The following is a 140,474-nucleotide window of genomic DNA, read 5'->3' as shown; positions in this document are numbered from 1 at the left end:
CCCACCTTTCCCCCTTTCAGAATTTCCCTCCCTGGGCTATCTTGAGAGATACTGATCCAACCTCTAAATCACCCTACAGAGAAGCATCTCCCTTCCCTTCCACAAAGAGGCAAACAGATTCAAGGAAAACAGAGAGAGACTCTATCTCTCCCCCTCCCGTCTCCCCCACCTGTCCTGGTGAGTTATCCCAGTCCCCTGGAATAAAACAAGGGAGACAAGAAAAAAAATCAATCAGGTTCTCTAAAAAGAAACTTTTTAATAAAAGAAAGGAAAACGTAAAGAATTATCTTTGTAACTTCAAGATGTAAATATTACAGGGTCTTATAGCTTACAGACACCAGAAAGAGACTTTCCCCCCAGTACCAATACAAATCAAAATATTCCCAGCAACTACACATATAAAAGTTAACCAGCCAGATCCACAATTGCAAATAGAGTAAAACAATCAAAAAAACCTAAACCGCCTGTTTTTACTTAGTATTAGAAAAGAAACTTAGAGAGCCTGTAGTAATGTCTGGTCTCTCTCAGACCCTCCGAAAGAAGAACACACAACGGACAAAGAACACACACAAAAGCTTCCCTCCGCCCAAATTTAAAAGTATGTTGTCTTCTGATTGGTCTTCTGGTCAGGTGTCCCGTTCCCTGCTTGTAACCCTTTACAGGTACAAGAGACATTAACCCTTAACAATCTGTTTATGACAGCGTCAATGGGGGTCGGGCGTGGGGCTGGCCCCGAGAGGAGCCTGCTGGAGGCTGATGGAGTTGGGGGAACAGTACTGGATGTTGGGGGCAGGCGAGGCCCCTGTGCATGGCCACTCCCCCTTGAGCGCCCTGCTAGGGGCCTGGGAATGAGCCATGGGCCCTTCCACTCCAGGGGGTGCCAGCTCTGATCAGGCCCCAGGAAGTGGGGAGCCTGCTGGCTGGGAGGGGGATGGAAAGCAGTTTGTGCGCGCTCCTGCAGCTCCCCTGACCCTTGGATCCCCAGGAGGTCTAGGGCTCCTGATTCCCCAAGTCCCCCAGCTCCCCGGAACCTGGCTGGGGCCTCACTCAGGGCTGGCCCTAGACATCTGCAGGCCCCAACCCCCAGCACTGGGGTGCTGGAGGAACTGGGGTGGGGACAGCTCAGCTCAGCTCAGCTATAGCTGCCGCTCTCACAGAGTGTGTGTGTGTGTGTGTGTGTGTGTGTGTGTGTGTGTGTGTGTGTGTGTGTGTGTGGTGTGTGTGTGTGTGTGTGTGTGCAGGGGGTTCACACACAGGCCCTGCCTGAGTCCAGCTCCCAGGAATGTGCACTCAGGGATGGCCTTAATGATCACCGGGGGCGGGGGGGAGCAGGATTAACTTTCAAGGTGCCAGAGCAGGGACTGAATATGGCAGATCCACCTGTATCCTGATTGCACAAAAATGCCTCCCCCCCACCAAGGGCCTTACTCTAAGCCTAAGCTATTGATCCATCCCCATCCCACCTATCTATCTATCTATCTATCTATCTATCTAACTATCTATCTATCCTCATCCACCCCTTCTATCTATCTATCTATCTATCTCCATCCACCCCTTCTATCTATCTATCTATCTATCTCCATCCACCCCTTCTATCTATCTATCTATCTAGCCCCATACAGCCCATCTAAGCAGCTCTCATTAAAGAGGCAGCTGTCTCAGGGAAAGCAGTGACTCTGAAAAGAATCTGGGGGCTGGGGCTATAGTGGCCAAGCATCAGCACATGAGCGCCCCGTGCGAGGTTGTGGCCAAACGGGCTAGCGGGCTCCATGTGTAAACAGGGGAGCTGGGATCAGGAGCAGGGAGGAGATTGTCCCTCTGCAGACAGCGCCAGCGAGGCTGAGCCGGGAGGGCTGCAGCCAGTTCTAGAGTCCATGCCCCGATGAGCCTGCTGACAGATTGGGCAGGGTGCAGAGACGAGACTCGAGAGCTGGAACAAGGGCCTGGCTGGGAGAGACTTAACGACTTCAGTCTGGTTAGCGGGGCTGGAGAGGAGCCCTGCTCCCAGCAGGGAAGGACCTTCTCAGGGAGAACCAGCGGGTGCTGCTGGGCACTGCGGTCTAGTGGAGAGAGGCCAAAGGGAGCGTGGCTGGCAGATGAAACCAGACACGTTCGGATTGGAAAGCTGGCCCAGATGGTTACCAAGAGGGCGACAGCACGGAACAAGCTCCCAAGGGAAGGGGTGGATTCGCCAGTTCTTGATGGCTTCAAATCCGGCCTGGCTGCCTCCCTGGCAGAGGCTCTGTCTAGGCTCTAGCCCAGCCCAAGTTACTGGGCTCAGTGCAGGGGAACTGGGTGAATTCTCCGGCCTGGGTTATACCAGAGGCCAGATATAGTGATCCAGTGGCCGCTCCTGGCCTTTAAACCTATGAATCTCTGCACGTGTGAATCTCAGTACCAGCCGAGGGATCCCTGTATAAACAGCTGCCCTGCCCCACCCCAGAGGCGGCTGCATCTCTGCGCTGTCTGAGGGATACTGCGTGCAGTCCTCTCTGCCGTTTCACATAGACATGAGACTTCCTGCCCTAAGCTGCTGAGCAGAAGGACTGGGTGGCTGCTAAGCAGCTAGCACACCCCACCCCAGCAGCAGCTGCATTTCAGTGCCAGGCAAGGGAATGCCTGCACCCCACCCCAGAGGTGGCTGCATTTCAGTGCAGGGTGAAGGGCCCCCGGGATCAGAGACTCCCAACCTCTCAAAGGCCGTGAGAGGCGATCGGCAAATGCTCAGGGACAAAATGCAAAACACGCCCCAGGCTGGGAGAAAAATGGAAAGGGGAATATCCACTCCCAGTGGGTGCATCACATATCTTCCCATAATCCCTGGGGGCAGGCAGGGCACTGGGGAGGCGAAGGGGCAATGCAATCTAAGGCCCCGCCCATGGCTGCGGAGACCAGAGTGACTTAGGGAGCCCCATAGTGGTGATACCCAGAACCGCAGGCTGCGCAGACCATGGGGACCGCAGGATTTGTCTGAGCCCATCAGCCTGGATGGAGAATCCCTGTTCGATCCGTGACGGGTGGACCCCGGCCTTGCTCACCCACAGGGGGCATTGCAAGAGGCTCGGCCTTGGCAGGCAGGCACAGACTGCTGCTTCCCCTGCAAAGAGCCATGTAGACCCAAGCACCCCAACCTCCCTCCCCCCGCGCGGGGGGGGGACGATAGTGCTGCTGGGGGGGGGGCTGGAGTGGGAGGAGGGGAAGGATTGCCCAGAGGACGGATGGATGGCATGTCTGTACCAGAGGGCGGGACCCGGCTCCCGGTTTGGGGGAGCAGCCCAGATCTGCGGGAGCCTCAATGAACCCCCGAACTTCTGGGGGTTCCCCGGCTGCCATCCCAGGCTGGGCTTCAGGAGCTTGGGGTTGAGTTCTCAGCCCTCTGGGATGACTTTCTGGTGGGCGTGTTGCAAGCTGTTGAGTGAAATGAGTTTGCCAGCTCTCAGCTGGTGCCTAACCCCTCCCCCAGCACACAACCCCTGCCCACTGACTTCGGCAGCCAGAGAACAATGACTGTCCCTCCAGCCCCCCGGGAGGGGGCCCTATGGGGTTGGAGTGAGTGGCCTGAACACAAGGGTCAGACCCAGGGACAACACCCTGCAGATTAGAGGGTGTTAATTATGCTAATTGTTGGTGATCATTTATGATTAACAGGCTTCCTTATTACCAAATGCCCAGCAGACCGAGCCAGAGGCTCTTGAGTTGTGGGGCGATGAATTTATTAATGATGGGCTGTTAATTATTGTGATGATTGGTTATTAATTAATAATTAGTGCTCTTATTGCCCAGCCAACAGGCTCAAATGCTGCCAGCTTCTGGGGGGAGTCTTGTGAACGAGCAAAGATCAATTGTTGGGTGTTAATTACAGAATCATTGGCTGTATGGCCCAGTCCTGACCAGCCCCACCCCGGGGCGGGCTATTAACTATCAGTTATTAATTATGATCATTCAGCCCTGCTCCCAAGAGCGTTCGACTTGCTCCGGGTTGGAGTTGGGCCTGGAGAGGATGAAGTAATAATAATTGAGTCATTGGGAGTGCTGAGACCTGCCTAGACCCAGTGGGATTTGGGCCCAGGACTGCCTCTCCCCCCGCCACATACACTGGGCTTGCTGCACCATGACTTGCAGGGGCAGGGGGTCCACCTTGTAACCCTTGGGCCAGGGCAGATGCACACACACCATCAAGCATGGTGCTGTGTCTGCCGCCTGATGGGAAGGTAGTTTGGGGGAGCGGGGCGAGGGGGATCTGCACGTCAGGGGTCACTAAGGCAAGGGCATTTGGGCGTCACTAAGGGGAAACTCCAGACATTTAACAGGATCCTTGGCCTCTGGGGGGCTGAGCCTTTTGGGGCATAGACCAGCTGCATTTTCCACCTCTTCCTGCAGCCCCAGGGCCAGCCATGTGATTTCTGTGCGATAGGTCTGTACAGAGCCTGGCGCAAGTCGCTCAGCTGGGGAGGGGTCATGGGAGAGATATGAGAATGGGGAAAGGGCTGGAAAAGGGGCCGGATGCAGAGACTCCAGGGGCTCGGGCTGTTAGTTTAACAGAGAAGGTTGGGGGTGACTCAGTTCCAGTCTATAGGTACCCATGGGGGGTGCTGTGGGGCTGCAAACCAGCAAGTGCTGCGTGGCGCCATGGCAACCCGAGACACTCCCCCCGCAAAGCCTGTCACCCTGGCCTCGGGCCTCAACCTGGGCACCAGTGTGGGCTCACCCAGCCGCGCCCATCAGTCTCTGCCCCCCCCCCTCCTGCTTGGCAAAGGACACTCTGGAGGAGGCTGGAGGTTGGTGGGGGGACGGTGCTCACAGTAGGACAGCGATAGAATGCTCGATGTGCCATCCACATGCCCGCACAGCCCAGCTGTGTCCCCCCCCCACACCCCAGCGGCCAGGCCACGTACGCATCTCTAGAGCCCAGCAGAGCTGTGCTGACAGCTCAGGGCTTTGCGGGGCCCCGTGACAAAGGGGAGGCCACAGGTTTGATCCCTGCAGCTGGAGCTACATCATGAGGGTGGAGACAGGACCCAGCCCCTGGGCACCCTAACACTGCTGGAGCTGGAGGGGCCGCAGCTGCCATGTGCTCCAGCCCCTGGGCTGGGGGGTGGATAATGAAGCTGAGCCCTACGGAGGGTCAATAAGGCATTCCTGCTGGTTTGGCAAGCTAATGGGGTGGGGGGACAAAAGGACTGTGGGGGGCTGGGCAAGGAGCTGGCTGAGGTGGGGAGACGCCCCCCAGAGCCTGTGTTGGAACCTCAGGCAGATCAAGCCATAAATTGCAATTTTCCAGCCCACTAGCTCTGTCTGTTCCTGCTCCGTGGGGCCCAGCAGCTTGTGACAATCAGCCCCTTCCCCGCAGCCTGGCCCAGCCACCTCCACCAGGGGTTGGGGGGATTACTTCCCTCAGGCTCTCAGAAAGATGTTCACGGCAGAGCACCAGGGAGTTGGGACTCCCAGCCCTCAGCTCCGCCCCCACCCTGCTCTAACCACTGGACACCACTCCCCTCCCACAGCTGGAGCTAGAACCCAGGTGTCCTGACTCCCCCGGCCCCTCGCACACACTCTGCCCTGCCCTGAGCTGGAGCCAGACTGGGAACGAACTCACCCGAAAACTCAACTCAAGGGCTGGGGCCTGGATCTGGGGGGATCCAGGTCGGTTCTTCCTCAGTCGGAATGACCAGGCCCAGCTGGACCTCTGCAGCCTCTTTCCCGGGGACAGCAAGTGAGGAGGGGCTTGTCCATCCTCTCCCTCATGGGGCCAGGCTGCATCCTGGCTGCTTGCCCTCCCCACATCCCATTCTCAGCTGGCCCCAGGCACCCCGCAGCTGCTCAGCTGCCCTGACCCTGCAGCACGCGGGCAGCCTGGGCAACTGGCAGCAGCCTTTCCTCCAGGGGACTTGGCGCAGCACGCGCCCAGACGACACTTCCAACAAATGACTCTGACACACCAGCCCTGATCTGCCTGCATGGCCACAGGCAGGTCCGCATGGCCTGGCACGTGGAGCAATTGCAGCTCAGCACGGCCTGGCACGTGGGGCATGGGCAGCTGGGCACGGCCTGGTACATAGGGCATGGGCAGCTCCACACGGCCTAGAACATGGGGCACTGGCAGATCTGCACAGCCTGGCAGATGGGGCACAGACAACTCCATGCAATCTGGCACATGGGCCATGTGCAGCTCCGTGCAGCCTGGCACATAGGATATGGACAGCTCCACACGGCCTGGCATGTGGGGCATGGGCAGCTCCCTGCAGCCTAGCACATGGGGCATGGGCAGCTCTGCACAGCCTGGAGCATGGACAGCTCCCTGCAGCCCGGCACCCAGGGCATGAGCAGCTCCATGAGGCCTGGCACAGAATGACAGGCAGGTCTGCATGGCTTGGCACATGGGGCACGGGCAGCTCCACATGGCCCAGCACTTGGGACATGGGCAGCTCTGCCTGGCCTGGCATACAGGGCACACTGGCAGTTCTGCATGGTCCTTGTCACAATACAATGTGTGAGTGTGCACGAGTGTGTGTGCGCACGCACCCATATGTGTGTCCTTTCTGCCCCCTGCTGGAGGGGATGAGCCCTGCTCTGTGGGGGGGGGTCTAGTGGTTAGAGCGGGGAGGGCAGGGGGGGCAGTGCTCAGAGTCAGGACTCCTGGGTTCTATCTCAGTTCTGGGAGAGAAGAGGAGGTTCGTGGTTAAAGCTGGGAGGAGGGGGAGCAGGGGCTGGGAGCCAGGATGCCTGGGTTCTATCCCCAGGCTTCCCACTAATGCACCATGTGCCCTGGGGAGTGTCCTGGCCCTGCTTCAAGTCTCAGTTTCCCTTTGTCACATGGTGTGAGCCCCACCCCACCTGGTTTTAGGTCTGTCTGCCCAGGGAGGGGCACCAACACCCACCAGCCATGGCAGAATCCGTGGCATAGCCCCCAGTGCCATCCCCCATCCCTCTTCTGCCCCTTCCCCCTGACGCTCAGAGCCTTGGAGACTTTGAGGCTCTTTGGGGATTAGCCCAGCTGGAGGGTCAGTGCCAATCGCTTGGGGGAGCAGGGTTCAAGGGCATTAACCGATGGGGGGCTGTGATGCTTGCAGCACCTTTCATCCACTCCCACCGCTGCCCCCATCCTCTGACATTTACCAGCCTTTGGCTTCTCTGATCCCTGACCAGCTCCGGCCCAGGGGTGTGGAGCTGAGGGCAGGGAGGGCACATAACCCCCAGCACTGGGTCGGCCAGGCACGGCCTGCGAGGGGCTTGTACAGGGCTTTGGGGGTGAGGTAGAGAGGGTGAGGGGACAGAGAGAGGGGGATGGAGGAGAGAGAGAGAAGTGAAGTTCTGGAACAGCCTTCCAAGGGGAGCAGTGGGGGCAAGAGACAAATCTGGCTTCAAGACTAGGCTTGATACATTTATGGAGGGGATGGTATGATGGGACGGCCTCATTTTGGCAATTAATGGATCGTTGACTATTAGCGGTAAATGTGCCCAGTGGTCTGTGATGGGATGTTGGATGGGATGGGATCTGAGCTACTACAGAGAATTCTTTCCTGAGTGCTGGCTGGTGAGTCTTGCCCACATGCTCAGGGTTTAGCTGATCACCATATTTGGGGTCAGGAAGGAATTTTTCTCCAAGGCAGATTGGCAGAGGCCCTGGAGGTTTTTCGCCGTCTTCTTTAGTGCGGGGCACGGGACACTTGCTGGGGGATTCTCTGCACCTTGAAGTCTTTAAACCACAATTTGAGGACTTCAATGGCTCAGACATAGGTTAGGGGGTTGTTACAGGAGTGGGTGGGTGAGATTCTGTAGCCTGCATTGTGCAGGAGGTCAGATTAGACAATCATAATGGTCCCTTCTGACCTTAAAGTCTAAAGTCTATGAGAGATGGGGCTTGTATGGGGATAGACTGGTGAGGGGTGTATGGAGATAGATGGATGGAGTGTATGGGGATAGACAGATAGGGGCTCTATGGGGATAGTTAGATATGGTGTATGGGGATAGATAGATGGGGTGGACAGTTGGGCGTGTATGAGGATAGACAGATGGGACTCTACATGGATGGACAGATGAGGGTGTATGGGGATAGACTGGTGAGGGTGTATGAGGATAGATAGATGGGGTGGACAGATGGGGGTGTATGAGGATAGACACATGAGGCTCTATGTGGGTGGACAGGTGGAGGTGTATGGGGATAGACTGGTGGGGGTGTATGGTGATAGACAGATGGGGGCTTTATGGGGATGGACAGATGGGGTGTATGGGGATGGACAGATGGGGGTGTATGGGGATAGACAGATGCGGTGTATGGGGATGGACAGATGGGGGTATATGAGGGTAGACAGATGGGGGCTCTATGAGGATGGACAGATGGGGTGTATGGAGATGGACAGATGGAGGTGTATGAGGATAGACAGATGGGGGCTCTATGGGGATGGATAGATGGGGTATATGGGGATAGACTGGTAGGGGGTGTATGGTGGATAGACTGGTGGGGGTGTATGGGGATAGATAGATGATACAGGTGTGTGTGGATGGAAAGAGAGATGAGAGAAGGATTAAAAGAGAGATAGATGGACTCTGCCCCACTCTGTGCCTCAGTTTCCCCAGTGAGTGCCTCCGTGGAAGGTCTGTCATGCTGAGGGTCAGTCTGTCCCAGCACCAAGAGTGATGGTCACTAACCTCCGGGTGGGCGGTGTCTGATCCCAGGGCTTCTCAACACACTGGGACCCTCCCCGGGGAATCCAGAGGCCCCACTAGGGGATGGGGGAAGTGGGCCTGGGCAAATCTCTGAGGCCCAAGTGGGGATGGGATGGGGGACAGGAAGGGGAGACTCAGCAGCAGGCCCCTTGGGGAGGGAGAGGCCAACAGAGGAACCCTCCTTCCTGCCATCTGTCTGGGGGTTGGACTCTCCCCCCATCGCTCGCTCTCTCCTGTTCCCCCTCAGCTGTGCCCCTACTTCTGACTCATCCCTCCCTCCCCAGTTACAAGGTGCCCTGAAATGGCTTCTCCCCACCCCCAGACAGCCAAGTAACCGGGTCCAGCCAGGCCTCTCCCCACCCCTAGATCCCCAACTACCCCACTCTCATGTCCCCACTCCATGTCCCCCAGCCCCCCCACCCCCATGCCTGGAGCACGCCACTGGTCCCTCCACCTACTAGACCCCAGCACTCTGACCAATCCACCCCTAACCCCACCACCTCTAGGCCCCTGATCACCCCCCATTACCCAGGCCCCATATCCCTGATCCTAGCACCCCCTAGGCCCCCAATCACCAGGTCCCCCATCCCTGGCCTCATCACCTTGTAGGCTCCTGATCACCCCACCCCATGATCTAAGCCCCCCTACCCCTGCCCCCACCGCAGGTTCCTGATCACCCCACCCTGTGACCCAGGCCCCCCCCCACCCTTTGGGCCGCCGAATACCCTTCCCCATGACCCAAACACCCCCACCTCTGACCTCCCCACCCCCTAGGTTCCCGATCACCCTCCCCCATGACCCAGGTGCCCCATACCTGGCCCTGCCCCTTTACCATGGCTCTTCCCCCCCCTGGAGTGGACGTGGGAGGTGAGCCCCTGTGGCTTCATCCCCAGAGTGCTGCTCCTGCCCCAAATCCCCACCCCCTCACCTAGACCCTCCCCTCCCAGAGAGGCAGGAGCATGTGTCTCTTTTCTGGGATAATGGAGGGCAACACCTCCCCTAGCAGACAGTGTCAGATGGGGGCCCTGCCGTGCTCTCTCCCATTCACTACACAGAGCCCCCTGCTGGAGGGAGCTGACTGGGCCCCACAGTGCGGTGGGGCTCGAACTTCACCCCACACTGAGATCACGAGGCAGTTCCCCCCACAGCACGATGGACCCTTGGCAGACCCAGGCAGCACTGCTGCCCCAGTGATACTCGCAGTCTCACCCACACTAATATTCAAAAATCCTGACTCAGCCTCCCTAAATCCTGGGGATTTTAATAACTCACAACTCCTGGGGTTTGATTGATTCACCTTCTGGGGTCCCAGCCCTTTTAGGGTCACATTGTCCAGCCTTTCTGTGCACTCGCCATGGCTAGAAACCTTCACTTTTCTTTTGTAGCAGAAGCCAGGATTCTCCACTGAATACCTTGACTCCGGGAGCTGGGGCTTGAAGCAACGTGTCCAAGATCACAAGACTTGGCAGCACTGCTCGTGTCATCAGGGGCTTCTCCCCACCCACCAGGGTCAGAAACATAGGGCTGGGTTTCTCTTTCCTCTTTAATGACAGTTGTGATCCTGCTGCAGTCCCATGACTCCAGGAGCTGGGGCTTTTGGCAAGGGACTGGGCGTTCACTATGGGTGCAGCCACAGCAAGGGCAGAGCAGCAGATAGAGAGTCTCTTCCCGCTGCCAAGCCTTTCCCTCATATCCCCCTCCACCGACTCTCCATCCCAAATCGGGCCCACCCCCACCTATGGCTCTGAAGGACCCCAGATGAGCGGCTGCTGCTGAGTCACCACAAGCACCCCCATCCCCGAGCACGTGTGTGTGTGTGTGAGTGTGTGTGTGCGCATGCAGGGGAGGGGGTACATCATTGGCAGCATGTGATTCCTGAGGCCATCTGCTCCCCTGAGTCGCCACCCTCCCCCACTGCCCCGATCCTGGGGACCGTGCGAGGGCATTCTGCAGGGGGAGGGATTTTCTGGGCCACGGGCCAAGATCTAAATCTCCTCCAGCCCCCCATGGCCAGGCCCAGCAGCCATGCAGCTTCAACCCAGCTGCAAGTGCCTGGGGTGGGAGGAAGGGCACAGTGGGGGTGCTGATGTGAAGGGAGTTGGGGCCTAAGGGGTGGCTGGTGGAGGGGAGTTATTAAAACTGTGGGTCTTCTCATGTGCTCACCAGCCAGGATCCTCCAAGGCAGGCAGGCTCGCTACCCTTCCCACTCCCGACCTTCCTGCTTTAACCACTAGACCCCACTTCCCTCCCCGAGCTGGGCTAGAACCGTGGGCAATGTTTGGAGGTGGGGGCTGGATGCTGAGGTGCATCGTGGGGAGGCACATGAGGGGGGAGGCAGTTTGCAGTGGGTGTCAGCTGGTGAAGCTGCCCAGGCTGTGGGGCAGGGAATCTGCAGAGATGGGGTGTTTTCTAAGTGCCTCTCTCATCCTGCTGCCTCCTGGGAAACTCTCCCTCCCGCAAACCCTTTAAAGGTCCCTTGAGGCTTTGGGGTGTTTTCAACTGCTGGGGATGGGCCTGGTGTGCGTGAAGCGAGGGTGACACCGGGGGCCAAGAGGGGTGAACGGCAGGGGGACACCTGGTCCTGCTTTCCCTGGAGCTGCGCAGGCTTCACCTTCACCCCCTTCACACACACAGCTTGTCTCCTCTAGTGCTGGGCTAGCAGGGGACTGCAAGTCGGGATTGAGGGACATCTGCGCAGCTGCGGAGTGGGTGGAGCGCAGGGCAGGGGTAGCCGGGGGAATCAGCCAGGGGTTCCTGCCCTTGTTCACCCCAGACCTGCAGGCTTCCCACCATGAGGACCTGGGAGGAGAGAAGGACCCCATGGGGGCAGGGCTGGTTAGGGGAGCACAGGGCAGAGCCACCTGAGGGTCTCTCTTGACAGCATCCCCCCATTTCTGCTGAGCTAGGCAAGAGACAGGAAGGGAGGGGAGCAGAGAGGGGGACAGGCCGGGCCCTGCTGGCAGGAGGGAGGACCCCTTCTACCTGCCCCCCGGGAGCAGGATAAAAGGGAGGGAAGAGGGGATGAGAACGGCATGGGGGAAGCGAAGGAGAGAAAAGAAGAGGAGGAGGAAGGTGTGCAAGGCAGGGGGAATTAGTGTCACAGCTGAAATTACCTCCAGTAAACACACCTGCCCTGACGGCGGGGATGGGCACTGCCAGTGGGGCATCACCACAGCCCCAGTCCTACGGGCGCAGCAAGGACAGGGGACAGCGGGGGGGGGGGGCGGAGAAGTGGATGGACTTAATGGGAAACATATAGACAGATGGATTGAGGGGATGAATAGAGATGGATGGATGGTAGGGGGTGGATGGGAAGGCAGGGATGGGTGGATGGGGATGGTTGGATGGGTGGGTGGAGGTGGTAGATGGGGACAGATGGATGGACAGAGGGGGTGGATGGGGATGGATGGATGGAACAGGGTGGATAGGGATGCATGGATGGATGGAACAGGGTGGATAGGGATGGATGGATGGGTGGAATGGGGTGGATAGGGATGCATGGATGGATGGATGAAATGGGGTGGATAGGGATGCATGGATGGATGGATGGAACGGGGTGGATAGAGATGGATGGATGGAATGGGGTGGATAGAGATGCATGGATGGATGGATGGATGGAGAGGGGTGTACAGGGATCACAAGGGTTCCCTGGTGGCAGAGCTGAGCTGGGGCTGAGCTGGGCTCACTCTAGGGGGGATTCTCCAGTGATGCTGCTGGACCCTGCGGCTCCCTCAGGCTCTCCAGCCACACAGGCTGTGCTGCCCACTGGGTACTGCCAGGCGGGGTCCTGTACACTGGGGCAGTGACACTGGTGCCAAACTCCCCCAAGGGCTCCCTCTGGCCCAGTGCTGAGCACTCCGACCCCCAGCACAAAGCCAGGGGCTGAGCTCTCACCCCAGGAGCCCTCCTGAAAGTCAAACACCTGCTGGATCTGTGTTACGGTAGCACAATTGTTAGGTAATAAAGCAAGTCCTCACTCACCTCTCCAACACCCAAGTTCGTGCGGAGTTGGTATTTGGGCACACAATTCTGTCAGAGACCAGACACCAATGCGTTGATCAACGGGCTCACACTAACCCAAAAGCTTTAGAATAAGTGTGGCCCCTTTATTAGGGGTGAGCATCAATATTTATACACAGAAGTAAACAAAGTGATTAATAAAAGATAATGGTCATGCATAATCAATCAAGATTTTACAGGAAAAGCAAGTTTAACAAGTAAATGCATAGAGATAAAGGCTAATGGCTACTTAATAAAGGGGGTGTCATGAGTAGTTTGCAGGTCAGTGCTTTGTTCGATAAAGGGTTCAGAAAGGATTATGCAGAGACGGCCAGTCTGGGTGTGTTTTGGCTCCAAAGTTCACCAAAAGTTTAGACCCAACATTCCTCCATTTGTAGCTTTGAGATAACTATTAATCAAAAAGCTACACCCTATTTCAAGATCTCAAGGGCCGCTTGGCAATTTCAGCCTGGGCCAATTCGAAGAGAGTAAGGCTTTTAGCTGAAGCGGGAAAAGAATAAACTGACTTACATGAGTTTATGAGGGAGGGGACACACTGAATACAGCAACACAGTATTATAAGGACTACTATGGCCCCAACAACACCCACCAAGAGGTTTTTAACCCACCCAAATCCGGGCAGCCAATTCCATAAGGCTCCCCACCAATCATAAGGTGGCTGGCCAGAGGAGTAGTTTTTAGCCATTTCCCTTAGGTGTTTGGTACGTTGAAAAGTGTCAGAGTAGGTGTCATTTACAAAAACACAGCATTCTTCATTTATGAGGGCGCAAGTTCCTCCCTGGGCTGCTAACATCATATCTAAAGCCATTCTGTTTTGCAAAGCTAACTGGCGCAGCTGGGACATTTCCCCGGCCTGATTCTCAAATAGGGTTGCAGTTTCATTGGTCAAAGATTCTAATAGTCCCTGTAGACGGATGATAGCACCCTTCAAGCTAGTGTGACCAGCCCACCGCTGCCAGGACAAACCATCATGGAGATTAATATCTCTGTCAGTTTCACGAATGTTACGAACGTGGGGAAAATGAGGGGGAGTGAGGGAGATCCGAGAAGGCGGTGCTAGCCATGCCAAATAACATGACCCTGCCCAATCAGGGGAGAGAAAATAATAAGCCTTGGGCCCGCACACCCAGTATGTTCCATATAATGCGTTTTGGGTATTCCATTTCTCAAAGTAGGAGGTAACCCACCACCCGTTGTACCACTGTTCCCCTGGTAACGCAGAGGGGTCGTTGTGTGAACTGCAGAGGCACAATTTGGTAGTGTTGTCCTCAAAGGGCAGTGTAGTACTGCTTGAGCAGTTGTAGAAGGCAATTGTGTATCCTTTAACAATTAGTTGGACACCCTCGAGATCTGAGCAGGGCTTTTTAAAAACTGACTCTGAAAACCTGCCCCTCCATGAAAAAGTTGAAAAGGTTGGATCGGGGTGAGGGATCCACATATGGGATAAGTGGGATGCGCAAGGCTTGAAGCCAAGATTTTTACTAAAGGCAGTGCCATTAAAATATATGTTGCATTTACTTGTTCCCACAAAAGTTGACCCTTTTTCTTTAACAAAACACAGTGATCCTGTTTGATTGGTTACCCTGAGATATTTGTTAATTGGCACTTCTGTTTTGTCCCATGTAAGATTGGGTTGGACTGGATCTTTTATTCTAGTCGGTGGCATCCAAGTCATATTAGCAGTGGTTAGGGGAATGGGTGTGAAGGGGAGTCCCTGTGCTGCATTTACTGGAAATTGAGTACATACCCAGCAATCACTTCTATTTCCTAAATACGAGTTTTAACCTCGTGGGAATATCTAATAAAAGCATTATCTTCATAAGCAGAAAATAAACTAAAAAGCATAAAAACATACAGTTGTCAGAATAAAGGGTCCTCTCATTTTTTCCGAGTTAATTTAAGTCTAATGTCTGAGAGAGGTAAGCTGGTCCACTGGTCGAAGGCAGTGTCCTCAGTGGTGACAAGAGCTGCTGGTCCGTCACTATGGTCCACTACGGCTGGCTTGACGTGGGAGTGGTGGATCCAAGATTTGCGTCCTTCCAGGAACACTGCAGTCTGGGTTGTCAAAAGAACCTGGTGGGGTCCAGTAAACCTTGGCTGGAGGGTGTCGTCACGAACGAACTTTTTGGCCCAGACGAAGTCCCCTGGTTGGAACGGGTGGATTTGTTCCTCCAGCGGCACGGTCTGGGAAAACTGCGAGGCTTTCCAAAGGGTACGGAGGCGAGCCTGTAGGGAGAGAAACTGACACGCGGTCATATGATCCCCTCCCAATAGTGAAACATCAGCACGTGGTAGCGCCCCGCCTTTGAAAGGGGGGTGTCCATAGAGCAGTTCAAAGGGGGATAATCCCAATGCGCGGGTTGGGCGAGTACGAAGGTGAAACAGGACCAAGGGAAGTACCTGAGGCCACTTTAATCCTGTTTCCTGACAGTATTTAGCCAATGTAAACTTAAGTTCCCTATTCATACGCTCAACTTTCCCGCTAGACTGGGGGTGGTAGGGTGTATGAAAGGAGTGTGAAATGCCCAGTCCTTGTTCTAAACGGCCAAGGACATGACCAGTAAAGTGAGGTCCGCGATCTGAGTCGAGCACAAGAGGGATGCCAAAACGGGGTACAATATCTCTAAGGAGAATCTTCGCCACTGTGGCAGCAGTACAATTAGCAGTAGGAAAAGCTTCGACCCAGGAAGTCAGAGGGCAAACCAAAACAAGGAGGTGCTTTTTCCCAAAAGCCTTTGGCATATCTGCAAAGTCAATTTGAAGATGTTGAAATGGAGCAGCAGGCGGAGGTCTTCCACCCTTAATTTTGTTAAGAGGCGGAGCAGGTCCATTACGCTGACATGTGCTGCATGCTTTCACTATTGATAGGCAATAGGGTTGAATGCCTGGAGCATACCAAAAGCGAGCGATAGTGTCCACGAGGGCGTGCGTGCCGTAGTGACCCCCTTTATCATGGTGCCAGCGAACTGCCACAGGGTATGTGGAGCGAGGGAGGCAGGCTCGGCCATCTGGCATAAGCCAGGTCCCTTTGACCAGAGTGGCCCCGAGGCTTTCCCATGATTTTAGTTCAGCAGCGGGTACTGGTACGGGGTGCGGTGGAGTAAAGGAGGAGGTTGCAATAGCCAATGTGGGCATGGCTAAAGGTAAGGTGGCAGCCTTCTTGGCGGAGGCGTCAGCCAGGGCATTCCCACGGGTAACGGGGCTGCTATCTTTAGTATGGGCCCGGCAGTGAACTACAGCCAGGACAGAGGGTTTTTGGAGGGCGTCCAAAAGCTTGTGGATGAGGGGGAGGTGCTGAATGGGTTTACCGGCAGCTGTCTGGAAACCTCGAAACTTCCAGAGGTGGATATGACAATGCACAACTCCAAAAGCATATTTGCTATCAGTAAAAATGGTAACGGTCTTACCAGCGGCCAACTGGCAAGCTCGGGCCAGGGCATAGAGTTCAGCGGCTTGGGCTCCCCAGTTGCCTGGCAGTGAGGCGGCCTCTTGAATGTCCCATTCAGAGGTGACAGCATAACCAGTGAAACGCTTGCCATCAACATAGATGGAACTTCCGTCCGAGAAGAGGATGCAATCGGGATTGTCCAGTGGCACGTCAAACAGGTTGTCCCTTATCTGTAAGATGCTGGAAACTACTTCCACACAGTCGTGCTGATCCTGGAGGACTGGCAGGTCAGGAAGCAAGGTAGCTGGATTAAGGGGTCCACACCTTTCAAAAATTAGGTTAGTGTCTTCTAAGAGTTCGGCCTCTAGCTGTTGCTGACGATGGGCCGAAAAGACTTGGGTTGTGCCCCTACGCAGAAGGGCTGACAAGGCATGAGAGGTCCAAACCGTGGTAAAATGACCCAGGGTTAGGCTCTTTGCCTTTGTGATCAGCAGGGCAGCTGCTGCCAGAGTCCGGGTGCAGGATGGGGTTCCCTGAGCGACAGGGTCGATTTGCTGAGAGTAAAAAGCAAGCGGGAAATGGTGGGGCCCGCTCAGCTGGGTAAGGACACCACTAGCAATTCCGCCCCTCTCGTGGACAAAAAGGTGAAAGGGTTTGCTGTAATTGGGGGGGCGGAGACACATGGAGGAGGCCACACTGTCCCTGAGTAACTGAAAGGCTTGAATAGTGTCCGCGGACCACTGCAAAGGGTCAGGAGCAAGGTTAGCAGTGAGTCGGTGGAGCGGTTTGCTTAACTCCCCGCAGGACGGCAACCAGGGGCGACAGAAGCCAATTAATCCTAAGAAACCTCGAAGTTGTTTCTTGGTGTTCGGTAGAGGGCAGTTTTGAATAGTCTTTATGCGGGCTGGGTCCATCTGTCTTCCCTCTGGGGTTAACAGGAAGCCCAGATATCGGACCTTCTGTGAGACCCACTGAATCTTTTTAGGGTCTACCTTGTGGCCTCTGGTGTGTAGGTATAATAAAAGTGCCTTACCATCGATGCGGAGGGCAGCTTCTTCGCGATTACCTAATAGGATGTCATCTACGTATAGGACCAATGTGGATCCCTGCGGACTGGTGAAACCTTCCAAGTCGTGGCGGAGGCACTGGCTGAAAATCGTGGGGCTGTCTCTGTAGGCTTGAGGAAGTCGTTGCCAGACATAACTTTGTCCCTCCCAGGTGAAACCAAAGAGATACTGAGAGTCTGGGTGCACAGGAATGCTGAAAAAAGCTGGTTTTAAGTCAATAACAGTGAACCACTCAGCATCCCAGGGGATTTGGCTGATGATAGTAGCTGGGTCAGGGACTACTGCATGAAGAGGGACCACATACTGATTAACAACTCGTAGATCCTGTACAAAGCGCCAACGAACAGGGTCTCCGTCCTTTTTAGGAGGCTTTTTGACAGGCAGTATAGGGGTGTTACAGGGAGTGCGCTGAGGGCGGACTAGCTTTTGTGCAATGAATCCCTCGATAATGGGGCGGATGCCCTCCCGGGCTTCCAGCGACAGGGGGTATTGAGGGACTGACGGGGGGGTTAAGGAAGGCTTTACCTGAATCCTTACGGGCTCTGCCGAAAGGAGCAGGCCAACATCAGTGTCAGAAATTCCCCAGAGGGTTGGAGGCAAGTCAGTGAGGTCAGGAGAGAGAGAGGGGGGTGTTTCCCAATTACCCTGAGTAGGGGCCGAATCTCCTAACACTGTCATCAATAATCCTACCCCTTCAGGAGTGCAGGTGAAAGTAGCCTCAAGCTTACAGAGTAAATCCCGGCCCATCAAAGGGATCGGACAAGCTGGGGAAAAAAGAAAACGGTGAGGAAAACATTTATCAGCATAAACAACATTCAAAGGCAAAGTGAGTTCCAGAGACTGTGGGTTGCCCTCCACCCCAGTCGCAGTTTTAGCCTCAGAGGATAGCCAGGGAGAGGGGGCATGATTTAAAAGAGAGAAAGTAGCCCCAGTATCAATGAGGAAAGAGACAGGCAGTCCCTGGACTGAAAGGGTTAAACGAGGCTCTTTGCTGGGAGGGGAGAAAGTGAGAAAGGAGCCGGCTAAAGACATTAAGGAAATAAGACCATCACATTGTTTGCCTTCGCCCCCGGGGTACCGTCATTGAGGAGGCTGAGTTTGCTGCAGCTGCTGCTGTTTCCCGTAGTTGATCCAGGCCTGGGGAATTGGCTGAGCTGGTGGTGCAGGGGTGTATTCCTCACTTGTGTAAGCATCTGCGGATGCACCCAGACCCTCTGGGCGTCCCCAGGGGCATTCACGTTTAAAGTGATCAGGCTGTCCGCACTGAAAACAATTTCCTGATGGCTGGGGTCGCCAGGACCCTCTTCCTCGGGCACCCTGGAATCCCCTGCCACGGCCACGGCCTTTGCCTCGAACACCACCGTGAAAAGCTAAAGCCATCAGCTTATATTCTTCCTTTTTCTCTTTCTTTTTACTACTTTCCCTTTCTTTCTCCCAGGCAAAATCAGCTACGTCCAACACTGAAGTGACTGACTCACCTCCCCAACCAGGGCGAAACTTTAAGAAGTAATCCCTTACAGGGGGCACCGACTGATTCACAAAAAATGAAATAAGAGTAGGGTGGTCTGCTTCTCTCTCAGGATCCATCTGAGTGAACATTCGGGCCCCCTCCAATAGCCTCGACCAGAACTTTCTGGGCGGCTCATCAGATTCCTGCCGAATCTGCATGAACTTAGCCTGATTAGGCGAGCGGCGAGCCATTTCCTTGAGTCTCTCTAACAATCGCTCTCGATCTGTTCGCAGCTGAGTCAGCCTTAGCTGAGTCCAGTATAGGGGATTCCAGCCAGCGGCCAGATCCCGCCTATCCATCCAAGTAAGATTAACTGCATTGCTATCTCCCCATGTCCTTTCTGCCATCCACAATCTACTACGTTCCTCTCCGGTCAAAACTCTACTTAACAACTGATCCGCATCCGTATAAGTAGGATTATAACTTAAAAACAATCTTTCTAGAAGTTCTATGATCTTTCGGGGATTTTCCCCAAAAGACCCTGACAACTGTCCCCACTCTTTCAAATCCCATTCTAGCCATCCTTTATATTCCACAATACTAGCATGTTGCAATCGTCCATCATTGCCCATATAAGGTTGATCGTGCACCTGTAAAGGCATCTCTCTAACTATACTTTCCTCAGGGGGGGGGCATGCACCCTGCCGTACCTGCTTGGACATAAGCCTAGTAACTACTCCTCCCGAGGTTTGCCCCTCCATTTCCTTCTCATCCTTCTGCACAAATTCCAATCTGGTATCCTGCAGATTCCCCTCTGCTACAAGGAGAGAGTCCCCCTGCGGAGGAATAGGGGCAGGTGCAGAGGGGACCAGCTGACAAGTCAAAACACGCCGTGGTCTACACCCTTCATCGAAATAACCTGGAGGGGGTTCACTCTCGGGAGAGTACCTGACTGCCATAATTTTTAAAGATTTCCACAGCTCTGCTGCTGTGTCCCAACAAAACCAGTAACATAACTGTCCCGGATGGTCTTTTTCGATCTGGCTCTTTACTCCTCTTAAGGCAGCCTGTTCGAAAGAGCCATACGAAGGCCACCTCATCTCCGGGTCGGCCAATACCGCGGTATACCCAGTCCAATTCCTTACACATAGTGTGTACAATTTCTTCCTAGACATTCCTGTCTGTACTGGGAGTTTCCCTTCGTTCCATAACTTATTTACAATCCCCAACGGACTCTCAAGAGGCACGCTAGTCCCTTGACCCATGGTGTCTGACAGGAGCCCTCCAACTGGCGTTTACCCTGCTGTCCAATACACGACCCCTCAATATTGAATTGGCTGGGAGAAATCTCCTGTGGCGCCTTGCCAATTCATATATGAGTGGTCTGACCACTGGACAGAGGTACCGCACCAGAAGGAATCCCGGACGAGCCCCCAAATTGTTAGGTAATAAAGCAAGTCCTCACTCACCTCTCCAACACCCAAGTTCGTGCGGAGTTGGTATTTGGGCACACAATTCTGTCAGAGACCAGACACCAATGCGTTGATCAACGGGCTCACACTAACCCAAAAGCTTTAGAATAAGTGTGGCCCCTTTATTAGGGGTGAGCATCAATATTTATACACAGAAGTAAACAAAGTGATTAATAAAAGATAATGGTCATGCATAATCAATCAAGATTTTACAGGAAAAGCAAGTTAACAAGTAAATGCATAGAGATAAAGGCTAATGGCTACTTAATAAAGGGGGTGTCATGAGTAGTTTGCAGGTCAGTGCTTTGTTCGATAAAGGGTTCAGAAAGGATTATGCAGAGACGGCCAGTCTGGGTGTGTTTTGGCTCCAAAGTTCACCAAAAGTTTAGACCCAACACTAGAAGCCCAGCCATTGCCCACAACCCCATTGTGCTAGGTGTTGTACATTATATATTAGGTGTATTACGGTAGCACTAGGAGCCCATTGTGCTAGGTGCTGTACATTATTTATTAGATGTATTAGGGTAGCACTAGGAGCCCAGCCATGGCCCATGACCCTGTTGTACAGACACAGAACAGAGATGGTCCCTGCCACAAAGAAGTCCCAGGCCAGGAGGGGATGGGCAAGGGGATCCTGGCTCTCTCAGGGCAGTACTGAGCCCTAGCCCTATTGTGACGTTATGAATGTAATATAATATCTCATTGAAAGGTGACAGGGCCAGAAAGAGTTAATAACTCACAGACTGACCTGACCTTAAGGACTGGTTAGGAAGATCTGTAAATGAATAGAGCTTTGAAATGCAGCCTGTATTGTTAGACATAGAAGGGTAGATGTTTGCTCAGGTCTTGTGATGTAAGCAAACAAGTCTTGTCTATTGCTATAGCTTTGAGTCAAAGATCAAAAAAGGAGTATTAACATTTAGGAAGATACTTGAGTGAAATAGTATTATTGTCTCCATGTCTCTTTGAAGGTTGTGGTAACCTGTAGCTGAACTGTTTAATGGATAAATTACTCTGTGCTAATTGCCAGGATGTTTGGGAGAAGGAGAGTTAAGCCTATTGTTTTTGCAGGCCGAAAGGCTGCTGGAAATGTAGAAGAACCCTGGGTCACGATCCTGCTTCATCTCAGATCTGCTTCAGGTTTCAAGAGGGGGAAACCTTAAGTCACAAGGGATTGAAGGTCCCCAGTCATTGACTGGAGCCACCCTGAATATGGACATTGGACTATAACCTATGGACTATTTCTAAAAGGACTTTTGGCAGCTACAAGCTCATCTCTGCAATGTATCTGAACCTCAAGAATTGAATTCAAGTCTATCTGTATATTGATCTTTTAACCAACACTCTCTCTCTTTTCTTTTTTAATACATTTTAGCTTAGTTAATAAGAATTGGCTATAGCATGTATTTTGGGTAAGATCTAAGTTATAATTGGACCTGAGTGTGTGGCTGATCCTTTGGGATTGGAAGAACCTTTTCTTTTATATGATGAGATAAGATTTTCAGGAATCATCATCATATCTGACAGGTGTGTCTGAACGGAGGCCTAAGGCTGGGCACTTTAAGGGAACTGCGTGGTTTGGACGTCTAAGGAACCAGTGAGGTACTATAGAAGCTGTTTTGTGCTGGTTGGTAAATCTAAGTATTGGAATAACCACCAGCGTTTGGGGTTTGTCTGCCCGTTTTGTTTGCAGTTCACCCTGATTGAGTGATCTCAGCTGGCTCCCACTGGCAACACCATCACACCTATGACGTTTCTCTCTGCACCACATAAGCCCTAACATATTTTGCCTCCCAACCAGGGCACCAATATTATCCCCATTGCACAGATGGGGAAACTGAAGCCCAGCAAGACAAAGGCCCAGATTAAGTGCCTAAAGAGGCAGATAGGTGCCTAGTGGGTGTTTCCAATGTGCCTAACTCCCACTGATTTCAGCAGTAACGAGGAAATCCCACTAGGCTCCTCGCCCCATCATTAGACCCTGAACACTTTTAAATACCAGGGCCGAAATCACTGCTAAAATGGGACTTCCCTGGTTGAGTCACACAGTCCAGCTCCTCCAAGAGACACTTCACTGATGGGAGCTGGGCACCTAAATCCCTTTGACAATCGGGGCCTGAGTGACTTGGCCAGGGACACAGAGGGTAGAGCGAGGGTGAACCCTGGCTACTCAGGGCCACTGCACCACCCTTCCGGGTGAGCCCCAGTTTTAACCAGCACTGGACTGGATCTGACCGGGTGCTGCTTTGGTTGGGAAATGACCACGCCCCCTCGGGACCTCGTTATGGCCCAGAGGTCAATCAAACACTTGGGAGGAATCCCAAATCCGCTGGAAAACCCCAGAATCTAGAAGAAGAACTCAGGGTTTTGACTGAGGGGTTTCAACTCACCAAGCAACCCCCAAAGGCAGCGCTAGAGCAGGCAGCTGTGGGGTTGTTATTAATTGTCCATAATCACAATTAACAGCAATATTGGAGTGAAACGATTGGGCCTAATAATGGATAGCAGCGGCAATAATTGCTAATTAGGGTGCCAATAATGATGATGTTAACAAATAATAATGATGCTAACAACCAGTAACAATAAATATGCTAATAATGGTCATTATAATAAATTATAAGGACCCACATAATTAGGGTACACAATGACAATGCTCATAATTATAATTGTAATAAAGAATAATTATATTAAACAGGATAAAAGTAATGGTGCTGATCATTAGAATTATTATTAAGGATGCAAATAATTATAGTTAGAATAATTATTATGATTCTAATAACTATCAGCATAATGACTAATACTGATACAAAAATATAATGAATAATAAGGCTAATAATAATAATAATAATTATTATTAATAAGAATAATAGAGAATAATAATGCTGCCAATTACTATAATTGATACTAAAGAATAACAATTAATAATATTAAATGAAAGGTTCAAACAATAATAAATAAAAGGTGCAAATAATTATAATTAGAAAGAATTATTATAATGAGGCTAATCATTATAATGTCTAATGATGTCAGTCATTAGAATTTTAAGAAATAAGAAGGCTGGTAAATATAATGAACAATAAGGATTCTAAGAATAAGGAGGCAAATAATTATAATTAGCAAGAATTATAATAATAAAGAGGCTAATAATTAGAATGAAAGCAAATAATAATATTGCTAATCATTGAAATTGCAAGGAATGATAATATATATGCTAATCCCTATGATGACTAATTACAAGGATGGTAATAATTATAATTATGTCAAATAATAATGAGGATAGTAATAATTAGAATGAACAGTCAGAAGGTCCTGATACTAATGAGTAATTAATTGAGGTTACAAATGATTAACAATCATGACAGTAATTACTAATACTGACAATAAATATCCATATCAATGGCAATGCTTGCTACTAATGCCCCTAATTAATTATCATAATCCATAACAAGAACCAATAATAATGATTAATAATAATTATAATTACTAGCACTGCTCATAAATATTCACACCCATTGCGATAATTACTAACTGTTCTCATTAATTATGAGCCGTGCCATTGAGAATTGATGATGACATTTGTTAAGAACAATAATTATTGATACTAATGCTAATCGATAAGATTAAGAGTAATTAATAATCAATAGCATCAAAAATTAGCACTAATTAATTCTATTATTAAGACTGAAATTAAATCCTGCTCTAGTGCTTTTCCCCTATAGATCTCAAAGCACTTTACAAAGGAGGGCAAGGGTCATTAAACCCACTTTACAGAGGGGGAAACCGAGGCACAGAACCACCAAGGCCCCACAGTGCTCAGAAAATCACTGCAAGCCACAAAGCTGAGTTAGGTACCCAAGCTCCCAATACCCTGAATGGGAGAGACGTTGCCTGAGAACAGGATCCACAAAAGACAGCATGCTAAGCAGGGAGCTGCCTTCACTAGCCAGCAAGGGGCGCCAATGAGAGGGGGTGTCCCAGCGTAGTTCAGTGCCAAAAGCCGAGCTGTGGGAATGGGCTGGCTATCCAAAGCTGGCATTCGGGATCACCTGAGGGCTGGAGCTAGTGCTAGGCTGCCACAAGGGTTAAATGCGGGGCCAGGGTCAGACCTAATCGATCCCGGGATTTAGCTAACACCTTCTAAGGAGCGTTGGAAAAGTTCCGTTTAGATGCCCCTCACTGAACCCTCGGCCTGAGCTGGCCCAGCTGGGGGGAAAGGCAGGGAGGGCCCCAGGTCTGTGCCAGACTTGTCACATGTGGCAGTTAACACGTGGCAACATTGCACCTTCAGACAGCGCTTTAGGGCAAGGGTTACAGGTAGGGGAGCCAGTGTTTGGTAACAGTCCAAATGCAGGAGACGTTTTCTGCTGCCTTACATTTTCCCTGTATGTGTGTGTGGCTGTGGATGTGTGTGTTTGTGTGCATTGATGTGCTTGCTCACATGGATCTGCATATGTGCGTTTGTGTGCATTGATGTGTGTTGTGAGTCTCTCTGCTGTGTGCACCTCAGTGTTGGTGCACATTGTGTGTGTGTTTGTCTCCTGCTCTCAGATCTAATGTGTTTGGGAGGGCAGGCTATGCTCTCCATATGAAGCATTAATAAAACATCCGCTCCATGCCAGACAGAATTAAGCAAACAGCACCGGGCTGGGACGAGGCTGGCTCATGAATATCTCATTACAGCCTAGCCAGGGAAGGTAAAGGACAGTGCATTGTGGGAGGTCGATGGCGGGTTAAGCAGCTCATGCTGGAGTGAGCCTCATAAATATGTCAATAGCAGAAGAGGGGTGGCTCTGGGGTGGTGGGAGAATTCCTGTTTCTGCATTATACTTGGCTTTGGCCTGGGTCTGACATCTTCCCTCTGCCCCTTGGCTCTATGGCGCCACCTAGAGGCCGGGGTGGGAAGGGAGCCAGGGCAGCTCCTGGTTGCACTGGGCTGGTGATGGCCTGCAGGGAGATGGCGGCCAGGCATCCCGGGGACTTGTTCTGTCCCGTGCCATTTGGGATCCTGTCCATCAGCCTCTGAGGACACAGCATGTTGAGCACATGGGACAGCCCAAGTAGGAAAGCGGGGCCCCCATGGGCAGAAATCAGTGTCACTCCATTGCCTTCAGAGCTGATTTACATGGTGTGTTTGTACGGCGCTGGGTAACGGTGAGTATCATGTGGGGTAACTTGGGGGCATTGGCTGAGTAACATTGAGCATTGTGTGGAGTAACAGCAAGTATCACATTGAATAACTGGGAGTATTGGGTTGAGTATCACCTGCAATAACTGGGCAGGGGGGGGACTGGCAGAGTATTGCATAGAGCAGGGGTCGGCAACCTTTCAGAAGTGCTGTGCTGAATCTTCATTTATTCACTCTTATTTAAGGTTTCGTGTGCCAGTAATACATTTTAACATTTTTAGAAGGTCTCTTTCTATGTCTATAATATATAACTAAACTATTGTTGTATGTAAAGTAAATAAGGTTTTAAAAATGTTTAAGAAGCTTCATTTAAAATTAAATTAAAATGTAGAGCCCCCCCGGACTGGTGGCCAGGACCTGGGCAATGCGAGTGCCACTGAAAATCAGCTCACGTGCCACCTTCAGCACCCGTGCCATAGGTTGCCTACCCCTGGAACAGAGTAACTGGGGGGACTGGCGGAGTATCACCTGGAGTAACTGGGGGGACTGGCAGAGTACTTCATGGAATAACTGGGGGTATTGGCTGAATAATGGTGAGTATTGTGTGAAGGAACAGTGAGTATTATGTGGACTAACTGGAAGTATTGAGCTGAGTAATAGCACATATCGCCTGGAGTAACTGAAGGGATTGGCTGAATAACTATGAGTATCGCATAGAGTAACTGGGGGTACTGGCTGAGTATCGCCTGGAATGACTGGGGAAACTGGCGGAGTATCACCTGTAGTAACTAGGAGGATTGGCTGGATAACTATGAGTATTGCATGGAGTAACTAGGGGTATTGGTTGAATAATGGTGAGTATTGTGTGAAGTAACAGTGAGTATTATGTAGAATAATTGGGAGTATTGGGCTGAGTAATGATACATATCACCTGGAGTAATTGGGGGGATTGGCGGAACATTGCATGGAGTACCTGGGGGCATTGTAAATATCAGAGTCTCACAAGAGACTAAACACACACACATCCATTCATACTCATACCCATTCACGCACACACCAGCCCTCCCTCAGATCCACATGCATTCTCCCTGCTTAGGGATACACGCCAACACACCTGCTCCAACACACATGTTCACATATGCACTCTCTGCACCCAGACACACACACAGTCAGGACAGGCTCCTCCAGGGCTTACACACACACAGACACACACACACATCAGGACAGGCTCCCGGGGGTTTCGGGTGGCACTGCCTCGATTCCCAGGGAACTAAAGGTGTGGATGGGCCTGGGCCAGCTTCCAAGGTTCCGAACCCACTTCCTGATTGGCCACATGGCCTTGACCCTGATTGGCTGGAGACTATATATAAACATCCTGCTCCCTTGTAGCTTTGTCTGAGCAATGAGCTGTTGTCCGCTAGTGGCTGCTCAAACCCACCTGATCCCTCCAGCTGCCTCACTTGCTGTACCGCCCACTTGGGCTGCATCGCCTGGCAATCGGTCCCCTTGCGTGAACTCTGACCACTGACCAGAACTGGGCTTTGGCTCGCCTGCCTCCTGGGCATTATGATTTGCTCAGACCACCCTTCAGTCTCCTCCTGGCCTCGCCCCTGCTCCAAGGAAGTGGGCATGGAACCTGCAGGGGCAGCGTCACTGGTGCCCTCAAGAGCAGCGACTCCCCGGGAGCAGGTCACCTCGGACAAGTGGAAAACCAAATCCTACCGGCCAACATGGCCCGGCTCCAGATGGAAACCCGCAACCTTCAGGGATGGATTACGGGGCTGCAAACGGAGCCACATTCCCCAGTCCCATGACCCACAGCTCCCTCGGTATCCAAGCCCATGGTGCCTTTACGGGAGCGTTATGATGGTACTTGCAGCAATTTTTGTGGTTTCATAGATCAGTGCAGACTCCTATTTATATTTTGGCCTCATGTCTATGTGACAGACCATAGCCTCTCACTGGCGAAGCCCTAGACTAGGTGTCTGCTCTGTTAGAACAGGTTCATCCTGCAATGGCTAGCTGGGACTCCTCTCTGGGGGCTTTTGCAACGATTTTGGATGACTCATGTTGGGCCTGCACCTCGGAGGCAGCTTGATGGAGGCTCCATCAGGCCCCAGGATCATCAGCGTCCTGACACCTGGCAGCAGATACACACAGCCCCCATAAGGGAGTTGAACCCCACTGGGCAAGTCCTTCCAGGAATCCACCCACCTTCTCAAAATCACCCCCTCTCATACATCTCCAGCTTCAGGACTCTGGACAAGCTGTTCCCCTCCAATGGGCTTTGACTGTCTCCAGGGATGGAATAATTTCATGGATGCCAAGTGTTTGGTCTCCCCATACAGCCAAGGCCGCCCCTGACCCAGCCGAAACAGTTGACAGCTCAGTGCTTGCTTCTGCTCCCCTCAGTCAGGAAACCATGGTTTTGGAAGCAGTAATTGGGGAACACCATGAGCTCCTTTGGTTCAGCCTAATCCGGTCCCCATGCTTTCCTGCGATACTTAGCTGGCCAAGCATGACCCAGGTATCTTCCAGCAGTGGCCCATCGTGACGTGTAGCGCAGAGTATGGCTGAACCAACTGCCTTGCCTAAATTACAGAGTTCCCAGCCAGACCCCCCACTGAAGCTTGGTACCGTGCGGGGTGCACAGGGTCCAGCGGCAGGATGGGCTCCCTTACTTCTAGGGTCAGCTGCATCTCTCCCCATGAGGTACTAAGAGTTCGCAGACATGTTCATAAAAGGGAACGTGTACACTTTGCCCTGTATCCTGACTGTGACAGCCCAATCAACTTGCAGCTTGTGTGAATATACTGCAGGTCTGAGTTTGAACTGATGGCTGTTAAGGAATGTATTAATGAAAATCTAAAAAAAGGTTTCATCTAACAGTCCACCTCTCCAACTTGGGCCCCCATCCACTTTCTCAACAAGAAGGAAGGATCTTTGAGGCTGTGCATGGACTACTGTGTCCTAAACAAAAACATCATGTGAAATGGATACACACTACCCTGGACCTCCTAGACTGAGAAAGAACAGCTCAGATATTCACTATGCAGGATCTCAGGGCAGGAGGCCTACAGTCTGGTCAGGATCCAGCCAGGGGACAAGTGGAAGACCACGTTTCGTACACGATATAGCCATGTTGAATACCATGTGATGCCGTTGGGCTTTACCAAGGGACCCGCCCCCTTTCAGCACCTGTTCAGTGATATTTTGCGGGATATGTTGGAGCACTATGCAATCGCCTAACTACATAACATGATCTATTCGGAGGATCAACCCCCACACAAGCAGCATGTGCACAACATATTGGGAAGGCTTCGCCAACAGGAAAATGTATCTTTGAACAACCCACCATAGATTTCCTCAGGTATATACTGTCCCCGAAGGGATCCCTGTAGATCCCCATAAGGTAGAAGCGAATTATTTGGGAAATCCAACTCTGTACTGGATTTGCAAACTTTTACAGGCACTTTATACAGTGTTAGTCTAAAATTCTGGCTCTGATTGCCTCCTGGCTTCACAAACTCACCAAATTCATCTGGCCATCAAAAGCCCAGTGTGCTTCCGAAGGCCTGAAAGAGACGCTCACCACCGTGCCTATCCTCATGCACCTCAACCCAAGTCTGCCCTTCAGCTAGGAACCCAATGCCTCCGACGTTGGTATCCGAGCAGTTTTGTCCCAAAGAGAGCGTCTCCACCAGGCGCTCCGCCCCTGCCCATATTTCTTGTGAAAACTCTTCCCTGCTGAGCATGAGTATGAAATTTTGGACAAGGAGCTGCTTGCCATCAAGGTGGCTTGCGAAACCTGGAGGCTTTCATAATGCCCCGTGCAGGTATATCCTAAAAATCTGGAGCATGGGTACTCTGCTGAAACCTTGAATCAACAACAATGGCCATGGGCTCTCTTCTTCTTGAGGTTTGAGTTTTACCGTCACCTACCACCCTGGCTCTAAGAATGGAAAGGCAGATGCTGTCTCCACAAAAAAAGACTACGCCAGAGACCCTAGGGAACCTGATAGAGCCACCCTGTGGCATCATTTCCTTGCAGGGTCATTTCTATCAGATTTAATGGCAACGTTCTGCTCTTTGAGACGCCCCTTTGGCCCAGGAACTCCTAACCTCTGATAACAAACCCCAGGCAGATGTCACGCACAGTGCTGGATTCCTTCACGTCCCCAGGCATATTTATGGGATCCCTCATCTGGAAGCTTTACACCTGTGCCGTAATGTCCACTGGCGAGCCACTTCGGCCAGGCAGCACACACCAGGCATGCTGATCGTTCTGGTGGCCAAAACTACGGTCAGGCTTATATCAGATCATGTGACACCTGCACCTGTACAAATACCCGAGGAGGCACCTGCAGGCCCTGAGCCTGGATCACCATGGACTTCATTGTCAAGCTCCCCAAATCTGAAAGTTGCCATACCATCCTGATAGTGGTGGAGCAGCTTACGCAGATGGTGCCTTTCATTCCCGGTGCATAAATCCTCACCCCTGAGGACACCGCCGTCCTCCACATCATCCATGTTTTCCACCTCCACGGTATCCCAGACCACATCACGGCAGACCAGGGACTCCCATTTCAGTCCTGGTTTTGGAGGGCACTGTTCCATCCCTCCCCACCCCCCGCCGAGCGTCCGCAAACAAACAGCTAATCAGAACAAGCGAACCAGGAGCTTCACAAACTTCCACCTTGGTGCTTGGCCCCCAGTGGTTCCATCCGCAGCATTAGTGCGCAGTGGCACGGCCCACGCTTCCACCCAGATCAGCCTGTTTTTTTCTCAGCACGGTTTTCACCCTCAGTTTCATCCTACACTTCCCATAGGCGCCAGATCTGACCCATCACATCCAATAAACCCAAGAGGAGCTGAAGCACATTTTCATGTGGCCAAGGCAGCGTACAGACATTCTGCTGACCCCCTCTGATAGCAAGGTCCCGCTTATGCAGCAGGACGGAAGGCGTGGCTGTTGGCCAAACTCCTCAAGACAGGCCAACCCAGCTGCAAACTAGACCATCAATATATAGGTCTTTATAGATCTGCAAAGAAGTCAACCCAGTAACCTTTGAGCTTTGGCTTCACCAATCCCTCAAGGCACATCCTGTTCCTTTTGTGCTTCTCCTTAAACCCTTCTCTGACAATCCCTTCCCTAACCAAACCAACTCCCCTTCACCCCCCGCCAACTCAGCTTCAGAGGCAAGAGGATAGAAGACTCCTAAACTCATAGACTTTAAGGCCAGAAGGGACCATCATGATCCTCTAGCTAGTCTGACCTTCTGCATATCACAGGCCACAGAACCTCACCCATCCCTTCCTGGAATAGACCCCGAACCTCTGGCTGAGCTACTGATGACCTCAAATTGTGGTGTAAAGACTTCAAGTCCTAGAGATTCCACAATTTACATTAGTTTAAACTGGCCCGTGCTCCATGCTGCAGATGAAGGCGAAACCCCCCAGGATCTCTGTCAATCTGACCAAGGGGAAACTTCCCAACCCCAAATCTGGTGAGCAGTTAGACCCTGAGCATGCGGGCAAGACCTAGCAGCCACACACACATACACACACCCACACATCCCTAGTGTCCCATCTCTGGCCATTGGGGAAATTTGCTGCTATCAGTCACGAATCGGCTCCATGCCATTGTAGGCCATCTCCTCATCCCCTCCAGAAATGTATCAAGCTCAGGCTTGTCCATGGAATCCTAGACCCCCCCGGGGACGGATCCAAGGGGCGGACCTGGGAGCCAGCTTACCATGTACATGCCTGTGAAGAAGGCAGCCCCTTCCATGGGGCACGCCCAGACCTCCAGGCGCTGAGGTCACGCTGCAGGGTGTGTGACATGAGGACCCTAGGCCAGAATGCAGGCCCTCGGGGTTCTTGGGAAGCAGCCTTGGCCAGGGTGCCCCCAACACATATGATCACTGGGAAATTTACAGACGCGGGTGGGCCTGGGTTCTGCGACCCGCTGCCTGATTGGCTGCATAGCCCTGGCCCTGATTGGCTGGTAACTATATATAAATTTCCTGCTGCTTCTCTTCTAGCCTTGTCTGAGCAACAACAACAGAAGTTGCTGCCTGGTCCTTGTTACTCAGACCTACCCAGCTCGGCCCAACCGTGCCGCCTCGCCAGCCCCAGCCTTGCCATCCTGCTGACCCAGCCTGGCCGCCCCATCAGATCCCATCCTGTTATCTCGCCCTGACCCATCCAGCTGTCGCACTGTGCCTCCTGCTTCGCTTGGATCTCCTGGCGAAACCCTGGGGCTGCCCTTTGACCCGCCCAACTCCTGGATATGATGCTCCTCTTCACGCATCATGCTCAGCTGCACCGCGATCAGCCACGCAGGAGATCTACACGCCGTCCAAACACGCTCCCACACGTGTTCTGTATCCCCTACGCCGGGGTAGTCAGTAGGTGAACCGCAGGCCAAATTCGGACTGCTGGATGCTTCTGAATGGACCCCACAGCCTTTCTATTTACTTGTTAGTATCATTACAGTTCTTACTTTTTTATTCTTTTCTCTGGAGTCTGGACCTTGACTATACCTTGACCAAGAAATTTGGATCATGACAAAAAATAATTGACTACCCCTGTCCTACCCCTTGAACACCCACCCCAAGTCTCCCCTAGGGCCCTGGTGTTCCATATACCAGCAGCCCCCTCACTCACCTCAGCCACCTGACGGTGCCCCCCACCCAGGCCCTTTCCCCACGGCTGGGAGCCCTCTCCCCAGCTTCCCAACAGCAGCATCCACAGACCCCAGCCCCACACGGCCACCTGGCTCCCGACACTGTGCAGACATACCCAGCCACATGCCCCCAGTGCCCTGCCCCAGGAGGGCCCTAGAGCAGCCTGGTGCCAATGCAAAGAACAATACGTGGCCAATGGCTCCTCACAAAGACGCTGGCCCCACTGCCCTCAGGAGCCTGGGGTGGGGGGAGGGCCTTAAAGTACCTTTGCCCTGAGCATGGCACCGGGGGACCCCCTGCACCTGCTGCAGCTTGGAGCCGGCCAGCTGGCAGGACAGGGAATGAGATTCGGATTTCTCAGCTGCCTGCACCCCCAGGGTTCCCTTGCCCTGCAGCATCGCCAGCAAGGAGCCGCATTGCCCTCAGGTTAGAGTGAACCCCACAGGGCCTCTGCAGAGGATGCTCTCGGTGACCCCCTGGGTGTGCCCCAGATTGATACCATTTGTGACCTTCTTGTGCAATGGAGGCCCTGGTCTCCGTCGGGGTCTGTGCAGTGCCTGGCACAATGGGGCTCTGATCTCGGTCGGGGTCTGAGCAGTGCCCAGCACAATGGGGCTCTGATCTCAGTCAGGGTCTGGACAGTGCCTGGCACCACTGGGCCTGATCTTGGTCGGAGTCTGTGCAGTGTCTGGCACAATGGGGCTGTCATAAACAGATAGTTAAGGGTTAATAGAACAGGAGTACTTCATGTCTCTTTTGCCTGTAAAGGGTTAACAAGTTCAGTGAGCCTGGCTGTCACCTGACCAGAGGACCAATCAGGGGACAGGATACTTTCAAATCTTGAGGGAGGGAAGTTTTTGTGTGTGCTGTTAGTGTTTGGTTGTTGTTCTCTCTGGGTTCTGAGAGTGACCAGACGTGCAACCAAGTTTCTCTCCAATCTCCCTGATACAGTCTCTTATAGATTCAAAATAGTAAGTACTACATAGATAAGGCGAGTTAGGCTTATGTTTGTTTTCTTTATTGGCAAATGTGTATTTGGCTGGAAGGAGTTCAAATTTGTATTTTGCTGAAAGGATTTTTATTTGTACTTGTATACTTAGGCTGGGAGGGTGTTCCCAGTGTCTATAGCTGAAAGACCCTGTAACATATTCCATCTTAAATTTACAAAGATAATTTTTACTGTTTTTTCTTTCTTTAATTAAAAGCTTTTCTTGTTTAAGAACCTGATTGTTTTTTTATTCTGGTGAGACCCCGGGGGACTAGGTCTGGATCCACCAGGGATTTGGTGGGGAGAGAGGTTAAATTTCTCTCTGTGTTAGGATTACTTTCTCTCTCAGGGAGTGTCCGGGAGTGGGAGGGAGAAAGGTGAATTTTCCTCTCTGTTTTAAGATTCAAGGAGTTTGAATCACAGTGATCTTCCAGGGTAACCCAGGGAGGGGAAGCCTGGGAGAGGCAACGGTGAGGGAAAGGGTTTACTTTCCTTGTGTTAAGATCCAGAGGGACTGGGTCTTGGTGGTCCCCAGGCAAGGTCTTGGGGGGGACCAGAGTGTACCAGGCACTGGAATTCCTGGTTGGTGGCAGCGCTACGGGTACTAAGCTGGTAATTGAGCTTAGAGGAATTCATGCTGGTACCCCATCTTTTGGACGCTAAGGTTCAGAGTGGGGAATTATACCATGACATGGTGTGCAGCATGTGGGATAAATAGATAGATAAAATAGAATCCAAAAGCCAGTGAGGTTTTTATTTCTCTCCCTGCTAGCTATCTGCAGGCAGACTGAGGTTTGGGTTTAGGAGCAAAAGCCAGTAGGATCTTTTCTTTCTCTTTTACTGCTAGCTGTGTGTAAAGCAGGCTAGAGGAGATTGTTTTTAAAAGCAAAGGTCTGCAAGTTTTTTTGGTCTCTCCCTTCTGAGTACTCTGAAGGCAAAGGCATTAGGGTTTAACAAGGATCTTTGTTAAACAAAGGGACTCCAGTTGTGAGTCACCATACACCAGCAAAACACATTTCCAAACGAATGTTTTTTTTTCTTTCTAACTCTGTCAGGAATAGCTAGGTAGAAGGAGTTAAAAAAAAAGACTCTGTTGCTAAGCAACCCAAAGAAGGCAACAGAGAAGCAGCATTTCACACAGTAAACACCAGAGGGCACCCCAACACAAGAAAGCAGAAACCATGACTACCAAGGACACCCTGAAACAGGAACGAGTAAGACTGGGGGCAGAGAAACAAGTCAAAGACACAGACCACAGGCGAGACATGGAAAAGAAACAACAAGAACTAGAAATAAAACAAAAAGAGATGGAGATGAAAGAAAGAGAAGGAGAGGCTGCCCACTGGAGAGAGCGGGAGATAAAAGGAAGAGAGAGGAAAGAGAGAGAAAAAAAGAGAAAGCATAAACTGGAATTAGCGCCGGCTAGGCAGCATGCTCCAGCCAACCCTAACAACCCTTCTCCAGTTATTGTTCCACATCCCAAGAAATTTCCCACCTACAAGGCAGGTGATGACACTGAGGCCTTCCTAGAAAATTTTGAAAGGACCTGCCATGGGTACAGCATCTCCGAAGACCAGTACATGATAGAGCTGAGGCCACTGTTCAGTGGACCCCTAGCAGAGGTGGCAGCTGAAATGCCTAAGGAGAACATGAACGATTATAAACTTTTTCAAATCAAGGCCACAATCAGAATGGGGCTAACTCCTGAGCATGCCTGTCGGAGGTTCAGAGCCCTAAGGTGGAAACCAGATGTGTCATTCACCCGACACGCCTACCACATTGGAAAGAATTATAATGCCTGGATATCAGGAGCCAATGTTAAATCTCTGAACGACATGCACCTCCTAATACAATTGGAGCAGTTCTTAGAGGGTGTTCCTGAGGAAATAGAAAGGTACATCCTAGATGGGAAGCCCAAAACTGTAACTGAGGCGGGGGAGCTTGGAGCCAGATGGGTGGAAGTGGCAGAAAAGAAAAAAGCTACTGTCAAGGGGAGCGAATATCACAGGGGTCACACCGACAATAAACCCTATATCCGAGGGCAACCCAAGACCCCACCTACAACCCAAGGAAAGCCGCCAACTCCCTATTCTCTCACCTCACCAATCTCCAGTAACCCACCTCGGCCCAGTGACCAGTCAGCTGGGCGATGCTTCATGTGTAATGAACTGGGACATATAAAGGCCAACTGCCCCAAGAACCCCAACCGAGTGCAGTTCATTATGTCTCCATCACTCTAAAGATCCCCAGACCCAGATGCCTCTCAAATACCCTCGGAGTGAAGGGAAATTTTGAGAGTGGGCGGAAAGAAGGTTATCGCATGGAGAGACACGAGGGCACAAGTGTCAGCTATACACCAATCCTTAGTGGACCCCAAGTGCATCAACCCAAAGGCCCAAGTGACAATTTACCCCTTCATGTCACAAGCTGTAGACTTGCCTACAGCTAAACTGCCTGTCCAATACAAAGGCTGGTCAGGAATGTGGACTTTTGCAGTCTATGACAATTATCCCACCCCCGTGCTACTGGGGGCAGACTTGGCCAACTAGGTAAAGTGGGCCAAGAGGGTGGGAATGGTTACACGCAGCCAAGCCAGGCAAGCTTCCAGACCCATCCCTGTTCCTGAGCTGTCCACAGGGGCGCTGTCTGTGTTACCAGAGACCCAGACAGAGGTAGTGGACCCGGATCCCCTGCCAATGACTGCAACAGCCACAGTACCTCCAGTCCCAGAACCGGACCTGGAAACGCAACCAGCACCAGAACCGTTGCCATCACTGACACCAGCACTTGCAAACGCATCTTCAACCCCAACGCCAGAGGGTGCCAGCGAGCCTGAACTGGCAGAAGCAGCAGACAACCATACCCAAGAGGCTCCTCCAGAGCCTGAAATACCACCTGGTGCACCAGCAGAGACCGGTTCACCAGCCACGAAAACAACCCCATCACCTACATCACTTCCCGAAGGACCAAGCCCAAGTCCACAATCTAAGGAGGAACTGGTGTCTCCAGCCTCCAGGAAACAGTTCCAGACTGAGCAGAAAGCAGATGACAGCCTTCAGAAAGCTTGGGTGGCGGCACGGAACACCCCACCGCCTCTCAGCTCTTTTAACCGATCCTGGTTTGTTATAGAACAAGGGCTTTTATATAAGGAGACTCTTTCTGGTGGACACTGGGAAGACTGGCATCCACAAAAACAGTTGGTGCTTCCAACTAAGTACCGGGGGAAGCTCTTAAGCTTAGCCCATGATCATCCCAATGGTCATGCTGGGATAAAGAGAACCAAAGACAGGTTGGGGAAGTCCTTCCACTGGGAGGGGATGGGCAAGGATGTTGCCAGGTATGTCCGGTCTTGTGAGGTGTGCCAAAAAGTGGAAAAGCCCCAAGACCAGGTCAAGGCCCCTCTCCAGCCACTCCCCACAATAAAGGTCCCATTTCAGCGAGTAGCTGTGGATATTCTGGGTCCTTTCCCAAAAAAGACACCCAGAGGAAAGCAGTACGTACTGACTTTCGTGGACTTTGCTATCCAATGGCTGGAAGCAGTAGCTCTAGGCAACACTAGGGCTAAAACTGTGTGCCAGGCCCTAATAGACATTTTTGCCAGGGTAGGTTGGCCCTCCGATATCCTTATCAATTCAGGGACAAATTTCCTGGCAGGGACCATGAAAGAACTGTGGAAAACTCAGGGGGTGAATCACTTGGTTGCCACCCCGTACCATCATCAAACCAATGGCCTGGTGGAAAGGTTCAATGGAACTTTGGGGGCCATAATATGTAAATTCGTGAATAAACACTCCAATGACTGGGACCTAGTGTTGCAGCAGTTGCTCTTTGCTTACAGGGTTGTACCACATCCCAGTTTAGGGTTTTCACCGTTTGAACTTGTGTATGGTCACGAGGTTAAGGGGCCATTACAGTTGGTGAAGCAGCAATGGGAGGGGTTTACACCCTCTCCAGGAACTAACATCCTGGACTTTGTAAGCAATCTACAAAACACCCTCCGACACTCGTTAGCCCTCGTTAAAGAAAACCTAAAGGATGCTCAAAAAGAGCAAAAGGTCTGGTATGATAGACATACCAGGGAGTGTTCCTTCAAGGTAGGAGACCAGGTTATGGTCTTGAAGGTGAAACAGGCCCATAAGATGGAAGCATCATGGGAAGGGCCATTCACGGTCCAAGAGCGCCTGGGAGCTGTTAAGTACCTCATAGCATTTCCCAGTTCCTCCCTGAAGCCCAGAGTGTACCACGTTAATTCTCTCAAGCCCTTTTATTCCAGAGACTGACAGGTTTGTCAGTTTACAGCCCAAGGAGGAGATGACGCTGAGTGGCCTGACGGTGTCTACTATGAAGGGAAAAGTGACGGTGGCGTGGAAGAGGTGAACCTCTCAACCACCCTGGAACGTCTGCAGCGGCAACAAATCAAAGAGTTGATGCACTCTCCCATGAAAGTTTCCCAAAATCAACTGGTTAAAAATTGTCCTTACAATGTGAAGAATCTTGTAGTTGTACATAATTAGTAGCATATGTAAGGGTGCATGTGTTTATTGATCTGTTTATTCCAAAGTTCTAGGGAGAAATCACTGCCAGTGAGGTTCCACGTTGTCAGCGATTTGGGGGGCGTATCATAAACAGATAGTTAAGGGTTAATAGAACAGGAATACTTCATGTCTCTTTTGCCTGTAAAGGGTTAACAAGTTCAGCGAGCCTGGCTGTCACCTGACCAGAGGACCAATCAGAGGACAGGATACTTTCAAATCTTGAGGGAGGGAAGTTTTTGTGTGTGCTGTTAGTGTTTGGTTGTTAAGTATCAGAGGGGTAGCCGTGTTAGTCTGGATCTGTAAAAGCAGCAAAGAATCCTGTGGCACCTTAGCTCATGCTCCAAAACGTCTGTTAGTCTATAAGGTGCCACAGGATTCTTTGCTGTTTGGTTGTTGTTCTCTCTGGGTTCTGAGAGTGACCAGACATGCAACCAGGTTTCTCTCCAATCTCCCTGATACAGGTTCTTATAGATTCAAAATAGTGAGTACTAGGTAGATAAAGTGAGTTAGGCTTATGTTTGTTTTCTTTATTGGCAAATGTGTATTTTGCTGACAGGATTTTTAATTTGTACTTGTATACTTAGGATGGGAGGGTGTTCCCAGTATCCATAGCTGAAAGACCTGTAACATATTCCATCTTAAATTTACAAAGATAATTTTTACTGTTTTTTCTTTCTTTAATTAAAAGCTTTTCTTGTTTAAGAACCTGATTGTTTTTTAATTCTGGTGAGACCCCAGGGGACTGGGTCTGGATCCACCAGGGAATTGGTGGGGAGAGAGGTTAAATTTCTCTCTGTGTCAGGATTAGTTTCTCTCTCAGGGAGAGTCTGGGAGGGGGAGGGAGAAGGAGGGGCAAGGTGAATTTTCCTCTCTGTTTTAAGATTCAAGGAGTTTGAATCACAGTGATCTTCCAGGGTAACCCAGGGAGGGGAAGCCTGGGAGAGGCAATGGTGAGAGAAAGGGTTTACTTTCCTTGTGTTACGATCCAGAGGGACTGGGTCTTGGGGGTTCCCAGGCAAGGTTTTGGGGGGACCAGAGTGTACCAGGCACTGGAATTCCTGGTTGGTGGCAGCGCTACGGGTACTAAGCTGGTAATTGAGCTTAGAGGAATTCATGCTGGTACCCCATCTTTTGGATGCTAAGGTTCAGAGTGAGGAATTATACCATGACAGGGGCCCTGATCTCGGTTGGGGTCTGGACAGCGCTTGGCACCTCTGGGCTCTGGTCTCGGTCGGGGTCTGTGCAGCGCCTGGCACAATGGGACCCTGATCTCGGTTGGGATCTGTGCAGCGGCTGGTACCACTGGGCTCTGATCTCAGTCGGGGTCTGGACAGCACCTGGCACAATGAGGCTCTGATATCGGTCGGGGTCTGGGCAGTGCCAAGCAGGGCCCTGATCTCAGGCTATCTAGGTGCTACAATAATACAAAGAAGAAGAATTCGTCTCTCTCAGGTGATGACGCGCTTTGCCACGCAGGGCTCAGGCTCCTTGGGGCCAAGGCTGGAGACACCCAGGTCCCAGAGGCAGTGGAGGTGAGGGGGCAGCTAGGGCCCATTGACAGAGCCAAGCGCGTGGAGTGAATGTGCGTGAACACTGGCTCCTTGGAGATCTCTCGCTCCAGCGCAGGGCTGCAGTCTTAACCAGCTTTTAATGAAGTTTCCCAGGGCAGCTTTACTGCATATTAACCACCCAATTTTCCCTGTTCGGAGGCTACTGAGATGGCTTGTCATTAACCCCTGTCTTTCCAGTCCTCGCACTGCGCTGCTCCACAGCTGGCCGCCGAGGCCAGAAAGAAAGGAGTGGGAGAAAGGAGGAGAAGAACCAGGCGCTGTATGGAAAAGGCAGTCATGCTCCCCCCCACCCCGCCCCCACACGTCCGTATCTGGGGCACGTTCTGATGATTCAATCAGCCCCACTTCTCGGGCAGCAAATATGGGGTAAAAATGTCCCCCGCCCGCAGGCCCTCATTGGGCCTCCCCAGCTGGTGTGGCTCTGTGCTCCCTGCCCACAGCATAGATTGGAGATGTGGCCTCAGTGCCCTATGTTATGGCTAGTCTCTGCCCCCCCAGGGCCCACAGAGGGTGGATGGGGGGCATGGCTGGGATGGCCTATGCTGTGGCTATTCCCTTCCCCCACAGGGCCCATCAGGGGTTACCAGGAGCACAGCACTAACTAGAGCAACCCTGAGGCTCCAAAAGGCCTACTGAATGGCTCATCTGTGAGTCATAGGCCCTGCACTGCCACAGGAGGCTGCCTTTAGCTCCAGTGGTGGGCAATTGGGAAGCAGGAGAGTCTGAATTCCAGCCATGCTGCTGGGCTGTGATCAGCTTGTGGCCTCCCCAGCAGCGTGGCTGAGTGGAGAGAGCGCGTGATTGGGACTCAAGAGACCTGGGTTCTCTTTCTGGCCCTGTTGGGTGACCTTGGCCAAGTCACTTCCCTGCTCTGTGCCTCTATTTCCTCGTAGCACAGGAGTTTCTCAGGGTGATTGGCCTGTGAATAGGCAGGCAGGGTTCCACCCCTGGGTCGGCTGCATCTTAGCACTGCCACATCCCACCCCAGCAGTAGCTGCATCTCAGCATCAGACAACATATCCATGTAAGCGCTACCGGGTTCCTAGAAGTGGTGGTATTTCAGTGAGAGGCAAGGAATCCTTCCATTAACATCCTGCACCTCACAGTCAATGGCATCTCAGCACCAGGCGAGGGGCTCCCTATATACAAAGCCCCTACTTCCCACCGCCGAGGCAGCTGCATCTCAACACCGGCTGAGGGATCCCTGTATAAAAGGCCCCCTCAACCGACTCCAGAGGTGGCTGCATCTCGGCATCAGCTGGCTAATACCTGTATAAACAGCTGCTATGCCCCCTCCCCCAGAGGCGGCTGCATCGCGGCGCCGGACAACAGATCCCTGGATATACAATGATCATATGCCTGTGGTGCAGTGACTGAGTGGTTAAAGCACTTGGCTACAGTCCCAAAGGGTGGGTGGGGGTTGAACCCCACCTCCCCACCCCAGTTCACCCAGATGCACAGTGAGGACTTGATCAATCGGGTTAAGGTTGCTAAAGGAGGTCGAACATGAACCCGGCCACCTCACTCCCTCGGCCACAGTTGGCTTGGCCACTGATGTGCCTTAACCCAATGACCTAATGAGCCGTTGGCTCTGGGGAACTTGGGCTCTGATGTCTCACCCCAGAGGCAGCTGCATCTCAGTGCCAGGGGAAGGATGAACTGACAAGGCCCCACACCAGGGAGGGGGAGGGTTTAATTCACACCGCCCCCCCCTCGATGTGGTGAGATGGACAAAGCCAGCCAGGCTGCACAGCTGGGTCGCTCTCCAGCAGAAGACCTGGGCGGCGCATCCCCCCGGCTGCGCGCGACCGCACGGTGAACCAAGGTACGAAAGTTGAACGAGAGGACAGACGTCTCCAGCCTCTCCCCAGCCGCCAGTCTGGCCCTTCAAATATTCAACACCCCACCCCCAGCCATGAACCAAATAAACACAAGGAGGCTTTAAATAGCTCTGATCCTGCTCCCCCCCCCCGCGTCCCGCTCCATCATGCTGTCATCCTTTATTTGTGCATCTCTGTCTAGTCCCAGGCTCCCCCCCATTAGCTCCCTTGCAACCCTCCAGAGGCCCCAGCTGCTCCCTGGTCTATTAAATCAGTGATGTGCAGTTAATAATTCAGGAGGGTTGTGAAATATTCAGAGCGGCCCCCATGGAGCCAGAGAGTGGACGAGCCGGGACGGAGGTGTCATGGGATGTGCTCGGCTGCCCTCTCCCCACCTGCCACCAAGGGCTCTCATGTCACTTCCCAGCAGGGCCTGAGAAGTACCCTGGCAAGGCAGAGCACAGGGGGGTTCATTTTATCTCTTGGTGGTTGGCTCCTTAATGGGCAGGCAGTGACCCACCCCAGAGGCGGCTGCATCTCAGCACTGGGGCAACAATCCGTGTATAAACAGCCCATGTCCCACCCCAGAGGCAACTGCACCTCAGCACTAGACAAGGGATTGCTGTATGAACAGCCCTCATGACCCACCCCATAGTCGGCTGTAGCTCAATTCTAGGCAAGGGAGCCCTGTATAAACACCTGATGTGCCCCACCCTGAGTTGGCTGCATCTCAGCACTAGGAGAAGGACCCCTGTACAACCAGCTCCCACCTCAGAGGCAGTTGCATCTCAACATGGAATGCTTTTGCTCTGTCCAGTTTGTTCTATCTCGAAGACTCCTGAAAGGTTGCCGCTACGTCTGGGTTATTGATAAAGTGCTGGTGTGGCACAGAGGCAGCATTGCCTAGTGGGTACAGTGCAATGCTGTGATACAGCACACCTGGGTTTTAGCACCAGTCGTGCTGCATGTGACCATGGGCAAGTCACAGTGCCCCTCTGTGCCTCAGTTTCCCCACCTGTAAACGAGGGGATTCAGCCTCTGTTTTCCATTCCCCACACCGTGAGCCATCCCGTCCCTTGCCTCGGGCCAGATTGAAGCCGGTGCCCTCTAGAGGGGGGAGACCCCATGTCCTGTTCCTCGCCTCCCTGAGCCAGCCAGTCTCTGTTTTCCTTGACCCATATCTCCGGTTTGATCCCGCTGAGTCAGTGCCTGCCAGATTGTGGGGGAAGGGAGGGGGTCGCTGTTGTACTGGGTTCCCCCACCTCTCCTGGGGTACATTTGGGACAGGTCAGAAGCCAGGGTGTGAGCAGAGCTGGCAGGAGGCCTGGTGCTGAACTCACCCGAGCCAAGGAGAAGGAGAAGGAGCAGGTTACTTGCAGGGCTGGGATGGAGTTGTAAGGCAGATAGCTGCCCCTGGCTGGGCTGGAGGGCTCTGTGTCTGGGGTCCAGTGGTTAGAGCAGGGGGATGGGCATCTGGACTCCTGGGTTCTCTCTCCAGCTTGTGGAGGGGAGGGGGCTCTAGCGGCTAGAGCAGATGGCTGGGAATCAGGCCTCCTGGATTCTATCTCTAGCTCTGGGAGGGGAGTGGGGTCTACTGGATAGAGCAAAGGGATGGGCATCAGGACTCCTCGGTTCTAGTCCCAATTTACAAACTATGTTGACATGAAGTGAAGGTTGTGAGCATCCCGGGGGTAACAGACCCTCAGGGAAATCATCATGAGCCCTGAAACCAAGTGTTATAAACCCCGGGAATTCAGCATCAAGATGAAACCGAAACCCAGCCAGATTCTGCTATGGAAATGCAGCTCAGGCAAGGTTTGAACTCCAGCCTGTCCTGTCCACTGAGGTTTTTCACACCGTGCTCCTCCCCGTGGCATCTGAGCACCACCCAGCCAGGCAGCAAGCAACATGCCAGCGCAACTGGGCGCGTGGCATTCCTTCCCGCACCCTCCCCCCAGAGGGAGAAGCGTCGGGCAGTGGAGCAGCGTGTTTTCGTGGGGTTTGTATCTGTTCATTTATTAAATACATCTACCAAATACATTACTCTAGGGGAGGCAAGAAGCAGGGAGGTTTGGTATGATCCTTAGTTGTTGAGGGATGGGGTTCATTCGCCAGCCTGGGCCCAGCCCCTGAGAAGGTCGGTCTCCTGCCCAGACCAGCTTTATTCTTGTCGTTGCGACTCCTACTGGGCCATTATAGAGGATCATGGCCTTTGTCCCGGAGCTTTAGCCCACGGAGGCTTTGGCGATCGTGCCCGAGCCCTTCCCCCGGGTGTGAAATTCACTGGTCAGCCAGCGCAGGGCGCAGGGGAAGGGAAGTCAGCACTGCGGAGGAGCCACGCCATGGCAGTCGCATTGGCTGGTGCTCTCCCAGGGCAGAAAGGTTGGTGCCCAGGTCTGTCGCTGTGCTCAAACTCTGGAGCCCAGCAGCTGATCCTGAGCTCCGCTCACTGCTACTACAGTGTGACGAAGTGGGAATGTTCTTGATGTGTTCTTTGAATACTGAGTGGGGAGTATTGACCTGGGAGGGCTGCAGGGGAGTTGTGCTGGGACGGCCTGCATTGGGGAAGGGAGGATACCTGAGCGTGTAACATGAGAACCCAGGAGGGGGTTGGAGGCCAGGTAACATCTCTGCCCGAGACACTGGACAAAGGACACAAAGGCTGGGGAGGAGCCGGGGGGAGGCTGAGTGAGAGGCTGGAGGGAGTTTCAGTTTGGAGCTGGCTGGGAAATGGAGAGGGGCGCCCCAACCAACAGGGCTGTGGCCTCCCTGGAGCCCCCAGATGGACCTAACTAAAGGGAGTCCTGTTGTCTGTACCGGCAAGACCTGTTTTGGACTGTGTTCCTGTCATCTAAATAAACCTTCTGTTTTACTGGCTGGCTGAGAGACACGATGAATCGCAGGAAGCCGGGGGTGCAGGACCTTGTCTCCCCCACACCCCGTGACATACAGCTCCTCCCCCAGCGCGCATCAGGGCGTAGGAGCTGGGCTGAACTGATCGATTGAGGGGAGGCTGGTGAGAGGGAAACCTCTTCACCACTGAGGGTGCGAGGCACAGGTGGGACGCAGGGAGAGCAAGGGGGCAGTGCTAAGGCTGCGCCATCCAGAAAGGCAACAAACTTTGTCATTAAAGCACCGGGTATTTTACCTGCAGGTCTCTGGCTCATTTGTCTGTGTGGAAAGAGACAGGAGCGGAGCCACAATCCCACTGCAGGAATCAAACGGAAGGCACAGGTAACTGGAGCCAGGCCATCCCCCGCCAGGGTGGGATGTGCCAGCCAGCCAGCGACGGCAAAAAACAGCACCAGTGACTGTTGCGATGTGAGAGATCTGCACCAGTGAGGAATCTGAGAGAGCTCCTGGACTATAGGCTCAATTGCCCAGTTGTGGACAGGAACCCAGGCTGCCCCATGGCTGGAAACTCCCCCGAATACTTTCCTTTGTCCATCACCATCACCTCTGTTTTGCTCAGCTTCAGCCCGCTGTACTGCATGCAGGCCCTGAGCAGCTCCAACCGCTGGGCTGCCTTGGTGGTGCTGGCATGGTCGCAAGTGGAGAAGGATAGATCAAGGCGTGCCACTTGCCCACTAGTGGTGCCATACAGTACCCAGACATTGCCCTTCACCAACCTTAACCTTGTTGTGGGCCCAAGGTAGCTGGGTATGACTTTTAAAGCCATAGTCAAATGTTTCCTGTTAAGGCTGGTGAAGGCCAAATTTAAGATTGGTTGGGGCACAGTTAAGGTTGTCAGAGTAAATTTAAGGTAGTTAAGGTTATCAGGGCACAGTTAAGGTTGTCAGAGTAAATTTAAGCTTGTTAAAGTTGTCAGCATAGAAAACTCGTGCTTCCTGATATTGGGAGCAAGGCACAATGGAAAGGAGAGGACACATGACCATGTCGCCTCTGGGAGGAAGTTCCAGCCCCACCTCCCTGGACCAGGGCAGGCAATCCCACCAGCTCCTGGGGACTGGGGCCACAGGAGCGGGAAGTGTGTGCTTCTGGGCCTGGCTGGGGCCAGCCCTGGCCCAGGGAGACTCACCAGCACCAGTGTCTTCCCAGAGCTAATGAACACCTCAGCAAGGGAGGTGCAGAATGCGGGCAATGCCCCAACCTCTGACTGAGTAGAGGCCAGGAAACCTTCCCCAGTGACCCCCTGCCCAGCACCCAGCCTGTGGCCACCGCGCTCTCCCCGCCCCACCAGATTTACCTGCGAGGGGAGTGTCCTTCTCGCACTGCACCACCCCCCAGCACATGTCTAGCTCACTCGGTGCTCTCCCTGGCAGCCGGGCCTGGGTGGGGAGCGGGATGGAGACGCTTCTCCCTCTGGCTGAGGGTGGCAGCTCCAGGTCGCTGCCTCTGTGCAGCATGGCAGCTACCTTAAAGAGAGCCCAGCTGGGGAGATGGCGCCGGCCCACCCCCTCTGCTCCCCACCCAGCCCCGCTGCTGGGGACAGGGGCTGAGGAAGCTGGAAACGTGCCGGGGGGGGGGTGCTCCAGTTTGCTTGGCACCTTGGCCCCAGCAGCAGGGCCTAGGTAGAGAGCAGAGGGGGTGGGTAGGGGAGCAGCCAGGTTCTCAGGGCAGCTGCCATCCTGCAGAAAGCAGCGACCCAGAGCAGCCACCCTCAGCCAGAGGGAGAAGCAGCTCCGTTCTGCCCCTTCCACCCCCTGCGCATCCCTAGCTGCCAGGGACATGGGCTGAACATGCTGGGGGGCAGGCTCAGTGGGAAAAAGACAGAGCCTCTCTCCCTCCCCCAAGCAGGCCAAGCAGAAATGAGTGTGGGGATCTTGACCCTGCATGCCTCCTCTATGAATACTTATGGTTGTCAGGCACAGTTATGGTTGTCAGAGTAAATTTAAGGTAGTTAAGGTTGTTAGGGCACAATTAAGGTTGTTTGGGTGCCTTAACTTGCACTGATATTTCATTCTAAAATGCTTTCTCTGGCTGCCTGAGCTGTCTGTGAGTTTTATCTCCATGGAAAGTTACACTGGTTGAGCCATTCCGTTATTAAGATCATTTGGAGCAAAACCAATGGTGTTAGATTTCCTACAGGACTCATCTTGAATTAATTTTTGCTCCTAAACTAATTAGCCGATTTGCTCGTAAACGCTCAGAAAATTCACTCCATGCTTGGAGCGAATGCTCAGTGGTTTGGGGAAGGAAACATGGGTTTTTGTCAGCTGTAGGTTGGTGGTTTTGCCCCTGCTTTCTGAGCGTGGATTCCCTGTGGAGTTACCTAGAGTGTTGCCCTGAACTTGGGTCTCATCCACACACAAGGCTCCAGCGTGGGCCAACCTGCGGGGGTGAGCTATGGGTCACTCAACCCACCAGCTGTTCTGTAATGTGGGCCCAGACTAGAGCCTCACACGTGCTGCGGGTCCTCCAGTGCCTTCCCACAATCCCCCAAGTGCAGCGGAGTTCTCCCACAATCCCCTGGGAAAGGATTCTTTGGGTGGTTCGTGGTGCCGAGGACCCTGAGATGTGCCCCCCCAGTAGGCTCCTCGCTGCCCAGGAGTGAGAGCAGAGCTGGAGGGGCTGCAGCAGCTGCAGAATGTGGGGCCACGCGGCCGCCTTTGCTCGGCATGGGAATGCCAGCCAGCGCCAGGACTCCTGGGTCCCATCCCATCCTCCTCTTGCCCCCCCACCCCAGTTATAGAACAGCCTGATCCCAAACCTGGCCCTCAAGGATCCCTGAGCTTGGTCTTGTTTGGCCCTGGATCCTAACCTAGGGGCTTGCGGGGGAGGGTGATCTGGAGAGTCAGTGCCTGGATCTGCCTGGTGAGATGGGATGTCCCAGCCTTGGGCAGGCGAAGTCCAGGCTTGGAGGTGGGGGACAGGGATGCTCACTCCCTGCCCCCCCAGCCAGAGCCCAGCTTCCCGCTCCAAAGCGAGGAGCAGCCCACAGCAGCAGCCCCTAATTAGCTGCGTTGCAGGTTATTATTTTCATATTAAAATTCCAGCTTTGACAAATTCCACCTCAGCTGCAAAACAATGAGAGCGGAGAGCGGCATCAAGTATTCACGGGCCCTGTGCCAGCACAACCGCCCCCCACCCCCCGGGCACTGGTGGGGGGCTGGGCACTGCTGGGAGAGAGACGCAGGGGTCGGGACCCGCCCAGGGAATACAGCCAGGGCAAGGTGCACAGGGGTCCGCTGTGTGTGTTAGCACAGTGTGTGTGTTAGCACAGTGTGTGTGTGTGTGTGTGTGTGTGTGTGTGTGTGTGTGTGTAGGGTTGTGTGTTAGCACAGTATGCAGTATGTGTGTGTGTAGTGTGGTGTGTTTTAGCACAGCGTACTGTGTTTGTGTGTGTGGGTTGTGTATTAGCATCACGTGCAGTGTCTGTGCATACACAGAGCTGGTGTGTTAACTGTGTGTGTGTAGAGTGGTGTGTTTTAGCACAGTGTACTCTGTGTGTAGGGTTGTATGTTAGCACAGCATGCAGTGTGTGTGTGCACAGAGCTGTGTGTGTTAACACTGTGTGTGTGCAGAGCTATGTGTGTTAGCACACAAGAAACTCTGTGTGGGTCTTTGCAGAGCTGTATGTGAACATACAGCATGCACTGTGTATGTACACCTGTGGGACACAGCATACAGCGTATGAATGCAGGGTTGTGTGTTAGCACAGCGTGTGTGTGTAGAGCTGTGTGTGTGAGCCCAGCATACAGTGTGTGTGTGTAGAGCTGTGTGTGTTAGCACAGAGTACAGTGTGTACAGAGCTGTGTGTGTTAGCAGAGTACAGTGTGTGTGTAGAGCTGTGTGTATGAGCCCAGCGTACAGTGTGTGTGTAGAGCTGTGTGTGTTAGCACAGAGTACAGTGTGTACAGAGCTGTGTGTGTTAGCACAGAGCTGTGTGTGCGAGCCCAGCATACAGTGTGTGTGTGTAGAGCTGTGTGTGTTAGCACAGAGTACAATGTGTGTAGAGCTGTGTGTGTGAGCCCAGTGTACAGTGTATGTGTGTAGAGCTGTGTGTGTGAGCCCAGTGTACAGTGTGTGTGTAGAGCTGTGTGTTTTAGCACAGAGTACAGTGTGTGTGTAGAGCTGTGCGTTAGCCCAGCGTACAGTGTGTGTGTAGAGCTGTGTGTTAGCACAGAGTACAGTGTGTGTAGAGCTGTGTGTGTGAGCCCAGCGTACAGTGTGTACAGAGCTGTGTGTGTGAGCCCAGCGTACAGTGTGTACAGAGCTGTATGTGTTAGCACAGAGTACCGTGTGTGTGTGTAGAGCTGTGTGTGTTAGCACAGAGTACAGTGTGTGTACAGAGCTGTGTGTGAGCCCAGCGTACAGTGTGTGTGTCTCTGGGTGGGTCCATCCCTGGCTCCCCACACTCCTCCCTTTGTGCTGTCATTCACACCAGTGCACAGGAGGTGTCAGTTCTCATCAGGCTGATTTCAGAGCAGGTTGCACTCGCTTCGTGCTGCCAGCCGTGACTCCAACAGGTGCAGAGCTAAGAGATGATTGGCTCCCCGGGGAGGGGGGAGTGTTTGTGAATAAGAGGAAGCATCACTTTATTCGCTGTATCACAGTAACACCAAGAGGCCCCGACCGAGATCTGGGTCCCCTTGTGCTGGGTGCTGCACAGACCCCGACTGAGATCAGGGCCCTGTTGTGCCAGGCGCTGCACAGACCCCGACCGAGATCAGGGCCCCCCTTGTGCCGGGCGCTGCACAGACCCCAACCGAGATCAGGGCAGCGTTGGGCCGGGTTCTGCACAGACCTCGACTGAGATCAGGGGCCCCTTGTGCCGGGCCCTGCACAGACCCTGGTTGGAAAACAAGAATTCCATTTTACAAAACAAAGCCTGGAGGTTTGGACTCTTTAGCAATATTTCACCCAAAAGCACAGGAAATGGGCATCCCCTCCCAACCCAGCGCTTGGCACACTCACCTAGGGTCTGCTCCTTGCTCTGCTTGATTCAGAGCCGGGACTTGGCCCTCTAGGCTCTCCTGGGATCTCTGGCATAAACTAGACCAGCACAAGAGCTCTCTGCATCTCCAGCAGCGGAGTGTGTCAGGGTGACTAAGCCCACACTGGGACTGAAGGGGTTAAAGAGCAGCTCCGGCCCCAGATGACCCTGCCCCACCACAGGTGGAAGTGGCTGTTAAAGGGAAACTGACAGCTCAGGAGGGGGCTGACCACACTGGGGGAAGGACGTGGCCCAGGGAGGGCTGCCCGGTGGAGTGGGGGGGTCCCAGGCTCCTCCGCCACCCTGCCTCTGCATTCAGGAAAACGCAACCCACTAACCATTAGGCTCCGGTTCCAGCCAGCACAGAGGTGAAGCAGCCAGCAGCAGGAGACCCAGGCAGAGAGAGAGAGCTGCCATGCCACACCTGGCCACAGGGAGGCACCAGCAGCTAGCTGACCCTGTCATGGGGAGTTTGCCATTAGAGCTGTAGCCACAAGATGTGTCTAGCGCAGACCTGGCTGTAGCAGGAGACAGGCTGGGCCCCAAAGAGCTAAGCAGACACAAGGAGGCTCCTTAACCCCATGATGCAGCTGGGGAAACTGAGGCACAAAGGGAGGCAGTGACATGCCTGAGGAGACACAGGGAGGTGGCAGTAGAGCTGGGAGCTAAAGGCAAATCTCCAAGCAGGCCCATAGCCACTAGGCAAACCTGCAGGGCTGGCTGTTTGCTGCGGGGGCTGGAGGGGGAGCTAGAAAAGCAGGCTGCGTGTGAAAACAAGGAGAAGTTCATTAGCAAGGAAGCATCATATCATTAAGCTCTTCCACTGGATGTTCTGCAGCCGCCCCGCTCCCTGCATCCGTCTCAGATGCTGCTCACTGCTATTTATTTTTTCGCGTGCTGAGAGCAACATTTTTTCTCTCGAAGGGGAAAAAAGAATAAATAGAGGGAAAACGAGACAGAGCGAGGGTGGGGGAGGGGAACCGAACAAGCCACGGCACCAGCACTGCGTGATTGGCCATTTCACGGGGGGATGCCTGGTCACAGGGGATGCACAGAGAGGGAAAGGAAGGGGGAAGGAGGTGCTGTGCTGCGAGGTGAGGGGTCAGCAGGGGGAGCTCTCCCCCCTCAGTCAGCGCTGACCCCAATACCCTAACATGGAATAGCAGTGCTGCCTTCTATACGCATCGTAAAACTGACACCCTGCTCACAGAAATGGGGCGGTCGGGGGGGAGGGGGTAACAGTGTCCTTGCTAGAACGGGGCCAAAAGTTTGCAACAAATAATGTCCTCGAGGAATTTCCCTTCTCTTTCGGTTTGCAACTTTCATTGATGCCTAGAATAGATTTTCAGGCCTTCCAGGCTGACCCACTATATACATCAGAGAATCCATCCAGTTAGTCCTGTCTCCCCGGCCCATATCGGATGATTGAGCTAGAGCACGGAAAGCCAGTCAGGATTCCAAACCGTCATCCGAATAATTCTCCCTCTGCCGTGTGTTCCCAAACTGTGAGTTATTAAAAACACACCAGAACCTAGAGGCCCTAGCTGAAATCAGGGCTTGCTTGTCCCCAGTGTTGTACAGAAAGCCCCAGAGGAGGGCCCCATTGTGTCAGGTGCTTCACAGCCCCCAGCTGAGATCAGAGCCCCATTGTCTGCAGAAAAACATACTCAGATACGGCCTCTGCCCCCAAAGACCTTACAATCTCCTGTGTGGGATGGGAAACTGAGGCACATTGAAAGGCGGTAGCTTGCCCAGGGTAGGCCCAGCCAGAACCCCAATGTCGTGACTCCTACCTCAGGTGCTACCCACTGGACCACATCGGTCCTGGCTGGGGCTTGATCCAGAACGACTCCATTCAACCATTTGGACAAGATGCAGGCTCCTCCTTCACTGTGTGGGTGTGCAGCCCAGGCTTGTGTCAGTAGCTAGGCACCAAAAATTAAGCCCAGAATTTCACCAGCATCTGTAGGAAATGGATCCCCCCCCCTATTTTAAAGGGCCGGGGCCCCTCCCTGCTCACACTGCCAGTCACTAACACATCATCTGTCAGAAGCTGTGATTATTTTTCCTCCTCTAAATGGAGCTATTCCTCTCCCTCCCCTTTTGCCTGTTTCTGAGAGCCCTGGCTGCCGGGCTCCCTCAAGAGGCGCCCTCCGAGCAATGTACGGCACTTTAAAGGAAATCAGAGAACTAAAATTGGTATCAAAGAGCCCAGTATGCCAGGCCAGGGTCTGTGAATGGAGAGTCAGGGCTTCCGGTGCACCAATCAGGCAGGGCGGGGAGAGAAAAGCGTGGAACAGGCCAGCATGGTGAGAACAGGACAGAATAGAGTCCGAGCTTCCAAGGGACCTGTAGGATCATCTGGTCTGACCTCCTGGAGAACACAAGCCCTAGGATTTCCCCCAAATGATTCCTGGAGCAGATCTCTTAGAACAGCATCCAATCTGGATTGAACATCAAGGTGGGAACCGTTTGTAGGGCAGAGACAGGAAAGGGTGATGGGAGTCACCAGCGGCGCTGCCAGGTTTTTTGGCGCCCTGGGCGGCAGAAGGTCCCACCCACAAAATGGCGTCCCTGATAAGGGCAGCAGACAGTCCTGCGCCCAAAAAACCACTGACAACCAGGGCAACCGCCTCCCCCCAAATGTTAGTGCCCTCGGTGACCACCTAGGTCGCCTAATGGGTTGCACTGGCCCTGGGGGTCACAGAAATAGGCCTGGATGGCATTCTAGAGCCACGAGCCCATTTATGGTGGTGGTCTAGAGCAGGGGTGGGCAAACTATGGCCTGGGGGCCACATCCGGCCCTCCAGACATTTTAATCTGGCCCTTCAGCTCCGACCAGAGAGCAGAGTCCAGGGCTTGCCCCACTCCACACGGCTCCCAGAAGCAGTGGTATGTCCCCCCTCTGGCTCCTACACATAGGGGCAGCCAGGAGGCTCCGCACGCTGCCCCTGCCCCAAGCACCGCCCCCGCAACTCCCATTGGCCAGGAACCAAGGTGTAAAGATAAAGAAGAGAAGGAAAACCAGTGACCACATCTGAGATGTGAAGTATTAAGCTGGGTTTTTGTTTCCACACTAGTCCTGGTCCCTTTCCCTGGCAGTGGAGAGATGGTTTAGATGGAAACCCCCTTCTCTGACAGTCTCTGAAACAGTAATAACTGGGCTATGGAGTGGCATCTATTCAGCTCAGGGCTCTGGTAGACTCAGGACTAGAACTGTTGGCTTCTGAGTCACAGGACTGGCCCCCGGGCTGCATTGTCCCCACTGCTTTCTAGAGCCAACCTCCAAAATGCTACAACCATCATCTCCTGTGTCATTTTATTGCATAAATGTACTGTGCCGGGTGAGCCCTGACCACACCCCAGTGTAAACACAAACAACAAAGTGCTGCTGTGTTCTAGATTCGGGCTCCAGAATAGTGCAGTGTGTTCTGGATCAACACTAAAATCATGTGGGATAGAACACTGCCAAAATACTGTTGAGATCTAGGTTCTCGAGGGCTATTGGCCCAATAGCCTAGAGCAATGAGCTACGCAGTCTCAGGTACTAGAACATGAGTCCGAAAGGTCACTGGGTTCTTGAGCAAGTGCCCCAAATGCTGCCGGGTCTGGATCACTGGTCCAAAAAGTGGAGGTGTCGTAGAGCAAGGGGCCAGCACTGGAGCCCCCTAGCGACGGAGAGAATTGCTTTAACCATGGGCAGGGTTAAAAGACAGACCCAGGCACCAGCTTTCCTGGGAGATTCGGATTCTTTCTTCCCTTCATTTTTCATTCTTTTCCTTTGCCTCTTTCTTTCCCGTTTGCAGGATGAGGCACCTCCAGGGCTCTGGTCTCTGTTACACTTGGGTCAGCCCTCAGCCCTAACCCCACCCCTCCCCACTTTGCTCGAAACACCCAGGGAAATGACCAAGGATTTAAAAGCTTCCCACGCGGATGAACTCCAAGCTGATCAATGCCAGACATGCTGGCTCCTTCCCTGCCTGGCAGTCCTGCAGCTGCTTCCCGCATGCTGGGCTGGGACAGCTGGGGGGCGGCCTTGGGGGGCTGCAAGGGAACCGGGGGGGGGGAAATCAGAGGGATCTCAGCCCCTTAGGCCCAGAGCTGATGAGAGGGGGGCTTATTCCCAGCACTGAGGGGTTTCGCTTAGCGTGACTGTCCCGGGGGATCATGGGAGTTGAGAGCAAGGCTGTGCAGGGGTGTGGCACGGCATCTCCTGCTGCTCATGCTGGGAATTAGCTCTCCACATCCAGAGCACCCTCTGCAGGATGGTGTCTTGACTGCCGTGGGGCCCCGGCTCCCTCCCAGACCCCAGTGCCCCTTTACATCAGGGGTTCCACCCCTGCAGTACCTCACAGTCTCTCTGAGTCTCCTCACCCCAGGGAACTCCCAACCCCCTGTCCCAACCTTGCCTCAGTCTGTGGCTACTGCCAGCCACCATCTAGCCCCCAATCACTGGGGTGAACTGCAGCATAATTGCCACTCATCACTGGCAAGGGGGGTTTGGACCAGCTGCCTCTGGCCTATATCTAGGCTGCCCCTCTGCAGCCCTAGTACCCTCTAGTAGGCCCTTCCATTGGCCTGCAGCCAGGGACTCTGCTTGGCTGCAGTCCCCCATGTCCCTCTGCCCTTCCCCAAGTCCCCACCTCAGCTTCCCAGACAACCAGGTCCCTCCCACTCCAAAGGCTAGAGAGTCAGCAGCTGAAGTGCCTGACTCACAGCCCTTTTATAGGGCCTGCTGAGGCCTGATTAGGGCATGACCTCAGCTGTGGCTGCTTCCCCAATCAGTCTTTCCCCAGCCACTGCCCTCTCCAGGGCTGTTGTAAGCCCTTCAGGGCAGGAGTGGGGTAACCACCCCACTACAGGGGGGGCATATCAGTTGGAGGCTCCTCCATGGGGCCGTGAGCACGGGCATGTACTTGGCGCGGTTTACCCGTCCCGGACACCTGCCCCTTCTGCGGCGTGAGGGAGACCCTGGCGCATGTTTACTTAGAGTGCGCCAGGTTGCAGCCCCTACACCGGCTCCTCACAGCCATCCTCTTACGTTTCTGGTTACACTTTTCCCCTCACCTCCTTTTGTATGCACTCCCTATCCGTGGCCCCACGAAGTCCCGGGACCTCCTGGTCAACCTCCTCCTCGCCCTGGCGAAAAAGGCCATCCACGCGACCAGGGAGGGGAGGTTGGCCGATGGAGACTCCGGTGACTGTGGGGCTTGCTTCCGCTCCATAGTCCGATCACGCATCCGGGCGGAGTTCCTCTGGGCGGCGTCCACTGGCTCCCTTGACGCCTTCGAGGAGCAGTGGGCGCTGTCCGGGGTTCTCTGCTCGGTGTCCCCGTTCGGTTCCCTCCTTCTGACCCTTTGACCTCACTCCTGTCCCTGTTCTTTTATTAGTTGTCCCCCGCACTCAGTGGGTTCTGTGGCCCTGTGGTTCCTCCCCTTAGGCTGGGGGAGGATCCTTTAGCAGTGGGCGGGCTTCGCCCGCCCACTTCCCAGATACCCAATAGGTACAGGGGGGGCAGCACCGTTCCCCCTTATGGCTCCATTTGATGCCCCACACGAACTCACAGATCACCAGGGGCCCCTCAGCGTAGGGTGACCTCAGCGTAGGGTGACGGGACGGGGGGGTTGGGGGTAATAGGAGCCTATATAAGAAAAAGCCCTAAATCTCGGGACTGTCCCTATAAAATTGGGACATCTAGTCACCCTACCTCAGTGCTGGTATGAGGCTCAGGACTGAGCCAGAGCCAGCCACCCCCACAGGCTGCTGAACGTAGGCTGGGCTGGGGTCCAACCCCTTGTCCCAGAACAGCACCTGCATATCAGGGTGGCGGGCCAGGAAATCTTTCACTTCCGAGGGCAGGTTCACCGGCTCTGGGCAGTCATAGATCCCAATTTCCTCCCCCCCCCCCGCCCCATCACGGGAGCCGATCAGAGACCGCATCATTTTACAAGCCAGTTCCAGGACGTTCCCCCTCGGTCACAGCCTCCGATGTCAGGCCACAGCCACGGACTAGGCCTGACCAGACCCTGAGCCATTTTCCTTTGGACCTTTATGTGTTGGATCGTCCCAACTTGGGCTCAGTGGCCCTGGCATGGGGCTGTGTTACAGGGAGCTCCTGGGGGTGCCAAGGGGACACGCCCCTCCCCAAAGTTCTTCAAGGGGCCCCAAATTCTGATCCGAAAAGCCAGACCAGGGACCAGGTTCTGTGATGTCAAGCAGCAGAAGTGCTGCAGCTCGGAGGTTTTGTCATTCACACCAACAAGACATCACATCACAGGAACCAGACTGGACCCTGGAGGGCTTTGGATGGAGGGATGGGAGGGTGGAGGGATGGATAGAGGGCTGTGGATGGAGGGATGGGAGGGTGGAGGGATGGATACAGGGCTGTGAATGGAGGGATTGACAGAGGGCTGTGGATGGAGGGATGGGAGGGTGGAGGGATGGATAGAGGGCTGTGGAGGGCGGAGGTATGGATAGAGGGCTGTGGATGGAGGTATGGGGAGGGTGGAGGGATGGACAGATCACTGTGGATGGAGGGATGGATAGAGGGCTGTGGGTGGATACAGGGCTGTGGATGGAGGGATGGATAGATGGGGAGGGTGGAGGGATGGATAGAGGGCTGTGGATGGAGGGATTGGCAGAGGGCTGTGGATGGAGGGATGGGAGGGTGGAGGGATGGATAGATGGGGAGGGTGGAGGGATGGATAGAGGGCTGTGGATGGAGGGATGAGGAGGGTGGAGGGATGGATAGATGGGGAGGGTGGAGGGATGGATAGAGGGCTGTGGATGGAGGGATGGACAGAGGGCTGTGGGTGGATACAGGGCTGTGGATGGAGGGATGGATAGATGGGGAGGGTGCAGGGAAGGATACAGGACTGTGGATGAAGAGATGGTGGATACAGGGCTGTGGATGGAGGGATGGACAGAGGGCAGACAGCTGCACACACTTTGCTACCAGGCATCGTCTAACCCAGACCAGGCCAACGCCCAGAGCTTGGATCAGGCCTGGGGAGCCCCAGCATCAGTGACCCCCCCACTCCAGCCAGACAGCCCCCACCCAGCCCCCCAAGGAGGCTGCTGCCCAAACCAGACGGACAGACAGAAACAAACCCTGAACAAAGGGTGGGGGAGGGGGCAGGAGAGCTTGTCACACCACTGACAGGCAGGCACCCGGCAGCCTTGCGGGATGGGTGGGGGGAACACACACATCCCCCCCCAGCTGCATGGAGCTGTCAGAGTGAGCAGCCCCGGGGCAGCCGCAATCGATTGGATCCATCACCAGGCTCCCTTCCCAGCTCCCCTTTGGCCCCCAGCCGGCCAGGGGGGAGCAGGGGCTGAGGCTGGGGATCCCCGCGCACCTGACAGCTTGTCAGCCCTGCCAGTTAGTCTCACTCCGCTGAAGGCAGGAGCTCCCAGCCCCTTAGCCTGGCGTGCACCCCCACCCCCACCCCCACTCCCCAGATGCCTGGCATGGCGGGTTGGATGGGGGTGGAGGGAGAGCCCAGATACCACTATGATGGCACATTCTGGAGAGAAAGAGGGGGGGCACTGACAGAGCTGGGGGCAGCTCAGGACTGGGCTAGCAGAAGGCTGCGGGTTGGGATTTAGGGGCACCGGCAGAGCTGGGCTCCGTTTTCTGCACTAGAGGGAGGGGGATTATCCTTATCTCCACACACCCCATTCCTGCCTCCCTCCCCCCCACGCCTCCATCCAGCTCCACACCCCGCCTCTGCCTCCCCAAAACCCCACCACATGCATCCCACAATCCCATTGCCCACATCTGTCCATCCCTCCCTGCCACCCCCCATCTCCATCCACCTCCACATACCCCACCTCTGCCACGCCGAATCCCCCCCACATGCATCCCACAATCCCACTGCCTATACCCGTCCATCCCTCCCTGCCACCCCCCGTCTCCATCCACCTCTACACACCCCGCCTCTGCCTCCCCGAATCCCTCCACCCATCTCACAAACCCACTGCCCACACCCGCCCATCCCTCCCTGCCACCTCATCTCCATCCAGCTCCACACAACCCGCCTCTGCATCCCCGAATCCCCCCCACATGCATCCCACAATCCCACTGCCCACACCCGCCCATCCTTCCCTGCCACCCCTATCTCCATCCACCTCCACACACCCGGCCTCTGCCTCCCCGAATCCCCCCCATCCCACAATCCCACTGCCCACACCCACCCATCCTTCCCTTCCACTCCCATCTCCATCCACCTCCACACACCCAGCCTCTGCCTCCCCGAATCCCCCCATCTCACAATCCCACTGCCCACTCCCACACCTGCCCATTCCTCTCTTCCTGCCCCCCAATGCCTCCATCCACCTCCACACACGACACACTCTATCCCTCCCCACACCCCATCATCCGCCAAGTACCCATCCCACCACTAAGAACCCCCACCCATCCCTCCGCCCCTCTCCCCCATGTACCAATTCGCCTCCCCCACCCTCGGCCTGGCGTGTTTCTCTAGTTACTGCCACATGGGCAGGTGGCTCTGAGGACTCCTTCCTGGCCCGGGGTCAGACGAACAGGCAGCGATTGCTGACATGTCAGGAGCCGCGCCCGTCCGGGCTGCCCAGGACCCTGGGGCAGGGGGTCACTGTGGGGCTCCCAGCTGAATGGCCAGTCTGTGTGGGGCAGGGACTCCACCATGACTGCTGCAGGCTAGGACATAGGGAGCCCCCTGGTGGGGACATGGGGCAGCGCAGGCTGGGGAGCCCGCGGGAACCACACGAGTCTCTGTGACTGGCAGCCTCCAGGGAAAAGCCCCTTTGGCGTCATAACAGCCCAGGCCCACCTCAGCTCTGCCACCAGGGCCTCTCCTGGAGACCCGACAGCGCCCCCTGCTGGGAGAGGCCAGGCTGGACTAGCTGGGAGCTTCCCCGAGCCAGCGCTCCCGCCAGGGTCGGCTCCAGGCACCAGCTTATCAAGCAGGTGCTTGGGGCGGCCACTCTGGAGCGGGGCGGCACTTTCAGGTATTTGGCAGCAATTCGGCGGAGAGTCCCTCACTCCCGCTTGGAGCCAAGGACCTGCCGCTGAATTGCCGCAGATCAAAATCACAGCTTTTTTTTATTTCCGGCTGCTTAGGGCGGCAAAACCCCTGGAGCCGGCCCTGGCTCCTGCCCTGCAACCTCGGGCACTGGGTGGAGTCAGGGAACTGGATCCAAGGCTTTTCACCCCTCAATCCCAACGCGCAGCCCCCCACCCCTCCCTCCACAGCTCTGCCAGTGCCCCTCAATCCCGACATGCAGCCCCCCCACCCCTCCCTCCACAGCTCTGCCGGTGCCCCTCAATCCTGACGCGCAGCCCCTTGCTGTTTCCCGTTAGTAGTGTCCCACGCTGTGGCAGGGAGTGGGCAGGTTTTTTTTGGGGGGGGGGGCGCTAGGTGCTGTTCAGCTGGGTGGCTGTGCTATAATTACAGTGTAACCCGGTGTCCAATGAAGATGAGATCGTTAATTGCAGGTGGTGGAGTCTGGGAGGCTGCGGCTCCTTGTTCCCTCCTCTCCCTGGAGACAGCACGTGCCACCCCTTGGGAGCCAAAGGCCCATGGAGCCAGAGCCAAGCCAGCCCCCCACTCCATCACCAAGAGCCCAATGGGGCCCAGACCTCTCGAGCTGGGCTCTGGCTTCACAGCCCCACTCCCAGCACCCTTCCCTGGCATACCATTCAGGGCACCTTTATGGGGTAATTTCCAGAGTCCTCCACCCCCAGCTCTGCCAGTGCCTCTCAATCCAAACCTACAGCCCCCTGCTAGCCCAACCCTGCCTGCCTCCGCCCAGCTCTGCCAGCACCTCTCAATCCCAACCTGCAGCCCCCTGCTAGCCCTGCCCTGTCCCCACCCAGCGCTGTAAGTGTCCCTCTGTCAGCAATGAGGAGAGTTACCCAGCCTGGACCCTGCACCCCAATCCAGAACCACCCCCAATCCTGTCCCCTCACCCCAGGCTCAGTCTAATTACTCTCTTGCTTCTCCCATGATTCCTCACCCCCACGTGCCCCCAGTGGTTCCCTCCTTCCACGATCCTCCCCCCCCAAAGGTCTCCTCCCCTCAGCCTAGTACAACCCCTCCCTGGGCCCCTCCCAAAGGACCCCCCTCCTCTGCCTCTGCTTGGATCTCTGCCTCACCCAGGCAGTACCAGGTTTGCTATGGCAGCAGTGGCTCCATGGCGCTGGGCACAAACTCAGGCAGGGCCCTGATGTCTGGATTATGGTCCTGCCTCCCATTCCTGAGCCCCCTCCTCCGCTCTACCCCCTTCCCCGACCCCTGGGTGGGGCTGGGCCGGGCAGGCTTTCTGGGGTCACCAGGGGTCTGCCCTGCTTCCCAGCGTAGCTCCGGCTCAGGGCAGGCCCCACTGCCAACCTCCCCGGCCGAGCTCTTGGGACTGGTGCGGGGGACGAGTTGGTCTCGGCTAGTGCTGGGTGGGGGAAGGCCTCTCCCAATCCTCACCCCCACATCCCCCTCTCCTGATCAGCCCTTGCTTGGCTTCCCCCTTCTCACTCCCGCTGTGGGTCAGCTGGTGCACACCTGGGGCACCTTAGCGGCGGGGCGGGGGGGGGGGCTGCAGGGTGTGAGGCGGCAGCAGGAGCTTGATGTGCTGGCCCGGCACAGACGCCCCTGCCCCTCCGATCCGTTCCCCTGCCTGAGACTCAGGGCTGGGACGTCCCATCTGCTCCGTCGCTGTGAGACGTCCTATCCACGGCCCCCACTGCACCCCTTGCTCCGTCCGGCCTCAGCCCCATCCCCTCTGTCCGTCCGTCCGTCCTTCCCCAGACACCCCATGTCCATCCGTCCCCCGCCACCGCGTCCGTCCGTCCTTCCCCAGACACCTCGTGTCTGTCCGTCCGTCCTTCCCCCCCATGTCCGTCCGTCCTTCCCCAGACACCCCCCGTGTCCGTCCTTCCCCCCCGTGTCCGTCCGTCCTTCCCCAGACACCCACCGTGTCCGTCCTTCCCCCCCGTGTCCGTCCGTCCTTCCCCAGACACCCACCGTGTCCGTCCTTCCCCCCCGTGTCCGTCCGTCCTTCCCCAGACACCCCGTGTCCGTCCGTCCTTCCCCCCCGTGTCCGTCCGTCCTTCCCCAGACACCCACCGTGTCCGTCCTTCCCCCCCGTGTCCGTCCGTCCTTCCCCAGACACCCACCGTGTCCGTCCTTCCCCCCCGTGTCCGTCCGTCCTTCCCCAGACACCCACCGTGTCCGTCCTTCCCCCCGTGTCCGTCCGTCCTTCCCCAGACACCCACCGTGTCCGTCTTTCCCCCCCGTGTCCGTCCGTCCTTCCCCAGACACCCCGTGTCCGTCCTTCCCCCCCGTGTCTGTCCTTCCCCCCCGTGTCCGTCCGTCCTTCCCCAGACACCCCGTGTCCGTCCGCCGCCCCCCCGTGTCCGTCCGTCCTTCCCCAGACACCCCGTGTCCGTCTGTCTTTCCCCAGTCCTCCCGCTTCATTCGTCCAAGCGACCTGGCTGGTTATTGGCTAGGTGGGGTCCCAAAAATTGGCGATCGCACTGATTGGTTGGAAGGAATGTTAGGCGGACGAGGATTGGTCGCATCCGGATTCCGTCATGGATGGATCGGGGAAAGCCGATTGGCGAAAGAAGGGAGGGGCGAGGCAATTGGCAGGAAGTGAGCGGGCCGGGCGGGCATTGGTCCCGGCGCGAAGTGCGCTGATTGGTGGAGCAGTGTGGGGCGGAGGTGGGGATTGGCGGAGGCAGGCGGGTGACGTGCGCTCATTGGTCGGCTGTGCGCGCGGCTGCGGCTAAGCGCGCGCGGACGGCGGGGCCGCTTTGTGACGAGTGGCGGCGGGTTCGGGTCCCGGCGGCGGCATGTCCCGCGTGTCGGTGCTGGGAGTGTCGGTGCTGGAGAACCCGAGCCCGTTCGGCCGCCCGCTGCGCTTCCAGGTGCAGTTCGAGTGCGGGGAGGCGCTGCCGCACGGTGAGTCCGGCCCGGCCCGGAGCCCCCAGCCCCAGACAACGGGGCACCCTGCTGCCCCCCGCCCGGGGGAACCTTCCGGGTCCGGCCTGCGAGCCCACCCCCACTATAGCCCACGCCCCTCACTCCAGTGCCGGGGGGGTGTTCCCCTCACCCCCACTCTGCCCAGGCCTGTAGTGAGACTCCCCACCCCCCGCACATGCTGGAGGAGGGGGTGAAGGGATCAGGGTCTCCCCAGCTGGCTAGAGGGCATTTCTGGGATGGGCCCTTACCCCTCGCCCTCTCCTCCCCCCGGGATGGGGTCCATGGCAGGGGACCTGCTCTGTGGGGTTGGGGTCAGATCCCACGGCGCCTGGCTGAGGAGTTGAGGCTGTTCCCCCTGCTATGGGCCATGCCTGCCTCCCTCTGCCCCGGGGAGGGGGGGTAGATACACCTGGTTCAGGAGCCAGGACTCCTGGGTTCTGTTCGCTGCTACTGAAGTGCTGTGCACTCCTGGGTGCGTCCCATCCCCAGCCCTGGAACAGAGAGGGAGCTGGTGCTTGCCCAGCCCTCCTGGAGGATTAACTATCTATTGTCTGCAAAGCGCAGGCAGTATTCGAAGTGCCAAGAAACGCTGGGTATTATTAAAAGGCAGGAGGCTGCTGGGGTCCAGCCTGGGTCAGGCCCTCAGAGGCCTCAAAAGTGTTGTAAATGCCTAGAGAGGAGTAGATTCAGCTACTCTGGGGAAGTGAGTGGGAGGTGAAAGCAGGTGCTTGTGAAGGAAACTCCTCATGTTCTGCATCTGATCCTCACTCAGCAGGCTGCAGAGAGTCCTTTGGTGTTAAAATAACTTAGCCGAACTATCCTGTTAACCCTGCCAGCACAGCCATGCCCCTTACCAGTGGGGATGAGACTCTTACCTGATTGCCTCAGGGAATTCTGCTTGCAAATTTCTGTTTTCTTGGTGCCAGTTTGTATAAACATAAAGGCTTAAATGGTACAATATGCTCTGATTAGGAGAGGTGCTGCTGATGGGTGAGAATCACATGTGCCCAGCATCTCTGAAAAGCAGGTCACACATGGCTTGATTCTGTGGCCAGAGAATCCTTCTGGGGTGGAGACTCCTAGGGGCAGAAGCATCTGCATTTTGCAGATCATGGTGTAGCCAGAACTAGTTTGGCCCAATCTTCCTGAGTTGAATATTTGCTAGTGATAAACATGTGAATGAGACGTTACTTAACACAGTGAAGCAATGGCGCTGAAAGGTAGAATATTGGCCGTGATGTTTCCAGGTCTTTGTGGGCCCTCCCCCACTAAGATTTCCCATCCAAAAGACCCTAAACTGCCTCCTGTCCCTTCTTCTTAAAACAGCCCATCAAGGAAAAGGGCCCTTAGATTGCAGTTTTAGAACCATTGTATTAAGAGCTCTGAGTGCTTCTGAGGCATCTCTGGGAATCTGGCTCCTCTCCCTGAAGAAAGGAGCCCAGGGTTCAAAGAGAAACTTTCCAAAGGGTGTGAGGATAATGCGAGACGTCAGACCGCAGAGCGGTATTGTCACAAAAGCGTAGGTTGCAAAACCCTTTATGGCCTAAGCTGTGAGGCTCTTAACTTCAGGGGGTGTCAAAGCTGTGGAGTGGCGGCAGCCAAATCTCTCTGCTATCTTTGGGGCTGAGAAACTGGCATGTCTCATTGGCTTTACGGTTTGAAAATAGGCTGTTTGCAGAGTCTGAGCACAGCCCCGCTGAGTGGGGGCAGTGGGAGCGCTGATGAGCTGTTGGACCGTCCATCTTCTCTGAAGCTATCATCCAGATATGCGGCTTGCCCTGTGGGGGGATCTTTCTCCAAACAGGAAGGGCCATGCCGTTCTGGGAAACCTGTCTGCCAAATCAATCGGCTAAGCTTTCCAGTGCACTGGGGGAAAGGGAAGGATCAGGTCTCTATCAGACTGAAATTCCTCGCTCTTGGGGGCTTGTGTGGGATTGTCCCCCACTACTATCTATTCTGGGAAGAGGGCTACAGCTCATAGGGGCTTGAGGGTATATGCTGCAGTTTGTTCCTCAAGGAAGGCTTCCCTGTCTTAGTAAACTACTCTAGCCTATTATGTAATGTCTGTCTAACACATCTCCTTTCTTGTAAATTACACATCTGTATGTGAAAAGCTGCTGTTTCTGATTTATTTTGAGAAGCTATGTATTTCCCTTAATCCAAGCTCCCCCTGCTGTGTGGCATCACTCTGCGTGGCAAATGCCACCCTGATCCAGTCTCCTGGGAAGTATTTACATGTTACATGGCACACGTCCCTCGGGTATGGAAACTACCCACCCCCACCCCCATATACACTTGATGTCTGTGCATGAGGGCATAGGCCTGACATTGGCTCAGGCTTAGACACGCCTGAGCGCCTCTTAAGTTTGGGGATCAGGCTTTGGCAAAAGAAGGCAGATCTTGCTTGGAACTGAAACTCATCCCTTTGAATGGACAGCTTGGCAACCCTAGTGTCTGTATTCAAAGGAGCACTGATTATTAACTTGATTTAAAACCAGAGTTGATCTTAATGTAAATGAAATTAAGAGCACACAGGAGGTAATGTGACCCAGGACCCCATTGTGCCACCCCATTGTGCCACAAGCAACAAAAAAGAAGCCCCAGCCCCAAAGAGCTTCCGATCTAAGTATCAGACAAGGAACAGCAGATGGACTGGACAGGCAGATGGGGGCTTGTAATGAAACCATTCTGGCCATAACTGGTGCAGCCTTGAGTGCAGACAATACTTAAGAAGATGCCTTGGGTCATAATCAGGAAATCTCTCATGAGCTTTAAAGAGCAAAGTCTGCTCTTTGTAGCAGAGTCTGGCTCCCTTCCTAGTAGGGCTGCACCTGTCCAAGATGCTGGTCGGTGCTTTGGTCTCACCTCTTGCCAAACGGTCTCCCATTTCTTGTTGGTGATCTACAGTATCTAACCCTGTGATCCCTATCTCTTGAAGAAAAGGGTTGGCAGGAGGAAGGGAAGGAGCTTGCAGCTCAGTGAATGGTTTCATGTTTGAGGTGTTTGCTGGGGATTTAAGAGATCAGAATTTGGTTCTGGGCCATGCCACAGAGACTGTTAGATCTTGGGCAAGTCCCTTAAGCTTGCTGTGCCTCAGTGTCCCTGTAAAAGGGCATAATAATCTTTCCTTTGTCTTGTCTGCTTTGTGGTGGTGTCCTATCGTGTCTGGGCAGTGCCCAGCACAAAGGGGTTGGAGTTTGTAGGTGGTTGTGGGACACTGATAATTAAGTTCTCGATGGGGAACCGACGGGGAACACACGAGTCAGGGTCAGACAGTCATGTTGGTGTAAATGTAGGTGTTGTGCTCAGTTATGCTGGCATAAATCCAGAGCAGAATCGGTTCCCCAGCATTACTCAAGGGCTGCTGCCGATTCTCACTGTGCTCCCCTTCCCTTTCAGACCTGGAGTGGAAGATCATCTATGTGGGCTCTGCGGAGAGCGAGGAGTATGACCAGGTGCTCGACTCTGTTCTGGTGGGGCCTGTCCCAGCTGGGAGGCACATGTTTGTGTTTGAGGTAAGAGGCAGCTGCTGGAGACATGGGCGGGGCTAGAGGGCCTGGTCTGGGGCTAGGAAGTGACTGGATGGGTGAAATGCAACCAAAGCAGCTGGGGACCCTTTATCTGCAGCAGTATTTTTGGGTGGGGAGGCAGGGGAAATGGGCAACACTTTGTTATGGTGGTGAAGACCCTTCCGAGTGTAATGTCTGCAGAGAGCAATGTTAACCTGTGGGAATCAGGAAGCAAATTTTTTCCCCCTAGTGTTCAGGTTTATTTTTGTCCTTTTGTCTTAAGCATCAGGGATTGACCACAGCTGGAGACAGACTGTGGACAGGGTGGGCTGGTATGCTGAGAGGGTGCAGAGAACAGTTTCTCAGATGCTCAGCTGGTGGGTCTTGCTCCCATGCTCAGAGTCACACTGATCTTCAGGTTTGGGGTTGGGTAGAAATCTCTCTTCCCCACCCAGCAGATTGGCAGGGACCTTGGTGGTTATTCGCCTTCCTCTTCAGTGCGGAGCAGGGGTCCCTGCTCAGCTCATCTGGTTAGACCTCACTAAATCAGTTCCTGGTCATTGCAGGAGCCTTGGCATCGCCAGCACCTCAGGCCCTCCTGTTTTCTTCCTGTGGCATTCAACCATTGGGTCTCCAGTAGTTTGGTCTGATCCGGGCAGTTGGGCTTGGTGATGGAGAGAAGGTCATACAGGGTGATCTGATCATCTCTTCTGGCCTTAAAAACTCACTGATGTGACTGGCTCTGGTCCCCCTCTGACATGCTCTCTGATCTCCCCCCGGGGTGGGGATGTCGCTTCCTTTCCAGGCCGAAGCCCCCAACCCTAGCCTGATCCCTGAGAGTGACGCAGTGGGGGTGACTGTGGTGCTCATCACCTGCACCTACCTGGGCCAGGAGTTCATCCGCGTGGGCTACTACGTCAACAACGAATACACGGACCCCGAGCTGCGTGAGAACCCCCCCCTCAAGCCAGACTTCTCCCAGGTACGAGCGGTTGGCAGAGGGGGGGTTCTTGACTCACGCCCTGCTTTGTCCATGGGGTCTCTGTAAGGGGCACTTCGGGCCTTCTGGGCAAGGAGGCTCTTGCCACTGCAGAGCCCTGGTCTGACCCAGCTCCTCATGGGGTTGGGGAGCTGGGATCAGGGAGCTCTCTGACACTCTGAGCCCTAGTGCAGCACTACAAACTCTTGGTCCGTGCCTGGCTAGGGAAAAGGTGAGGCTCGAGGTCCCTGGCTAGGGGACTGGGAGTCAGGGCACCTGGGTTCCCCTCCTGGCTCTGCCACTGATTAACTTGTATGCCCTTGCCCAAGTCTCTTCCCTGCTACGCTCTTCCCTCAGTTTTCTCCTCTGTAGAGTGAGGCTGCTGGTACTTTAGACCTTTACTAAGCTAAGGAAGAAATGCCTTGACTCCTGGTTATATCTCAGCGCTGTCCTACCCTCCCCTACGCCCTGTGGGGGAAGGCCCCACTTCTTACCCCTTAACATGAAATCCCAGCAAGGGCCACTGCATCCAGCTGGCTGACTGGAAATTCTCCAGCATCTCTCTCCCCATAGGTTTCTCCTACCCAGGCTGGGGTCTGCTAGGTGTCTCTAGGCCCCAGATTGCTGTATAATAAGCCCTGCAGCTGTCTGACTCCTCCTCCCCCCTGCTTAGCTGCAGAGGAACATTCTGGCCTCCAACCCCCGCGTCACCCGCTTCCACATCAACTGGGACGGCCCCAGCGACCAGATGGAGGACATCGAGAACGTGGACCCGGAGCCTGGGGGCGTGCTGTCTGCCAGCTGCACCTCAGCCAAGGGGTCGGGCACTGCCCTCAGCATCCTACCTGAGAACTCTATGGACTGCATGTGATCCAAGGCACGGCCAGATCTGGACACGGGAGCCCAAGGATATAGACATTGCATGGGGAAGGGGATCTGACTTGCTTCCCCTGGGGCTGCATCCAAGTACTACGGGGAAATGGTACCAAGTATCAGCAGGGAAACCTGGACATGTTCTAGTGGTGTAACTAAAGGGTTAATGCCTCTCCCTAACCAATGGGGTGTCTGACTGTGGCCCTTCCCCTTAGCCTGCGTGAGGAGACTGGGGGCACCTGCTTTGCAGCTGGGCTAGGGAGGAATGGGAGCTGTAGGTCTGCTGGCTCCTCCCCCACTTTCTCTGTCTCTGCACCAATCACTGCTGGCTCCATAGGAATCACCCTAGACAAGCACTTAGTCCCACCCACCCTGCATCAGGCCATCAGCTCAGGGAGCCCCTGGGGCTTGGGTGGCTTGCCGGGAATGTGAGCCAGCTCCCTTGGGAACCATCCCCACCCCTGCGGTGCCCCAGCTCTGCTCCTTCCAGGGCTGCTGCAGCCATGGCATGCACCTGCCTGGGATCCCAGACTCCCCGTCAGACCCCTCCTTCACTGTCTCTAGCTGGGCAGTTGTATGGTCTCCCCTGCACCCATGCCGCCCACGGTGGCTTTGCAGCTCTGCTGCCTGGGGGTTCCTCCTCCTGGGAACATCCGAATAACTCTAGAGCAGCTCCCTCCAGCTGGAGGATTGAATTCCACCCCCCCTCCCCCCGGGGCATCAGACAGCGTCTCATCCTAGCCATGGCACATCATGATTCTACCAGCTCCTCTGGGGCATGACTTGCTCCAGCTTCTCTCCTGGCCTCTCCTGTATACAGCCCTTCCTGGGGTGGAGGGAAACCAACGTACAGAGCCCTTGTGATCACATAGCTCTACCTCAGGGGTGGAGGTGTGCACCCCGCGTGGCAAAGAGCCGTCTGATGTGCACTCGGGTGCATTAGAATCAGAGCCTCCTGATGGATCCACTTCCTTCCTTCACCCTCAAGAAGAGTCTCTGACAACGCCTACTGGTCTGGTGTGTTGCACTAGGAAACCTGCTTCTGTTCTACTAGACTGATCCATCGCTTTTAGAGCAATGTCTGCAGCCTGATCCGGAATGGAGCATGCCCCTGCTTAGCCGGCTGTGGGATGGAGATCCTAATCACTCTGTAGAGTAAATGGCCAGTTACAAACCCAGCTGGGATCTTGAGCCCTCCACCAGCCTCCATGGGGGAAAAGAGATTATTTGGGGGAATCGCTAGTTCAGTTCTGTTCCGAAGTGCCCTGTTCTGACCTTGTCCATTTCCTTCTCTGACGTAGTAGGAGTCTTCTTTGCATACGTGGTTTTTTTGTTTTTGTTTTTTATTTTAACTATTGAAAGTGTCTTAAGTGAATGTAGGAATAAAGCTCTTGGAACGATTTGCTGTCTCGTGCATTGGAGCAAACTGCATGGCGTCAGCGCGGGGCCTGGCAGCACAGCCTCACCCGCTTCCTTCATACACGGTGCTTCTGTCTTGGGGCTGTGCCAGCAGCATTCTTCAGAGGTAGCATGGTCCGATATGGTTTGCCAGCCAGTGAGTCGTGACCCTGAGGGTGGGGGTCCCGAGACTGAAAAATCTTATTGCCATCTAAAGCAAAGAAAATCTCACCCCCTGACAACCTGTGTACCTGTCCTCTTCAAGGTGAGTATCCTGCCAGCCTCTCCACGCACATGCAGGCTTAGCATTATCATCACCAGAGCTTTTTTTATTCTTTATAGTCAACATGAGAGAGAGAGGGAGTAGTGAACATTTTTGACTTCAGGTAAGGGGTTGCCAACCTGCAAAGTTTGAGAAATGGGTGTGGTGGATGGGACACAAGTCCCGGGGTCTATTTCTAGTCCTGCCACTGACTCTGTAAACTTTGGCAAGTCTCTTACCCCTCTGTGCCTCAGTTTCCCCTCCCACTCTTTGTTTATTTAGACTGTGAGCTCTGTGGGGCAGGGTTTGTCATGCACACTCTGTGCAGCCTCTCAGTTGAGACTTGGAGGCTCCATAATAATGCAGCTTGAAGAGGCCTGGGCATGTACCCTCTTAGATGCTTTATCCTTCAGCTCCCAAGCGTGTTCTGCCTGTGTCTCCCAGGTTACGTTTCAGGTCCTGCCTAGGTGGGAGAACTGGGCATGTACCCTCTTAGATGCTTTAGCCATCAGCTCCCAAGCGTGTTCTGCCTGTGTCTCCCAGGTTACGTTTCAGGTCCTGCCTAGGTGGGAGAACTGGTGAAAGGCTCATCACAAGAGAGAACGGTGAGCTGGCGAGTTGTGTCCACACTGGTGTTGCTGCCACCGGGGCAAACCTCAAGTCCAGGGGTTTAAAGCCGTTGTGCAAATCATGGGGGGGTGGGGAGGGTGGATTCTCCCTTAAAGCTGTGCTTTGTGCAGTTGCTAGTGCATGGGGAGTGTAAAAATGCTACTAAATTAACACGCAGTGGTGGCATAGCCATGTCGGTCCTGGGATATTAGAACATAAAAACGGCTGTACCGTGTCAGACCAAAGGCCCATCTAGCCCAGTATCCTGTCTACTGACAGTGGCCAATGCCAGGTGCCCCAGAGGAAGTGAACCTAACAGGCAATGATCAAGTGATCTCTCTCCTGCCATCCATCTCCATCCTCTGACAAACAGAGGCTAGGGACACCAGAGAGACAAGGTGGGTGTGGTATCTTTTATTAGATCAACTACTGTTGGTGAGAGAGACAAGCCTTTGAGCCACATGACATCTAGAGCTCTGTGGCTTGAAAGCTTGTCTCTTTAACAGAAGTTGGCCCACTACAAGATATTACTTCACCTACCTACCTTATCTCATTAAATTAAAATGGGAGTGACCGTCCCCAGCTCACACTGGTGTACGTGACTGCCAGGTGCATGCTAGAAAGGTGCACCAGCTTAACGAGATTTGAACTCTTGTTAAACAAGGGCATACCCCTAATGGAAACACACAGCTTAATTTGCCAACATTCCGGCGCAGGCTAAATCTGTCTGAGTGAGGCTTAAACTGATATAAGCCTGTCTACAGTAGGAGTTAGCATCAGTTTAACCCGATCACTTTCAAATCTAGATGGTCTGTGTCTGAACATCTTAAAATCTTGTTCGGTGTTTGTACAGCACCTGGCACAATTGAGCAGTAAACAGCTGCGGCTTTCTAGTGCATGGTCAGACAACAGCCTATCCTGGATATATGATCCCAGCCTAGACAAAACCTTAAACTGTGTCAGACCTTTTTGGTGTTTTGTAAACACCTACTGAACATCAATGACACGTCCAGTGAGGAAGCATTCCTCTTTAAAGCCTTCTCAAGAGACTCTGTCACAAACTTTCCTCTGTTCTTCAATCAAAACGGGGAAGCCCCAGCTGAGTGTTTCTGATTATTTCTAAGGCTTAAAAAATACAAGCAGTAAAACTTCCAACTTTTCAAGCCTGACTTCTCCATCAAAAAAAGAAATGCGCTTGATTTTATATGGATCCTTTCAAGGTCACCTTTGTATTAAAGCTGTGGCTGAGTCCAGTAAACATGACTAAACTCCTGTGCTTGAGGATTTTTGAAACTTTCTCTGACGCTTTGCTTTAGCCCTAAAGCTGTGCAAGAAACTGTTTTTGGGTGCCCAAGGGAGGATTTAGGGACAAGCATCCATTTTTTCCCATTCTATTTTTTTTTTCTTGCACATCTTTCCAATCACCCCTACCCCCAGGGATTTCCTGTTGCAATTAACAAGCTTGTTTTCCAGCAAGGGAGAGGACTGATACCACCATTTACACAACAACAGACCACTAGCTGAGTGTATTAAAAAGGTTAGTTGGCTTCCTCTGAAGCATCCGATATCACAGCCGGAGCTGAGATGGGCTTAATTATCTGCTCTACTATAGGAACTAACGAATCGCTCTGGCTAATGACAAACAATTGCTGTGGACCAAAAGAAGGCCTTGATCCTATGTATGCATTCTTCTGCCCAGATGGTGTCCTAGGTAAGTGTGTGTGGGGACTGAGGAAGGATAGACTAGCAGTTAAGACACTGGACTGGGCTACCCCCCTGCCTAGCTAGTTTTGAGCATGCACAGTGTAGTTTACAGTAAAAGATCAATTGCAAAGGAGAAAGCAAGTATTAACAGGCGCTCTCTGCTGGAGGCACCATATTATACCCCTGTCCTCTTGTGCCCTGGCAGTGGGGGCGGGAATGTGAAACAGCAGCTCCTTGCTTTGCCAGAGGACTCTGCCAAGGCCGGTGGAGACTTGAACGCTGATGGCTCGGGTGACTGCAGCTTGGGCTATCGTTCTCCCACCTTGAGGTTGGGGGATGATCTAGGTCAGGGGTCCCCAACATGGTGCCTGCAGGGGCATCTAAATGTGCCTGCATCCTGTCCGGTGGTCGAGCATCCGCCGGAATGACGCCTCTGGATGATGCCACTTGCTGCTGACAAGCAGCGTCATCCAGAGACGGCGCTGCAAAATTCGGCAGCATTTTGGCAGATGCTCGACTGCAGCCAAGGTCCTTCGTCTGGCGGGAGGACCACTGATCTAGGTGGCCGGGATGCCTCTGCCTGCAAATCCTTTGCCACCAATCTCTGCTTGGTTTGCTTCACATGATTGTGAGGGATGTAGGCTGGCAGGGCACCCTGCCCTACTCACCAATCTCTGCCTGCCTGCCTCCCTCCCTGCACCAGTCATTCACTTGAGCCAGGCCCCTAGAACATTCACGAATGAAGAAAGGGCCCGAGCTGATGGCAGCATGGGGAGCAAACACCCTCCACTGTGCTTTGCATCAGGCCTTCAGTGAGCAGCCGCCAGGAGCTACCAAGGCCTGACAGAGGAGGAAAATTGCTGCCTTTTGTTGTGTTTGCAGTTTGTTTTGATCTTGTCTAATGGGAATCATGCCGAACCAGCCCTCCAGCACAGGAGGAGTGGCCTGAGCCCTTAATCAGATGCTTATTTACCAATCTGAGCCTAGTCCCCAACACTGCAATTTCCTTTGTCTGTGCCTTGGCAGGCAAGCAGCAGTCAGGAACTCTCAGCAAGGCAGGGAAAGTGCATTTCCCCTTCTTGGCAAGATCCCTGTTTCCATCTCTTCCTTCCCTGACTCCATTCATGGGATCAGACCCCTGGTCTATACAGCCTGTTTTCCTGTCTGACAGGCCAGCATTAAGCTGCTTAAGAGGAAGGTGGACGTACCCTGCACTGATGGCATAACCAAAGCATCCTCTGAAGTTGCAAGACTTAGAGGCTAGCTCATGACCCTGGGAGGATTTAATCTCTTGTTTGCTGCTTAAATCTTTTGTTCTCGTTCTGGATGGTCTCATTAGCCACATAAATATCTGATTTTTAAAGTAATAATAATCCTGCTAAGCTCTTGTGCTCAGTATCCAGCGGCAGTAAGTTCCCCAGATCCTGTGGGGAGGAATGGAGTATTTCTTTGGATCAGTTCTGAACTTGTCACCTTTCAGTACTACAGAACATGGTGTTTTAATCTCACCCTTTGCTGCAGGAAAGGTGAGCCCCACAGCAGGGGTGAATGGGATTACTGCCTCTTCTATTTCTACTTTGTTTTTGCTTCCTGATCATCAGACAGCCAGCAGGATCTTTTTCTCTTTACATGAAGAATGCGGGTTTTGTCTAACGTATTTTTCCTGAAAGGCTGTATGGGCAACTAGAGAACTGCCAAGAATGTCAGATCGCAGAAGTCATGCTAGGGCAACCAGACAAGTTAGAAGAGGAAGTGACTTTTCCCCCACTTGCTTTGTAGTGCCTCTTTGATTCTATGGCCGTTTGGACACTTGGGAGAAAAAGACGTCTCTGTTAGAATTCGACACACAGTTCCATTAAAGGCTGTGAAATCACCACGCTCATGCTGGAGAACTTATCTCAGCAGTAGCAAGCAGCCACTAGAGGGGGGAGAACTGGGGACTGTTCCCAGCTCTGATACTGATCTGCTGTGTGATCTTGGTCACGTCATTTCTGTGTTCCTGGTTCCCTACTGGCCCTCTACCCTTTCTATTCAGATGGGAAGCTTTTGGGGTCAGGGATTCTCTCTCACTAGGTGCATGTGCAGCACCTACCACAATAAGGTGCTGATCTCAGTTGAGGCCTCGAGCTGTTCCTGCCGGATCACTAATGATATTCCCAAGAAGAAAATCAAGCAGGAAATCTCCTTCATTTAACAGGGTCTGGGTACCTCAACTTTTCAGACTTCCTCCTCCATTGTAAAGAAAGAGCACCCCACTCTTTCTGGTAGGCAGCTCGCTGTTAGTGAATCAGTCTAAAAACACTGAGCAGCTCCAGCCCTGCAAAAATCAAGACACTGCTGTGCGGGTGCTGTGAGCCTGATGACAGATCACCTTGCAGTGTCAGACTATCTTATTTTAGGAATAATGGAAACTGACTTGCTTCTTAGCCAGCAGTGGGGTGGTGCTCTGACCACACAGGAGACCTGGCTACTATTCTCAGCACTGCTGCTGGCCGTCTGGGTGACCTTGGGCAAGTCACTGCCCTTCTCTGTCTCAATTTTCCCATCTGTAAAATGGGGAAAACTTCCTTTGCAAAGTGCTTTGAGCTCTATGGCTGAAAGGTACTATATGAGAGTTAGATGGTGGTATTTTATTTAGGTGATAGTTAGATGTCTGAATCTACCTTTGGAGTTTTACATTTTATGTTTCTATCTTACCCACAGATTAGATAAAAACCTAAATTGTCTTGCAACCAGGTTTTAACATAATGTGACTTAGAATTCAGAACTCTACAAGCAAAGACAGATGAAGCAGGCTGCTCCCCAAGGCAGCAAGGCATAACTCACCCCACCTCGTTCGAGGCTGGTTAATTCTAGACTGACTGCTTGCACGCTTCCCTTTGGAGCCTTAAACCCTGCAGGCAGGACCAGGAACCCCACCCCATTAAAATGACAGCTTGTAATTCCAACAAGTCCTCCATACATCAAAGTCACAGTTTCAGGGCAACTGCGCCTGTATTCCCTCTTCATGGCTCACCAAGGGCCCCTACTTTAGGTTTCTGGCTCCCAGCTATCACCTCTCTTTGGAGGACACCCACATCAATCTCCCTTCTGACCCGAGGTTTCAAGGCTTCACAGCTCCCTGCGTTATGCTGTGAGGTCCTCAGCAACACAGACAGACCAAGAAGGCCAGTGCCTCTACTTTGCTTTCTGAGGCCTGAGATGAGTGCCTTGCCCACACAGGTGCAAGTTGCCACTCACCTCCTTCTAAGCAAGTATGTTTAATCTTAAGAGAAAAGCATTACAGAGAAAACATTAAAACAATAAAAGCATCTAAACACATGCTAAAAAGCTCACCAGAGGTCTCCCCAACTCCACCATGGGGCTCTGGCAGGTTTTAGTCCTTCAAAGCCCCACAACAGTTTTTTTCCAGTGGTTACAACGTCATCCATCTTAGATCAGGAACCCAGGCTGGGCTGATGAGCTGATTTTTTTACACAGCTTTGGCCTTTGCTCTTGGTCTTCTGTGACAGGTAATCAGCAGATGCTGCCCTTTTCCACACAAAACTGGGTTTTTGAGTAACTGGAGTTGGGGAAATTTGCATTAATGTTCCCTTCTAGGGATTCTCCAGGAAATCCACTTTAAATGTATTGTCCCAACAGCCCATATTTGTCTGGCATATTTTTAATAGTCCTTTGAACTCCCCAGTCTCATCTCTGTCCTATCTGCTCCCAGAGAGGTTATATACAACCCCAGCCCCCAATAATAAACACACTCTCAAGGATATTGCAGGAAATTACCGTCTCTATCTTTCACCACATAAACAGCCACCCAGTCCCATAAGGTCTGAGCATCTTCCATGTAAAGTCCCTAGTGGGCTTCATGGGAGCGCTAGTTCTCCAGTGTGGGGCAAAACTCAGGGCTAGGAGGTTCTTTGGAGGTGATTTGTTGTGCTTTTTTTTTTTTTTTTTGCAGAGGGGGATCAATGTCATTTTGTGTGATGGTAATACTAGACTAAGCTGCTTGTGGTACGGATGATCTTTTGTGTCTAGCCTCCTAGGCATTACCCCACTACAGGTAATGATGGGAAGAGCTCTGTTGAAGAGGGATATTTAGGCCCCTGAAGCATAACCAATACGTACCTCAAGTTCTGCAGCCCATCTGTCTTTAAAACCCCCCTGGCTTGCCCTCAGCTAATCGCACCTGTGTCTCTTAGATCAAACTTTCTTCTCAGAGGTGGTGCTGTTTGCTACACTCTTTTGTCCCTCAACCGACCCCACAAGGTCACCCTTTCTTGTCAGTTTCGCTTCCTTCCCCCAGCCCAGGCTCTGTTTGGCTGCAGGGATAAGCTGAAACCAGTGAGTTTGCTTTCAGTCCAGCAGACTTCCTAAAAACCCATCTTGTATTGATTTAAAGTTTCAAAACTGAATCAATTCAGAGCTTTTGCAAAATCCCCTTTTGAGGTTAAACTACCTAATTTCAACCTTCATTTCCTATTAAAGTCTGGGCCAAATCCCAGGCTGCTGTAAATCAGACATGGCTCCACTGGAACCTTTGGACCAGATCTTTGTTTTGCTTCCCCCTACTGGCTGCTTGTAAGCTATTAAGGGGGGCTACCAGTAACTTTTACATCTTCAACTGCTGCAGCTTTACTGAATCAATGGACCTATGCAGCCTTACAGCAGCTGCTCTGGTTTGTTACCTTGATCTAAAAGTCGATTTGCCTTCTAGGTCATTTTGTTTGCAATCAATTTTACTTTAGATCAGGGCACGGTTTTCCCAGGCTGCGAGCAGGGGAAGGAGTGAGGGAGAGAGCCACGTGGACGTAACTTCACTGCGGCTGCCGGCTGCAAGTCCTGTCTACCATCAAGCACAATGTTTTGGTGGTCTGACTTTGCTTTTTAATTTATTATTTTGTGCCTGTCTCTTTCCTTTCTCCTGAGTGGGATAGTGACCAGCCTCCTGATTGGGAAGATGCAGCTTCTATTAAACGGAGGAGTTGCTTTTAGAAAGCCTGGAGCACTAGGCAGTGTCAAGGGAAAAGTATTGCTAACTGCAAGCATTTAAAAAAACAACAGCCATGAGCTTCTTTAAAATAAAGTGTGATGTTTATTGTTTGTTTTTTTTTTTGAGGCTTTAGAGGTCATGTTTTTCAACCTTCTCTGTGCAGCAATGGAGGCTAGAAACTAAACGCTGATCTTTTTGCATAATCCCATGAGTCCATGAGCAGGGGCTTTAAACACCAACTGCACTTGTCATGGTAAAATTACAAGAGTTGGTGACACTAAAATAGTACAGCTTAAGCAATTAATTTAATATGGCAGTAGCAACTCTGGGGTGCTGCACTGGCAGTGAGAAACATACAGTCCCTGCCCAGTGTTTTAACTATGGGACCAGCCTTTCTTGATGGAAACGGGGAGCTGGATTCTGTTGTGGCTCCCAGCAGCAGCCTGTATAGAGCTTTCTGGGGTGTATGTGGAAGTACAGCACCTGGCACAGTGGGGCCCCAATCTCAGTTGTAGCAGTTGCTACTGTAAGGCTCTGCCCATGCCATCAGCTTGCTGGATCAGGATCAGCAGGGCAAATTTCTGTCCTCAGTGACACCTATGTGGCTTGACCAGCAATTTGCTATATTGCCAATGTCTTATCAAGGGAATCTCATAAGTGTTCTTTCCTTTGGGTGTGTTAAATCCCCATGCCAGGGAGGGTGTACTGCAAAGATGAGGCAGGGAGTCCAAGAGTGGAAAATCCTATTTCTGTTTAAACAGATGCTTTCTCAAAACAGACAGGTGGCAGCAGCTCCTGGGCAAAGGCTCCTTGATGAAGTTAACTAAGTTTATATTTGGTTCATGGAGTGGGGGGCATATGCCTAGTGTGATCTGAAATGGGGGTTTGAGCAAAGGGGGTGATCCTGCCCTGGGAAATAACTACCAGTGGATGCCATCCCCATCATGTGAAAGACAGACAAATTGCTCGGTAGACATATTTGAGAGTCAGGCGGGGGGAACAGGGCTAGGGAAATCTCTCCCTCCTCCTGCCCCACCCCCCCAAGATCATCACCCTGATGGTGCATTGTGGTGTGTGGATGGAGAGCCCCTCTTTCCTATGTGTTGGGCAGGGGCGGCTCTAGGCATTTTGCCCAACCCAAGCACGGCAGGTAGGCTGCCTTTGGCGGCTTGCCTGCGGAGGATCTGCTGGTCCTGTGGCTTCGGCGGATCTTTGCGGGAGGTCCTCTGAAGCTGCGGGACCAGCGGACCCTCGGCAGGCAAGCCACCGAAGGCAGCCTGCCTGCCGCCCTCGCGGTGCCAGCAGAGTGTCCCCGTGGCTTGCCGCCCCAAGCACGCGCTTGGCGTGCTGGGGCCTGGAGCCACCCCTGGTGTTGGGTCTCGCCCTGCCCCGCATCCAATCCTCAGAGCATTAGTATCTGTTGCAGCTCCCACCTAGTGGGACTTAAACTTAGACAGTGTAGAGGCTCCAAGTCTGGGACTGAGGCCCCACCAAACTATTTATTTGTACTAGAATAGCACCTATGGGCCCCTGACAAGACTGGGGCCCCAGTGCGCTGGGTGCTGCTGTGAGGGGCTCACAGCCTGAATACACAGGCTGGGGAAACAGGTCCACGGAGGAGAACCTTGCCTCCCGCCCCATCCTGGGGCTACACCACAGCAGAAGCCCAGATGCTGACTGGCCCCCAGTTGTGTGTCCTTTGAGGAATGATGCTTATTAAAACAGCAGGGTCACGGAGGCACATCCCAGGGGCCAGGTAAAGCTAAGAGCAGTTCCTCTTCCCAGGCCTAAGGTGTCAGCTGCTCAACCCCCGCCAAGAAAGGCTGAGTGAAGGAGTGGGGCCACCAGGGTGCCCCTGGGCAACACCCACAAATGGGTCACCCCGTGGACCCCTCCTCTGCTGGCTCCCTGTCAGTCTGACATAGCTCTGTCACGCCTACACTCCCTGGCCCCACTTCCCTATCCCCATACCACCCCAGGATGAGTCCTGACCCGCTGCCCATCCCCATGCCACCCCAGGGTGGTTCCTAGGCCTCCTCTTTTGTCCCTATGCCACCTCAAGGTAGTTCCTAGACCCCTTCCCCGACCCCATGCCACCCCCACCCCATGGGTCTATAGCTCTGTCCCTCTCTCATTGCCTTCCTTCAGTTTAGCTCCCAAGCCCCGCCCCTCACGTTGAACATTCTTTCGAACGCTGGCTCGCCCGACGTTCTAAATATAGAACGCTGCGACCTCAGCCCTCTGAGGCCAATCAGCGGTGAGGGGCGGAGCTAAACGTGGCCGTCGGCCAATGAAAGCGGCCGGCTGAGGGGAACGGGCCCAGTCAGGGCCGGGGTTACGTCGAGGGAGCAGCAGGGAGCGTCGCGCGTCACAGCAATCGGCCAATGGTGCGGCGGGGTGCCCTGCTTGGCCAATGGGCGCCGGGATCGCGCGGGCGGCTGGCGGCGGCGGCGGCCAATGGTGCGCGGGGCTGGGGCGGCGTCCGGAGCCCGAGGAGCCGCCGCCGCGGGGGGAGGGGAGGTGATACCGGTCTCGGCGGCTCCGCCTGGCGGCGGGGGGTATCGGGGCCTGGCCGGGCCCAGCCGAGCCTCCTGCGGGCAGCGGGCGCCGGAGGGAGCAGCGGGGGCAGCGGGAGCCGCAGCCGGCCCCGCCCGGGCCCCAGCGCCGCGATGGGCAACGCGGCCACGGCCAAGAAGGGCGGCGAGCTGGAGAGCGGTGAGTGCTGGGGGGTGGGGAGAGCGCGGGGCTGGCAGGGGGGCATCGGGCCCGGGGGGGAGCAGGGCATGGGAGGCCTGGCGGGGGGATCGGGGCCCCGGGGGGGGGGAGCAGGGCATGGGAGGCCTGGCGGGCGGATCGGGGCCCCGGGGGGGGGGAGCAGGGCATGGGAGGCCTGGCGGGGGGATCGGGGCCCCGGGGGGGGGGAGCAGGGCATGGGAGGCCTGGCGGGCGGATCGGGGCCCCGGGGGGGGAGCAGGGCATGGGAGGCCTGGCGGGGGTATCGGGGCCCCGGGGGGGGAGCAGGGCATGGGAGGCCTGGCGGGGGGATCGGGGCCCCGGGGGGGGGAGCAGGGCATGGGTGGCCTGGCGGGTGGATCGGGGCCTCGGGGGGGGAGCAGGGCATGAGGGGCCTGGCGGGGGGATCGGGGCCCCGGGGGGGGAGCAGCGCATGAGGGGCCTGGCGGGGGGATCGGGGCCTCGGGGGGGGGAGCAGGGCATGAGGGGCCTGGCGGGGGGATCGGGGCCCTGGGGGAGGGGAGCAGCGCATGAGGGGCCTGGCGGGGGGATCGGGGCCCCGGGGGGGGAGCAGCGCATGGGAGGCCTGGCGGGGGGATCGGGGCCTGGGGGATGGGGGCGGGAATGATGAGTGTGGGGGATCAGCGATCGAGGAGGGGAAGGAATATGGGACCCGCCCTGCGTTAGGAGGTACCGGCCAGGGGTTGTGGGGGTCGGGGGGAGCAGGGCTTAGCAGTTCTGGAGAAAGGGCCGGGTGAGTTCGGAGAGATCAGGCTGCTGCAGGGCGGTGCCCCCCAACTTCACTCTGCCTGGGACATCCAACAGCTCCGTGCTGGCCTGGCTGTATTGCCCTTGCCCCGTGAGCCCATAGTCCTAGAGTCTCATTTCATCTCTGGGCACCCGCCCTGTCCCTCCATGGGCCCACACTGCTGCACTTCTGCTGCCTGCGCCCTCACCCACCGCACCTCATCGTGTGTCTGGAGGGATCTGTCTAGGACACCCCTCTCCAATCACACCTGAGGTGTGTCTTTCTGGCCCTATGCCCCGGGGGTGGGGCAGGTTGGGGCTGTGGGGACCCTAGGGCAGTGGTTCTCAACCTGTGGTCTGCGGATCTCTGGGGCTTCTCAGACTGTCTACAATTTCCAAAGGGACTTGCACCACCATTCAAAAATATTTAAGAGTCTGCAAATTAAAAAAAGGTTGAGGACCATCGTCCAGGGGTATTGCACCCTGATCTCTCCAACCAGGTGTTGGACGCATTTGCAGAGGTGGTTTTGTTGGGGTGCCCCCGTCTTCCCACTCCTACGCGTTCACTCTTAATTGCTGTTTCCCCTCATCCCCTCTCTAGCCATAAGCTGAGAACAGTTAGCTGATCCCTTCTCCCTTTGCATTGCCTGGATGCAAGTCCCTCTGGTAGCGCTGCCTGCAACCTGTCTAGCTGGTTCAGGGAGCACCAGCTGTAGGGGTTGTGGGTCTCGGCTCCCCCGAATTTGCTAGTAAATGAATGTTTGCTGATCGGGGGCTGGTGCTATAAAGGGAGAGGAGCAGGCTTGCGGTATAAAATGGGACCATCCAGGGGTGTCTAACACCTCTATGGGTGCTCTCACCGCTCCGCTTGCCAGATCTGTGTCTGTTCCACTCTGGGAAGCAGCATGGGGCTTGGAATGGGAGGGAGAATTAGCCATAGACTGCTGGCTGGGTCTGTGCTTCTGTTGTCTGCTGGAGAATATGCTTCCGCCCTCAAAATACACCTAACTGGTCTGAGTCTCAGAATATTTTGTCTAAAGGGGGGATGCCCTCCAAGCCTCTGGGTCATGATCTCCCTGCCCTTCCCATGTGAAGTGGGAGCAGGGTCCTGGCAGGGAAAAGGCTGGGAGTGGATGGCTCCAGAGGGGCACAAAGGAATTAGGTCATGTTTTCTTGTGGTGTCCAGTTGCTGGTTACTTCACCAAGAGCCTCAATTACCAAATGTGCATTGAAACTAATGTGCTTTTGTTGTGATCGCTCTTAGGCAGGTGTGACAGGCTGCGCTTGGGCGCTGACAATAGAGAGCTGGCTCTTTTAAAAACAAAGGAAGGGTCCAGAGCTCAGGACAGACAGACAGACAGGCAGACGCGCCCCCATAGAAGATGCAAGGTGAAACTCAAAGTTGCGTTGCTCAGAGAGACTCTTCTGAACCGTTGGCTGGATAAGGAGAGCAGCCGATCGGACAGATCCCGGGGGTAGCTTGTCTAGCAGAAGGGCAGAGAGCTGGTGCTGAGGCAGGTAGAGTCATCGCTTTTCTGGCAGCTGAATCCCAGCGCCAGCCTGTGAGGCCGCGTAGCCAGAGCCAAGGCAACCCGAGCTGCTGCCAGGAGGGAGCTCAGGAAAGAGTAAAAGGTTCTATAAAAATGAACATCAGTGCCGTGATTTTCCTAAGGACAAAAATAATCGATTAAAATCGAGCCTCACGGGGACGTTTACTAGGCAGTTGGCTCTGTCTGAGAGCCTCCCTACTAAATTTGTGCCACAGGGGAATCTCCTTTCACGCACACAGCGTTTGCCATGTCATTGATCTGTCTGGTTGTGTGCTCTTCCAGGAGACTGTTGGCTAGTGTGACCTCCCTGGATCTGAGCAATGGGCCCATCTAACACTGGCTTCCCTGCCACGCCAAATCAATGGCTCATCCAGCCCGATGTCCCCCTGCACCATCCCAGATCGAACCAGTCCCATTCTTCCCTCCACCCCCCCATGTACGCACACTTCCTGCCATGCCGGATCCAACCAAAGGGCCCATTTAACCTGGGATCCACCCCCCTCTGCTGTACCAAATCCATCTAACTGGCATCCCTGTCTCACTGGGTCATACCAATCTTTTCCCCTCTCCTCTTCCTGCCATGTCGGATCAGACCATTGGGTCCATCTAGCCCTGTATCCAACCTTCAGTTGAGCCCAATAGGTAATGTCTCTGAGGAGGCAAATACCCCCTAGATCACTCTCTCCCCCCTGCCCTTGGTGACTATATTTGTATGGCAGTAGCACCTAGCAGCCCTGATCAGAGCTGCCTTGTGTTAAGAGCTTTGCACACACACGTGGTAATCACTGGCTCTTCAACAGCTCTGTCCATCCACAGATCTCAATATGCTTTACAAAGGGGGAAACTGAGGTACAGGCAGGGGAGGCAACTTGCCCACATTGACCCAGCCGGCCAGTGGCAGAGCCAGGACCCCAGATGTCCTGAGGCTCAGTACGGTGCTCTACCCACTAGGCAGTATCTATAACACCAGAGAATCCTGTACAAACACATACGTTGGGCGCTGGAGTGGAGCCCCAGTTAATGGTCAACAGAGAGCAGTCCTGCAGCTGGGATGGAATCTGCCGCCCACCTGCCATGCCTTGCTGTCATCAGTGCCACACGAGCCACATGCACTCTGCTGTGCCAGGAAGGTGGGTCTCCCTTTGTAGTGAACCTTGGTTTGGGGCTGATGATTTCAGGACCCACCTTCCCCGAGGCTCACTGGGCTTCTCCATTTTCCAGGGGTGGGGGTGGTCAGAAGGCTGGAGGCGCCATGGAACAGTTGCATCTTGCCAAGCCCCTGTGAGGGGAAGAGGGCGTCTGTTGTGATCAGACCTGGAGCTGTCCCCGTACCCGGAAGCGTCTCTCAGTGTTAGGCCCCAGCGTGCGTAGGAGTGGTGTGGTCAGTGGCCGTTCACAAACGGGGAAGGGGGTTGAGGAAGACTGAGGCTCCCAGGTGCAGTGATTTGCCTGAGGTCAAAGAGCAAGTTGGTAGCAGAGGCCAGTTCCAGTTGGTTCCTAGTTGTGCCATTCTCTAACCCTTGGACCCCACTGCCCTCCTGTGGTTGGGAACAGAACCCAGGAGTTCTGACCCTTTGCCTCACCCCCTGCTCTAACCCACTAGACCCCACTCTGTGCCCAGCGGTGATGTTTGAAGTGTGGTAGCACCATCCTAAGATCAGTCCCAGGTACTGCACAGGTGCAGTGAGAGGCCGTCCCTGTGCCAGGAGCTTGCAGCCTGAATAGACCAAGACTAGCAAAAGGTTGAGAAAAAGGAAGTGTCAGTCACTTTTTCCTGATGGGGAATTGAGGCACGGAAACAATCCAGAGGTCCTGACTCCAGCCTCTCCCCTTTAGACCTCACCTCCTTCTCAGAGCTGGGGAAAGAACCCAGGCGTCCTGGCTCCCAACCCTTCCTGCTCTGACCACCAGACCTCCCTCTCAGAACTGGAGAGAAACCTCAGGGTCCTGACGCCTGTTTCTCCACCTTAGCTACAAAATAACCCCTGATGGCGTGGTGGAGGGTCAGATCAGGGGAGCTTGATTGAGACCCATCCTCCCAAGCCTTTAACTGGCATTAGGAGCTCTGCTGGCTTTTCCTGCCTTGACTGCAGTAGCCTAGCAGTGGTTCTGTGCATTGTGGAGCTACCGTGATCACTTTTCCGTTCAGAGCAGAAAATTTGTGTGTGTATGTGTGTGTGTGAGAGAGAGAGAGAGAGAGAGACATCCCCTTGATTCAGCAGTGTCTTGGCCTCTGGTTGAAGGAGCACCATCAAAATGCCTTTGATTAATCCGACGGGTGACGTTCTGTGAATGGGATAGAGAAAGTATATGGGGTGCTTCTGCATAGGGTGTTGATATGGTTCTAATTACTGTAGTATCTGTGCACCTCACATGTGAGTACAGTTACCTTCACAGCATCTGTGTGGAAGGGGCAGTGCTGTTCTCCCTGCTTTATTAGAGCCGTCCTAGGAGGATTTTGGAGATATTAAAAAAAGTGCCGTCCCTAAATGAGGGTGAGAAGTCAAACTCTTTACGCGCTGGTCATCCGAAAACCGACCTGGTAGCAGGTCAGCTGGAATGCTTAGCCTTTATTTTGACCTTTTAATTTTTCTTGTTACCTTTTCAGTATAAATTCCCTGGGATGGTGAAATGACATGGTTTTGAACTAACATGGAGCCGTTGAGAAATGTCGTCTACAGTGCAGATTTTAGCCCCTGAGCCAGCTGCCCTAGACTAGCTGCGGCTGAGCCACATGTCTTTTATTGCAGTGTAGAGACACCCTTAGGGAGCCTGGCGGGAGCTGAGAATCAAACCCAGGTCAGCCAGGGTAAGTGCTCTAACCACTGGGCCACCCTTCCTCTGCTCAGCCTGCCTAGTGAGGCCCAAACGTTTGCCAGAATGGCAGTGCATTGAAAACTGAGCAAAGGGGATGTTCTGTTGTGCTATTAACTTGTGGAACTCACTGCCGCCTGACTGTCATACCATGTTGTGTTTCTGGCCTGGTCTGCACTGGTGGGGGTCGATCTAAAATACGCAACTTACGAGATACGAGAATAGCATAGCTGAAGTCGACGTATCTTAGATTGACTTACTTGGCGTCCTCGTGGCGTGGGATTGACTGCCGCTGCTCTCCCGTCAACTCCACTTCCGCCTCTCGCCTTGGTGGAGTTCCAGAGTCGATGAGGAACACGTTCGGGGATCGATCCCCGATACATCGATCACTACCCACCGATCCAGGGGGTAGTGTAGACATACCCTTTGAGAGAGACCAGGATTCCGAACCCAATAAGACATTTAGGTGGACAGAGTGATAATAGTGAGGAGTAAGAAAACTAACCAAGGTGGCTGGAAAGACTATTGACCTTCCTTCCCTCCTCAGAGCATGAGCCGCCCTCCGACCGAGGCAAGGAGGCATCTCCCCTATGGCAGGTGATCTCATCTCGACAGCCGTCTTGCACCTTCTCCAAAGCAGCTCCTGCTGGCAGCTGGCAGAAGATCCTGGGCTAGATGGACCTTGGGTCTGACCCAGTCCCTGTGGTTTAAAGACTCTCCATGTAATGAAGGTTGATTACCCTCTCTCATGGTTGAGCCGATCCCTGGGCTGCCTTGCTAACCTGCCCTGTGAGCTCAGGTGTTCCTGGCTTCCTCCTTGTGACAGCCAAAAGAGAGAAGGTGAAGCTGAGAAGCTGAAGGGCTGGGACGAGGCCTGGACAGGTTGGAGTTTCCCCCCTAAGGCAGAGCATGCTGGGATTACTGTGCGGCGAATGGTGACCTGGGCATGAGCTGGATATTCCCCTCAGCACCCTGGGCGATGGCTGGGGCCAGGGCCTGGTGGTACTTAAGAAAACAAAGTTAAGCATTGGTGATACAGGGCCGGCTCCTCGACTGGTGCAAATCACCCTCGGTCCATTGGAGTCAGTGGGGCCAGATCCTCGGCTAGTGTAATGCAGTTTTCAAGTCAATACAGCCATGCTGATTCACGCTAGCTGCGTCTCTGCGCCATTGATTTGGTGAAAGCACCATCTGAGCTTTTTATGTTGTTTTTTATATCCGTTTTCTGTGAGGAACTTGGGCTCCGATCCTGCAAGGACACAGGGGCGTAACTGTCCTCTCATGAGTAAAGCTCCGCATGTGGCATAAGGGTTTGCAGAGTCAGGGCTGCGGGCAGTGCCATGCTGGATTGCCCAGTACACCACTGTGCACATGCCAGTCGCCTATCTCCCAGCTGGCTCAGAGGCAGGTGCAGTAACCCCCTAGTGACTTTCTCTGAGTCTGGCCCCTGCCAGGCTGGGATGAGGGGGTCCTGTGTCCATGGAGATACCAGGTGGGGGAGGGAGGTGATTTGTCCATCTCCCCCACCAGGGGCAGCCAGCATCCCGAGAGAACTGAGCAGCATCTGCTGAAAATGTTTGTTTCCTGCCACCACTGCTCAGTTTTGCCTGGCAGCCAGGTCTGCAGCAGAAGCCTGGCTCTAACCAGCTCCTGGTGGAGCGGATGCGCAGTGGTGAGGAGGTGATTATGGGGTGCCCTGTGCTGGGGCAGATGGGCTGTGGCACTGCCACCTGTGGGCCTCTTTGCACTGGGCTTGCAGGTCAGTTCCCAGGCTGGTTTCTGACCAGTGAGCCCTGTTTTGTTGGGTGTGTGAGGTCAGGCTGGGGATGATGATGGCTTTAAGGGAAGAAGATATTAATCAATGTGGTTTAGTGCTTAGGTTGGGAACTTTGGATGGAAAGGACCCAGCATCTTCCCAAAGATGAGGCAGGCAGGATCAGCTCTGCTTACACATGGAGAAACTGAGACGAAGGTGAAGTGACTTGCCTAGATTTGGAAGAGAACTCAGGAGTTGGGACTCTTGTCCCACCTGCTCTGTCCCACTAGATCCAGAGTTGGTGATAGAACCCAGGAGTCCTGAATTTCCCCCCTTGCGTTCAGCACTGCTCACCACAGCTGAGAAATGGTTACTGCCTTCCCTAATGCTGCCGTGCCCCCCTGTGGAGCCCCCTGCATCACGCCAGGCTCTTCTCCTTGGCATCTCCACAGGGCTGGCAGGGTCCTTCCCATGGCAAACAAGCTCTCGGCAGCCACATCATAGTGTGAACCTGGGAGGCATCTACCATGTGGCCATGTCTTTCTGCCCGGAGCAGCTTACCCTGCTGAGTGCCTTGCTGTGCTGGTTGCAGGCCTTAGCCTGTAGGGGGCGCTTTGGGATCAGAAACTCGCAAATGGGGAAATCTGCTGGAGCCTCAGTGTTGGGTTTGTCTGAGGCAGCCACCTCTGGGGTTGGCACAGTGGAACTTTCACCCTCCTAATCACCCATAGAGCGATGCCCAGGGAGCTGATCTCCCAGCGTGTGCATGTCCCTGCCATCAGCTGGCTCCCACCGAGATATTCCCCGGGGACATGGGCATTTCCTCTTGCAAGTTAATGATTAAATGTGCCTTGGACAGGGCTGGCGCCGCCCTTACATATTTTGATTTTAAAAAGACACCTGTCCAAGGTTCTCGGCCGGGGTGGGCAAACCTTTTGGCCTATAGACACATCGGGTTTCTGAAATTGTATGGAGGGCTGTGCCTCCCCAAACAGACACATGTGGCCTGGCCCCCACTCCCTATCCAACCCCCCCCTGCTTCTCACCCCCTGGCAGCCCACCCCAGGACCCCTGCCCCATCCACCCCTCCCTGGCCCCTGACTGCCTCCAGATCTTACACCCCTGACTGCTCCCACCACCCCATCCAACCCCACCCCCCGACTGACTCCCCGGAACCCCTGCCCCCATTCAACCCCCCTTTCCCTGCCCTCTGATCTCTGCCCCCACCCACCACCACAAACTCCCTTGCCCTCTATCCAACCCCCACTGCTCTCTGCCCCCTTACCGTGCTACCTGGAGCATGGTGGCGAGCGATGCTACAGCTGCTCCGCCCAGAGCACCAGGACAGGCAGCCACACCGTCCGGCTGGAGCCAGCCGCGCCACCATGCAGCACAGAGCACCGGGTCAGGCCGCGGCTCTGCAGCTGTGCTGCTGCCCAGAGCATTGCACCGTCGGCGCAGTAAGCTGAGGCTGTGGGAGAGGGAGAACAGCGGGAGAGAGACCAGGGGCTAGTCACCCAGACCAGGAGCTCAGAGTCCAGGCAGGAGGAGCCCACTGGTCGTAGTTTGTCCACCTCTGTTCTAAGCTGTACTACACCATCAACACTACAGCTTCAAACCCGGCAGCGTTACATGGTCGGTCCAGCCAGAACTGAGCTGGCAGCTGTCACCCGAGGCTCTCTTCTGCCCTTTCATCTAGGCAGCAAACTCTCAGCCCTCTCCCTGCTGGGATTGCCACTGGTCCAGGTTTCCCCAAGATTGTTCCTTTTTTGAAGTAGCTTTCCTGGGAAATTGGCCCAGTGTGCAGGGCCAGCTGGCCAGTTTTATGGGGTCAGGGTTATACCGGGTGTCCCATTTCTTGTACTTCAGAGGTGGCCACCCCACTCCTCAGACCCTCTAATCTGGGGGGAGGGGGAGGGTGTCTCACTTTTCCAGATGGTCACTGGAGCGGGCGTGGGGAGCACGTGCCACAGTCTTGGTGATGTAGAAGAGAACTCCCTGCCAGCCACTCCCTCCCTGATAGCTTGGGTACATTACAGCCGGAAGCTGGGGCAGTATGGAGTGGGGGAAGACCACACAGGAAGGCTGGTTCTAGGCCATGGAGGGCTTTATAGGCCATAAGCAACACTGTAAACGTCAGCTGGAGGCCTTAGGAGCTCAGATGTGGGGGCATATCTGGCACGAAGTGACTCTAACTTTTAGGATCATCCAAGCCTTTCGTTAAGGATTGAGCAGGGGGTGTGAGGGAAGCTTCTTTCCTAGTGAAGTGTGTTCTGGGCACACGTGGGAGACGTGTGGGGAGGCCTTGGGGCCCTCGAAGGGAGCTGGTCTGCTGTGTGCTGGTGGGATGGGGAGGGTGCTCTGGCTCAGACCTGTCGAGGGACTGTCTCTGCGACAGCGTTCTTTTGGCCGAGCTCGAGTATGAGCTGCCCCACTGCAGTCGAACACATGAGCTTCTGCATCCCCGCTCGTGTGCATCGCCTGGATTCCTGGGAGCACCTCTTAGAGCTGCAGTAAATGGATCCTCTGGATGGATTTTCCCAGTGACTTGTGGAAGAGCTCATCCATCCTCTCTGGCCACCTGGAGGAGAGGTGGGAATCGTGGGAAGCTGTTGGAGGACTAGTGGCACTGCAGGGAGGTTGGCCTGTATCTACGCAACAGAGCAGTTGTCTCAGCAGCTGATGAGTTGGGTTAACTAACGCTGTAGCCCATAGCCTCTCTTGGGCCAGCTGACTTGGGGGTGGACTGGAGGTGACTTGAGTTAACGGCTGCACCTGAGTTAACTGTGCAGTGAAGACCAGCCCTGAGCATGTATCTAAGCTCTCCTCATCTTGGAGCCGTTGCTTCAGCTGGGCAAATGGGGACATATTGGGCATAGATCAAAGATGCTTGTATTGAGCAACAGTGCAAGGGCAGTGGGTGCTAGTCTCCTTCCTTTTGGCTGCCTGAGGGTGCGGCTGAGCTGGGAGTTACTCTGCCTGGGGTGGCAATTGGACAATCTGCCCCCTTGGTGTGGTGTGGGATTAGTATGTAAACGGCTGCCCACCCTATTCTGGCTCTGCTGGGATGAATCAGAGTCTGTGTGAGCCTTGAGGTGGTTGCTGGCCTTGGGCAAACTGAGCCACCAGGGACTCTGACCTCTTGGGACAGGCCTGAGTGAGTCCCAGGAGGGATCAAACCGGTGACCCCTCCCCTTTGCCTGCACTGCACCTTCCCCCTGCACCCTCTTGCTTCCTCACTGTGTACTGCTGACCTGCGTCCCCTGTAGCAGTTACAGTATAACAGGGGATGGAAGGGAGTGGGCCTAGGAATTTAGGACAGGAAGTGAAGATGAAGGAATCCCAGTTGAATTGTGGTGGGTATTTCAGGGAGGCAGAATGGAATCACGCCAGGGTTCAACTGAGTCTTGAGTGACAAGAGAAGGTTGAGGAGATCTCCAGAGAGGCAGCCGGAGCAGAAAATCACAAAAAGGGTTAAGGGAAAACAGGGCTTTTGCAGACCTCTGGAGTAAAATAGGTAAGTAGTAGAGGTGCATTAAGCCTCGTTGATGGATAGGGAGATAAAATTAATGATTTTAAAATGACTAAGAGCTGCTGAGCTGCTTTTTCTTTAATGCTGTCGAACAAGAAATGAGGGGATAAAAAATGTATAGACCATAAGGAAGTGCATTATCTTTCTGTCTAAGGTCCTTATCTGGCTCCAGTTATTATAGTATCTGAGTGCCTCACAACTGGTAATATATTTATCCTCCAAGCCCTCCTGGTGAGGCAAGGAAGTACTATCACCCCCCTCTGTAGCATGGGGAAACTGAGGCACAGACTAAGTGACTTGCCCAAGGTTAGTCTGGGGCAGAGCAGGGAATTAAGCCAGGATCTGCAAAGTCCCAGGCTAGCGCTCTAACCATTGCACCAGCCTCCCTCTATGACGCAAAAGATCTGGTTAAATAAAACATGAGGGGTAGGTGGATGCTAGAGAGAGAAATCGGCCGGCTTGGGTGAAACACTCGGTTCTTGGAGGGAGTTTGTTTGAAAGGCAGGGGAAGAATGCCAGCCTGGCACCGATCTTCCTGAGGCACAGAGCAGCGATCATACTCTGGCAAACCCGCATTACGTGAAATTGCTGCTGCCGTCTCTCTGACAGCAATGGCCCGTCCGTCGGTAGGACAAACACAAACACACTGTCTGGAGGGGAGGGGAAAGGATTTTTTTATGTCACATGCTGCCCCTGCTCTGAACTGCAGCCTGTGAGGTTTGTGTGGCTTTCAAGGGGTGTCTCCTTGCCCCCTCATATCGCTCTGATTTTCCTCTGCTTCAGATCTGTCGCCCTCCCAGTCCTGTGCTGGGGCACATCCCCTGCCCTGGGCCCTCTAGCCCCCATGGGGCCAAGCCCTTACCCCACCCCTCATTGGCTCCCCTGGCCTGCCCACACCCATCTATGGAGTCCCAGAGGGCTCAGATCCTGGGTGGCCCCCACTCTCATCACCAGCTACGGCTCCCTGGTGGGGTCAATCTGCCCCACGCTTGGCAGAGTGCCGGGGACCCTGGCTGAGAGCGAGTGCCTCTCTTGCCCCCTGCAGTGGCAGGCCCAGGGCCCGGGTGGATTGGCCCTGCCAAGGAGCCGTAGGCCGAGCGCAGAGGAGGCCACAGGCTGAGCCAGCAAGATGGAGGCCGGAGGTGAGCTGGGGTGGAGGTGAAGGTCATGGCGGGATGGGGAATGGGACCCATATGAGGACACAGGGTCTTTCCCCTCCAGGGGGTGCTGGTTATTCCCCTGCCCTGGGCCCTGTTCTGCCCCATAGGATATGGGTCACTTCCGTCACTCGTACCCTGTGGTGGCAGGGCAGGGCTGGCCTGAGGTCCCTGTGATGCCCCGTTCACTGGCCCCTGGAAAGGGTTTGGGTCTCGGGTCGGTCTGAGTGGCATGGATGTCCAGTGTCAGCACCCCGCTGGCACTGACTGGGCCCCTGGCTGGCAGAGAGACCAAGGATTGAATGGGCCCTCAGGATCAAGCCTCCATCTGTGTGCGGGGGTGATGGGATGTCCTCCTCCTCCCCCTGTTTTGGGGGGGACTCAGAAGCCTCATTCTGTGGTGCTGGGAGTCAGGCCCCAATCCCAGCACTAAATCCACCAAATAATTAAAAGAAGGAAAATTAAGGGGTATGAATTAAAAAAATTGGAACTGGTGGTTGCCATGGGAACATGCTTTCATCCCTGTGATGTCCTGGCATAGGGCTGTGGGAGGAGCCTTCCAGAAAGGGGTGGGGCCTTGACTCTGAATTTCTTGATGGAGGGTGGTGAGTCTTCAAATGAATTTTGCGGCTTGGAATGTGTCGGGTACATGGCTGGAGTGGGGCAGGAATGGTCTCTTCTTTCCTCCCATGATTTGAACTGTGATCTTGAGGGCAGTCCCTTCTAATGGGATTGTTAAGTGCCTGTGATCTGTATTGGGGGGGTGGGGAGGTGTGTGTGGCCTGATCTCGGAGTTTGTATGGCTCCCATTGACGTAGGATCTGAGCCCCTCACGGTTGTTAACAGACTCAATCCTCACAGTGAGGCAAAAGAGTATTATCCCTATTTCACAGATCTGGACACTGAAGCACCAAGCAGGGCAGGGGAAGGTCTCACAAGGAGTTGTAGGCAGAGCTGGGAATTTAACTTTGGTCTCTTGAGTCACAATCCAGGTCCCATTGTCACTGGGACTCAACCACCCGCAGCTGCTTCCTCCTCGGGGGCAAGTGTATGAGGTATGTGGAGTCAGGAGCAGGACCAAGGAGCTGACTGATATGAGTGGGGGACAGAAGGGGAAAAGGGACAAGGGACTGAATTGTCTAGAGGAGATGAGTGGAGCTCTTAGTTATGTTGCTGCCCTGAGGGGTTTGCTTCATGGTCTGGTCTCAGTAACTATCAAAACTGTGGGTTCACATTCTTTTGTGGCACATGTATAATTCTGCTGGGGGTGCCCTCGTTGCTCTGACACTTGGGGAGTTACACCAGCCAAACATGTGGGAAAATCTGTCCCCTGTGCAAGAATGCTGATATCTGGAACGGTCGTTTAGTTCTCAGCAGGGGTGATGTTACAGCAAACCCTGTCCTGACAGGGTTTGAACCCAGGATTCTCAGTGTTCAAGTGAGGTCCTCTACCGTGTCACCTGTCAGGGTGATTTCTAGTAGCTGGCAGCACTAGTAAGCTGTCATCCTCTATGAGGGCCACATGCTAGATGTGCTGCCCTTTTCACAAGCACGTTATGCTATTACTTAAGATCATTTTTCCAGCCCCAGTGTAAGAGGATTCTGGCTCCTCCATCTCTTGCGACAAGCTGGCTGAGGAAATTCAAAGGACGCTGTCAACATAAAACTCATATACATGTGTCCTAGTGTCTAAAAATGTTACTGATGTTCACAGTTGATGCTGTTTGGTTAATGTTCTCTTGCATCTGGCTGAGCGTGGGACAGGGAAATTCACCTGGCCAGTTGCACAATCTGTTTCTAGCCTTTCACCATCGAGCTGTGTCCCATTCTGGTGTCTGTACTTTAAATCAGATGAGGGGTGGGGAGTAGAGTGGGCTCAGAAAAGATCTACCAGGTCTGAGTGAGAGAGGTAAGAGGCTCAATCTGTTCAGTCTAACAAGAGAAGGTGGCTTGAGCACTATCTATAAATACCTTAGGAGAAGGTTTCTGAAAGCAGGGGCTCTTCCATCTTATAGATGAAGGCAAGACAGTTCATCAGTTGGAAGTTGATGCTTGAGAAATTCAAATTGGGAATAATAAAAAGCAAATTTTTAACAAGGAGTGGAATTGACTGTGGAAACAGCTTACCAGGGGATGCAGTGAATCCTCCATCGCTTGGAGTCTTTAAATCCAGGCTAGATGTTTCTTTCTGAAAGATCTGCTCTTATTCCACTACACTTTGTTGGGCTGGATGCGGGTGTGACTGGGTGGAATGCCCTGGCCTGGGTTCTGCAGGAGGTCAGTCTAGAATGATGGCCTTAAACTCGGTGCACCTATGAATTGTCTCTCTGCAAGGGAAGATTTTAGAGAGATTTATTTGAAGACTAGTGAAAATTTCCCCCAAAAACTTCTCACTGGTTCTGAAAAGTGGCTGGAGTCATGGCACAGCCCAGGCTGCCCAGGCCCATCTTAACTGATGGTTGAAGCTGTCGGAGCCTGGTGAATGCTCTGGCTCCAGCTGGTTTAAAACTGGTTAGAATTTTTTGGGAGGGGTGGAGGAGGGGGCATTTCCCCATGTAGACAGGGCTGGAGTCGATTTAGACCAGGGGTCGGCAAACTTTCAGAAGTGCTGTGCTGAGTCTTCATTCATTCACTCTAATTTAAGGTTTCGTGTGACAGTCATACATTTTAACGTTTTTAGAAGGTCTCTTTCTATAAGTCTATAATATATAACTAAACTACTGTTGTATGTAAATGAGTTTTTCAAAATGTTTAAGAAGCTTCATTTAAAATTAAATTAAAATGCTGATCTTATGCCGCCGGCCTGCTCAGCTCGCTGCCAGCCTGGGGTTCTGTTCACCTAGGCTGGCAGCGGGCTAAGCGGGGCCTGCGGCCGGGACGTCGGCTGGCAAGGGGCCAGGAGCCAGGACCCCAGACCTGGGGAGGGGGGGTCAGGGCAGAGGGATGGCAGTGTCTGGCGGTGCAGGGCAGAAGGCTGGGTGTGTGGGGGTGGTGGTTCAGGGGTCAGGGCAAAGGGCTGGGGTGCTCCCAGGCCTCTGCCTTGAGTGGCTCATGGCAGGGGGCTGGAAGGGATATGCTGTGTTCCAGCCCCGTCCCTACCTCTTCTCTGCCTCCTCTAAGGTGCAGCGATGCTGCCACTCTTTCCCCTTCCCCTCGCAAGGGCCATCAGCTGGTTCGGGGCAGGGAAGGAGAGGAGGAGGCGCAGGAAAGCGGCACGCTGGGGAAGAAGTAGGGGAGGGGGGAAGCTTGGCTGTTGCAGGGTCAAGCTTCTGCCTCCTGCCCCCCCATAGGGGAGAGCAGTGGGCGGGGGTGCTGAGTGGAGCTGGGGGCTGGGATTGCGGCAGGCAGCAGCATGCCGCTCAAAATCGGCTCGCGTGCCATGGGGTGCCAACCCCTTATTTAAACCTTGAATTTAGGGGTTGTAAAAACAAGGCTGTTACATACCCCAAAGTCCCTGGAAATTAAGATATTCCAAAGCGAACAGTTTGGTTTTTAAAGCTTCCCCTGCAAACCAAACAGTGCAGCATTGTGACATTGCAGGCTGCTTTGGCAGGCAGTGCTGCCTAGAGCACGGGGAGTTGGATTCTATTCCCAGCTATGACCTTTGGCATGTCCCTTCCCCCTGTGCCTCAGTTTCCCCATCTGTAAAATGGGGCTTGTGATACTGAGCCTCCTTTATGAAGCACTTTGAGATCTGCAGATGAAAAGTGCTAATTAAGAGCTCAGTGTTACCTCAAACTTCTGATAGTGTGGGGTTGAGGAGATCCCCATGGGGCCCTCTGTTCCCATTGTGCCATCCCATCAAGCAGCTCCTCCTTCATGATCCTCTAATGTCTTGGAGCAGCGACAGCCAGCGTGGAAAAATAACCTGAATGTAGCAATTGCCAGACTGGGTCAGCCCTGAGGTCCATGTAGCATCAGCACTAGAGGCTGCAGAGGAAGGGTAAAGAACCCACAGTAGCAGTGGGGGGAAACTTTCCACCACCATAGGTCTCATCCTGATGTCTAGTAATTCAGCTTAAACCCTGAAACACAAGGTTTAATAGCCATTCCAGAATTATTGTTGTAATTTAAATTATAGCCCTGGATAATCTTTATCCATGTGAATGTCCAGGCTGGTTTTGGTCTCAACTTCATGTGGTGGTGAGTTCCACAGGCTAATTGAAAAGTGTTTCCTCTTATTGGTTTTGAATTCCCTGCCTTTTAATTCTATTTGAGTGTCCCTGGGCTCTTGTGGGATGAGACAGGAAGAACAGAAGCTCCTGGTCTCCCTTCTTCATATCAATTATTATTTTATAGATATTTATTATGGCCCCTCTTATTGGTCTCCTTTCTAAAGGTAAACAATCCTTTCAATCTCTCCTCATAGGAGAATTTGTCCAGGCCCTAGATCATTCTCGTTGCCCTTCTCTGAACGTTCTAATTCTGCAATATCCTCTTTGATTTGGGGTGACCAGTGCTGCAGCCGTTATTTCAAATTCAAATTAAGGAAGTCTTTAGTGGGTTGAGGTATCTCCCTCTACTGACCACAGTTCAGTACAGCAATGTGGAGTTACTTACATACCAGAAGTTAAACTGACTCCAATGGGAGTGAAATTGACCAGCTTTGCTGGGTTTTTTCCCCCCAATTTGTCCATGCTGAAATACCTGCAAAGGCAATAAGTGTGGAGGGATTTATATTAAAAACAAGCTTTAAGTTTAATAAACCCAGGTTCTGGTACCACAAGAAGGAAACCTCGTTTTTGTTGTAATGTTTCCTTAAACCAGTGACGACTCTCTAAATCCTCAAGCAAACTTTGTTTTTGTTTACTGAATTTGCTTTTGAAATCCTGCAAAATTGCTCTCTGCATTTGGTTTTTGAGGAACTCTTTGTAAATATGCATAGTTTTGGGGCTGAAAATGAGTGCAATTCTCTCCTGCATCGGCCCGTTTGTGATGTGATGTGATGTGATGTGATGGGGGGGAGGCAGGGAGAGCCCAGTGGTTTGAGCAGTGGCCTGCTAAACCCAGGGTTGTGAGTTCAATCCTTGAGGCAGCCACTTAGGGATCTGCAGCAAAAATCAGTACTTGGTCCTGCTAGTGAAGGCAGGGGGCTGGACTCAATGACCTTTCAAGGTCCCTTCCAGTTCTAGGACATTGGTGTATATCCAATTATTATTATAACATCCTAGCTGGTTTCCTGCATTCCTTCTGCTTAGTCTTTACCTGGTTGAGAATTGGATGGGTTTGTATATTTGTATTACAGTAGCACGTGATGACCCGATCCCAGGTCCTCTGACACCTGGAAAGAGTCTCTGCCCTAAAGAGAGCAGACAGACACTGGAGGGATTCATAGCCCCATTTTACAGGGAGCGGAGTGGAAATGATTCACCCAAGTTTGCATGAAGTTAGTGTCCAAACTGGAAACGGCCCCCAAATCTCCTGAATCCCAGTCCCCTGCCTTTCCCACAAGGCCGCCTGTGAGAGAGTCCAAAGCCAGCAGAGACCACTGTGTTCATCTCTGGTGGGTTTCAACCTGTAGTCGGCAGACTCCTGGGGGTCTGCAAACAGTGTCTAAGATTTCCAAGGGGTCTGCACCGCCATTTGAAATTGTTTATTTGGAGACCCCTAAAAAAGGTTGAAAACCGCTGTGCTAGTCTGACCTCCAGAGTGGCACAGGCCATAGGACCTGTCCATTTGCCTTGGAGCAGATCTCTTAAAAAAGCATCCACATTTGTTTTGAAAATTGCCTGTGCTGAAGAATCGGCCCTAGACCCTGGTAAATTGCGACAGAAAGCTTGAGGTAACTTACGGAGTGAAGGGTTCTGTGCAGAGCCTACATCTATATTTCCTGCTGTCTCTTACCTCCTACCCCCCTTTGTGTGTTACATCTTCCCTTCTCCCTGGTGTTCACAGACCCAGCTGGCTGCTGGTGGAGCAGAAGCAGGTTTAAGGGGGCAAGATGTGTATGTTCAACACCTGCAACTGCTTGGGTGGGCTTCAGTTGTTCAAAGATCATGAGTCCCTGCGGTGGTTTCTGAAGCAGGGTGGCTTTGCCTGCTAGGCCAAAATGAACCTGTCTGGGTTAAATGGCCAGTACTCCCAGTGGTGCCTCCTTGGGTGCAAGGGCTGTTCAGGCAATGAACATTCAACACTTCCCTGATGCGTCCACTTCTGGGGTGGAGCAGGGATTCTGCTGCTGAAATGAAGGACTAATGAGCTTCAGGCTGCCACAGCCGACAAGACCCTGGTTAGACTGGGTGTACCAAGTGGGGCTCTCACGGGGGCTGCACTAGGAGGCTGACTGCCCTGAGGTCACCATCTGAGGCCGGGCCATGGTGCTCCGATTGCCGAGAGGGCAAAATACCATGTGCTGTGTCCGTTTGTCCCTCCTGCTGCTGCTTGTTGCTGGCTGCAGGGAGATGATTTTTAATGAGCACACTGGAATAGTTTAAACCTTTCGTGCTGAGCCTGCGGGACCCGCCACCTGAGATGGCAGAAAATTCCCCCGGTCCTGCCAAAGCTGCACCTGCAGAAGGTTAACCCTTTGGGCGCCGCTCTCGCCAGCCTGTCAGATTGGCACATGGCAGGGGGGCAGCCCCTCGGGAGTGTGGACTCAGCTACATATCTGTTACCCCCACCCCGATCAGCCAGTTAATTCCCTCTGCTGGTGCCTTCAGACAGGGCTGACAATGGAATTGTTCTGACCTGAGCAGCTTGATCACCCTGGGTTCCATGGAAAGAGGGTTAGGCTCCAGCTCTGGAGGAAGGGCACTGATGGCCTGCTCCAGGCCTTCCATGGAGAGTGGCTCCACTCAACCCCCTTTTAGGCCTTATAGTGGGGGGGCTCCAGCACAGGTCCCAGATGGGAGGGGCTGTCTTAAGACCCACCCCCGGGGTGCTGAGCATGCAGCAGCTGACGAGACCTTCTTACCCAGCTGTTCAACTGATCTGATCTTGTTGGCTGGTCAACGTCAAGTCTTCCGTTCACCCAGGCGCAGCACAAAGAAGCCGATCCTGTTGTCTGCAGGAGCAGCACTGGCCTCAGCTGCCCCCGACTGGCTGTATTGACAAAGACCAGATGAGCTGGTAAAATCAGACTCTCAGTCCTCCAACCCGGGAGTCCTGACTCCTAGTAGCCCTGCTCAAACCCACTGCAACGTGAAAGGTGTTTGACAGGTGTCAGTGCAGTTCCCAGAGGGAGGGGCCTCCCCATCACAAAACCATCTCCCTCCCATTTGGAAACTGTGTAAGGAGACCCCACCCCACCCCCAGTCCCATGATTGTAAGGCCTGAAAGGGGCTTGAATGGGAGCCCAGAAGATAATCTGCCCCTCACCAGCCTCCCTCTCCAAAAGGGATAGGAGCAGCTAGTATGGCCTTGCCTCATATGCAGTGAGTGGGGGCTGGGGTGGGTGTGCGTGTTTAGAACGGGGGCTGAGAGCCAGGACTCCTGGGTTCCAGTCCTTGCCTGGGGAGGCAGCATGGTCTAATGGTGAGAATGAACCCAGGAGTCTTGCCTGTCTAGGATGATTCTGTGATGGGGAGGTCTCTCTGGGAATTGGACAGAGACCTGCCAAATTAATTTCACATTGGACTGGGTTTGAACTGCTGCCCTAGAGATACTGTAGATCACCCCCACCCCACGCCACTTCTGAGATGAGGGAGTTGGCCAGGATACTCTGAGCTGCCGGGCCAGGTTCCATGGGATCCAGGGCGGAGTTAGGATTCCCCCACTGTCCTGCCACATGGGCCCGTGTGCCGAGATTCCTGGGGAGCACCGGTCGCCCAGTGGCTAGCTGCGGCGGCTGATGGGGCAGCTGAGAGCAGATGTGGAGCAGGGAGCCGATGCCTTTAAGGGCTTCGTATGAACCTGGCAGCGTGCCCAGCCCTGGCTCTCCCTCCCCCTTTGAGGCTGCTCCCATGGGGCGCTTGCTGAAACAATACCTAGCGCGCTCCTCACCAGGGCAGGCTGAGCCCTGAGCCTGGGAAGGGACAGGAGCGAAGCTGGCTGCTTCCGACCCTGCTACCAGCCAGACATTTCTCCTCCAGAGGTCCCGCTCTCCCCCCCTGCCCCGAAAGGGTCCCGGCGGTCTGGTTGGAAGCCGTGCAGCCATGGGGGAACCTCGGGTGGCGTAGATAGGGGAGCCTGAATCAGGGTCCCGGCAACCAGGAGCCGAGGTCTGCGTCACCGGGGGCGGCGGCATGGAGCTCAGATCCAGCGACCTTCATGGGATTGAGGAAAACTCGGATTTCGACTTCCAGTTCTGGATCCAGCTCTTCCTCTGGGTGCACTTGTTCGGCCGGCTGGTCCATTACCTTCTCCGCGCCAATGGGGGGCTGACACAGTAGCTCCCTTGTCCGTTGCACCCACAGTAAGCAGCTTCCTTTCTGGATTCCCTCCTGCCTGCAGAGTCCCAGTCTCTGCAAACCCCAGTTGTTTGGAAATTGAGACTCGCAAGGAAGGACCTCCTCCTTCCCCATCCCACCCTCTTGCTTCTCCTGCAAAGCTCTATCCGGCTCTTTGGCTTCCGCTGAAAGTGGCTTCCCGCTCCCAAGGTCAAGGAGTGCAGCAGCGCTTGTTTGGGAAAGGCAAAGTAAAGAAACCTCCAGGTGACTAGGTCTGGGTCCCTCCCCTGCTGGCGGTCGGTACTGCCTGGGACTGCACGACACAAGAGTCAGACCCTGTGGTGCTTCAGGATCTCCTCCCTGGGGTGCTGCTACAGGGTGCCACCGAGGGTTTCTGAGTGTGGGTCTCTTGAACGCTGCTTGGAGAGTCACCTTCGATGCGCCACAGCCCCCTGCTGTTCGTCTCTGCAGTGAATTTAAGGACCTGCACCCCTCTGACTCAGGGCTCTGGTGAGCCACAAGCCCATCCCCCCCGATTTCCTTTGCAGCCCCAGTGGCTTGGCCTGGGGGGCACTGTACTTGTAGGATGGTTTTTTTCCCAGGGGTCTGCCCACCAGTTCATGCAGGATCAGCAGTGAAGCAAGAGGGAGCCTCTTCCTCTGCTTTCGGCCCAAGGATTTGAGAGGAGTGGGGACCCAGGGCACTGTTTCAAGCCCTGCTGTGTGGGTGTTGCGCCTTGCCACTGGCCATTGTTCTGGCAAACCCGTCCCATAAGTTCTGAAGGAGAATCTGTGCTCCCCTCACCCTCCAGGAAGTGAAACTGACTTGGCTGGCTGCATAAGTGACCAGACTCCCCTACTCTGACTTCATTCCCTCCACCAGGGAAGCCAACTCTCCGGACAAAGGGGGAGAGAAGAAACCGTTTCCAAGTCCATTGGTCTTCCCCACCTCGAGCGAGAGGCAGGGAGGAGTGTGCATGGATGTGACTGGCCAGCCCTGAAGAGTTGCGTGCCGGTCTCTGAGTTGACAGCCACGCTCTGGGGCTGCTGCGGGGCGTGGGAGCTGTTGGATGGAAATTCTCTCTCCTGGTCAGAAGTCAGGAGCTATCAGCTCAAGCCCCCGGTCTCTGTCGGGAGTGGAGGAGTTTTGCTGAGGCTTGGGGCCATTCCTCTAGTCCTTGATCCTGCTGTCTCTGCCGCTGGGAAATGGCCAAGGCCGGAGGGTTCCTGGATCGAGGCCGAGCTTCGCATCGACGCTGGTTGTGAGGGCCGAGGAGAGAGGGAGATAAATAAATGAAGGGAAACATGAGCCATGGAGCAGAAATGACCTGCCCCAACCCCAGCAGGAACAAAGGCGCTAAGATGTCACCACTTCAGAAGCTGGAGAGTCTGGCTGGGCGGCTCTTCTACTGGGGGCCGCGCAGCGAGGTGGGGGCCCCAGCTGGCAGCGGGATGGCCCATGTGTCGGAGCACACTGCCGTCTGGAATGAGCAGAGTGAGTTGGGATGGGAGCCCTGGGGGTAGGAGCATGTGCAGCCCCAGATCCCGGGAGGTCGGGCTGCCATGTTTTGGTGCTGGGGAAAAGAGATGCAGCATCTGAGTCCTAGTGGGGATGCGGTGGGAGGGGTCTCCTGTGATGCAGGTCCCATTGAAGTTTGTGGTGGCTTTGGTGGGGAGACCACGGCTTGAGTCTGGTCTGCCCAGCTCCTCCCTGGAAAGGTTCCCTGCGGGGCAGGGTCGAGGTGAGGGGGGAGCTCACCCAGCGGATGAGGCCTTAGGAGCTCTCGGTTTCCAGTCACCGCTGGCAGCAGCTGACGTAAAGGGACTCGTCTTCCCGCCACTCCTGATCCATCTGCCGTGTTGTGCTGGCCGCGCGAGCCTCCTGCCATGCTGAGGAGCTGGTAGTGGTGCCGGGGTGGGACGTGAGGTCTGGAGATGGCAGCTCTTATGTCAGGAGGGCTGAACCCGCCACACCGCATGTGACTTCTCTCCTCGCTGGGTGTCTGTGCCGGGCGTCCCAACCAGTTTGTGTGGCATAGGCTACTCCATTGGCTCTTGCTGTTCTGCAGATGGTAGCTAATTCCCCCCCCCCCCCCGCCCCGCCCCAACACACACAACCCCTCTGAAGGGAGAGATTCTTTGTTTTGTGATGGGGGGAAAGTGACGCGCACAGAGCCGGGTGTATGTGTCTAAAGTCTCGCAAGATTGGGGGTGGAGCTGGCTATGGAACCCAGGAGTCCTGCCTCCCAGTCTTCTTACTGGTTTAATGGTTAGAGCAAGGGCTGGGTGTCAGGGCTCCTGGGTTCTGTCCCCAGCTCTGGGAAGGGAGTGCGGTCTATGGATTCTTCTCTTCAACGTTACTCCCTCTCTGTCTCTCTTCCCCTCTCTAGTCCCACTCTCCCTCCATTCCAAAGGCCAGTCCCTGGCGTGTGGCACCTCCCGTTCCTCCCACCGCGCCTGGGAGGCTGCTGGCCAAATGCTTGATCCTTGATCACTGCAGATCTTTGGTGTGAGCGGGAGGCTGGGCGCTCGGATGCCTTTGCCCTGAGTGGCACAAGGACCCACTGTCTCCCCTCCGTGCGATAGTCATGGCTACTTCCCTGTGCTGCTGGGACAGATTTGTGCCCTCTCATGTATCACTTACACTTCCTTTCTGACGTCCTGGCTCACTCTTTCCTTCTCATCCACTTTCACTTCTTCCTTCCCTCCCCAGCCAGGACTCATCAGAGATGAAAACTCCCTCCCCTCTCCCCCATTTGCAGCCTGTCAAGTGTTACCTGGGTGCTCATCAGCTCGTACTCTTGAACTGACTGCACAGTCGCTTGGGTCGAGGTCACATCCCAACTCTGTGGCTCTGGCTGTAGTTTTGGGTGGGTGGGGTTCCCCTGGGGGATCTGGAAGTCCCCACGCGACCCTGAGTGGCTCTGCTCCCTCTCCTGGTGGCTCTGGGCTAGCTCGGCGGGGAGAGGAGGGAGGATGCGGGGATGAGCTGTCTCTGACACACCCGCCAATCCCAGGCCCCACGCTGGATGTTCAAACAAGGCTGTAACAATAGTGCCTTGGCAGTGCAGCCAGGATTAAAATAGCAGATTGTAAAGCACCTGGTGCCAGCGGCTTCTCCGGCACCTTTAACCCTCTGCTGTCTCGGCCTTCCAAGCGCTGTCTCCAGATCCAGTAGGCATGGCGTTGGGGGGGAGCTTTGACTTCTTGATAGCCTAGTGAGTGAGGACCACATGCCAGAGGTTGGTAGAACCCAGAGTCAGGACTCCTAGGTTCTCTCCCTGGCTCTGGGAGGGGAGTGGAGTCTAGTGGTTAGAGCAGGGGGGCTGGGAGCCAGAACTCCTAGGTTTATTCTCCTTATCTAAGGTACTTCTGAGGGCCCATCACTGCAGCATCTGAGCACCTCACTGTCCATGCATTTATCCTTACAACCTGCCTGTGAGGCAGGGCTATGATCCCCAGTGTACGAATGGGGAAACTGAGGCACAAAGCAACATCTCCAGGGTCTCATGGGAAGTTAGTGGCAGAGCCAGGACTAGAACCCAGGTCTCCTGATTCCCAGGCCAGGGGCTGATCTACTGATTGACATTGCTTCTGCCCACTTCTCTGACCCAGCAGATCAAGGCACTGATACCAGGCAGGGCATCCGGGGGGGGCGGGTGTTGCGCTGCTTCATGTTGAGGGCACCGCTGCAGAAGCTCCTGGGTGGAGCATCAGCAATTAGCAAACCCATGCTGGGTCTGGAAACTGTCAGAAGGGAGTAGGAGGGGCCCTATGGGGGTGTTGCCTTCTTTGCTAGCTGCTGCCTCTTAAAGGGGCTGGACCCTCTGTGTGTTAGTTACACCACAGCGGCCCATCCAGCTGCGATCTGGAGTAACTGTTGACTGGCTGGAGGTGAGGAGACTCCTCTTAGATCACTGCCCGGTAGCAACCAGATCTCCCTCTGCTTTTTCCCACCTGCCTCTTTGTCTCAGACATCCAGGCTTCAGTATTGTTGCCCTTGGTTAATTTTACACTCGATCAGCAGCCCTGGCGCTCCCAGCTGAGAGCCCCAGCACGTCTGCCACCCATGCGCTGTCTGCCCTGGAGGGACCCTCCTGGAGGCTGGGGCGAGGGGCCCCTGGTGCCAAACCTTGCTTCCTCCTCATCTGAGGCAGCTACTAGACTGGCACTAGAAATCGGGGCAATTCCCACTAGGAATCGGGCCAGCAGCCCTTGATTGAAACCAGTTGGCATCTCAAAGTGCCGTGGAGTTAGAATAAATTGCTCTGCCAACCTGGAGCCTGATTCCCACCTAGGATCTGGGAAGCAAAGATGTGCAGCCCCCTCGCTTCCCCCATGAACTGACGCTCCTGGTCTGTGCTCTGTTTACCCGCTGTAGATAGGTGGCGCTGTGGTGGGGGGGAAGCTCGCGGGACACTAGCTGAGGGGGGAGATTTAACCATCTGAAACAGAGCTGGCTTCTCTCTGACCTTGGGTAATTGAGACTCTGCTTCTTGGCATTAACCCCTGGCTGCCTGCGACTGCCTCTTTCCTCGCTCGCAGGTGGCCGAGCACGCTGCTCTGTTGCCTTGGTGGTGAATATTCAAGCCACCGAGAAGCTGGATGCTCTGGGGGGGTTGGGGGTGTTGAGGAGGAAGTGGGGTCCATTTCCCAACCATCATGCCTGGGAGCTCTCCTAGGAAGCGTGGTGTGCTGCAGAGGTGGGGACTGACGCTAATACTCCAGTGTGCAGCTCAAGGGTGCTGAGTTCTGGAGGGGGCACTGCGCCTTGCAAGCAGTGCTGCACTAGGGGGTGATGTGCTGCAGGATGGGGGCTCGGTGGGCGGTGCTCTCTTTTCGCAGTCAGGGGGCTGCTCTCTCCCCTCCGTCAGTGCTGAGCCCAATGCCCCAACTTGGTGCTAGGGGGCGCTGTGCTGCAGGATGGTGCTCTCCCCTCTCAATGTGGACTCCAGTGCTGGGGGCTGATGCAATGCCAATGGTGCTGTGACTCCGACTATTCACAGTCTAAGCCCAGGGTCGGCCCCAACCCCAGCTCTCCTGACTCCATTCTGCCTCCTTAACCCCTGCTCCTGCCATTGCGGGATTCACCAGCTGGCATGTTCCACCCCAGAGGTGGCTGCAGCTCAGCATCCCTGCATACAGCTTGTCTGTCGCTAGCTTTGTGATGGGCTGGGAGGCCCGATGCTGTGTGAATATAAATGATGACTGCTTTGGGGTGTGTTACCGGGAGGGGGCGCTAGCCAGGATCACCAGAGCCAGTCTTGGGGCAGGGGGAGAGGGGGAAGGCCCTTGTATCTGCCTGCCTGGCTGCCCTCTCTTCTGCAGGGCCTGTGTAACTGACTGCTGAGCATGTGTGAGGGGTTCCCCTTCTGTGTCTAATGTGCTGAGGATCTGAATCTTACCGGCCTCGCCAGGGAGCCTGGACTTTTGGACTCAAACTGGAGCAGCCCCTGCTTTTATCTATCGAGTCCCTGGTTTTGTCCCCTGTGCGCCAGCCAGCGCATCGGCAAGTAGCTGAGGACTTGCACGTGAGCTGGTGGCTGGGCTGCGGGGTACAGAGGTGCCACAAAAGTAGGGTGTGGTGGGCCCACAATGTAGGTGACATTGGGTCCTCGCAACAGCTGGCTAGGGACATTAAGAGAGTTCCCTCGAGCCGTAGCCTGAGAGCCAGGACTCCTGGGTTCCGTTCCCAACTCTGCAAGGGGAGTGCTGGCCCGGATTCTACAGCTAGAGAATTTCACCCACCTGCTCCTGTATTGGTCGTAGTGGTGAGAGGCTGGGAGGCAGGGCTCCTGTGCTCTGTCCCTGGCTCTGAGAGCTGTGTTGTCTAATGGTTAGCGTGGGGCTGAAGGAATCAGGACTCCTGGGTTCTGTTCCAGCTCAGGGAGAGCATAGTCCAGTGGTCGGAGCAGGGGTGTCTGTGCTGAGGGGTAGTACAGGATTGTTCTGGTATCAAGCATCCACGGGGAGGGAGCGTCCAGCCTTTCCCTTGCAGGTGAAGGTCCTTCTGGCCAACAGATCTCTGGCTGGTGGTGGACGAATTTCCCCTTATGCTATTCCAGTCCCCCCTTGCCCTGCCAGAGCGGTTGCTGCTGCTTCCCTTGTCTCAGAGCTGCAGAAAGCAGCTTCCTTTCCTTGGAAACTCAGCCAGCCTGACACATTTCCCAGTGTAATCTGCAGCTGAGGTACAGCTGGGCGAGAGATTGCTCAAAGAGGGCGAGCCTCTCGCCTGCTTTTAGCTTTGGCCCCTCCCCTCACACACATGGAGCTGTGTTTATTGATTGTGGCATTAAATCTGGCCACTGGGATTCTGGGAAATCGATCGGGGCTCCGTGAGCTTTCCAGGCCTGGGGCAAAGTTCTGTCCTTCATCTGTTCTGATGGTGGGCAGTGGGGGTGGGGCAGCGTGCTGCAATTGGGATCGGAAACTCCAGGAGCTCCGTAGAGGATCCGGCAGTAGCCTGGCGCTCTCTGGATGGGGGGATCCGGGTGGCGTTTGCCAAGGAGGGAAAGATCCTGGCAATATCCCAGCGTTGAGAAAGTCGGGCTTCTCGTCAGAAATGCAGGAGTGGGGGAGGGGGCGGGATGCCCAGCGCTGAGATTGCCAGTCCTCGGATTGACTAGTCCAGGTGGCCAGCTTATCCTTCGTGATGTCGCCAGCCTCTAGCCAAGGAACTTGTAAGCACTTTTGTGAATGAACTCCGCCCCTCAGCACAATCCTCAGCCCCAGTTTACAGAACTGGAAAATGACGTGTCTGTAGGGTGACCAGACAGCAAATGTGGAAAATTGGGATGGGGGTGGGGAGTAATAAGACCCAAAAATAAGGACTGTCTCTATAAAATCAAGACATCTGGTCACCCTACTTGGTTGAACTCACACAGTCCGTCAGGCCTCCTGAGCGCTCCTGGCTTATCCAAAGCAACATCAAGATGCCCCGTTACCAAACTGGACATTGGAGCAGGTGCCACAATAACCCTGACCAAATCCCAGCGTGGTTAAGGGTACGCCACCTCCTCTGAAGTCCACCTCCCAGTGTCTTGGATCCTTCACTCTTCTGCATCGCAATGTGCCTGTTAACCAGCTGCTGTCCCCACCCCAGAAGCAGCTGCATTTTGGTGCTGGGTGAGCAGTCCTCATGCAGCATTGCTGTGCACGGTTGACCAGCTGCCATTTCCTGCCTCTGAGGTGGCTGCCATGAGTCCCGTGTGTATATAATGAATGTGCTTAGGGATGAGCCAGCGTATGAAGGAGAGGAGGCAGGAAGGGATTTCAAGTCATGTCTTTGACTTTCTCTTTTGGCATGAGGGTACAGTTACATGCCTGGGGATGGCCAGGCAGCAGGAGGCATTTGGCTTTCTTGGCATCCGCTGGAGCTTTTAACCACCCTGGCCCATGCTCCCTTGGGGGAGGAGGGGGGAGTGTAACCTAGTGTGCGTTGTGTGTCCCTGACCCATAGACACTGCGAGTCCATTTCCACCCCAGCTACAGAGCCTGGCTGTAATGAAAAGCTATAAAAACTCTGGCCTTTAGCTCCGCAGGTCCCCGGTTCGATCCTTGATGTTGGCTGAAACAGTGGCTGTCACAGCCCCTTGGACTCCCCCTGGACCTGGCTAGCTTTGGTCTTGCGCTGGTCAATGGCAAGTTTCTCAGGGCTAAGCCAGCTCCTGGGAGCCTAGGGTTGGGTCTTTGCTCCAGAGTTAGCCATGCTGATCAGTTCCCTGGTAGCCTAGTCTGGGTCTGAGCAGCCACCCGTTTGAGTAACTGTGTCCTCACTGACTCTGTGCTTGTTCTGGGGGGAAATCGCAGGGCTCTTTGTGCTGAGACGTTCAGATTCTTTCCCTGGCAATCGCGGGAGAACTTGTCTGCCCTGCAGGGGAATTGTGGGAAGGCATTGGGGGACTGTCGGCGCACAAGGGTTTAACTCTGCAAAGTGGGTGGGTTCCAGCCTGAGTAAAAGTGGAGCCTAACGCCAGCTAGGCCGGCTAGCACCTCCTAACTGCGGTCAGAGGCGTTTGTGTGTGAACAGTAGCAGGGTTATATCAGGTGCCTTCCATGCCACTCCATGCCAGAACTTAGGGGAGCCTGGTGTGACACCAGGTATTGCCGGCTTGGCAGTGGCAAGCCAAAGAGAACCCCCCAGGGTGTGTCTGTGTCCAGTAGCCTGAATGGAAGATCCCTGTTTAGCATCTCTGCTTTGTGGGGTGCCCTATGGAGGGGCATGATCTAGTGAGTTAGAGGAGGAAAGGGGCAGGTGGCTTGGAGACAGGACTCCTGGGTTCTATTCCCTGCACAAGGCAGGGAGAGGTGGAGTATTGCTTAGCAAAGGAGGTGCGGCGAACCAGGATTCCTGGGTTCTGTTCCCCTTTTGCCACTGTCCTGCCATGGACCTTCAGCAAGATTCCTTTCCTTCTCTCTGCCTGTTTTCCCACCTGTAAACTGGAATTGGTCGCTTGCCGTGGGTGTTTTAACGTGCTTTGAGATCCTCAGGATGGGAGGCTAGAGAAGGGCTTCCATAGGTCATGGGGGAGATAAGGAGTTACAATGAGGTGGCTGAAGTGGGTGGGGAGAGGAGTTGTGGGATCCTATCTTCCTCCTCCAGTAGTGGATCAGGGCCGTGTCCAGATGCCCCAAGGGGTTGTGGGTGATGGGTTAAGAACCCAGTTAGAGCAGCTGGGGGGGAGGGGAGGAGCTGCAGTTTTTGTGTATAAATAGACCCCTGGAGCATTGCTGCGTGAATGTTGTCTCGCTTTATTTGCACTGCACCACATGATTGGCTCTGTCCCTGTCCTCTCCAACCCTGTCCCTGGGTGCGCGTCCTCACGTCGAGAGCTCAGAACCCGTGGAAGGGTTGGTGGCAGGCGCTGCTTTCCAGAGCTGCCCCACTTACCAGGGCGGTGAAGGGACACTTTGGAGATTTGCTGTCGCCTCGTTGCTGCCTCCATCTCCAGACAGGTGGGATTGGCGGCGCTGGCAGATCCACGTCTGGCGGCAAACAGGAACCCAGAAGTCCGGCACAGACCCCTGCGCCAAGGGAGCTTGAAGGCAGCTGTCACTGGAGGATCTGGGCAGCGAAATGGGGCCCTCCAGCCTGGCATAAACCCGGCCCCTCCGATGCAGCCAAGGGAGAGGTGGTGCCACAGACATGACCTGGAGCTGCACTGGGCCCTGTGCTGGCTCGGGTCTCTCCTCGGCTCGCTGGAGAAGCCAGGGTCGAAGCAGAGGTCGTGTTTCCTCCTGCTGCCTAGGACAAGGTCCCCCCCCCGAGGCACCAGGCCAGATCTCCCTCTCCGCCTGCCGTGACCTCCTAACCACAGCATGGATGGTAAGGGGGGGCTTTTGGGAGGGGATCCCAGGCAGAGCATGTGGTCATCTCCGCTCCCTTAGTATCCCTGATGGTTAAAGTGCCAGCGTCCGTCCTTTCCTTCCTTTCTGCAAAGGGGAGCTGATGGCTCCTGGCGGGCACATGGTTATCCTGACCCCCCCCCCCCCCATTCAGCTCTGCCGTGCCCCCTTCCTCCCAACCCACTGTCTCCTTGCTAGTCTAGGCCCAGGGCCTCTCCCCAGGACAGACCCGTGGCTTGTGCTGGGCTTCACACTGGCTCTGTGACCTGAGCCGCAATTTAACCCATGTCTCTTAGAGGCAGGAGGTGAATTCTGCTGTCACCCAGATTTTCCCTGCCCTCCTGGGTTGTGGCTCAGCAAGGCACAAGCCAGTTCTGGTCAGTGGTCGGCTCCTTTGAGATCTGCTTAACCCATCTGTGAGTTTTACCCTCTGAGACCCGAACCCTCACCTCTACCTGCATCTGGTTACATTACAGTAGCTCTTAGGCCCTGACTGAGTTCAAGACCCCATTGTGCAGGGCGCTGTACATACTCCTAGTCAGAGACAGTCCTTACCCTGAAGAGCAGAGTCTGAATAGACCTGCGTGGGGAGGGGAAACTGAGGCCTGGAGTGAGGCCCAAGGTTAGAACCCTAGCCGCTAGGCTGCACTGCCTATCTGTGCCAGTTTCTACTAGCAACCTGTGGTCTCTTTGGGGCAGGGAGCGTGGCTTGTCTGTACAGTGCCTAGCTCAATGGGGCGGGGCCTGGTGGGGACCTGTCAACACCATCAAATCATAGGCTTGACATCACTGTAACCAATCCCCATGGGAGGTGAAAACCTGGCAGCTCACTGCACCTGTCGGCCATCGAGCAGGAGGATGTCAGGGTTCAGGGCTCCGTATCCCTGGCTCCCACAGCCACCTGGCCTGTCCACCCCGGTCACTGCAGTGAAGGTCTCAGTTCTCGGCTCTCTTCCCCAGCCCGTGCCAGAGGCAGGACGGTCGTGCACTGGCCTCTGCAGTCGTTAGCAGGGTGCTGGGTGTAACGTGAGCCATGGGCACTAGACTGGGTTGTATTAGTTCCTTTGCATCAGGAGCTGGCCCTGGATTGCTTACGCTCCAGCCCCAACACGTGCCCCCTGGGCCTCTTTCCCCACTGGGCTCATTAAAGGAAATAAAAGTTTGTTTTGGAAACCTGCTTGGTGCTCCCCAGAGAGAGACAGGGGGTCCCCAGTGGCAGGGAAGAGCTGGGTTTAACCCTTCAGCCACCAGCACTGGAGGGATGGGGCGGGGGAGGGGGAGGAGGTGGATTCTCGGTTCCACCCAGGGAAGATGGAGTTTACACTGCAGGAGATGGGGATCTGGAGCAGCTGGGGGCATGAGATGGGCGGGACGTAGCTGGAATCAGAATAAGGCCCGGGGCTGCACTAGAGACAGTTCTTTCACATGGTGCCTGCAGCTTGCCCCACCCCTCCCCCTATCCTGGTCAGGCGTCATCCCAGTGGAAACCCGCCCATGGCCAGCAATGGCGTCCAATGCAGAAAGCTAGTGGGGCTGAGGCAGGTTGCTAACCTGCATCTAGTGGCCTGGGGGAACGGGCCTCAAAGGACTTAAAATCTGAATCACTGATGGCAGGTGCTGGTGCTGGGCTAAGAGGGAGGAAGGAGGGGAGTGGAACAGGTTCCTGGAGGAGCTGTAAGCACGTTTGTTCCTATCGGACAATCGTGGCTGGGGTGTGGGGCACGCAAGGACGGGATCTGTGTGGGTGTTAACCCCGGTGCCATTCTCCCTCCCGGAGTTTTCGCCTGTAGCTTCAGGATCTCTCTTTGCTGTCGTACAATGTCCTTAAACAGCTGCCCTGTTTCACCCCAGAGGTGGGTGCATTTTGGTGGTGGATGAAATGATCCTTTTAGTGACCATTTTTAAAGCATTTAGTATTGGCTGCTGGGGAAGCTTTTCCTTCAGGAGCCCTGACCGCCTGCCTGTCAGTTACACTCCAAATGGCAGGAGGAACGAGCCTGTCTTTAAATTCTGGCTGTGTTCCAAGGTGACCAGTCCCTGTCAACCTCTAATCTGCTTTTCACCATTAATGCCCTTTGTGCCTCTGGGGTGTGGTGAAATTAGATTGGTCAATTTCACTTTGTTTCTGATTTCTCCTGTGTTTATTTGCAAGGCTGTGGTCCCAATGCTGGTTTTAGGAGCAGGGGGTTTAAAGTTTTGTCAAACTAGCCTCCCTCCCCCAAATAGGGGGGAAATGGTGTTATGTTTTGTAACCCCGGCCTTCGTGCAACACAGTTGTTTTTTATACAGACCTGGCCCTGATCCTGCAACGGGATTTCAGAAACAAGACTATTCTGTTCTCTCTAGGTTCTTATTCTGCTCTTATCACCCCAGTATCTGAAGGCCTTCCAGTCGTGCATTAAGCGATGTGACTGCACATCTGTCGCGTGGCTTGTTCTCTCATCTTCTTCCTGGAGGGAAAAGTGGAGTGTCTTGTTGTTTTAGAGGTTCTGGTAGGTCAAAGAAAGGCGTCTGGATTTGGGATGGTCCCTGGTTCATGTGTCAGGTAGTTCCACAGTCTACAACCAGACCCTGAGGAAACTGTCTCCTGCACAGATGAACTTCACTATGGTGGTAGGTGCCATTGTACCAAGAAAGTAGAGTTGTCAGCCATTATCTTTCTGCCAAAGTCATACGCTCGTTTAGATCCCTCTTGGTGCAGGCCATGGAGTGTCTTGAAGATGGGGACCGAGAACTTGAACTTGGTTTGAAAGGCAGAGGCTCTAAGATGAAGCGTGAGGTTGGAAACTGCTACCCAGAAGCAGGCTTGCATTAGGTTTCTGTAATCACAAAAGTTTGGTCTAAAACTTGCCATGTCTCTTTAAGAGCAGTCTGCCCTCTGATTAGGAGACTCAGCTCTCTTCCAGATCATTCTGATCTCTGCTAATACAGGTCCCTAGAGCACTGGTGCTGGGCCCTGCTGGGCTTTGAATCAGGCGCTGATTTCCCTTCCGCAGAGAATGGCTTTGTTAACCAGATCTATGGTCCTAAGTGGTCCGACCTTCTCATGCACCAGGATTGATCCGTGTCCCAGGTATTTGAATAATACCTTGTGCTGCTGCACTGGATACAAGAGAACTGGACATTGTGATAAGCAAGAGTGCAGTGTAGTGGTCAGAGTAAGGGTTGGGAGTTGGGATTCCTGGCTCTGGGATGGAGAGTGGGATGTAGTGGTTAGAGCAGGGGCCTGAGAACCAGAACTCCTGGGTTCTATTCGCAGCTCTAAGAGAGGAGTGGGGTCTAATGGTTAGAGGGAGCGGAGGCTGAGAGTCAGGACTCTTGGTGCTCTTCTCAATTCTTCCACTTCCTGTGCAAACAGTGGGCAAGGTCATGGCTCCCTGTCTCAATTTCCCTGCCCATAAAAAAGGGAATAGTACCTGCCTCCTGGAAGGATTAAGGAGGTTAAGGTTTTGCTCAGTTCTTTGAAAGGTGGTACAAAAGATTAGAGATATGAAAACATCTCCATTAGCCAGCTATCCTCTGGTGTTTATCCTGGCGCAGGTCAGTATGTTAGTCTATTGTGTAATTAGACCCGGTCAATTAGTTTCATATGCCAGATTCATGCTATCTGACAAAACTGACATGAATAGAAATGCGTTCATGGGTCTTTAAAGGGGCTCTCTCAACTGAAAGGCCACTGAGCTGGAAGGGAACGGCTGCAAAACCCCAGGGTTATTAGAATGAGAGGATTCTAAAAATCCAGTTTTCCATTCACTATTTACGAGTTACTATCAATGGCATGCAGGCGCCTAAAGCCTATCAGCCCTGTGGAAAATGTTACCCTGTTCCTGCTATTGCTTTTGCATAGAAGGTGCTCGGGTACTAGGGAGCTGGGCATCTGTATAAAACCCTGAGATAGGTAGGTCTGTCTGCTGAGCAAAGGAAATCTCAGAGGTATAGTGTCACTCCCGCTTATAGTCGGTTTCACTCTAGGGCTCTCTGAGCTGCAAGAGAGGTGGGGGACCCTTTGTCTGTTTCAAGTGGGATTTACTTTAAAAATAATGGGACTATTTCAAGATTTGTTTTTAGAAGGCATTGGGGGGCTTAACCAAACTTATATTTTTGGAGGCCAAATTTGAATTGGCTGCTCATTGAATGGCCTTTTAATTACAGTAACTCCCAGAGATATTGGTTGCAGCCGAGGACTCCTTGTGCCTGGGTTCTGTACAGACCTGAAATGAGCCAGTGTCTGCCCCAAAGAGCTTACAATGGAACTCCCAGAGCTTGCAATTGATTATACGGGGGGATCCCCTAGAAATCAATAGGGCTTAGTGCCAGGGTCTGTCCATACCTCAACTGCGGGATTGGAGCCTCAGTTAAGCCTTCGTCCTGCCACAGTGCAAAGAACCTGCAGGATGGCGTCTTACCCCTGCTGGCGAAGGAGTGAAACTAACCAGTGCAGAGACACTGTGTACGTTCCTACCTGCCCTCACTTTCACAGTGTTTGGGCACTTTTCAGTCCGTGCCATAAGCAAGGTGACTCCCATCTGTCCCCTGCGGTTCAGTCTCTCACCGTGGTGGGGGGAGAGCTGTGTCTGTAGAGGAGGTGTTGGTTTTGGTAGGGTCTGTTTTTTATATGCCTGTGCTGTGTTGGGGTGTGTTTATAGTGGAGAAGGCTGGTCAGAGGAGGGCACGTAGCACTGGGAGCAGGAGGTGGGGAAGTTCAAGATGATCCTTAGATCCTGTGGCAGGCAGTTCCACCGTCTTGGACGGGCCCCCAAAGAATCTCTGTCATCTCTCTCACAGACGAGCTTCACCTGGGTGGTAGAAAGTGCCATGGGACTGGAGGAGTGGGGCTGTCAGCCACAATCCCCATCCCAGAGCTTTCGGCTCTAGGGGTCCTGGGCCCAGGGCCTTGAAGAGAAAGAACGAGACTCTAAGATGAGACGGGTCCAGAAAGGGAACAAATTATTGGTGTTGGACCAAGTGAATTAGAGGCTGGTGGTGCAGAGAAGATTCCTCCATCGCTGTCTGGGGCTGCCCCCACTTTATGTAATTGATTAGCAGAGCCCACAAGTTTTCCTTGACCGCCAGAAGAAGGCAGAATGGCTGATCTCCCCTCCCAAGGCATTGAGCTGGGTGGATGCTGCCAGGGAAGAACAGTGGGGGAGGGGTGTCACAGGTCAGGACAACTGCACCTGTATTTGCCCCTCATGGGCCAGCCAGGGAAGCCACTTAGGCTTCTGGCTCCCAGTCATCACCTCTCTTGGGCGGAGACCTGCGTCTCTCTCCTCCCTGCCTGGGGGATTTCCAGGCTGCACAGCTCCCTGCCTACACTGTGAGTTCCCCAGCAAGTCAGACCCCCTCAGCTGGCCTGCTTTGCTCTCCTTCCTCAGAGGCTACAAACAGCCCAGCCTCCCGCAGGTATAATTTACCACACAGCTGTTAGCAAGCACATGGAGTCTTAAGGTAAAAGCATTGCAGGGAAACTCTCTTAAAACCCAGCAAAGAACCAACGCGCCTGCTAATAAGCTTTCCAAAGATCATCCCACTTCCAGCCAGGTAACTCACAGTCAGAGGGTTTCTTCTCAGGGAGCAGCTTCCAGCAGCTGTGGTTTTGCGTAACCAGAGGCGTTACATTTACACACCCGTCCCCCTAGAGATTTTCTAGGAAACGTACTTTATATTAAAAAAGGCCCCGTAGTTTCAGATGGTCCCTCAAAGCCCATAACCCTTCCCTGGGTTTCCGTTGTAAACATCACATACAGTCCCACAATAAAACATAACCGCCTGCCTTTGTAATGCAATGAACTCCTAAGCTACTTAAACTTAGTTCTGTAAGGTCTGGCCAGGATTGTGCAGGAAATTGTCTTATCTGTCCTGTGTCCATGCAAGGATCCCCCTTCACCCCACCCGGGGCTGAGATCGATGGCGGGAGACAGTGGGTGGTAAGCCAAGCCTGTTTCTATAAATAATCCAGAGAGAAGGGGAGACCAAGTGAAAGTAGGTCAGACAGACTGAGCCGCGGCTCCTGCGCACGACTTGAGGGAAGCAGATGTGAATTCAGCCCCCTTCTGTGGGGCTCCACAGGAAATGGGGTGTGGGACGAGAGGGTGAAGGCGGTATTGGCCGGAGCAGTTAGCCAGCAAATAGCTGGTCCCTGGAACCGTTTCAGGGCTGCCCTGTCCTGTCCTATGGGATCAGGGGAATCCCCATAATCTTGGTCTCCTTCCCTCCAGCAGTGAATCAGTCACATCTGTAGGATGTTGTGCTGCTTCGCTGGTGCATTTCGGGCCCTCACCTGGCCTATTTCTCAGCCCTTTCCTTCGGGCAGGGACAGGACTGGAGCGTGGTGGTGCCAGGTTTCCACAGAAATGTTGCTATTTAGTGATTCAAGTGGGGGGCTGGGAGCTAGGGCTCCTGGGAAGGGACTGGGTTGTAGTGGTGAGAGTGGGGTGGCAGGGAGCTGACCTTTGGGTTGCGCATCCGTGACCCCAAGAACTGCAGCACCCAGATCTGGATCTAGGCTTTTAGCTTGTCCCCTTCCTGACATATGAGCACCAGTGATCCCCGGGGAGGCAATTAACTTTATACACCGTGGGGGAGACTTGCCTGTGATGGTGGGGGTGGGGCGAGCTCTGGGTTCAAAGCCACCCCCTGCTGCTGCTCTGTGCTTGGCCTCGCTGCTGCAGCCATTCAAATCCTGTGGGCATCTCTTGCGCTATTAAGAGCTGCAGGACTTGTCCTTGTCGGGAGCAGTGGGAGGCAGCAAAGATACAAGGGGCTCTCGGTACCAAATATCCCTCCAGATCCTGCAGATTGCTCCAGTCCCTGTCCCCCCTCCCATGGTTCTGGGATCTGGCAGCAAGGACAGGGAGCCCGGCTGGCGAAGGAAGGATCACCTGGTTGGGTGCCAGAGAGCAGGGCACTTGCTGTTCCCAGGCTGATGCTGTGGAGGCTGCGGCTGGTTGTTTTAACCCCTTTGTGGGCAAAGCCCAACTGGTGTGTGTGTGTGTGTCACCCCCTTGTGGGCTGTTGGTGTCATTGGTGCGTGCTGCCTGCATGGTTGAGAGAAGGCTACACACAGGCCTCTGCCCTTTGAGCTAAGGGGAATCTCCTCCCCCTTCACCCGTTTTGCTGGCAGCAGTAGTAGATCCAGTATCCTCCCATTAGGGCAACTGTGATCCACGTCTCTTAACGTCATTTGACTGGAGGGTTGTATGAGTGTCTCCTTGTGGGGTGCAGGTTGTCTGTCGAAGGTCGTGGAACAGGCACCCCTGAGTGGCATGTTCAGCTGGAGGGTAGAGGCACAAGTGCCCCCCCTTTGGTAGGCACTGGGAGCTGCATCAGTCCTCCCTGAAGGGGCTGTTCGGTGAGTCCAGGGGCAAGCCCGGGGGTGCGGGTGTGGCAGGAGCGCTGCCGCGTGGACTTCTCTCTAGCCAATCCCCAGCTGAGCCACCGTTTGTGGCCAATCATTTACCGGCAACCTGTTGATACGCTTAAAATCCCCGCCCCCTTGTGTGACTGCATGCCTCTTCACTGGGGAGGGGCTGAAAGCAGAGCTCTGTCCACCCGCCTGGGTGCCCCACCCCGCCTGGCTCCTCATGCTGCTCCCTTTCTGTTCACCTTACAGTGAAGGAGTTCCTAGCCAAAGCCAAAGAAGACTTCCTGAAGAAATGGGAGAACCCCTCCCAGGTACTGTGTCCCCATCCCAGATCTCGCCCCGCACCTCCACCCCACAATTAAGGCCTCTGCAGCCCCAGGCTGATTACTCTACAACCACCCCCTGGATCTCTTTCCCCATCACTGAGCCCCCTTCCCAAACAGCCTCCGCTGAGGGTCTGGAGTTATTTTTGCTCCTGGGGGGCGGGACTGAGTGCTCTTCTCCCCCCCCCCATCTGCCCTCTGATAACTGGAGGGCCAAGAACAATGGAGGTTCAACTCCTCTTTGCTGGGGGAGGGGAACACTAACCATGTGGGACTCCTCCTGATCCAGCCTGTCTCCTCCTCCCCCATCCTCCTCCCAAGGCTCCAGCGTGGTTGTCCAGCCCAGCCCCAGATTGACTCCCAGGGGGTTGTGCTAACAGGGACCGTGGTCAAAGGGCCTCCATTTGCTGCCCTGTGCTTGGGTGCAGTGCCTCAGTTTGTAGGTGCCAGAAAAGCTTTTGGGGTCAGCCCTGGGTCTGTCCCCACTGGAAATCCCCTCTGGGGTGGTTCTTGGGTAATTCCTGAGGCAGAGCTGCTGGTCCCTCTGCAGCACTGTCACTTTGCTAGGCCTCCCACACACCCTGTGCCATTAACGCCATGACACAGATGGGGAAACTGAGGCCCAGAAGGGAAAGGGACTTGGTCAAGGGTATAGGAAGTTGGTGGCGGAACTAGGAAGCGATCTTTTGACTCCTAGTCTCCTGCCCTCTGACCACTTCACTTCACTCCCTCTCCTCACCGACCAAGGGCTAGAACCCAGCAGTCCTGATGCCTAGCCCCTGCCCTGCCTCTAACCCACCAGCCCCCACTGAATGGAGCTGGGCGGGTCACCTGTCGAACTGGAGTTTGGTTCTGCCCAAGGAGCAGGGAATCCCTTGTCTGTGTCTCATTCTAAAGGTAGCGCTTTCCTTTGGTGCCCTCTGGTGGTGAAATGTGAAATACTTCTTCCTATCAATTATCGGGGTAGCCGTGTTAGTCGGTATCCATAAACACAAGGAGTCCGGTGGCACCTTAAAGACTGACAGATTTATTTGGGCATAAGCTTTATGGGTTAAAAAAAAACCTCACTTCTTCAGACGCATGGAGTGAAAGTTACAGATGCAGGCATTCTATAATGACACATGAAGAGAAGGGAGTACCTCCCAAGTGGAGAACCAGTGTTGACAGGGCCAATTCTTCATATCAGTGTTCTCAAGAAGAACCCCAGTGCGGTGCTAGGGGGTGCTGTGCTGCGCTGCAGGGAGTGGGGGGCTCAGTAGGGGGCGCTCTCCCATCACAGTCAGTGCTGACCCTGGAGGGGCTGCCTTTCTGGTGAGCTATAAAAACTGAAGCTCTGACCCCTTCATGGTCATTAAAGACTCCTCCAGTCGTGCAGTGCAAATCCTACTGTCCGGACAAGTTCCTTCCTGATGCCCCCAGGACCAGTCTGCCCTTCCATCAGATTTGTTTTCCCCCTTCCAGAACACGGCCAGTTTGGATCAGTTTGAGCGAATCAAGACCCTGGGCACGGGCTCATTTGGGAGGGTGATGCTGGTGAAACACAAGGAGACCGGGAATCACTATGCCATGAAGATCCTGGATAAACAGAAGGTGAGATGCTGGGGGTTGCCATGGAGATCTGGCCTGGGGCCATGGAATCCCCAATGCGGGGGAGGGATTTGGAGCTGAATCCTGCGTGGGGATGCAGGAGAGGGGAGTGTGTGGGAGGCACAGGGGGTGCTGCACAGCAGAGGAAGATCTGATGTTGCTATTTCCTTTTCTCTCCCAGGTAGTGAAGCTCAAACAAATTGAGCACACCCTCAACGAGAAACGGATCCTCCAGGCCGTCAACTTTCCATTCCTCGTCAAACTAGAGTATTCTTTCAAGGTAGGTGTCCTTCGCTTGCCAGCTCGGCCCTGGGCTGTGTCTCCCCCCTGACTCCCACAATCCCCTCGATTTTCTTTCCTATTTAAAACTAAAGCTGTGCTGAAGGGGCGGAAGGGCACAGTCTGTGTCTCTTATATGCCGAGAGCAAACATTCCTGGTGTGACATCTGGCATCAGGTTTGGAGCTAAGAAAAATCTGTTTGGATCATTCTCCTTTTTCAGTCTCTTCTGTTCTGCTTTTGACTCCAGGTTTTGAACAGTGGTTCTCCCTCCCCGTCAGTTTTGCTTTTGTTCCTAGTCAGTTTCAGTTTTCAGCTCCCTTGCGCTGACCCTAGGGCATGAGGCCTGGCTTGCAGGGGAGTCTCAGAGGAAGTCCTAACTTCACACACAATTGACTTTGTGGAGACTTTGAAACCACCACGTGGGATCATTTTCTTCTGATCGGAGTTTCTGCGAAAGCTAAAAGTCAGGCCCCAGGAATGGGGCTTGGACCCTCTTCTCTGAACCTGGATTTTGTGGCCTGTGAGCTACACCCTGTGTGTAGAGGGGAGAGCAAAGACAGTTGTGCCTTTGAGCTCCACAGCATCCCCTGTGGCTGGCCTGATTAAAAAGGGTCTGGCTCTAAAGGGAGACCTGTCTCCCCTTTGTCAGCCTGAGGTTAGTGGGTTGTAGTGACAAAGAGCTGTCAGCTCAGAGGAGGCTGTGGGATAAATCGCAATGGAAATGTCACCCCTGCTCCGGGCCGTGTAGCTCTCGGGTGACACAGTAGCAGTGGGGCCAGCGGCTGCTGTTACACAGGCTGGATCACTGAGCCAATCAATTCTCCTACCACAGCGTAAAATAAATCCCTGAATCCACAGCTGTAAATGTGGGAGAACTTTGTTGAAATCAGTGCGACTGGTCTGTATTTACCCCACTGAGCTAGGAGTCTGGCCTGGTACATGCTGACTGGGCCCCATCAAGGTACTGCTAAGGTGCTGGGGCCTGTTTAGTTGGTAGAGAGTCAGGAAGGCCCATGTCACGCAGACCAGAACTGCCTGAGCAGGGAGACCAAGGATGGGAGGAGCTCCCTTCATCCCCTGAGAGACAGCAGGGTTCAGGCTTCATTCCCCTTACGCTCTAGGGCACCCACCTTTACCCTGCTCCTGGGGCTTAAGGCTTAACCCTCTTAATTTAGGCGTCTAGCCTCACCCTTCGTGGACACAGGGCGTCACCTCACACTCTGCGGGTTACAGGGTCTTTTCCTAGTGAGAGAGACTCACACAGAAATACCTTAACCTCTGTTTCTTAACAGTTACTGTCACGGACTCACAAGTCGTGCCCGCTCCTGGCCCCATGCAGTCCCTGGGGGGAACCCCCTTCAGTGAGACAGCCCTTCTCAGGGGTCTACTTTCTCTCGGAGGGTTAAGCCCCTCCAGCTCCTGGAACCACACCTCTCTGAGCCTTAGCACACCTGTCTCTCACCATGGGCCCCCTCAGGGAGTCCACTCGCTCTGAACCGCAGGGCCACCACTCCCAGAGGGAATAATGCAACCCTGTTCTCTAGACTGGAGCGACTCTCAGCCAGCGTAAAACAGGAGGGTTTATTGAGTGTCTGAACACAGCCTAGGAAACTCTCATGGCCCTCAGGCCTGGGCTCCCTCAGCACAGCACATCCAAGTCTTGCCTGCATCCAGGTGGGCTCTGCCTGCTCTCTCCCTCCAGCCCAGAAGCCCCCCTGTTTCCCAGCTGGACATCCAATATCACTTCCCCCAAGCCCTGCCTCTGTCCATTGTCTTCTCTCCAGGTAAACAGGGTCGCCTGGGCCACCTCTCCTCTCTTCTGGCCTCTGGCTGGAACCACCTGTTCAGGTCACCGGGGTCCTCTCTTCCCAGCCCATTGTCCTCCCACTGGCCAGAACCAGCTGTGACCCCCGAGCTGTGAGGCCCAGGTCACCAGTCGCTCAGGTATCCACTTTCCAGGCCATTGTCCCCAGTCCTCTGTAACAACAAACTCCCTCTCCCATCACCTCATTAAACCAGTAACACTGAGGGAGACTGTGTCCCACCCCCTCTGCATGCAAACCATTGAAAAAACCAAGAAACCCCCCCACTTCATCACAGTTACCAGAACAGAATACAGACGCTGCTCACACAATGCCCATCGCTCCCAATGAGGCAGACGAACTTTCCCTGCTGGCCAGTCGGGATCCGGTGGTCCTGGGACACCATGCAGAAGCTGGAGTCATTGGCAGGGTGCTGGGGTCTGGCAGTGCTGACGCTGGGCTGTGCCCTGGAGCTGGTTCCCCAGAACTTCCTTTTGAACCCCAGTTTATGTAGTGAAACTTGAGTCCAGCTTAGCTCTACCTGAGCCAATCATTGTACAGACGTGTTACAAAATAATTGTCTGACCAATCGGAGCAGAGTGTGAAACAGTCGTACACCCAGTTGTACGCCATGACCTGTGTTGATGTGCACCTGGCAGAATTAGTTATGTAACGGAAACAATCAAAGACCCAGACAGATAAACAATAGAGAAGTGGGGACCAGCAAGGGAAAACAATCAAGAAGTAGAAATTTCACACCCACACTGCTGCTAAGTGATTCCTTGGAGCATCCTAAGATCTGTTTCTGTGCCTGGTGATGCTGGGCACTATTAGGGCAGGAGCCTTCTTACCAGCCTGGTATTACCCTGTTCTGATATCATTTAGATGGAATGTGAGGATGTGACGTTCTGCTTCTTGACTCCTGCTCTCCTAATCTGGGTGCAGAAAGAGGCCTCCGACCGTACAACATGGGGTGCTCAGTCCTTGCCCTGCCTGGACCCTCTCTCCAGGGCTAGCTGGAAATTGACCCTGGGCTCAAGGGCAGGGCCAGTGGTCTCTGCTGGCATGTGTGTGGGTGCTTAGTGCTCATGTTCTCACCACTGAGCTGGGTAGGGTCTCCCTAGTGGAATGGCTTTGTTGGGTTCAGCACAGTTAGTTTGGAGGCTGCTCTTTGACTTTGCAGCCACGAGGGAGGATGAAGCCAGCCTGATCATTTTCACACTCTGCTTTTGAGATGTTTCACTTCCTGTTTCTACTCCTTTGGGGTGTCCAACCTGGCGGCAGGTTGGGTTTCCCCTTTGATCATAGACATCGCAGCTGGGAAATCCCTCTTGGGCCTGTCCATCCCTGCCCCTAGACCAGAGGTGTGGGGAGGTGTTGGATCTTCTAGGTCTCTAGCACTAAATACTCCAAGCAAATAAAGCTTGTGCCCTCTCATTAGTTAGTCCGTTCCCCAGGCATGTCTGTGCAGCAACTCCCAATGCAGGTGTGTGCCTGGGACCTTGGGCAACACAGCGCAGCCCCTCTGGCCCTTGAGCTAAAGGAGTAACAGCAGCAGTTGGCAGCAGTAGTAGGCTGTTATCTCCCAGATAGCGAGTGCACTGCATTGTGTGCTGTGTGGAAGCCAGACCAGTGGATCAGGCTCCCTGGAGATGTGTTCGTGCCCTGAAAGGGAGGGGCTAATAATGGAGCAGGGGTGTGGGGAGCAGTTTCATTCTTGTTGCAGGCGCTGACAGGGGGCCCCCTTGCACTCCGTTGCTGCTGCATTTCCTTCTAGGATAACTCCAATCTGTACATGGTGATGGAATACATCCCGGGCGGGGAGATGTTCTCTCACCTACGGCGGATCGGGAGGTTCAGGTGAGCATTGCCACAGGAGCCAATGTTGGGGCCAGTGTCTCTAATGGTTAGAGCTGGGTGATGGTTAGACTCCTGGGATGTAAACCTGGCTCAGGCAGGACAGTTGGATCTAGCCCTTAGAGCAGAGGGACTGGGAGTCAGGACTCCTGCGTCCTATTCCTGCCTCTGCCATTCACTCCATGTGGGAAGGGGGGAGAATCACTCTGTGCCACAGTTTTCACAGCTGTAAACTTGTGATTTAGTTCAGTAGAGAACTAGACCTTTTATGCACTAGCAGCATCTGCAGCGACGCTGGCTTTGATCCTCATGCTGCAGGGCATGACCTGATCCCCAGCTGGGCTGGTCAGGAAGGGATTCCCCATGGGGAGGGTTGCTGAGCTCTTCTGCCAGCACTAGCCACAGTCAGTGGCCAGGGATGCCAGGGCTAGATGGGGCCAGGCTGGTTGGAGCTGGGGTCCATGTGGTGTGTGTTAGGGCTAAGGGGGAGATGCTGGTCTGGAAGGGACTTGCCCCGGGTTGCCAGGCTGGATGTAGTCAGGGATCTATAAGGAAGGTGAAGGCAGGGGGCCGAGGGTGCTGGGCTGGCTGAGAGAGGGCAGATCTGGCCCGGGATGCCCATGTTCTCCTCCCACCTCATTGCAGTGAACCTCACGCCCGGTTCTACGCTGCTCAGATCGTCCTGACCTTTGAGTATCTGCACTCGCTGGATCTCATCTACCGAGACCTGAAGCCAGAGAATCTCTTGATAGACCAGCAGGGCTACATAGAGGTGAGGCTGCTGCCCCTCCCCCACACTCCTTCCTTTCCCCATCCCAGCGCTGGCTCCTGGCTCCCTGCAGTGATCTCCTCCCTTCCCAAATCTCTCTCTGCTGCCATCCCCTTCCCAAAGCCAAGACATCCCCAGAAATGTAACACAGCCAGAATACATCCATCATCTGCTCCCCCACTTCCCCTCCTGCTGTCACAGCCTCCAGGCTGATCCAGCTTCTCCACTCTCTGTGTTTTGGCTCCAGGTAACAGATTTTGGTTTTGCCAAGCGGGTGAAAGGCCGAACCTGGACTCTGTGTGGGACCCCGGAATACCTGGCCCCCGAGATCATCCTCAGCAAGGTGAGCTGGGAAGGGCCTGTCTGCTGCCTGATCTCTAGCTGATCCCTGGCCACGAGGTAGTTCCCCCCACCCCCCAAATATTCGGTGTGTAACCTTGGGGCCTGTTTTCCACGGGCAGGGTTATAACAAGGCTGTGGACTGGTGGGCCCTGGGCGTCCTCATCTACGAGATGGCGGCTGGTTACCCCCCGTTCTTCGCAGACCAGCCCATTCAGATCTACGAGAAGATTGTTTCTGGCAAGGTATATGGGCTGGGGGAGGGGATGCTTGTGTGATAGTTTTTGGGGGGTTCCCCAGCTAAAGGGAGGTGCCAGTCTCAGCGACTCATCAGAGTGATGCTTATATGATGGGTCCTTGACATGCTCATGCCCTCCCATGCTCCCCCAATTCCAAACACGTGGGCATCCTCCCTGTCATGTACCCCATTCCCCCTGCACCCCAACATATAGACCCTCCCTTGCCACGTACCCCTGTTCTCCAATGCATGAACATCGCCCCCATTGTGTCCCCCACACAAGGACCCTCCCTCACCACGTAACCCTATTTCCCATCTCATGCGGACATCTGGATTAGTTTTCTTAGACACTGTTGTGAGTTGCAAAACCCTCCACAACCCTGCTACGTTGCAAGATTAAACATTCCTTAAACACATCAGTCATCTCCAGGCACTGGTAGAGCACTCATCGCCATAGTAACCAAGAGCCCATAATATTCCTCTGCCCACCCCAATGCCTTTTCGCCAAGGATCTCCAAGCATTCATGTTGGACACGGTCAGCTTTAAACCTAGTGGGGAACTCAACAGGCCTGGGTTCTGTTCCCGGTTCTCCTACCTGCTGAGTGACCTGGGGTAAGTCGTCTCCCTGTGCCTCAGTTTCCCCATTATGTAAAATGAGGCTAGTGATGCGGCAGCCCTGCTTTGAGATCTGTGGAGGAAAAATCCTCAATAAGAGCTGAGGGGCAGCTGCGAATTAACCATTTCAATTCCTGTGTCAGTCCTCAGCAGCGCCCCCACTTCTCATCCACTCATTGTCCTGGAGTGTTTTTAAAGGGCTTGTTATTTATTATTAGGTATATTATGATAGTGCCAGAAGCCCCAGTCATGGATCAGGACCCCATTGTGCTAGGTAATTATACATAGTAGATGTATTATGGTAGTGCCTAGGCGCCCCAGGCGTAGCCTCGGACCCCCTGTGCTAGGGGCTGTACATTACTAGATGTATTACAATAGTGCCTCAGCAGCCAGGCGTAGCCCAGGATGCCTCTGTGCTAGGGCCTGTATAGTATTAGGTGTATCTATGAATCTAGCCACGAGAGCAGGGCAGGTAAATGCCAGACCTCTGTTTCTCCTTCACACCCCAGGTCCGGTTCCCGTCTCACTTCAGCTCAGACCTGAAGGACCTGCTCCGGAACCTGCTGCAGGTGGACCTCACCAAACGCTTTGGCAACCTCAAGAATGGGGTCAACGACATTAAGAACCACAAGTGGTTTGCTACCACTGACTGGATCGCCGTCTACCAGAGGAAGGTAGGAGGGCGGCGGCGGGCAGAGGAGAGCCTGGGTAATTTCCACATGCGTGTAGCCTCCGTCAGCAGAAATTGAACCTGGGATCATCAGTGCCCAGGCCTCTAGGAGCGCATTGATTACTGGACTCTGTAGCAGGGTGTTGTGGCTGGCTCCAGCCACTATGGGGAGATAGGGTCACCCAGCATTGGTTTAAAGTAGGGAGCACCCAGTAACCTGTTTGTAACATGGTGGCAAAAGCATGGTCCTGTCCCCACCCCCTGAGCATAACAGCCTACTACTGCTGCTGCCAGCTGATGGCGTTATTCCTCTAGCTCAGGTGGGAGAGGGCTGTGCTGAAGGTCCTGGTGATGCAAGTGGGGGATCCAAGGGGCTCATGACCCCCTGCCCTTCCCTGATTGCAAAGTGAGAGGAGGGAGTTCTGGGTAGATAAACGGGGGCTTGAGGAGGCACTGATCCTGCATCCCTCACCTGGTTGCTGAGGGGCCCGATCCTGTATCCCTTAGGAGTACTGGGGGCCCTGATTCTGGGCTCCTAAGCAGGGTCATGGGCTCCCCCTTCCATGATTGCAAAGTATGATGGTTTCTGGCTGGATGGGGGGTGGGGGATCTGATCCTTACCTGCTTTGTTACAGCATTGGGGCCTGATCGTGCACCCCTAGCAGACCCGGGAGTGAGGGGGGTATACAAATGTTGATCCCTGACCTCCCCTCCCTTTGCAGGTGGAAGCTCCCTTTATACCAAAGTGCAAAGGCCCTGGCGACACGAGTAACTTTGACGACTACGAGGAAGAGGAGATCCGGGTCTCGATCACTGAGAAGTGCGCCAAGGAGTTTGCTGAGTTCTAGGGCCAGCGGCCCCCCCGCTGGGAGAGCATGTGCAGAGCAGGTGGGGGCGGGGTTGGATTTGATCAGCAGAAAGACCAGAGTTCCTTGCCTGTGTGTTTTATTTTTGTGGCAGGGGGTAGGGATTTGCCTGGATCTGCTTTGAGAGGGGGGAACAGGAGACCCCTTATTCTAAACCTGTACTAAGTAAACAATAGTAGAGAAGGGCAGGAGTCTAAATTCTCCCATACGCATCCCTAATCCCCCCACTTGCACATGCTTCCCCCACGGCCGTCACAAGCCTGCAGCCCACCCCAGCAGCTCTCCTCATCCCCCTCCTCGCCTGGGGTTTAAACAGATTTCCCCACACTTACACACACTCAGCTCCCACTGGTTACTTCCCCCCCCCCCCCCACACACACACACTGATCCGGTTACCCCCACACTGCCTCTCAGTCCACACATACTGCACCTCCACCATCCTGGCCGGCTTTATTGGTGGCTTTTAGTTTTTGAAGGAGGGGGCGGGGGGTGTATTTTGCCATCAAATTCCCCCCAGATCTTCATGGCTATTTGCAAAGGCTTCTGGGAGCAGGGTATGGAACAAAGATGCCCCAACATCCACCGACATGGCAGATCAATATCCTGGCATCCAGAATAGCTTTGAATCCCTCCCTCCCCCACACCGGGGAGACAAAATCCTAGCCCCCTGCCCACCATTCTGGAAAGAGGAAGGAGGGAAATCTTGTCTCATTTTATAAACTTGGGGGTGGGGCTCCCTTTTTTTTTAATTAAAAATAAATAAGTAAAATAAAGTTTATTTTCTGTTAGGGAACGCGGAGGGGGAGTGATAAGAGGTTTTAAAGATCCAGGCGTGGGGCTGGGCTGAGCTAACTTGCCCTACATCAGTCCCCGCCATCCCCAGTGACACCTACCTTCCCCTCCTCCACGGTGCCAGGAATTTTAACTCTCCAAGCTTTGAATGTGTCCAGGTTTTAGCAAGGAAAAAAAGAACTGTTTTTTTCAGGTAGAAACTGACAGTATTTCCCCACTCCCACGGTTCTCTGCGAGGTGTCTGGTTTGGGGGTATCTTACACCGGCGGGGGAGATCTGGGGGTCGGTTACAGGCTGGAATGGAGGTGCTGGGAGAGGGAATCTGCCCGGTGGGTTCTGGATTTTTAGCTCCCTTTGGAAATAAAATGTTGCCTTTTGAATCTGGACTGTGAATGTGAGCAACCCCCCACCTCTTCTTTGGCCTGTCCTCTGGTTCTGGGGCACTTGGTTATTTTCCCCCAGGTCAGTGGAGGCTTATATTCTATTCTCCCTCCCTCCCCCCGTAGGCCAAATGGTGCCCTGCAGAAATAGCCTTAAAGGATTTTCTGGTGGGGGGGGGGGGGGAAGGGTTCCCTTTACCCACAGTCCTCCTGGGGCTCCATTGTGCACCTCTGATTTTATGCTCTCAATTTACATTTTAAGATAACAAGGCAGGAGGAGAAACCAGAAAGTGGGAGAGTGGGAGGGTGGGTAGGAACACAGGATCCCAATTAGGCCCTGATCTCCCCCCTCCCAACTGGCCCCCCCAGGGAGTGACCCCATTAGATCTGGGGTGAGGTTGGAGAGGTTTTAAGCCATGATTAGCCCCTCCAATGAGAGATCAGTGGGGGGGGGGGCTGATGCCTAGCTATGATCCTGCTTTATTGAAGGGGGGCGGGGGGGGGCTTGTTCTTTTCATTTACTCTTCCTCCTGTCTGATTCTTAACACATCCTCCCTGCCCCAATGCAGTGCATCCCTGTGGTGCTCCTGTTCTAACACCCGCAGCCTGTTTCCCACTGTGTGTATTCACCAGCTGGTTGAATTTCTTGTTTCTCTCGGGGGTGGAGGTGTGAGCTTCTTTTGGTTTCATAGATAAATTATATATATTATAAATACATGAGCGCTGTCCGGAGCAGAGAGGGGGAGCCCTGTGGCTAGGCCTCCCCCCCCAAATCCCCCTTTTCCACAACGAAGCTTGAGAGTCCCATCTAGAGGGTGAGGATATCACCCACCCCGCCCTGGGAAACACGTCTGTGTCCTCCGACAACACTTGTTTCACTGGAAAAAAAACAACAACCCCCCCACCACCACCCTCACTTCCTATTTAACAGTGTGCTTTGTTGTAAACATATTTGAAACAATTACCAATAAAGTTTTGTTTAAAAAAAAAAATCAGACCGGCATGTAGGCTGTTCAGCTCTAGGGGACAGTTGTCATTGCTGTGATGAGCCAGGAGCTGTTCCTCTCCCTGGAGGCCCAAGGAGTTCAGGGATGTGGCTTGGGGGGGTTGGCGACTGCCATAAACGGTACCTGAACTCGCCTGGAGGTGAAAGCCCAAAGGGACGAGTGTCGGTGCTGAAATGGGGAGGTGGCGTGTAGTCGATGGATAAACGGGCATCCCAAGCAGAAATGGAGAGGTTATTTTATCCCTGTGGCTGGTGGGCGGGGGGTGACAGCTGCTGGAATGCCAGGGCCAGGTCTGGTGTCCACAGTTTGAGAAGGAAGGTGAAAAATTGGAGAGGAGCAGAGAGTTGCCGTGAGAATGATTCAATGGGGGGAGGAACCTGCCTTATGTTGAGGTGCAAGGAGCTTCTTAAAGCAAAGGTTAAGGGGTGCCGTGATCCCTGTCTCGAAGTACCTTGGGGAATAATGAGCTAGTCCCGCTAGCAGACATGGGTTTAAGGAGAGCCAGTGGCTGGAAGCTGAAACTAGAAACATTCAGACTGGGAAAAAAGGGCAGGTTTTTAACTGGGGGTGTAATTAGCCATTGGAACAATTCACCAAGCATCATGGTGGATTCTTCATCACTGACGCTGTTTAAATTGAGGTGGGAGGTTTTTCTAAATGATTTGCTCCAATTCCAACAGGAGTTAATTCAGGGAAGTCCTGTGGCCTGTGTTACGCAGGTCAGACGAGGTGCTCACAGTGGTCCTATCGGAATCGATAATCTAGTTACTTATGAGGCCGGGGCAGGAGAGGTGAACAGCCAGGCCGCCCCCGGTGTGCAGGAATGCAGTGCGCTAGCAGCAGGGGGATTGCCAGAAGCAGAATACTTCCATTTAAATGTGGATATGTGCGTCCCTTCCTTATTGCAGGGAAACTCCTTCCATGGGTGTGAATCTGCTTCCAAAGGGATCAGGTAATGAGACGCCAGCTAAGTCCCTATGAATGAAAAGCAGTACTGTAAGTGATGAGCCCTTCTGTACAGCCCCTTGCACAAGGGGGTTCCAAGTGTGATCAGGCTGGAAACCGATTGTGTTTTGTGAAAGAATTGGAGGGTTTCAAATTTGTTCCCATTCTACATTGGAGGGAGTCAGAGCAGGACCTTGAACCTGGGTCTTCCACAGCAGAGGTGAGTGCCCAAACCACTGCGTTACTGGAGGGGGGGCAGGGGTGTCCCCTTTTGACCTGAGAAACCTTAACTGAAACCAATCTGTCCTTGAGAGGTTTTGTTGTGTATAAATCCCCATTTTCTGGTGATAAAACTCCCGCCCAGCTCCGCCTCCTGCAGCCTTCTGCCTCCTGCCGCCACAGCCTGTACAAAGGAGCTTCGCTGCAATTTTTTAATGTAACCTTCATATTGTTACTTGTAGCAACCTTTGTGCTTTGGGCACAGGGCTGACGCTATTTGTGTGAGGGGATTTTCTTTTCTTAAAGTACCAGTCACCAAACCATGCGAGTTGATTAAAAAAGCAATCCGGGCTTGTCTGCATGGGGAAGTTTGACTGGAGTCGCTATGTGCTACTGTAGCTCTTCCAGTTAATTTCCTCAGGTGGCAAAACCCTCCCTGTCTCGCCCTCTTCACTGCAGAGAAAAGCTTGAACCAGGAGACCTTTCCAAAGTCCCCATAGTAGGAAGTGAATAAAAACACCCTGCCAGGTATTTATAAAATCTCATGATTTTGAAGCCAATCTCAAGATTTGGTTTGAGGCCCATCATTATTTTTCACCAGTTGGGGTTGGCATCACTGCAGCTACGGGAACAAGGACAATAGCCTGCCCAGTTTCCGCTTTGCAGCATTTTCTCTGGTCTCTGCTGCTGTCTATGTGCAGATCCCCCTGTTTGTTTGGTGTGGATCTTGAATGAGTGGGGGGCCTAAAAAGGGTGTAAAAATTGGCGGAGGATTTTGAGGTGGGGCAGGCATTGGGCCTAAACTACTTTTAGTTCCTTTTTAAAAAATCACAGAGATTGCACATTGACTGTCTTTAATGTGTGTGTCAGGTATTATCCCCCTCTTACAGAGTGGAGCACGCACAGAACCCAGGCATCCTGGCTTCCAGCCCCTCCTCGAACCACTAGACACCACTCCTCTCCCACCGCTGGAAATAGAACCAAGCGTGTGGATTCTCCAAGTCCTTTTCCCCACCCCACCTATGTCAGCTACATCTCTGCAGACGGTGCACCACTTTGGATGCCTTCCATGATTAGCCCAGCAGGGTGGCTTCAAGAATGGCCCCTCCTTAATCCACCCCCCCCATGTCAGAGGGCATAGGACTGATCATGTGACTGGCTACTATTTCCAGCAATGCCAAGGGACCATGTGCTAGTGGTTAAAGTGGGATTCATGAGTGGGGGGGTGGGGTTGTGTGCTGGGACTCCTGGGTTCTATTCCCAGCTCTGGGATGGGATCTGCTGAGTAAGGCCAGGGCAGCTGGAGCTGGGAGTCAGGACTTCTAGGTTCGAGTCCTGGCGCTGGGAGGGGAGTGGACTCTGGGAGTCAGGGTCAGACGGGGCTTAGAAGTCAGGACTCCTGGGTTCTGTGCTACCAACTGTGTGACCTGAGCCCTTCTCTCTCCCTCATTTTCCCATCTATAAAGTGATAACCAAAACTGCTGTTCTCACCCCAGCACCCTCATTGACCCCCACTTCCTTCATCATGCCTGGCTGGAGCCTCATACCCCAAGATGACCTACATGGAGCTGTGCCTGGCACCATCCCTCAGGCCAGGGGCTGTTGGTTGAGGCTGGTAGCCAGATAAGAAACTAGATCCTCAGCTGGCATCAGTCTTTCATCTCTGTTGACTCTAAGGGAGTGGTGCCGATGGGCACCAGGTGATGCCAATGGCATGTCAATTGGGAATCTGGGCCAGGGCTCTCTGAGAGCCAGGTCTGAGAGCCAGGTAGCTCCTAATCTACAAATCCAACCCAACAGCCATGGCCTGAGGGATGGGCAGATCCCCCTGTTTGGACAGTAGGTGAAGCTTCCCCTTGAGGAGGCTAGCCCACTGCCCCTCCTCTTCTGGCTGAGGCTACACCCCCGCTCGCTGGTCTATCCCCCACTCCATGGCCCCATCTGGGGCAGGGGAGCGGGGCTGAGAGCTTGACTGCAGCCAGAGTTGAGGTCTTGGCCTTGGCTGGGACACTCGGGGTGAAGGGCTTAGTGGCGTTTTCAGCTGGTGCCGACCAGCCGTGCATAGAGGCAAAGTGGGTGATGCTGGTCTCCCAGCTGTGCTGCAAATCCTGCCACCAGGGGAGCAGGCAAGCAGCAAGGGCCCTGCAAGGGCTTTCAGGCTTTTGCTGCCACAGTCCTGGGCCCTGGCAGCTGTCTGGGACGTGGGCCCTGTGGTCCTGTGTCTCACCAGAAGGGTGCACCACACCGCCACTTAGGAGTTCAGGTTCCCTGGCTCATTTGAGCCTGTGTGTGACTAACCAGGCCGCAGCCAAGAGGGCTAATGTGACTTGCTTGCATCCGAGGCTATGGTGGCCCATCTGCTGGGAGCCGGAATGAACTGCAGCAAGGGGGCCCCTGAGGCAGCAGAATGGGGGGCAGCGGGTAAGAGTTCAATTGCTACCAGCAGCACCCCCTAGTGCAGAAAGACTCCTGTGTCCCATTGCAGCCCCCTGCCAGACGGGCGCCCCCTAGAGCAGAAAGGCTCCGTGCTCTGTTCCCCACACCTCTGAGCCAGCCTTGCTTAGCTGCGCCCCCTCTGGATGGACCCAGATTTACTCCGCCCAGACCCTGAGCCCCGGGTTGTTGGGTGTGGGGGATGGAAGCAGCCCATGATCTCCTCCATCCCTTAAATGGGCAACCAAGCCTCCACCACTGTTGCTCTACAGCGCCAACAAAGCCAGCTGCAAGCGGGGAGATGGGCCCAGCTCCCCCATGCAGGAAGTGGGGTGATGGGGCCTAGCTCAGCCCCTTGGCAGGGCTGGCTGTTTGCTGGGGGGCGGGCTGGAGGGGGAGCTAGAACAGCAGGCTGCGTGTGAACACAAAGAGAAGATTCATTAGTGAGGAAGCATCAGATCATTAAGCTCTTCCACTGGATGTTCTGCAGCCACCCCGCTCCCTGCATCTGTCTCAGATGCTGCTCACTGCTATTTATTTTTTCTCGTGCTGAGAGCAACGTTTTTTCTCTCAAGGGAGGAAAAAAGAAGAATAAATAGAGGGAAAATGAGACAGAGTGAGCAGGGAGGAGGGGAACCAAACAAACCAAGCCACTGGCACCACGTGATTGGTCATTTCACAGGGGATGCACAGAGAGGGAAAAGAATTGGGGGGCTGCTATGCTGTGAGGTGAGGGGTCAGCAGGGGGTGCTCTCTCCGTTAGCACTGACCCCAATGCCCCAGTGCAGCACTAGGGGGCGCTGTGCTGCAGGGAGCAGGGTGTGGGCTCAGCAGGGGGCCCTCTCCCCCCTCAGCGCTGACCCCAATGCCCTAACATGGAATAGCAGTGCTGCCTTCTATATGCATTGAAAAACTGACACCCTGCTCACAGAAATGGGGCGGTCGGGGGGAAGTGGGTAACAGTGTCCTTGCTAGAACGGGGCCAAAAGTTTGCAACAAATAATGTCCTGGAGGAATTTCCCTTCTCTTTCTGTTTGCAACTTTCATTGATTCCTAGAATAGATTTTCAGGCCTTCCAGGCTGACCCACTATATACATCAGAGAATCCATCCAGCTAGTCCTGCCTCCCTGGCCCATATCTGATGATTGAGCTAGAGCACGGAAAGCCAGTCAGGATTCCAAACCGTCATCCGAATAATTCTCCCTCTGCCGTGTGTTCCCAAACTGTGAGTTATTAAAAACACACCAGAACCTAGAGGCTCTAGCTGAAATCAGGGCTTGCTTGTCCCCAGTGTTGTACAGAAAGCCCCAGAGGAAGGCCCCATTGTGCCAGGTGCTGCACAGATCCCAGCTGAGATCAAAGCCCCATTGTCTGCAGAAAAACATACTGAGATACGGCCTCTGCCCCCAAAGACCTTACAATCTCCTGTGTGGGAGGGGAAACTGAGGCACGGAGAAAGAACCCCAATGTCCTGACTCCTACCCCAGGTGCTACCCACTGGACCACATCAGTCTTGGCTGGGGCTTGATCCAGAATGACTCCATTCAGCCATTTGGACAGGATGCAGGCTCCTCCTTCGCTGTGTGGGTGTGTGGGCGGGAGCTGTGCAGCCCAAGAGTGTTTCAGAGCTCTGCTAATTCCCAGGCTTGTGTCAGTAGCTAGGAACCAAAAATCAAGCCCAGAATTTCACCAGCCTCTGTGGTGATTTTAAAGGGCTGGGGCCCCTCCCTACTCACATTGCTCGTCACTAACAGATCACCTGTCAGAAGCTGTGATTATTTTTCCTACTCCAAATGGAGCTATTCCTCCCCCTCCTTTGCCTGTTTCCGAGAGCCCTGGCTGCCGTGCTCCCCCAAGAGTTGCCCTTGCGATGTGAAGTATTTAAGCTGGGGTTTTGCTTCCACACTAGCCCTGGTCCCTTTCCCTGGCAGTGGAGAGATGGTTTAGATGGAAACCCCCTTGTCCGACAGTCTCTGAAATGGTAATAACTGGGCTATGTAGCGGCACCTATTCTAGTCCTGGGTCTACCAGAGCCCTGGGCTGAACTGTTGGCTTCTGAGTCACAGGGCAGAGTGCTGGCCCCTGGGCTGCATTGCCCCAGCTGCTTTCTAGAGCCAACCTCCAAAATGCTACAGCCGTCATCTCCTGTGTCATTTTATTGCATGTATGTACCGGTCCAGGTGATCCTTGGCCACACCCCAGTGTAAACACGAACAACAAAATGCTGCTGTGTTCTAGACTCGGGCTCCAGAATGGTGTGGCATGTTCTAGATAGACATTAAAATGGTGCGGGCTAGAACAATGCCAAAATATTGTTGTGATCTAGGTTCTAGAGGGCCATTGACCCAATAGCCTAGACCAGGGGTGGGCAAACTTTATGGCCTGAGGGCCACATCGGGGAATAGAAATTGTAGGTTGGGCTATGAATGCTCACAAAATTGGGATTGGGGAGGGGGAGTGCTCTGGGGTGGGGCTGGGGAAGAGAGGTTTGGGGTGCAGAAGGGCGCTCTGGACTGGGACCGATGGATTTGTAGGGCGGGAGGAGGATCAGGGCTGGGGCAGAGGGTTGGGGTGTGGGGAGAGGCTCAGGGTTGCAGGCTCCAGGCGGTGCTTACCTCAAGCGGCTCCCGGAAGCAGCAGCATGTCCCTTCTCTGGCTCCTATGCGGAGGTGCAGCCAGGTGGCTCTGTGCCTTGTCCCATCTGCAGGCACCGCCCCTGCAGCTCCCATTGGAGTGCTTAGGAGCCGGAGCGGGGCCATGCCACAGCTTCCAGGAGCCGCGTGGTGTGGCCCAGACACTGTACCCCATCTGGAGCGCTGGAGCAGGGCAAGCCCCAAACCCTGCTCCCCAGCAGGAGCTCGCAGACCAGATTAAATGACTCGTGGGCCGGATCCGGCCCCTGGACCGTAGTTTACCCACCCCTGGCCTAGATCAATGAGCCACACAATCTCAGATGCTAGAACATGAGTCCAAAAGGTCACTGGATTCTTAAGCAAGTGCCTCAAACGTTGCCGAGTCTGGATCATTCCTCCAAAAAGTGGAGGTGTCGTAGAGCAAGGGTCCAGCACTGGCACCCCCTAGCGACGGAGGGAATTGCTTTAACCATGGGCAGGGTTAAAAGACAGACCCAGGCACCAGCTCTCCTGGGAGACTCAGATTCTTTCCTTCATTTTTCATTCTTTTTCTTTGCTTCTTTTTCCCGTTTCCAGGACGAAGCACCTCCAGGGCTCTGCTCTCTGTTACACTTGGGTCAGCCCTCAGCCTTAACTCCACCTCAACCCTCCCCACTTTGCTCGACACAACCAGGGAAATGACCAAGGATTTAAAAGCTTCCCACGCAGATGAACTCCAAGCTGATCAATGCCAGACACGCTGGCTCCTTCCCTGCCTGGCAGTCCTGCAGTTGCTTCCCGCACGCTGGGCTGGGACAGGTGGGACTGCTGGTGGATGGCCTTGGGGGACTGTCAGGGAAGTGGGGAGAGGTCAGAGGGATCTCAGCCCCTGGGGCCCAGAGCTGATGGAAGGGGGGTTTATTCCCAGCACCGAGAGGTTTTGCATAGCATGACTGTCCTGGGGGATCATGGGGTTCTTGAGAGCGAGGCTGTGCGGGGGGCAGCACCGTTCCCCTTTATGGCTCTATAGATTCCCCGCCTGCACCCACAGATCACCGGGGGCCCCTCAGTGCTGGTCTGAAGCTCAGGACTGAGCGAAAACCAGTCACCCCCAGAGGCTGCTGAACGTAGGCTGGGCTGGGGTCCAACCCCTTGTCCCAGGACAGCTCCTGCACGTCAGGGCGGCGGGCCAGGAAATCTTTCACTTCTGGGGGTGGGTTCACTGGCTCTGGGCAATTGTAGATCCCAATCCCTCACTCCCCCCATCACAGGAGCAGATCAGAGACCGCATCATTTTACAAGCCAGTCCCAGGATGTTCCCCCTCGGTCACAGCCTCCGATGTCAGGCCACAGCCACGGACCAGGCCTGACCGGACCCCGAGCCATTTTCCTTTGGACCTTTATGTGTTGGATCATCCCAGCTTCGGCTCAGTTCCAAGAGCCTTTAACTGCCCTCCCAGTGGCCCTGAAATGGGGCTGTGTTATAGGGAGCTCCTGGGGTGCAAAGGGGACATGCCCCCCCAAGTTCTTCAAGGGGCCCCAAATTCTCATCCGAAAAGCCAGACCAGGGACCAGGTGTCATAAACAGATAGTTAAGAGTTAATGTCTCTTTTACCTGTAAAGGGTGAACAAACAGGGAACCACACACATGACCAGGGGACCAATCAGGAGACAAGATACTTTCAAATCTCGGTGGAGGGAAGCCTTTGTTTGTGTTTTTTGGGTTTTGCTTTGTTCTCTCTGGGCTCTGAGAGTGACCATACGTACCTACAGGCTCTCTAACCTTCTATTCCAATTTTGTGAGTACAAAAGTAGACAGGCGGTATAGTCTTTTTATTTGTTTTCCTTTATTTGCAAATGTGTAGTTTGCTGGAAGTATTTTAAATTGTATTTTGCTGGGGGGGAGGCTTCTTTCTAGTGTCTATAAGCTGACAGACCCTGAAACTTTTTACCATCTAAATTGCAGAGATAAACTTTTACTTTTTTTTCTTTCTTTTTATTAAAAGTTTTGCTTTTAAGACCTGTCTGATTTTTCCCCCTTGTTGAGGCTCAAGGGAATTGAGTCTGTACTTAACAGGGAAGGAGAAGGGAGGGGAAGGGTGGAATCCCTTTGTTTTAGATTCACGGAGCGTGAATCTGTCTGTCTCTCCAGGAGACCTAATTTCTCTGTGTTGTGATTCAAGGAGTTTGAATCACAGTGATCTTCCAGGGTAACCCAGGGAGGGGAAGGCTGGAAAAGGCAACGGTGAGGAAAGGGGTTTGCTTTCCTTGTGTTAAGAACCAGGGGGTCTGGGTCTTGGGGGTCCCCAGGGAAGGTTTTGGGGGGACCAGAGTGTACCAGGCACTGGAATTCCTGATTGGTGGCAGCTTATCAGATCTAAGCTGGTAATTAAGCTTAGAGGAATTCATGCTGGTACCCCAATTTTTGGACTCTAAGGTTCAGATTGGGGAAAGATACCATGACACCAGGTTCTGTGGTGTCAAGCAGCAGAAGTGCTGCAGCTGGGAGAGATTTCTCCTTCACCCTAACTAGACATCACATCACAGGAACCAGACTGGACCCTAAACCTCAAGATTTCCCAGGGGTCTGACTCACCCCCTCCAGGGAGGTTGGGGGACTCTGGACATAGTGACCTGCTGGGATCCCAAAAGATCCATGTGTCACCCCCCACCCCCTCCCCTAGGTCTGGGACCCAAGCAGGGGCGGCTCTAGACATTTCACCGCCCCAAGCAGGGTGGCATGCTGCGGGGGGCGCTCTGCTGGTCACCGGGAGGGCGGCAGGCAGCTCTGGTAGACCTCCCACAGGCGTGCCTGCAGAGGGTCTGCTGGTCCTGCGGCTTTGGCAGCAGAGCACCCCCCGTGGTATGCGCCCCAAGCATGCGCTTGGTGTGCTGGGGCCTGGAGCCGCCCCCGGACTCAAGGCCCAGCCTTGAAAGGAGATCCACGGTCATTTGAGTGTTTGGCGTTTCATTGCTCAGTTCTAAGCAACCTCTCTGGTTGCCCCCAGCCGGGGGAAGGAAGAGTGGGGCGCATCTGCAGGGCCACGCCTGGCCAGGAGGGGATGCAGAGGGGTGGCCCCTTCCCTCGATGATGGGGGTGCAGCCAGGCGGTGGGGGTGGGCGTGCTGCCCGAGTGGCCAGAAAGACGTGGCTAGAACCAAACCCACCCCACAATCCCACATTGTTGCACAGAAGAGAGGCTGGAACGAGGCTGCCCGGAAATGGGCATGGCCTGGGAAGAGGGAGTGTGTGCCAGGCAGCTCCAGGGACAGCACAGAAAGACAGAAGGACAGACACTAGAGACAGACACAGCCTGTGATGGAGAGAGAGGAGTGTCCAGCGAATGATGGATGGACACGGGGGGTGGGGGTGGGAGCTGAGGCTGGACAGAGCAAGGGGTGCAGTGGGGGCCGTGGATGGGACGTCTCACAGCGACGGAGCAGATGGGACCTCCCAGCCCTGAGTCTCAGGCAGGGGAATGGATCGGAGGGGCAGGGGCGTCTGTGCCGGGCCAGCACATCAGGCTCTGCTGCCTCCTCACACTCTGCAGGCCCCCGCCCCTGGCTGCTAAGGAGCCCCAGGTGTGCACCAGCTGACTCACAGGTGAGAAGGGAGAAGCCAAGCAAGGGCTGATCAGGCGAGGGGGATGTTGGGGTGAGGATTGGGAGAGTTGGAGAGGGAGGGGTGGGGGGGCTGCGCATTGGGATTGAGGGGTGAAAAGCCTTGGATCCTGTTCCCTGACTCCACCCAGTGCCCAAGGTTGCAGGGCAGGAGCCAGGGCTGGCTCCAGGGGTTTTGCCGCCCTAAGCAGCCGGAAATAAAAAAAAGCTGTGATTTTGATCTGAGGCAATTCAGCGGCAGGTCCTTGGCTCCAAGCGGGAGTGAGGGACTCTCCACCGAATTGCTGCCAAATACCTGAAAGTGCCGCCCCGCTCCAGAGTGGCCGCCCCAAGCACCTGCTTGATAAGCTGGTGCCTGGAGCTGACCCTGGCGGGAGCGCTGGCTGGGGGAAGCTCCCAGCTAGTCCAGCCTGGCCTCTCCCAGCAGGGGGCGCTGTCGGGTCTCCAGGAGAGGCCCTGGTGGCAGAGCTGAGGTGGGCCTGGGCTGTGATGACGCCAAAGGGGCTTTTCCCTGGAGGCTGCCAGTCACAGAGACTCGTGTGGTTCCCGCAGGCTCCCCAGCCTGCGCTGCCCCATGTCCCCACCAGGGGGCTCCCTATGTCCTAGCCTGCAGCAGTCATGGTGGAGTCCCTGCCCCACACAGACTGGCCATTCAGCTGGGTGCCCCGCAGTGACCCCCTGCCCCAGGGTCCTGGGCAGCCCGGCCGGGCGCGGCTCCTGACATGTCAGCAATCGCTGCCTGTTCGTCTGACCCCGGGCCAGGAAGGAGTCCTCAGAGCCAACTGCCCATGTGGCAGTAACTAGAGAAACACGCCAGGCCGAGGGTGGGGGGTTGGTAGATGGTCGGCATGGAGGGGAGGGGTGGATGGGGGGTTGTTAGTGGTGGGATGGGTACTTGGGGGATGATGGTGTGTGGGGAGGGAAGGAGAGAGGGAGGGGGTGCGTCATGTGTGGAGGTGGATGGAGGCATGTGTGGGAGGGAGGGATGGGCAGGTTTGTGAGTGGGATTGTGGGATGGGTGTGGGGGAGATTCGGTGAGGCAGGGATGGGGTGTGTGGAAGTGTGGGGGGAGGGATGGGCAGGTGTGTGAGTGGGATTGTGGGATGGGTGTGGGGGAGATTCGGTGAGGCAGGGATGGGGTGTGTGGAAGTGTGGGGGGAGGGATGGGCAGGTGTTGTAGTGAGCAGTGGGATTGTGAGATGGGGGGGATTTGGGGAGGCAGAGGTGGGGTGTGTGGAGGTGGATGGCGTGGGGTGGGGAGGGAGGCAGGAATGGGGTGTGTGCGGAGATGTCGATAATTCCCCTCCCCCTAGCGCTGAGGACAGAGGCGCCGCCCCTCTGCCCCACCATGGCCCTCGGCTTTCACTTTGCCTCCCCCAACCCCTCTCCTTGCCCCACAGCTGGACCCGGCTGGTGCCCACCTCACTGGGCCTGCAGCCTGATGGTGAGGTGAAGGCACCACCTGCTGGCCCTGGGGTAGTGGGGGAGGGGTTGCACCAGTGGACATTTCATGGCCTCCAGGCTCTGTGTGTTGGAGGGCAGGCGGGGTGCGTTCAGTTGCAGTACGAGTGGGGCCCTACCAAATGCACGTCCATTTTGGTCAATTTTACAGTCATGGCATTTTAGAAATAATGAATTTCATGATTTCAGCTATTTCCATCTGAAATGTCAGGTGCTGTAACTGTCAGGTCCTGATCCAAAAGGAGTTGTGGGGGCGTGTCACAAGTTTATTGTAGGGGGGGTTACGGTGCTGCTGGTGGGGCGCTGCCTTCTGAGTTGGGTGCCCGGCCAACAGCTGCCAACTTCTGGCCCCCTAAAATAACCTTGGGACCCCCATGCAACTCCCTTTTGGGTCAGGACCCCCAACATGGGAAACGCTGGTCTTCCTTGTGAAATCTGTATAGTACGGGGCACACAAGACCCGATTTCATGGAGGGAGTCCAGATTTCACAGCCTGTGATGCGTTTTTTATGGCCGTGAATTTGGTAGGGCCCTAAGTATGAGCATACAATGCGAGCCCTGGGCTCCCCCTACCCAGCTCTGCCGGTGCCCCTCAATCCTGACCCGCAGCCTCCTGCTAGCCCAGTCCTGAGCTGCCCCCAGCTCTGTCAGTGCCCCCCCTTTTCCTCTCCAAAATGTGCCATCATAGTGGTATCTGGGCTCTCCCTCCACCCCCATCCAACCCGCCATGCCAGGCATCTGGGGGGTGGGGGTGCATGCCAGGCCGAAGGGCCGGGAGCTCCTGCCTTCAGCAGAGTGAGACTAACTGGCAGGGCTGACAAGCTGTCAGGTGCGCGGGGATCCCCAGCCTCAGCCCCTGCTCCCCCCTGGCCGGCTGGGGGCCAAAGGGGAGCTGGGAAGGGAGCCTGATGATGGATCCAATCGATTGCGGCTGCCCCGGGGCTGCTCACTCTGACAGCTCCATGCAGCTGGGGGGGGGGGGTGTCAGTGGTGTGACAAGCTCTCCTCCTGCCCCCCTCCCATCTGGGGTTTGTCTCTGTCTATCTGGTTTGGGCAGTAGCCTTCTTGGGGGGCTGGGCGGGGGCTGTCTGGCTGGAGGGGGGGGGGTCATGGATGCTGGGGCTCCCCGGACCTGATCCAAACCCCGGACTTTGGCCTGGTCTGGGTTATATGATGCCTGGTGGTAGAGTGTGTGCAGCTGTCTGCCCCTTTCCACAGCCCTCAGTCCATCCCTCCATCCACAGCCCTGTAGCCACCATCCCTCCATCCACAGCCATCTGTCCATCCCTTCACCCACCCCAGCCCTCCATCCATCCCAGCCCTCCATCCACATTCATCTATCCATCCCTCCATCCTCCTCATCTCAGTTCATCCCTGCACCCTCCCCATCTATCCATCCACAGCCCTCTATCCATCCATCCCTCCGCCTGCGCCATCCCTCCATCCACAGCCCTCCATCCACCCCAGCCCTCCATCCACATCCATCTATCCATCCCTCCACCCGCCCCATCCCTCCATCCACAGCCTTCAGTCCATTCCCACCCCATCCATCCATCTTCTGTTCATCTTGACACCCCCACCCATCCCTACCCCCTCTATCCATCCCTCCATCAACTCCATCTCTCCATCCACACCACTCTGTCCATCCCTCCATCCACACCCCACTGACCCCGTCCATTCCCACCTCCTTCCACACTCCTATCCATCCCCCCACCTACTGTATTCCCTCCATCCACACCCCTCTGTCCATCCCCCACCCCATCCATCCCCTGTATTCATCTTCAAACTCCCTCAGCCATCCCTACCCACTCTATCCATCCCCACCGATCCCATCCATCCCCCACCCACTCCATCCCTCCCTCCTTCCACACCCCTATTCATCTTCAAACATCTGCACCCATCCCCCCACCCTCTATCCATTCCCCCTCCCCTCCATCCATCCACACACACCTCTCTTCTATCCATCCCCCTCCTCACTCTGTCTATCCTGTACCTAACCAGATATTTAGCTACCCCAGTCGTCCAGATTAATTGTCCCAAGCCCAAGACATGGCAAAGGGTAATAGTGCTTCCCACATCCCTTTGTTCACTACACCTCAGTCTTCACACACACAAAGCCAGGCCTGCACAACTTGTAATGCGGCAAGGGCCATATTACTCCAAAGAAAACAGCTGAGGGCTGAACCCCGCCCCCCCATACTGCCGACCCCCCCACAGTGCCGCCAAGGCCTCCCGAAACAACACAACCCAGCACCGCTCAGCCCCCCTGAAATACTCCCCTCAGCACCGCCCACCCCACAAAAACAAACCCTCCTTCCCCAGCGCTGCCCCACTGAAACAGCGGTATTGAGCCTTGGTAATATATTATAGCGGGCCCCTAAGGTAGAATAATTAAGGTAAAAGAAAACTGTCTTTTTGCTAGAAGTAGAATAAGATCGTCCCCTGACTGCCCTGGTGATGACTGAGGTGCGACTGAGGAAGGCAGCACGTCCAGACAGCTGCAGCCCTTGGAGAGGGGAGGGGAGCCAGGCCAGATCAGTAGAACAGGGCAGCCACTGACCCTCGCTCACCTCCTCAGCCCCCCCACTTGCCTCCTCAGCCCCCCACCACTGCCCGCCTGCCCGTCTCCTCAGCCCCCCACGCCCCCAGCTCCCCTACTCAGCCCCCACCACTGCCCGCCTGCCCGTCTCCTCAGCCCCCCACGCCCCCAGCTCGCCTACTCAGCCCCCCACCACTGCCCGCCTGCCCGTCCTCAGCCCCCCATGGCCCCAGCTCCCCTCCTCAGCCCCCCACCTCTGCCCGCCTGCCCGTCTCCTCAGCCCCCCACGCCCCCAGCTCCCCTACTCAGCCCCCCACCGCTGCCCGCCTGCCCGTCTCCTCAGCCCCCCACACCCCCAGCTCCCCTACTCAGCCCCCACCACTGCCCGCCTGCCCGTCTCCTCAGCCCCCCACACCCCCAGCTCGCCTACTCAGCCCCCACCACTGCCCGCCTGCCCGTCTCCTCAGCCCCCCACACCCCCAGCTCCCCTACTCAGCCCCCACCACTGCCCGCCTGCCCGTCTCCTCAGCCCCCCACGCCCCCAGCTCGCCTACTCAGCCCCCCACGCCTCCAGCTCGCCTACTCAGCCCCCCACCACTGCCCGCCTGCCCGTCTCCTCAGCCCCCCACGCCCCCAGCTCGCCTACTCAGCCCCCCACCACTGCCCGCCTGCCCGTCTCCTCAGCCCCCCACACCCCCAGCTCCCCTACTCAGCCCCCACCACTGCCCGCCTGCCCGTCTCCTCAGCCCCCCACACCCCCAGCTCCCCTACTCAGCCCCCACCACTGCCCGCCTGCCCGTCTCCTCAGCCCCCCACGCCCCCAG

The 140,474-nt window shown here is 54.4% G+C and overlaps 2 protein-coding genes and 1 long non-coding RNA gene across 7 annotated transcripts; all 3 read left to right on the top strand.

Moving 5' to 3' along the window:
* The first annotated feature begins 60,456 nt into the window (after positions 1-60,456).
* ASF1B (anti-silencing function 1B histone chaperone) lies at positions 60,457-67,410 on the top strand. The gene is made up of 4 exons (XM_030545472.1): positions 60,457-60,628; positions 64,049-64,164; positions 64,964-65,140; positions 65,811-67,410. The coding sequence occupies exons 1-4, from the start codon at positions 60,520-60,522 to the stop codon at positions 66,006-66,008; spliced, it is 600 nt and encodes a 199-aa protein (XP_030401332.1). The 5' UTR covers positions 60,457-60,519; the 3' UTR covers positions 66,009-67,410.
* Positions 67,411-77,588: 10,178 nt separating this feature from the next.
* Positions 77,589-125,600, top strand: LOC115642066 (cAMP-dependent protein kinase catalytic subunit alpha). Of its 5 annotated transcripts, none has more exons than XM_030545443.1 (10): positions 77,589-77,685; positions 114,543-114,604; positions 116,078-116,206; positions 116,385-116,483; positions 120,064-120,146; positions 120,789-120,915; positions 121,160-121,255; positions 121,374-121,496; positions 122,615-122,779; positions 123,498-125,600. In XM_030545443.1, the coding sequence occupies exons 1-10, from the start codon at positions 77,640-77,642 to the stop codon at positions 123,621-123,623; spliced, it is 1,056 nt and encodes a 351-aa protein (XP_030401303.1). In that variant the 5' UTR covers positions 77,589-77,639; the 3' UTR covers positions 123,624-125,600. The 5 variants fall into 5 exon arrangements, with proteins under 5 accessions (XP_030401303.1, XP_030401302.1, XP_030401301.1 ...); XM_030545442.1 differs by lacking the exon at positions 77,589-77,685 and adding an exon at positions 79,693-81,130; XM_030545441.1 differs by lacking the exon at positions 77,589-77,685 and adding an exon at positions 97,142-99,080.
* Positions 81,137-83,967, top strand: LOC115642068. Its single transcript, XR_003998149.1, has 2 exons — positions 81,137-82,809; positions 83,362-83,967. It is a non-coding gene; the product is annotated as an uncharacterized LOC115642068 (long non-coding RNA).
* Positions 125,601-140,474: the final 14,874 nt, after the last annotated feature.

The sequence above is a fragment of the Gopherus evgoodei genome, unplaced genomic scaffold (assembly GCF_007399415.2).
Source record: "Gopherus evgoodei ecotype Sinaloan lineage unplaced genomic scaffold, rGopEvg1_v1.p scaffold_37_arrow_ctg1, whole genome shotgun sequence".
Classification (NCBI taxonomy): Eukaryota; Metazoa; Chordata; order Testudines; family Testudinidae; genus Gopherus; species Gopherus evgoodei.
Note: the sequence above shows the minus strand (reverse complement) of the source record. Positions and strands in the feature narration are given on the sequence as shown.

What these genes read in the sequence shown, in the direction of transcription:
- ASF1B (XM_030545472.1), top strand. Translation starts at nt 60,520, where the DNA reads ATGTCCCGCGTGTCGGTGCTGGGAGTGTCGGTGCTGGAGAACCCGAGC. An exon ending in CGGGGAGGCGCTGCCGCACG is followed by an intron (nt 60,629 to 64,048) that starts GTGAGTCCGGCC and finishes CTTCCCTTTCAG; the next exon opens with ACCTGGAGTGGAAGATCATC. An exon ending in GGCACATGTTTGTGTTTGAG is followed by an intron (nt 64,165 to 64,963) that starts GTAAGAGGCAGC and finishes CTTCCTTTCCAG; the next exon opens with GCCGAAGCCCCCAACCCTAG.
- LOC115642066 (XM_030545441.1), top strand. Translation starts at nt 98,879, where the DNA reads ATGAAGGGAAACATGAGCCATGGAGCAGAAATGACCTGCCCCAACCCC. An exon ending in TGCCGTCTGGAATGAGCAGA is followed by an intron (nt 99,081 to 114,542) that starts GTGAGTTGGGAT and finishes TTCACCTTACAG; the next exon opens with TGAAGGAGTTCCTAGCCAAA. An exon ending in AGATCCTGGATAAACAGAAG is followed by an intron (nt 116,207 to 116,384) that starts GTGAGATGCTGG and finishes TTTCTCTCCCAG; the next exon opens with GTAGTGAAGCTCAAACAAAT.